Below are 144,179 nucleotides of genomic sequence, written 5' to 3'. Positions count from 1 at the left end.
GCCTGCTTTGTTCTGCAAAGAGTTCTTGGCTCCATATTGGATAAACAAAGCCTCAAGTCAATTTTGTTTTGAGCGCTAAACAGTTTGGAAAAGCCTGCCTCACTCACATACTGTATGTCAAAGCAAAAGGCAGGATACATTCCGGCTGTATCCATGAGTTGGGATATTCCTGCATAAATGCAACCGATACGGTTACAAAGGAGCTCTGTAAACAAATGGGTCCGAACACAGTGTCTTCTGGTAACACTGTCCACTGTCACCTGTACTGATTTCCTTGATGTTTGATGAGCACAATGGGGTTCCTTTATCTCAATGATCTCAAAATGATGTACTCACACTGTTAGTGCTGGATAAATGAGCTGCATCCCACTGCATTTGAAAATTCATCATAAAAATAAATGTTTCCTTTACCTCTGGAGGGGTTTTATTAGTTCCCAATATAGCCTATCACACACCAAAGACACTAAGGCCTGTTTCAGAATTCCTGCTTGGTGCTTCCTGTGTGGCCACTGAGAGACTCGCCATGACAGCTAGACTGTTAGTCTTCTTTTTAAAGTGTAAAAAGAGCAACTGTCAGGCAACTGAAGACCATAGACCTCATCAAACAATATTAACCAGGGCTGTAGTCACCATAGACATATGACTCACCAGAAATCATAATTTTTAATTTTTTAAAAATCTTAAAGGAGAGCATTCCTCTGGACCCCCTATCTTAACGGGGGGGTTATTGCATCTGTGCCCAATCAAGGATATTTGGTTGTAGCGCAGTACTATAGAATGAAATGCAGTCAAGGTGTGGGCCTATGTTTGTGTTAGATTTTACAACAGCGTTGAACGAGATTCAGCCAATCATAATCAAGGACCGGAACTATCTGTTTTAGAATCCGTTATTTTTCACTGGGAAAGAACAGACAGGGATTTCACAAATCTTCTGTAACTGCTAACTATCAAAATGAATTCCAAAACAAAATTGACAAAAGATGACCTCAGAAAATTCTCACTGTGTCCTGCTGTGAAAAGGATTCTGTTCAGTGTTTCCCCGCAGTGCATGGGATTTAATAAACATCGTATTTTGCCATGGCCTGGTAGACAAGGATACATCAAAGGTTGATGCGAATACCTGCTTCTCCATTAAGAGCAAAATGTAAAAAATAGGAACATGTGAAAGCTCTTGCTCTCCAAGCATCACAGCTTTGGTCTTCTATTAGCATAGATTTGGCCCGTGGTCTCCTTTTGTCTTCATTTCCTGCAGCAGCATGGAAGTCCTTATTGAATCAGAGGCTAAAATGTTCCCATAAATCAACTAAGTCTTCTGAGAAATTAATTCAAGGGGCGATTGTGTTTCCCCCCCTCTGGAGTAAAAATGCCTTAAAGGGCTTTTGAAATTCAATGACAAACAAAGCCAACCTTGCTCTCTTTAAGTGCTTTGGGTTATTTGTCCAGCTTCAGTGAGTTTAAACAAGGACTTTATGCTCATCCCTGATGACAACCTTAATGAGAGAATGCCTTTCTGATGTTGTGAGCGTGGCTGCAACACATTGATGCCTATAGCAAATTGCCAGGTTATGAGAGCAACAATGCTTTTTGTCTTCTTCACAGCTCCATTGTAACAAATTCAACCCTATATTTTTTATACAGTATAAGAGATGAACGCTACTAAATTTGGAAGGAAATAATCCGGACACCAAGTCATTGTATTTTAACATAGGACTGCCGTTTAGTGAGATTTCACATTCACGTTTTGTTTCTTCTTTCAACTAAATGCTTTCATACATGCAACAAACCCCATGATATTAACAAAATAACCCCTACCCCAAACAACAGAAATATATAGCTCAGCCCAAGCACGTACATTTAAACTTGATCATTTGTTCTACAAATCCCCAATCCAAAAGTCAAATAAAGTGCTCCCGCCTCCCGTAGCTCCAGGTGCACGCAATGTTCAACAGAAAAAAAAGAAGAATGAACCGTCAGGTTTACTGACAAGAACTACAGGAGCAGACCAGGTAGAGTCAGAGGGCTCGATCACACCATCTTCCAACATATTATCCAGGTGCTCTTTAATAATGGCCTTTTTCATAGGTGACACTCGGTAGGCCCTACATCTCACTGGTACTTCATCAGTGGGGTGGATGGAGTGTTTAATCACCTGTGTTCTTCCCACTATATCCGTACAGACTGTTGGCCACTTCTCCACCAGGGGGAGCACCACAGGTGGAAGAGCATCCCTCCATGACACCTCAGGCGCGGCTGTAGTCAGAGGCTTAAATTGCGCCATGTAAAGTTTGATGTGGGACCAGGTCAAACAGTCAGGTGTGCGTCGGAGGAAAGGATACAAAGTCACACCACCTTCTGTGTTCACCCCGTAGGTCTGGTCACCCATGTTGATTTGGGTAGATGTTTTATCAAGGAAATCAAGACCGAGAATAAGAAGGAAAGCTAGGTCAGATTCTCGCATCACATAAGTCTCTAAGGACCAATGGGATCCATACTAGTCATACACCAGCAGAACTTTTCCAAGTGCATCATGGGACTTTCCATCTGCAAGCACAAATGTTTGCGCTTCACATGGAGAAAGTTTGGGAGCAGCCATGCCTAATGTCTTCCATAGACTCTCTCTCATTAAGGAAAAAGTGCATTCAGTGTCCACCACGGCATCCCCTTGTAAACGTCTGATTGCGATAGGTACCACCAGCAGGGGGAGTGGTGTTGTGACACAGGCCTACAGTTTATTTTTGTGGATTTTTCGATTACGGGACTATTGGGTTATAGTCTGAGCGAATTAGCCTAGAAAAGGGTCAAAGGTGGAAGTAGGCTAAATACAGCAAAAGCATATTTGGTATCATTTGAATCATTTTCTGTAGAAGAAGAATTTCTGGTGCCTACAGTGCAGATTTGTACCGAAAAAAATATATAGGGCTTTGAATGGAGCATGGCACAATGAATTTTGGGCCAAAAACGTATGTTAGTACATTTTGATATTAGCTGATATCTCTTAAGCCAATTGAAAGATATTCATCAAACATGGTCTACTTACCCACTATAAGTTGTCAAAGAGCTTTCAAGACAATTTAGGTCTTGAGGTCAAAGGTCAAGGTTACAAGGGGTCACACAAATAACTCACATGCAGTATTTGGTTCATATCCCCAAAGCAGATTGATGGATCTTCATTAACTCTAGTACATTTATTGTATATACAAGTTAGATGAACTTAGGGACTCAGGGCCATGGGGTCAAAGGTTAAGGTCAGTTTTCATCCCCTGACATACAAGGTTATAGACGGTGGTGCTAATCAACATGCCATGTTCAATTCAATTACTGTCAGGGGCGCAGGAGGCACGGGAGACGTGGGGGATATGTCCCACGCAGTGCTGAAGAGACAGCCGTCGTCCCCCTCACTTTTGATAAGGAAAAAAAGCCTTATAGGTGCGCTAAATAAATAATAACATATAGGATTTGCACTAACTGTAAAACTCCCCATTAACAGCATCACATCACTAACCACAGCCATCTACAGTACTGTAAGACCAGGGCCGCGTTTGTGCATTGGGCAAAGGGGCTGCTGCCCCGGGCCCCGGCCACTAGGGGGCCCCGGCGCGGGACATTTAAAAAAGAAAACAAATGTCTTATCGTCACCTGTCTTTCCCCTTATCAATGCATTATATCACAGACAACCAGTGTTGTAATGTAACGGAGTACAAATACTTCGTTACTGTACTTAAGTAGAAATTTCACGTATCTGTACTTTACTTCGCTATTTAAATTTATGTCAACTTCCACTTTTACTCCACTACATTTCCTACATAAAATGTATACTTTTACTCCGTTATATTTCCACTAAGCATCTTCGTTACTCGTAAAATTAGAAAAAATGTGTGCGACTGCAATAAGGGAGGTTTGGCGAATCACTGCTCCTAGATTGCATTACGCACGCTCCGCACGCTGCGCGCTCTATTTCAGCTCTTGTTTGTTTGCTAAAGGAGGAGGACGCACAACTGAAACCGCCATGGAAGCACGAGCACCTACTGGAGGACCTTTCGTTATCATAGACGACCACCCCGACGATAGTGGTGAACTCGGTGAACAGGGTAGTGGCATGGGCGTAGATTTAGGGTGGGACGCTCATGACTATAGTCCGGCAGCCAAATGCCATAATTTAGGTGAACCTGGTTTTGTTGATTAAAGTTTTTTTTTTTGCTGTTTCTTGCTGTCAAGGGGTAACTCAATAAGATTAGAGAGGGTGCCCGGTGATATCCCTTGGGCAATTCTCGATATTAAGCCTTTCTTGTCCAATGTGTTGAATATAAGGCGAGGCACCACAGGTGAATAGGGTAAAAAAATTAACTAGCAGATATCGCTATGAAACTTTCCCAGTTGATTACTTACATTAATATGGAAAATAAATGTATTACAAGTTATCTGTAATATAAAGTTTAAATATGCAAATTAAGCATAATCTAATTAAATATGTGCTGATTTGCATAAACTAAAAAAAACTAAGTCGGAACATTGGATGATGCCAGGTTCAAAATTACTTTTTCATTGTGTTGACATATTAGATGAAAAGTCTTTTACACAGGGAATTTTAGATATCTCTTTTATTTATTCCGTAAATCAAAAAATACTGCCAATAGCCTTTAAAAAAAATACATTTTCGCCATGTTTTTAGGAATAAAATGTAATATAAAAAGGCTAGGAATAACATATCAACAAACCCCTCTGTAGAAGCCTTCTAAATATAGTTAGGTATAAGACTGGAAAGTTTGGTGCTTCTGAAGTGCCGATTTCATTCTCAGAGTGGGAGAGGAAACTAATCCACGGGTGCTACGTGCTAGCATCTCTCAATAGCATGTCTCTTAGGTGTGGATGGAGGTTTACCAGAGACTTTCTAATGAGGCACAACACTCAAAAAATCCTCCATAGGCATGGGGTTCGTTTGTAACGCCAATATGGCAGTTGTCTACACATATCCGACCCCTTTCATGTGTTGTGATCTCACTGCTGGAGCAAGGTTGGTGTTGTGAAGTCTTGCGCACGCCGAAATAGATGCCCGATAAGTGCCCAAAAAGTGCTACAATATGGCTGCTGAGTGGAAGGACTTACTGCATGTATGCTATGTAAATGATTACTGTTAGCCTAAACTGCCCTCTTTTAGCTGATTTCTACAGGGTGTCTGTTCTACTGTTCTAATATGTATAAAATATACATTTAGTTTTATTCTTTATTGCAGTAGTAGTCCATGCTCAGAGCCTAAACTCATCATTCAAAAAGAGAATATTCATTTTTAAGTAGGCTATTGAAGTATATGGAGCCTGAAGCGAAGGAATACTTCAGTTGGAAATTCAACTGCCATTTGAAGAAAGATTCATTGATTCGTTACTAAGCCCAACCAGTCTACCAGAAAATGTAAAACTTGCACCAAACTACATTTTGGAGATAATCAGATGTGGCTGCAAGAGTGAAAATCCTTGTAGCTCTAACAGATGCAGTTGCCAGGTTAATGGTGCCTTGCACAATATTCTCTGCATGCTTTAGGGTAGGATGAGCCAGAACTGGACAATTATCAGAACTAATACTAGGAAAAGTGTACATATTCAGAATTATTACAGGCAATATCTGAAATTATAAATTCATTATTTGACATAGAAAAGGGTAACATTTTCCAATTTGAATGCATGAAGTATTGTCTGAATAACTATCACACTGCAAACTGTATTTTAGTACATTCTATTTGAGTTGACTATTTGCTTTTCCTATTTTTTTTTTCTTCATGATTTCGGCACATATGGCTTTAATGGTTAATGTAGGACATTGCCCAAGGGATATCACACTGGGCACCGTCCTAAATATTAAAGAGCCACCCCAAGTCAACAAGTCTAAGCAAAAATGAATAAATAAATAACCCACAAAAACAGGTCTGACCCCATGGCTCCCTGAATGGCATTATCTGAAATATAGAAATTCATTAATTCACTTAGTAAAGGGTTAAATTGTCCAAATTTGAATGTACTGTCTGAAAAACTATCACACAGAACATTGTATTTTAGTAAATTTTAATTGAGTTGATTTGCATTTAATATGAGTATGCCTACTCATCTTGAAATTAGAGGTATATCCTATTTCATGATTTTGGCACATTGGGCTTTTTCATATTTAAACATTAAATTACAGAAAACTTGTAATACAAATTTCCTGTGTAAAAGACTTTTCATCTAATATGTAAACACAATGAAAAAGTAATTTTGAACCCGGCTTCATCTAATGTTCAGATTTTTTCTTTTTAAACTTTATGCAAATCAGCGTATATTTAATTAGATTGTGCCTAATTTGCATATTCAAACATTAAATTTCAGATAACTTGTAATACATTTTTTTCCATATTAATGTAAGTAATCAACTGGGGAAGTTTCATAGTGATATCTGCTAGTTCTTTTTTTTACCCTATTCACCTGTAGTGTCTTACCTTGTATTCAATACATTGAACAAGAAAGGGTTAATATACAAAATTGCCCAAGGGATATCACTGGGCACCCTCCTAAATCTTAAAGAGATACCCCTGGTCTACAAGATTCTGCAAAAAAAAAAACTTTAACCGACAAAACCAGGTCTGACTGCCGGACTACTAGTCCTAACCAATATTTTAAGATGACAAATTGTCCCCACCAATATTTTAGCGAACTAGTTTGTGCTGCTGATCATTCCGACAGCCAGCACGACAGTACAAGAAACGTCGTCATTTGATTGGCTGAAAACCCGAGGGGGAGGGGGAAGGGTTATCTGACACGCATGCTGCACACACATTGCTTTATTCTTGCACTGGTAGTCAAGCGAGCGGGAGTGTCAACGACAACGGTAAGTTACCAGGGCTGTCTGTCAATACATAGGCCTAGCCTACCCCATAAAAGGCCAGAGTGAAACATTTTAATATTCCCTTTTCCCTTCAGCATACATACAAACCCCTTTTTGTGGTGTGTAGATCAGCTATGCCACCCAAGAACAAGAAAGGGGACATAGGAAGCTTTTTCATAAAGCAGAGTGTAACTAAGCAAAATAACTAGCCACACAAGCTAGCAGTGGTAGTGACCAGGCTTTCAAATTATGCAGATTCTATTATGTGGAAAAATAGTATTAACTGGTGATAGCATATGTTACCCAGGATATTGTTAAAGATAAACCTAGCTTCTGTAATCTTTCAACCAAGGTCAGGAGTATTGATTAGGGGTGTGCAGCAAGGTCGCATAGAAGTCGCGCTATCACAATAGATGTTATTACCAAGTCACTGAATGTTAATTAGCCTACCTTAAGGCGAGACACTACAGGTGAATAGGGTAACATTTTTAACAAGCAGATATCACTATGAAACTTACCCAGTTGATTACTTACATTAATATGAGAAAAAAATGTATTACAAGTTTGCTGTAATTTAATGTTTACATATGCAAATTAGGCATTATCTAATTAAATATGCGCTAATTTGCATACATTTTAAGGCACGAAACCTGAGCATTGGATACAGCCAGGTTCAAAATTATGTTTTCATTGTGTTCAGATATGAGATGGGAAAACATCTACAGAGGGATTTATGAATATCTACTTTTGTTATCCTGTAAATCAGAAAATTATGTCACTAGCCCTAAAAAAATCGCTTTTTTCCATGTTTTTAGGCATAAAATGTCATGTAAGTCAGGCTAGGAATAATATATCAACAAACCCCTCTGTAGAAATCTTCGACATATAGTTAGGCATAAGTCTAGAAAGTTTGGTGTATGTACGTGCTTCTGAAGTGGAGTTTTTGAGCTCAGAGTGTGAGCGGAAACTCATTTTGAGAAAACAGCCTTGAAAGACAATGAGATTCCGTTCTCAGCCTAGACTCGCCTTTGAACTTACGCGATTGGTTGCTGATACAAAGGAAGTGTCCATATATGGATCACATAGCGTGATACAGGAAAAACAGAGCTTTCCAACGGTAGTACACATGTTATGTTTTGGACCACGGTCGCGGGAGTGCATGCAAGGTTAGAATGCTAACTTTTGCTGAATTTAGGAGAAATATACAGGCGCGAGTAGACACAATATAATGAAATAAACACCTAAATGTGTAAATCGGACTTTTTTGTTGTAGTAGTGTGATAGAATACATGCTAAGGTAACATACTAGCTCAAAATCTCGAAATTGACCAGTGCATGAAAAAACTATGTTTTCACCTGCCGTGTCTCGCCTTAAGTTAGAATCTTGGAAGTCACAATAAACATTGGATCTGGACATTTTTCGTTTCTATTCTGTTTATGTTATGTATTTCTGAGTGTAGCCTACACAATGCAGAGAAATAAAAGGGAGACCCAAATTCGTTTGAAGGACTGTCATTGCATTGTTATGACACATGCTGTAAAACCGTGTTGGCAATGTGAATAAGTTAACACTGTTGGTTATTCAAATATAATGAATCATTATTTGATGAATAATATCCAAATAACACTATCATATACAATATGGTTGGAGGGTTAAACTCGCTAGCCAAAGGATAGGCTACAAAATGAATGAACCACTTTGTATGCAGGAAAGACAGCATCAAACCACTACAGATGGATGGCAGGTTGAGGAAACAGCATCAGGGCTTCAGGCGAGGTTCTAATTATTAGCCTATGTCAAATTGTCAATTCAGTTGGAATCAGCAGCATTGCTGTACAATATAATGAGATGGAGTAGATTCACTTCTGTATTGTGATATTCTCTATTGCCAACAGTCTGAAATAACAAAGGAAATCGCCATTAAGGTACTGGTATCTTACAGCAAAAGAATTCCAATTACAGTTAAGCAAATACAAATATAATTTAGAGTCGCATAAATTCATAGACATATTCAATCCTAAACTATGGTGCATTTCCATACTCAGTAACATAAATAAAATACTATATATATATATACTATATTATATTATGACTATATAATCTGGGCAAATTTAAAATTTAAGATATGCTTAGCTTCTGTTATCTGAGAAACAAAATTGGCATCTAGTGGTCAAAGATTTATTTACGTTTAAACAATTGTTTTCGTCTGCACATATTTCTCTCCAGTCAGAGATGCTAGTTTAACTTTAGAGTACTATAAATAATGAAAGAGGCTATAGTCTATTGACAGTCTGACTCTTGTCAGTAAAAGTTAACTTTTCAGCCGGGGGGGGTTTGGGGGATTGGATGTCCCCACCAAAGCTGAGACCAAACCTACGCCCTTGGGTAGTGGTGAATATAACGTCATACACTCGTGGCCGTATTTGCAAGAAATGTTTCTGTACATCGGCTACCTGCCCTAGCGGCCTGTGAAAGGCTATTTATCCATAGCATCGCAGGAGTTGTCTTCAGTCCAAGAAGAGTAAGACTGAATCAGGCCCGGGGTGGGTAATCGGGAGAATTCCCGGTGGGCCGCTTCACTTTTGGGCCGGTCGAGGAAACAGATATTGACATTTGTCACGTTAGTCTATCTTTTCTTAAAGTAGGACACGTTCCGCATTCTGTGCATGGCATCAATGCAATGCCTCTGCATGGGTTGTAGCCTACGTGAGGGAGTTCTCCCCTCCCAAAAAGAGTTGGTTGGGTCCATATAGCCCGTCTTTTCCAAAAAGTTTTCTCAGATACGGATAGCCAAGCCGGCCCTACAGTAGACACAAGCGTTAGGAAGGATGGAGGGTAGAAAGAGGCCAGGAGAGACTGAGCAGCAGATCAACCAGTCGACCACTGAAAATTATGAGCCCGAAATTAGTGATGAGGAGGCCATGACTACAGGGACAAGTAGAGAGGATAAATTAAAGTTATTTAATGTAAGAAAGAGCAATTACCCTACATGATAAACCTATATGCCTTGTTTGCTCAGAAGAGGGTGTAGTAAAGGAGTAGGCTAAATCACCAAACAACAATATAGCCTACCCATGCAAAAAACATGTAGTCTAAACATTAGTTCAATATGCCTCTTTGTGGAAGCATGGGATAGGCTACATTTCAAAGGCTTTCTTTCTTTCTTTCTTTCTTTCTGTTTTGGTAACTTGTGGAATAGTGGAATATTTTTTGTTAACTTCTCAGTTGAAGTGAATTATTATAACCTTTTACACATTTGTTACCATGGTACTAATAAAAACTACAGTATAGTAAGAGCTGAAATGTTATTTAATTTATCCAATTTCCACCACTATGGTCGGTCTTGGGCCTGAAACTCCCGGGCACTGAATTCTGGCAACTTTGAAAACCAGCTTCTTTTGAAGATGAACAGACAGGTGAAAGAAATAAGTTATTTATTTTTCATTTCAGAGAATTGTGCCTAAAAAGTCCTAGAAAAGAATGTGATTTGATTTGATGAGTGAGATTAAGAAGATATGGGAACCCTGAATATGCTTTATGCTTTACTATAAGAGAGCCAAAATAAAGTTTACAATAAAAGTTCAAAATAAAACCGCTTGCTTTTTACTTTTTACTTTTACTTCAAATACTTAAGTACATTAAATATCAGAAAATTACTTTTGATACTTAAGTAGAGTATATATCAGATACTTTAAGACTTTTACTTAAGTAATATTCTAAAAGGCAACTTTCACTTCTACCAAAGTCTTTTTCTAGTACGATACTTGTACTTTTACTCAAGTATTGCTTTCTAGTACTTTATACAACACTGCAGACAACAATGGCTTCGCATGAGACAATTAGGAAATATGAAAGCGGAGCTCGAAAAAAGAGAGAGCGGCAGCCAGACGTTCTCAGTAAGGCGCGCCAAAACCACGGCCGTAGGCCTACCCAAGTACGCACTGTGCGTATCATCAGGCTACTCGAGAGAGAATTGCCCGTGTGTGTGTGTTCACACCAAATAGCCCTAGGCTACCATAACTTCCCAACTCTGCACAGTATTCCATTGACTGCATGACAGTAGGCTATTTACAATTTTCTGTAAAGTAAGTTTGTAAACACGTTATCAAAATCAACTTAATGCAGAACTATGCACGCGCGCACCTTTTGTTTGAGCAGGAGAGCCTATGCATGCTACAGAAGTTGTCGGCTAGCTTGTTGTTTTCTATTACTATCTATGCTATCAGCACACAATGTTATAAGCTAATTCATTAACAGACTCATCATGTATAACACGTTTTTTAAACAACGAAAACAGAAAGGATGGAGACAGCAAAGCGAGAGGAGTTATTTCAAATGGGCAAGCCGCAAGCACAAGGTAGGCAAGATTATTGTGCTTGTCAAAATGGCTAGCATTACCGCTGTTTAAAGCCATACGTGAACGTGGCCTTCGCTAGAACAAAACTAAAGGTGACTTTAGCCTTTATAGGGCTATACAAAGTTGTCCAAATAAATAGGTCGTTGTTAGGCGTTGTTGTTGTAAAGATATTGCATGTGGATGTCATTAGCCTACTATGTAGACTACTTTTTTACGGACCAATACAGGAACCTAACCGGGACAAATATTATCAAAGAAAGTTAGGTGGGTGTGTGCGTACCATCGCATTCATTCCTGCAGGCGCCTTGTCCACTTTCTTCAAAACGAGGATCAAAATAGTAAAGTCCACGTCCACCCCTGTCCCTGACAACGTTACCGTTATCGGCTCCAACACCCCCTTTGTTTGATGTGGCTGGGCTGTGTGTGTGCGCTAGACTGCGTCTTTCAATGTATTTGACGTCGTGGCTGGCTAGGGCTGTGTGTTAACAATGTATCATGATGTGGCTGTGTGCGTGCGCGCCAAACTCTAGGCTACAATGTTTCATGAGTTCGGGAGTTGCACTGACCTGGGTACTGACAGTTTTTTTCAAGCCTTAGTTTAAGTAATTCATTGATGGTAATCAGGGTTGGGTAGTAACGGATTACATGTAATCTGGATTACGTAATCAGATTACAAAAATCAAGTAACTATAATCAGCCCAGATTACAATAAAAAAATTGTGTAATCAGATTACAGTTACATTGTTGGGGATTACCTGATTACATTTTATAATACAAGCAATGCAACTTTTTAATGATAGCCTAGTTATCTTTTAATTCGACAAGCTTCTGGCTTGCCGGTTCGATCCCCGACCAGTAGAAAAAATGTGGGCAGGGGAGATGGTTGAGCACTGCTCTCCCATGCCCACATCCACGGCTGAAGTGCCCTTGAGTAAGGCACCTAACCCCTCATTGATCCCCGAGCGCCGTTGTAGCAGACAGCTCACTGCTCCGGGTTGGTGTGTGCTTCACCTCACTGTGTGCTCATTGTGTGCTTCACCTCACTGTGTATTCACTGTGCTTCACTAATTCGCGGAATTGGAAGACTAAAATCAAAAGAGTATCTATACTTACTTACTAACTTATTTACTATTGGGGCAGGTCTCTCGGCACACTGCCTGATCTTTTCCTCCTAATCTTAATGTAGCCTCTTGTTTTAGTGTTACCGTTTACTTTGAGAAAGTCACCAGGTCCCCCTGGTTGAAAAACATCCAAAAGGAATCATTTTCTCACCCCCACAATTGAAATGGACATGGTGTTATTCAATCTCAGGCCATGTCCCTGGGTCAAAAAAAATCCAGCGAAAGCTAAATTCATTGTCCAGGTTTGCCCTTATAAAGGTTAACCTGAGTTGTGCATGTTTGGAGAATAGTGATCCATGATCACATCCATGATGACTAAGTGATCAAGTTTGGGATGGGGAAAATTTCAACCCCCAAAGTGGAGAATAGCTATAGAAATGTATTAGTTTTGGGTGTTTTTCAGACAATGGGACCTGGTGACCTCAAAGTAAATGGTAACACTAAAACAAGGGGCTACATTAAGATTTTTGGAGGAAAAGATCAGTTAAATCACACAGGAATGCTTTACTCAAAGCAAAGAGATTTCTTAGATGTAATGAAATAATAAACAGAAAAATAGAATGAGAATTCTTTAATCAATTCAGTGGTGGTGTCTTTTACTTAAGGGACATATTTATTGAAGTAATCTAAAAGTAATCCTAAAGTAATCAGATTACGTTACATGTTTTTGGTAATCCTGATTACGTTACTGATTACAAAAATTGCCATGTAATTTGTAGTCAGTAATGGATTACATTTCAAAGTAATCTGACCCAACCCTGATGGTAATAATATAATATTTCATGGTTGATTTTTTTTGTGCATTGCCCCATGTTTGTAGGTTAGGCCTACTTGTTTTTTGTATGTTGGTACAATTGTATGTTGGTTAACAGTTCCACAATATAAATGCAAATTTAATTTTTACATTATCTGTCATAATTTAATTGCCTCTCTCTCTCTCTCTCTCTCTCTCTGTCTTATGTATATTGATAATAATAATAATTTGCCAACCGTAGGCTATTAATCAAACCAACATAATACAATACAATACAACATATAATAAAATATTAAGAAGAGGTTATTTCATTGACTTAAATCGAACAATGTCTTCTAGTGGACTAATGGCAATTGTTGGTATGGTAGGCAATTGTTACCCCGTCTTGTTTGGGAACCTGCCTTTATTTGTCCTGCTATAAATAGAATCAATCCCGGGCATAATTTGAGGATTTATGGTAGCCTAGTGCTCAACTTCTCCTGCTCAACATGACGTTAGCTGTTATGTTTATGATAACAAACTCAACTAGCCTATACTTATCAACTCGTTTTCACTAGCCTAAAATACAAGTCTATCAACGTTTTTGTTCTAAGACATTTGTTTCAAACATAATTTCAAGACACAAATTGGATACTTCAGTTACCTTGGTGCATAAATCCCAGAGAGTAGGCTACCGCACCCCAGAGTGATAGGCCTAGCGTTCTTATGCGTTCAGTGTGGGGTATAAACAAGCTGAGAATTTAGCGGTGTCACGTCTGCCTGTCACAGACGTGGGGAGTAACAGTATTTTATTTTACTTCTTATGTATTTTTTTTTTCAATTTTATAAATGCTTTGTTTAAATGCTGTTGGAACAAATAGTTGATTATAAAGGCAACTTTCTGTTGCAATTTTCCGTGTGTTCTGGACTGGTAACTTGTTAAACCAACACTTGTTAAGTTCTAACGTTGCATAAATATTAACTGCAAACACACAGTGGAGAGTTGATTTGGTTTATACCAGACAATTTAAGTAGGCCTAACTAGGCTATTTGATCATGTAGTCTATGTTTGGATCATAGGCATGATGATTCATTCATGGCTTCATAAAATATCAACATCCCATGTTGCTTTTTTCTACCATTGGCCCAAGTAGTGACCAGTATTCTACCATTGGCCCAAGTAGTGAAAACAATTGTTTGAAAACAATCAATGGTATTATCTTAATATTCTGGCAAGTTTAAAATATAATGGTCGAAAGTGGGCCAGAGGTGGCGATCCGATATCTGGAAATCTGATCTCACTATGGGTTTGTGTTCACAATTTGGTCCCCCTCACTTTCAAAATATCTCCTGCGCCCCTGGCCTTAATAGTGTAAGAACACAGCTGGGTCTCGCGGACACTAGGCCTACTCGCGGTCACGGTTAACATTAGGGTAAGGCTATTTGCACCCCTGGTACAATTAGCAGTGTATGCTATTCGTACCCTGGTGCAATAAGAAGTTAATTCTATTCGTACCCCTGTGCACACAGCAATGTGTCCTATCAGTATCCCGTCTGGTACAAATATCAATGTATGCTATTCGTACCCCGGTGCACACAGCAATGTGTCCTATTAGTACCCCGTCTGGTACAAATATCAATGTATGCTATTCGTACCCCGGTGCACACAGCAATGTGTTCTATTAGTACCTCGTCTGGTACAAATATCAATGTATGCTATTCGTACCCCGGTGCACACAGTAATGTGTTCTATTAGTACCTGGTCTGGTACAAATATCAGTGTATGCTATTTGCACCCCTGTGCATTTCATCTGGCATATTGATCACACAATGTAATAATATTTTAAAAAAACAAAAACAAGCAACATGTTTTTTTTTTGTTACATAACAGAGTGTGAATAGCTCAGCTGTGTAATAGACACTCTGAATAGGGTATGCTGTTTGCATCAATGTACAGTTAGAAGTGGATGCTATTTGTACCAAGGTGTTTATAGTACTGCATGCTATTTACACCCTGGTGCATGAACTAGCTAATTGTTGCAATCAAAACTTCCGTTTGAGAACCGATTTCTTGTTCAAATTGCGCGCCTTCTCTCCAGAGACGTTGGTACACATGCACACTCACTCCGCCAAAACGCATCACACGGGAATCAAACCCCGATCTCCTGCGTGTTAGCCCTTGCCTATGACCACTGCACTATCTGCTTCAACAAGAAGTTAAGGTTTGCAGGTAAACTTATAGTTTATGGGCCTGAACGTCATATTCACGAAATTTCTGTTAGCTAACAAACTGACGGTTGTATGTGTTCACTGAACAAAGATTATGAAAATAAAACACAACTTTTCCATCTCAACTTTAATTTGAACAGATATTAGTGCTGAAACCGTTCAGAATTCTTCACTTTCTGCTGACGAAAAAACGAATGTCGGCCATGTTTTTTGGGCACGCGAGCAACATGTTTTTGTTGTTATGTAACAGGGTGCGAATAGCCCAGTTGTGTGGCCAAGGCTATTCGTACCAGGGGTACGAATAGACACTCCGTTAACATTATTCATTAACTGTGACATGATATGTTTGTGCCGCCAACACTTCCTGCATTCTCATTTGAATTAAGATACACATATGCTTCCATAATAAACATATACAGGTTGAATTGGATGCCATGCAGGAATTTGGTAGGATCTCAAAACCGGATTATGATCATTCTTTGCCATAGAGAAACACACAATAGCGTTGGATTATAAACATGCTTTGCTACAAAAACAGACAAAAACGTGAGGTAAGTCGAGCTAAATGAAGTTATTATTTTGCTTGTCACTCCATCTGACATGCGTGGCATAGGCTATATCCGATCACAGGCCCGCGAGTAATTCAAACGAGAGTAATGGGTGTGCAGCATTGTTTTTTGTACATGACGTTATTATTTTGTAGTCACTTCGTCTGATTTCATAAGCCAGAAGGATCAACATACTTGCTATCAATGGATAGCCCTGTTTCTCCTCTTTCATCTGATATGCTTGCCATATCTATGCGTTCATGGGTTCGCGAGTAATTCAAACGAGAGTAATGGGTGCGCAGGTGAACGCAGAGAAGTAAAGATATGGTGCAATTTGATTTAATTTCATGATTTTCTTTTATTTTCATACTTTAAGTACAGACAAGTGCGTTGTCTCGTTGGAAAGCCCCACTTCTGCTCTGTCACGCAATAAAGGTTTCATCTCAATGCGATGAACAGTTGCGGAGCAATGTAACAGGGAAGAAAGGGTGTTTTTTTGACACACTTTGTGTCAATTGGGTTCTAAGGGTTAAAATCTCACGTACCCCCTGGAGTGCCTTCACGTACCCCCAGGGGTACGCGTACCCCCATTTGGGAACCACTGGGCTAGAGAGTGTCTTCATGTTCTGATCTGCCAGTGAAGCAGTGCAATTTCACACAATGACATCATTTGTTTTTCATTCAAAAAAGTAATCAGTGGGAAGCTTGTTGACATAGACATAGGCCAATATTATCATAAACACATGTGGCAAGGCTCTATGTACTGGAGAAGATCCATGGGAAGTCTTTTCCTTTTGCAGAGGAGATGCAATCTGTATGCAAGAGTTCACAAAGCCCTTAACGTCATGAGATATAAGACTCTCCAAGATTTAATGACCTCCAAGTTATAATGCATACGCAAACTGGTTAAAGACCACAGATGGTTCTCTATTACAAATGGTACTCGAGGCAATCACACAAACGATAGGGATACTATCGTCAAAGAAAGTGTTTTCTTTCAGAGCGTCTACTTAAGTCTACTACTAAGTACACAACATCACAATTCTAGAATCTGTATCAGAAAGACAAGAAATCAGTTTGATATGAAAATAATGAAATACATGAGTCTGTCCGTTCCCAATGGAAATGAACAGTTTGCATATGACCCTGAATGCCTGAGTGGCACATTGCACAATAAGCAGAGTGCTGTCCTCAGAGATTATGTAATCATCAGAGAGAGTCACTTGTGTAAGCCAGCATGATATAAGTAATGGCGCAATAAGGGTGGTGGTGGTGGTGAGTATGTGTGTGGGGGTAGAGGGGAGGTTGGGGGTGGTGCTGGTGGGTGGGTATGGCTTTCTGATGATTTTTGCTCATTAAGACAAAATGTTCAGATATCCCACCAGTAGAGGACAGGTACAATTTAATTATCTTGACAAACACGAAAAAACCCCACACTTTCCACATTAGGGTGTAATATGGTGTAATGTCTGCCGTTGTATTCGGCTCACAAACAGGATGGATATGCATTTTTATGATAACACATGGTAGTTTGTGGAAATGGATGACTCACGTTGAAAATCCCACATTAAAGAGAGAAAGTATTCAAAAATGGGAGGACACATAATCAAATCAAATCAAACATTATGAAGGAAACATAATCAAAACAAAACTGCTATTGAGCTTCTTTCTTAATGGACTGTTTCTCCTGTTTCTTTCGACTGCAAAGTGTGTCTCTGAGAGCAAGCACATTTCTCTTTTCCTCTGACCACTGCAAACACCGGGGCTTCACCTCTGCATGTGAATCTCTCCATCAAAAGAGCCAGACTGCAATTGCCATTGTGACTTCTATTGACTCCCGCGGAGTTGGAGACTGGGGACTTGAATGCAATCACTGCAGAGACACTGGCTGTATCATTGATTTTACTCACAGCGTGAATCATCGTGGCTGGGCTGGTCTTCCATTTGCTGATGACACATCCATAGAAAAAGACTCTCCAGTAGTGCTCTGTCCCATTCTTCCCCTGACCAACCTATATATATATATATATATATCCCCATCAAGAGGCTTTTGTGCACATTTGACTATTCAGAGATTATTATCAGAAGTATTTCCCACTGTCAATTTGGCCTAATGCTTATCCTCTTAAACTCTGTGCATGGAATGTAGGGGCAAATATGTCTGCGTTCTTCCAACCATTATCATTCAAGTTCACAGGGAATGATATTGTTATTTGTACATGTTAACTATACAAATCACAGCATGTAAATAGGAAAATGTTGGAGATCTTTGGTCACTATTGGGAGGTGTAGGCTATTTGAAGCCGCCCACTTAAGATAGGCTAGCAGTGGGAGTGTCAGACCCAAGAGGGTAAGCGAACATCCAGAAAGCATACCCCCTATGGGAGATTCCATAGGCTAACAAGCTAACCTATAGGTATACTACTGTATATAAAATGCCTGTATTGGTATTTAGAGTGAATCACTGTTGGCTATTAAACCAACATTTCAATGTGTAACCATTGTACAAAATACAATAATTACTGAAACATTCTATACAAAAGGCCTCAACTGTTCTATACAAAAGGCCTAATTTTGGCGTCACTTTGACAGCGAATAACTTTACATCTGAAGTGTTTAAAGGCTCTATTTGTCCATTATTTATTTCTAAAAAAACAGAACAATGTATGAATGGCTCCATTAACTTGTATCTCACGTTATGGCTCGTAGCACCCGTTTTTGTAAAATATAGGCTAACGATGATGTCACAACCACGCAACTTTCTGTGACCAGTAGAGAAATTACCATATAGTCAGGAGAGGCTCACAGGCAGTCAGGGGGATTGTGGGAGGACGCATGGAGGCAAACAATAAAGAGAGAAGCTAAAAGCCCAGGCTATAGCTTTCATGCCAGCAGCACTCTTGAGGCGTCAGGGAGTGAGGTTTAAATGTAAATGTTAATCAGGTTTGTAGGCCAAGTATACTCGCATATACAAGGAATTTGGTCTCTGCATTTATCCCATCTGTGAATTAGTGAACACACAGAGCACACAGTGACAGTGAACACACAGTAAGGTGAAGCACACACTAACCTGGAGCAGTGAGCTGCCTTGCTACAGCGGCGCTCCGGGAGCAGTGAGGAGTTAGGTGCCTTGCTCAAGGGCACTTCAGCCATTTCCACTGGTCGGGGATCGAAATGGCCACCCTTCGGTTCCAAGCCCAAAGCCTTAACCAGTAGGCCACGACTGGTCCCAATGCTCCACACCCATAGCTAAGCTAGCTGGCTTCCGTTACACTTGATGCTGATTTCTCTCGGCGCAGCTACCAGAAGAGTTACAAATTTCAGACAGGTTGCTCACGTCCCAGCATACCTGTCAACACTCCCGTTTTTCCCGAGTTTCTCCCGTATTTCTATGAAGGTATATTGGGTGCAAAAGTGGCGAGCACATTTAACTGCAGATTTTGCATGTGCACACTAAAGTCATAAATGTGTAACAGTAAAGTTGAAGTTGTACATATTTTTTTTATATCTTGTTAACACAAAATAGGGGCTACAGGTTCACAAATCCTTTTTACATGTACACAAATCCTATCCTGTGAGTCACAACTTTCAAGAGTCATGCACTCGACACTTTTGCTCCAATCGTTGCAGCGCAGTTGGTGCGAAACACATTTGCACATCCGTGTTTCAGAATCTGAGAACATGCACAACATTCGTGCATTTGTAAACCCAAATGTGAACTAATGCATCCAAAGTTGTGCATCTGTGAAATAATTTCTCATTAATAAAATTCTACACATCGCTTTGATTTTCTTGCACGACTACAAGTCAATTGATACAAGTACTCGAATCTGCTTCTACGAGTGACGATACTTTTGCTCCTGGCTAGGTGATATAATAGGAGCAAAAAGATTTGTATGTGTGCACGTCGAGCGAATCGATCGAGAAAACAAGGCGGCCGGATCTGGATCCTGGATCGCGCTCAGACTACCATTGCCTGCTTATAAAGTAAGTAACCTCAGCATGTTTCCTTATCAATTAAGGACACACGATTTATAGTTTTTCTTTGCACAAAGCGAGGTAAAAATATTTGTTACGGTGTGCGGTGTTAAGTTTTACGACCTTATTATTCATAATGTCTGCACAGCAAACAATTGCTAACTTGCACTATCCAATAGTCTTCGTGCAAGATCGTGCAGCTGTTCGAAAATTGCAGAACGATTGTGTCAGATTGTGTGTCCTAATGATTTTGGACGGGCAGTGTTATATTTCTGTACTTCTAAACTAGTTATTATGATCGCCGCGCAGCGAAGCGGCGGTCATATAGGTTTAGTCAGATTATTATTTTTTTTCTTTTTTTTCTTTTTCGCATGCCCAAATTTCTGTCAATGATTCCCGGGACACTGAAAGACCGGGGTACACGAAACTTGGTGGGCATGTAACCCCACATGGATAGCATGGAACCATCGTTTTTCGTTTTGATCTGTGGCCCCCCCGCTGGACTGGACCCCCGAAAGGAGGGTAGGGCAGACACAGTTTTCTGTGAATATCTCGAAAACCGTAGGGTTTAGGAGGACCTTTTTTTTTTGTATGTTGATCTCAAGGGGCCATGTCAACCCATTCCATAACCACTCATTTCATGTATAGCGCCACCTAGTTAAACACAAAAAAGTAAAAATGAGGTGTTGTAATTGAAGGTATCTGTGACCTAACATAGTCAAAACTGCACGAAATTGGAAGTGTAGGATCATTATGACACCATCTGTATGCACGCCAAGTTTTGTGGAATTCCGTTCATGGGGGGCCACACAATAAATTAATTTATGTTACTATACACCAACTGGCCTGTAGGTGGCCGGAGACAGTTTTCTGTGAATATCTCGAGAACCGTAGGGCCTAGGAGGTCCACCTTTTTTATGTATGTTGGTCTTAAGGGGGCATGTCAACCCATTCCATTACCACTTATTTCATGTATAGCGCCACCTAGTTAAAAATTAAAAAGCAAAAAATTAGGTGTTTTCATCACAATATCTCTGGCTGACAAGGTCAAAACTGCACGAGATTAAAAGTGTAGGATCATTATGACACCCTCCAAATGCATGCCAAGTTTTGTGTACTTTCGTTCATGGGGGGCCTTACAATAAAATAATTTATGTGTACATTTAGTGACGTACACCAACAAGGATTCCCGGGACACTGAAAGACCGGGGTACACAAAACTTGGTGGGCATGTACCCCCACATGGATAGCATGGAACCGTCATTTTTCGTTTTGATCTGTAGCCCCCCCGCTGGACTGGACCCCCCGAAAGGAGGGTAGGGCAGACACAGTTCTCTGTGAATATCTTGAGAACTGTAGGGCCTAGGATGACCATTTTTTTCTGTATGTTTGCCTCCAGGGGTCATGTTAACCCATTTCATGTGCACACATGTGCACAAACAGATATACACACACACACACATACATTCACAGTAATCATACGTATGACACATACTCACACAGTAGACATATGTACGCTTGCATGCACAGGCACACACACAAGCACGCACACACACACACACCCACACACATAACATAAACATAACACAAACAATCAAGAATTTCTCAGAATTATGAACAGGCAAGATGGAGGTGGGGTTGTATAAAATGAATTTTACATGTGAAATCTATGAACTAATCATGTTTTGGTACTTGTTGTCTAGCAGATACCAGTGAGAATTGAGTGTGGATAATGCAATTTAGTGAGACAGTTAGAATCATATAGGCCCTTCAGCGTGATTTATTTTTGTGGAAAAAATGTGCTGGACTGGGCGGCGGTCATATTTTGTACCGCTCTGCAGTACATCTAGTTTATCTAGCGATAGCTAACTAGCTTGATCTGGCACTGGAGGATTTAGCAAGCAGGTAAGCTAAGCTAAACGTATCCGTCATGATAATGTAAACCAACAAACAAGATAACTTCCTTCATATTATTATCATGTCACTTACCTTATGAGCAGGCAATGGTAGTCTGAGCGCGATCCAGGATCCAAATCCGGCCGCCTTGTTTTCTCGATCGATTCGCTCGACGTGCACACATACAAATCTTTTTGCTCCTATTATATCACCTAGCCAGGAGCAAAAGTATCGTCACTCGTAGAAGCAGATTCGAGTACTTGTATCAATTGACTTGTAGTCGTGCAAGAAAATCAAAGCGATGTGTAGAATTTTATTAATGAGAAATTATTTCACAGATGCACAACTTTGGATGCATTAGTTCACATTTGGGTTTACAAATGCACGAATGTTGTGCATGTTCTCAGATTATGAAACACGGATGTGCAAATGTGTTTCGCACCAACTGCGCTGCAACGATTGGAGCAAAAGTGTCGAGTGCATGACTCTTGAAAGTTGTGACTCACAGGATAGGATTTGTGTACCTGTAAAAAGGATTTGTGAACACGTAGCCCCTATTTTGTGTTAACAAGATTTAAAAAAAATATGTACAACTTCAACTTTACTGTTACACATTTATGACTTTAGTGTGCACATGCAAAATCTGCAGTAAAATGTGCTCGCCACTTTTGCACCCAATATACCTTCATATATTTCAAGGTCATCTCCCAGCACCCTCCCGTTTTGTTATTTCTCCCGGAAAACTCCTGTAATTTGCATGGCCATCAAACTTCATTTTAAAATCATTGATCCATTCAGGTTGCCAGATTGTGTATGAAATACACCCTACACATACACGATCACTTAGTTTCAATTTCAACCGTTTTGTCATAGGCTAAAACCTGGCAACCCAAAACCCAAAGAAGGAAGCGGGTGCCGACTGCGCAGCCTGAGTCTCGTCACAAGCAAGCGGGCTAGTTGAATGGCCTACTCCAGAACTAGCTGTTGTGAAATTGTTGGGAATTTAATTGATTAACACATCACATAAACTGTTATTGAGTGTTAACATAACTGGCATGCGTAAGGTAATGGTAAGGTAAAAGCAACGACCGAAATGCAGTGTTGAAACACGTGTATGAAACGTATTAAATATGCAAACACAGATCCGGTATAAACACTGCACCCCCCCCCCTCCCCCCCGAAAAAAAATCTCCTGTTTTTGGAAAGCTAAATGTTGACAGGTATGCGTCCCAGCTACGTCATCAAGCTCAGGTACACTCAGACAATACTGGAAAAGTGCTTCTAATTGACTTCACTCTAATTGACTCCATTGAAGTCTATGGGGTGTGTTGGTCCATTTCTTTTACTGTCTGTGGTCAGACAGAGTAACTACACACACAGCGATGAGAAGGGTATGTATCGACTTATCTAATTCTGTGGAATACGGTGAATAAGTCCCAAAAAGTTGCTATGTTCCTTTAATGGTTGCTGATTCAAACAGTGTTTCTGATAACTGGCTTAAAGTATTTTTTTTATAGATGTTGTTGCTTATGTTAATGGTGTTTAGCAAACGCTTTTGTCCAAAACGACTAGATAGCCAGCTTTATATCATATTCTAGATGAAACTGATGTTAGGTGACCATGTGAAGTACAGATAAACACGCCTGCCCTTGCTACTGGTCATCCAGGCTATGAACTAGTTCTTGGGCCCAGGTTGGAAAGATGTGTGTGTGTGTGTCTCCAGGCTACGGATCTTTATGGGCCGGGTCAGAAAGTCCCCCCGACCCAGCCCCCCCCCCTCTGTTTGTATGTGTGTGTGTCATATACATGCTTGTGTGCATGTGTGTATTTACTCACTACAAAAGGGCACCTTCACTCACACACCTGTGGTAACAGACCTGACGGATCAGTTGAATGGCTAGCAGCAGGTGAGGGGGTTCACACCAAAACAAGAAAACAAGCTATACATCCCTGAAATGGCTCACAAGGAGAGACATAAAGCCAATCGCCATTGCCAGCCTCCACGGCTGTATATAAAAGAGCCCATACAATAAAGGAGGATTAAGGCCTTCAAAAGATCTGAATGGTATTGCCTGGAACAATCCACACATCCTCTTACACATAATGAAATAAACCTTTGGTGAACTGAGCCTATACATATTGTAGCGTCGGCGCATAAAGACTGTGTTAGCGTTCTCTAGCGAAAGGCATGCTGGGACACGAGGGTGAACAATCGGGGGGTTTATGTCATATTTCCCCTAAGTTAGAAGTGTAAAGTTGGTGTTTTTATCGTAACCTGTTTCCCTTTTTAGTTGTCCCTCATGTGTGTTCCTTTTCGTGTGGGGGGCTGGTCCTGTGTGTTTCCTTGACCTGCCCTGTGTGTATTGTAATCTGTGTCTGAGTCCCTGCCCTCGTTCGTGAGCCAATAAAGCTGCCATTGAACAACGTTGGTGTTGTGTGCATTAAACGTTACAATATGAAGAGTTAAGATGCAAAACCCTCTAAATCCGTCTGACCACTTTTCTTTTAAAAGAGCATTTATCAGGCTCCTATAGGTTTTTGCCTACAAATCAAAAACAAAATGTTGATTTTTAAATCTATTTTGATTAGTTTGTCGCATAGGAAGAAGTGGATGATGACCAATGATGCATTTACTATCATTAGCAATAGTGATTAGCAATTAGCAATTCGAATAGCAATTCGCTTTGGACAAAGGCATCTGCCAAATCCATAACCATAATAGTGTTGAGGCCTTTTGTATAGAATGGTTTAGTAATTATTGTATTTTGTACAATGGTTACACATTGAAATGTTGGTTTAATGGCCAACAGCGATTCACTCTAAATACCAATACAGGCATGAATCAGAGACTATAGCACTTCTTTCTTGTTCCCCACAGGACACCTCTTTCTGTGTGTGCACTGACTGTAACGCTGCTCATAAAGTACTCAGTTGAATGGTGTTAAGGTTTAAACTAAAAGTACATTATGTCAACTGTGTACTAACTCAATTGAAAGGTATACGTAGGTGGTATGTGCCATGTCATATCCTCCATGATAGACTGTTAGAACTCCTGCCCATGAATTTGTCATATCACAATAATATGGCAATTATATAGTTGATGACATGTTGACATAAAGTATGCCCCAACTGTAAGCGAGGAAGAAGAGTTAATTGCTGATGATAGTTAGGACTAAGAGTAAGATTTAACTGTTGTGTTTGCATGGCTTTCATGTGTGTGACTCATGGCCAAGAACATAATGGTGAGTGGTGCTATTTTCATACCATCATTTAGATTATCACAAAAAATATCATCTTATATCATGCTATAATCGTATGTCTCTTTAGCCAGTCTATAACCAATCTCTAATAGTTGGCTGAATTGTGAAAAGATATTGTGTGAGAAACATACAACATTCTGAATGTTAACAATCATTTCACAATGACACGTTTTATTTGGATATATCCCTTGATTTTCTTGTTATCTCAAGAAAATAAGGTTTGTTACCTTGAGATAACAAAAGTTTGCTTTGTTTTCTTGAGATAAACAAAATAATGATGATGCTATCTAAACAAAACAAAAGAAACTTTTGTTATCTCAAGATAGCAAGATAATTATCTCTTCATCTCAAGATACCAAACCATGTTTCCTGAAAGATAACAAGAAAATCAAGTGTTTTTTTTTACAACCATGCCTTTCTTCTGAATATGTCACACAAATAATAAAAAATAGTTATTTGAAGTCAGACACTACCAATAAATGAAAAGTCTAGGTAAGGGATTCATCTCAGAGCTGCAAGGTGCAGGTGTATATGGCCTTTTGGGGCCCCACCATCGACTTCAAGGCAGCGCTGCATGGAGGCAGCAAAACCAGACACTGCACAGTGAGGGGAGGAGCAGCTGCCATGACAATGGAGGGAGCTGAGGGGAAGAGGAACACAAGAAGGCACACATTGCAGCCTTTAAAGGAACACGCCACCCAATGTCAGTAGTAATATATGTTCTTACCTTAACTTTCACGAGTTGAGTCATACCTCTCCCGTGTCGGTACGTGCACTCAAACGCTCTGGTGCGCGGCTGGACTATGTTAGCATGTTGCTATGCTAGCGGGCTTTGCCGTAACTAAGTGTAGAAGTAATTAAAAACATCCACGTTTTCCCGACTTAAATACAGTTGCACGAGTAGTTGATAGAAATGCTACGGCCACGCAACATGAAACGTGGCGATTTTCCAAGCGAATAAACAGGAGAACTACAATGTGTGGCGCAATAGCACTTGGGAGTACTTCGACCTAGCGTAGTAGTATTGTTAACACCTAATTGTAGATCTTATCCACCACAGAGTTTAGAATCCATGCTGGATCGACCCTCAGCCTCTCCCTCCCCTCTGAGCGAGAGAGAGGCACACACACTAGAGATGCGCTGATGGGCTATTATTTCAACCATAACTGCATAGCAAAACTTATCATCCAAATGGTCAGAAAGGGCTTTAGTTTTTGAGATACCCCTACCGGAGGTAGAACTAAACCCAACAATGTTTTTCCTCATCTCTAAGGTCTCCCATATATGAAATGGATTCTTGGCTAAAAATATTTTACTGCTAAGATTGTTAAATTAACAGATATTGTTATACACCCCAAAACCAAAAAAGGACTAAAATATAGCCTGTCCGTATTGGAGTTAAGGCATATAAATTAGTGCAGATCAATCACACAAGCTCTGAAACCTTTGAAACTTGGCATGTTTATAGTCATGAAGTTGCTTTACCTACTAGAAAAGACTGGATATGAATATATTGATGTATGGAATGAGTAGACACATGTAAACATACACCTAAAATAAGCGGACATGCAAAAAATGAATATCTATGCAGAATGTTTTCATTTACTTTGTGGCTGCTTTGCCAGGGATTATCATAGAAACACATATGATGGCTTGTTGAAAAGGTGGGGTTGTACTGAATCCAACAATACCAAATATGTAAATATAGTATGAAAAATTAGGGTGTTCTGTCACTCAATGTATGAGGTGTCCAAAATGAAAGAAAACAGAACACTGGCAAAATACAGTCTCAAGTCCAAATCACATTATCATTGGTGAGAGGAATGTTGACAAATTCATTGTTACTGCAAGGTAAGTGCTGATCTATATCTACATTTAATAATGATACATTTCATATGAAACACAGATCCAATTGAATCAGGTTAACATTGGAATGAAACACTAAAATATTTACATTCACTTGAATTTTGTTTTGGTCAAGTCATTACTGAATAATGGAAAATAATATTGTTAGCTTTTGTCTGTCCAGACCAGCAGTGGACAGTAGAGCCTACACTGCTTACTTCACCCCTAAGTAGCTAAACAGTTAGTTGTAGAAACTACTTTCCCTAGCTAAGAAAGTACTTAGCCCTCTGACTAATGTTGCATGTGTAATTCAACTTGATTTGCATTTCAATGAAATATCTGAAAAGTTTCATGTATCATGTAGAGCGAACTACTGCAGTAAGACAAAAATCAGTGAGCAGCAGCAAGTTGCAAATGTTGAAAGTAAGAGCACATCTGCACCAAGAAGGCTGAGTAGGGTTGATACAACATCATTTAAAATATGGAGAGATTGTTTCATTTGTGGGAAGGCCAGCTCTAAACCAGAACCTCTGACAGCAATTTTAACTGGAACAGGCGCAAGTACCAGAGACAAGGTCCTTCGGGCAGCTTCTGAAAGGCTTGATGAAGATAAAAAGGGAGATCCAAGGTCTAACAGGAGCCAAGGAGCAGGACCGGAGCACTCAATGCTTAAAGTGATTTTTATTAGTGCAAACTGACTAACGTTTCGACGCCCATGCGTCTTCTTCAGAGTCAAAACCAAAGATGTAGCCTGGCGGGCCATCCTATATCATTGAAATGTATAGTCTGGAATCGAACCATTCACCTCGCTTAATCCAAGGGGCGGGCAGAGAATTGTCTTTTAAACTGCCTAGGCATGCAATAGGCCAGCACTACGACCATATCCGTATCCGGTCGGCAAAGCGGCAAATACATCCTTCTTCGAAAAAGTAATGACTTAAGTGCATTGTGTTGCTCAACTTTCAAAGAAAAGCACAAGTCCAACTCCGTTTCAAACAACCGCTCTTCGTTCGCCATAGCCACCTTCCTTGTTGTTCACCGTCGCAGGACTGTCGTTATCCTGTTAAGCCCGCCTTAAGACGCTCTAACAAAATAGAGCGCTGTGATTGGATGACGTCCACGGCGTCAGCCAATAGAAATCCCTGTGGTTTGATACTAGACGTACAGGCTGAGCAAATTAATTTGCCGCCGCTAGGGTGCGTCTAGATTTCTAGGCTACCAAAGATGATGAAGATGTACAACTTTGAATTCTTTCATGCCCAAATCTCTTTGCATACGATACCAAATACCATAAAATGCCTTGCACACTACATATCTAAATGAAATATAGCAGAAGCCATAGAAAAGAATAAAAAAAAGCAGACCAATGTCTATAACAAAGCCTTTATTAAGCTCACTGAAGACATTGATAAAACAGTATTGTCCAAAGGTATGAAAGTGAGGACTCTCAACTCGTTCACTGATAGCTATGAGAACATACTAAAGACCATTGCTGAGCAAGAAGGTGTGTCAACACAAGAAATATAGATCAAGGACAGTGGTGTCTACATCCCAACTGTTCTCACTTGAGACGCTGAACATGGAATTGTTGATGCAGCCATCAACAACTTTTACCAAAATGAAGACACCCTGGATGGGAAGCATACAACTCATGTTATGGCATCGTTGTGTTCCGAAGAGGCCAAGTCTCCACAGCAGATAAATGCCTATAGCACAGGTTCCACAGAGGTCCCTCACCACCTTAAACATGTTTGATATGAATGGAGATAAACTTTACAGGTACATTTTGTCCATTCTTTTGTCCATTCTTTACATTCAGGGTGTCTTCATTTCAAAGTTGCTGATGGCTGCATCAAAAATTCCATGTTCAGCAACTCCAGTGAGGCCAGTTGGGATGTAGACACCACTCTCTGTCCTTGATATCTGGTCTGCTGCAACAGATATGACAAGTGCCTGACTTCTGTATAGGAAACACAGTACCCCATTGCACTGAGCTCATTGATGACTGTCTTACTACCAAACTCATGATGTATCAAAATGGGAAGTCCCAGTGTGATTGGCGTATGGATGTGACAGCTCTGTTCAATGAGATCATGACAAATTGCGATGACACACAGATTCTCCTTTGAAGCTGGGTCATCATTAACCTGACTCTCGCTAGATGAATTTCGTTCCGCCTAGCTCCACTCATCCATCTGGGATCGATCCATTGGAGTGGTGCTTCAGAAGGCTGGGCCTTATTAAAAAATCCTTGCATAAGATTGGATAAGCCACTTGTCCGTCATCTATTGACGTGCTACTTCAACCACTCACATCGAAGCCAACACGTGACGCTGAGAACAGTCTCACAGTCGCTTCTACGCTATGTCACATCTATGAAACTCCCGCCCTGCGTCCTGATTGGCTCTACCATACAATCTCGTGCTGAAATCACTCTCAACGGAATCGATCCCAGATGGATGTGAGTGGAGCTAGGCGGAACGAAATTAATCTGGCGAGAGTCAGGTTAGGTCATTATCACATGTTTGGTAATCTCTGTGGGCATGTTAATCAACACACCAGTTCACAAAGTCATGCAGGATGTTGGGTACATATTTGCTGCATTGGAAACATAATAGACAGTCACTGCTGACATATTACTCACTGTCATACTCTACCTGATCCATGCTCTTCCTCAATATGTCTGCAGTCCTGTGTAATATTTGGATTTTATGTCTGTGAGTTTAGCAGCTTCCCTCAGTGCACAATATGGTCATACTATCTGAGCAGATCAGATCTGACTGTCTTGGACGTGGAACAAATGCAAGCCTGTCTTTGTGCTGTATCAGCTTCTCCTTTAGTTTCCAGGATCTATATTTCTTGTGTTGAACTATGGACACACCTTCTTGTTCAGCAATGGTCTTTAGTATGTTGTCATAGCTATCAGTCGAAGAATTGAGTCCTCACTTTCATATCTTTGGACAATACTGTTTTATCAATGTCTTCAGTGAGCTTAATAAAGGCTTTGTTATAGACATTGGTCTGCTTTTTTGATTCTTTTCTATGGCTGCTGTTATATTTCGTTTATATATGTAGTGTGCAAGGCACATTTTATGGTATTTGGCTTCATATGCAAAGAGATCTGGGCATGAAAGAATTTGAAGATGTACATCTTCATCAAGCCTTTCAGAAGCTGCCCGAAGGACCTCGTCTCTGGTACTGGGGACAGCCATGGCCTACTGGGGTTCGGGCATGTAACCGAAGAGTTACCAGTTCGATCCCCGACCCAGAAGGAAAAAAAGGCGGGGGAAGTGATTGAGCACTGCTCTCCCATGCCCACATCCACGGTGCCCTTGAGCAAGGGACCTAACCCCTCACTGCTCCCCGAGCGCCGCTGTAGTAAAGCAGCTCACTGCTCCGGGTTAGTGTGTTCTTTACCTCATTGTGTTCACTGTGTGCTCTGTGTGTTCACTAATTCACGGATGGGATAAATGCAGAGACCAAATTCCTTGTATACGCAACTATAATTGGCCTATAATTTACATTGCGCCTGTACCAGTCGAAATGGCTGTCAGAGGTTCTGAGCTGGCCTTCCCACAAATAAAACAATCTCTCCGTATTTGAAATGATGTTGTATCAACTCAGCCTTCTTGGTGCAGATGTGCTCCTACTTTCAACATTTGCAACTTGCTGCTGCTCACTGATATTTGTCTTAATGCAGTAGTTCACTCTACATGATATGAAACTTTGATTTTGGAGGAAATATCATCTGTATATGGAGCCAGAGTTTTATGGACATCACCATCTCACTCTCTGCTGAGCAAGGGTAAGTATGCGTTGGAGGCTTTCTACTGTGGGGTTTTGGACATAGTGATCTTTTTTCTTAAGCAGTGTAGGCTCTACTGTCCACTGCTGGTCTGGACAGACAAAAGCTAACAATATTATTTTCCATTATTCAGTAATGACATGACCAAAACAAAATTCAAGTGAATATAAATATTTTAATAAAGGTGTTCCATCCGGTCCGTGTAACGCTTTGCAGTGCTATGTTCTATTTGCAGAATTCACATGAAAAAATATAAAATATAGGCTTAAAAATCCGTTATCCATTCTTTAGGACGGCACAGTAAATGGGTTATTGTTGCATATTTTGATTTTCAATTAAGCACAGTTACGGTTTTCTGTTCAGAAGTTAAAAATTGAAATGATGCGTCAATTTTCTAATTTTCCTTTTTTGAGCTTTTGGTTGGACTGAACCACGAGCACCTGGGGGAGAACACCATCTAGCTGGGCCAGGCTAGATGGTGGAAGAGCGCCGCCTAAGTTGTGCGTGATTTTGACTCATTACTTTAGTGATTAATAACTAAAACTTCGCCGATTTTTGGGAGATGGCACGTTAAACATAACTTTCAGCCTATGTTGAACATATGTACAGTATATTTGAATACCATGGCCATGCCATACCATAGCAAATAATTCCCCAAATCAGAATTCTTTGCCATCGACGTCAGTCTAGGCTATAGAGGCTACCCCAAGCACTGTTTGACACGGGACATTTTTGCTTATTTAACACTTTACGCTAGACTATGTTTCATTAGGCTAAACGAAGACACAACAGTGAGTATATGCCTAATTTATCAGTTTATCTATTTATTAATTTCAACAGCATATAGGCTACGGCTCAAGTCCATTGGATCATGTAGATCTCCAAAGAGCTCCCAGAACATGAACATTCTACACACGTACTCATAGGTATCAGAATGCAGCAATGTCTCCCTCTGCATCTGAAGTTTTGATCTCGAACTGACATTATCAATCGCTTGGCACCTTGATGCAAGCTGAACTGTGTTTGATAGGCCTCCATCTCTACATCCGCTGATAAAATGTGATCACCAACACCGCGCGCCAATATGTATCAGGGCAACCCCCTACGCTTGTGGTTCACCCCAACAAAAACGGTAAAAAGGGCAAAAATCCAATATTAACTGAATTTTACTTTTGTTTCCAATCCAGTTTCTGTCTTTTTCTTTATCTTGCGTGACTAATGACACATTTAGAAAATAGCAGCAATTATCTATTTGCTGACCAGTTAAAAAAATTGAGAATTGGATTATTGAACACATTTTTTATTTGGATCAGATGGATGGAGCAAATAGAACAAAGCACTGCAAAGCGTTACACGGACCCCATCCCAATGTTAACCTGATTCAATTGGATCTGTGTTTAATATGAATTGTTTAATACTGGGACATATGAAATATATCATTATTAAATGTAAATATAGAGCAGCACTTACCTTATGTAACTTTCCTTGCAGTAACAATGAATTTGTCAACATTCTTCTCACCACTGATAATGTGATTTGGACTTGAGACTGTATTTTGCCAGTGTTCCTTTTTCTTTAATTTTGGACACCTCATACATTAAGTGACAGAACACCCTAATTCGTCATACTATATTTACATATTTGGTATTGTTGGATTCAGTACAACCCCACCTTTCCAACAAGCCATCATATGTGTTTCTATGATAATCCCTGGCAAAGCAGCCACAAAGTAAATGAAAACATTCTGCATATATATACATTTTTTGCATGTCCGCTTATTTTAGGTGTATGTTTACATGTCTCTACTCATTCCATACATCAAGATATTCACATCCAGTCTTTTCTAGTAGGTAAAGCAACTTCCTGACTATAAACATGCCAAGTTTCAAAGGTCTCAGAGCTTGTGTGATTGATCTGCACTAATTTATATGCCTTAACTCCAATACGGACAGGCTATATTTTAGTCCTTTTTTGGTTTTGGGGTGTATAACAATATCTGTTAATTTAACAATCTTAGCAGTAAAATATTTTTAGCCAAGAATCCATTTCATATATGGGAGACCTTAGAGATGAGGAAAAACATTGTTGGGTTTAGTTCTACCTCCGGTAGAGGTATCTAAAAAAATTGGGGCCATTGTCACTAGCCTATCAGCCATCCATCAGCACCAAAGTTTTTTGACCAATTTTCAAAACCGCACCCGCCCACCATCCGCTGGTTGTTTTAATGTAGGCTATATGGGTGATGCAGCGCTGCTGGCTAGAAAGCCCTTGCCTGTTCTAGAAAGACTGATCCAATGCAGCAAATATATTAAAAGGCTAAAGTCGTACATTGGCTATGTTGTAGCCTATCCCCAGAATATCAGCAGCAAACTCAGTCTCTGTCTCGCAAAACAGTCTCCAAATAAAACGCACATCGGCCTGTTGCCTATTCTGCCAGCTTGTGACAATATATCGTCCAAAATGCTTGATTGCATTGCATTCTCCACATTTTTAGCTAAATTTTCATGTACCACATCAGCATTTTTGTTCAGTGAATCTTTTGTAAATTGCTTTAAAATGAATTGCGCTGTCTGTCTGAAAAAGACACGCTTGTGCAGTCAAAATGAATGGGAGTCTTCAGAACAGGCTTGTCAGTCACCCTGACATAACAGTGTGTAAAGTAGCCTATAATGTGAATGACTTGTTATTTTATCAAGGATTTCTTTCTTTTTGCAAAAAATAAAGTACAATAGGCATTAATTAGTAGGCCAGGAGCATGTTGAAATTATGTGGCAAATTGCGTTTTTTATTACAATGATAAAATTGTAAAAGGACGTGACCGAAGCTGAGGCAAGCCAGGCAATAGGTCTATAAGCCCGACGGTAATTGTAAAGCAATTTACAAAAGATTCACTGAACAAAAATGCTGATGTGGTACATGAAAATGTAGCTAAAAATGTGGAGAATGCAATGCAATCAAGCATTTTGGACGATATATTGTCACAAGCTGGCAGAATAGGCAACAGGCCGATGTGTTTTTTATTTGGAGACTGTTTTGCGAGACAGACACTGAGTTTGCTGCTGATATTCTGGGGATAGGCTACAACATAGCCAATGTACGACTTTAGCCTTTTAATATATTTGCTGCATTGGATCAGTCTTTCTAGAACAGGCAAGGGCTTTCTAGCCTCACGTCAGCAGCGCTGCATCACCCATATAGCCTACATTAAAACAACCAGCGGACGGTGGGCGGGTGTGGTTTTGAAAATTGGTCAAAAAACGTTGGTGCTGATGGATGGCTGATGGATGATAAGTTTTGCTATGCAGTTATGGTTGAAATAATAGCCCATCAGCGCATCTCTAGTGTGTGTGCCTCTCTCTCGCTCAGAGGGGAGGGAGAGGCTGAGGGTCGATCCAGCATGGATTCTAAACTCTGTGGTGGATAGGATCTACAATTAGGTGTTAACAATACTACTACGCTAGGTCGAAGTACTCCCAAGTGCTATTGCGCCACACATTGTAGTTCTCCTGTTTATTCGCTTGGAAAATAGCCACGTTTCATGTTGCGTGGCCTTAGCATTTCTATCAACTACTCGTGCAACTGTATTTAAGTCGGGAAAACGTGGATGTTTTTGATTACTTCTACGCTTAGTTATGGCAAAGCCCGCTAGCATAGCAACATGCTAACACAGTCCAGCCGCGCACCAGAGCGTTTGAGTGCACGTACCGACACGGGAGAGGTATGACTCAACTCGTGAAAGTTAAGGTAAGAACATATATTACTACTGACATTGGGTGGCGTGTTCCTTTAACATAGATATAGATAGTACTTAGATACGTAGATAATACTTTACTATCAGACAAGTCTGACATTTGTCTTGCGTCCATTTCATAGTGACTCCATTGTGAAAAAGGACAGACATGTAACACTAGTGGGTAAAAATTCAAGTGCAAAAATACATATAGATAGATAGATACTTTATAATCTCTTATAAACTCTTTATAATCTCTCCATATTGTACATACACACAATATGCAGGGCAGTGACATCAAACACCACAAACGGGAAAAAAACATATGACAACAGTTTACATTTTATATAGCGCTTTTCTTGATACTCAAAGCGCTTCACTGTGAGGGGGGGGGGGTCACTAACCACCACCCATGTGTAGTATCCATCTGGGTGATGCATAGCAGTCATTATGCGCCAGAACGCTCACCACACACTAGCTTGAGGTGGAGAGTGAGGGAGTGAATTAGGCAATTACGCTGGGGCATGATTAGGGGGCCAGAGTGAATGAGCCAGGTTGGAAATTTAGCTGGAAACCGGAGAACCTCTTGCTTTTTGCAATTAGTGCCATGGGATCTTTAAAGACCACAGTGAGTCAGGACCTCAGTTTAACGTCTCATTCTAAGGACGGCATCTCCTGTAGTACAGAGTCCCTGTCACTGCACTGGGGCATTGGGATCGATTTTTTGGCCAGAGGGAAGAGTGCCACCTACTGGCCACCCACCAACATCACCTCCAGCAGCAATCTAGTTATCCAAGGGGGTCTCCCATCCAAGTACTAACCAAGCACACACCTGCTTAACTTCAGTAATTCAGCAAGAAAGGGGACAGGGTGTCTGTTGGTCTGGCTGCTGAAGGGACACATTATCCTTGATCTAGATTTTTTATTCAGTGTTGAGCATAAGAATTGATTGATGGACAAAAGAGTGTTTCAGCTTCATTTTATTAAACTGGGATACTCTGAGTCTACACTTTGATAGTAGCAGTTCAAATTGTTTGTGTAGGACGTGGTTGTGATTAGATATGATGTTGTACATCACCATCACTGCTACATCACCATTTCGCCTCTGTTCCTGTCACGACTCACCAGTGCCTGGCGTGCTTCTATGTGTACCACTTGTAGAGCTGGGTGACGGATATCAACTACCAAAACATATTTCAACACCCCCAAAAATATTTTAACTAGCCAAAAGTATAGTAAGTGGTACTACAGTCAGAAATGGTGAGACACCCCACCTTTTAATAATGCCCACCTTCTCTCCACTCCACACTGATTGACCCCATTCCACTCACTACTGCCCCCTTTGGCTTGAGGGCAAACCGGCATTCAACTAATTTAATTTCACAAACGTGAAAAAATGTGAGAAATATTTACTACCTACACCGGGCCGTTACGCTCACACACACATACACACACACACATATGTAGACAGACAGACAGACACACACACACATCTTGCATTATGTGTGGGCTTCACTGCAAGTAAAAGTGGTCTCCCTATGAACATCTAACATTTTAGTAGCATTAGTAAATATTTAGCATTGTTTGTCAGTAAATAAGTAGTCAGTAGCAGTAGTTTGAGCTATCTTGAAATGACTGAAGTACTGGATACACTGAACTTCAATTTCACTCTAATTCCGAGAAACCTTGCCGAGCTAAATGAAAGATGTTCTCAACCGACATTTGAAAGGGTTGAAGATGAGGGGAGAGTGGGAAAGTGTTTGCCCATTGGCTGTGTAGAAAAAGCCTGAACCATTACAGTAATGGCAGACAAAATTACCCTTACCTGACTACACAAACCATGATGTTTTGAAGGAAGCTTCATCGGGAGTGCGAGGCAAGCACCCCTACACTAAAACCACCTGGTGAGTGCAACACATTTGGCAAAGAGAACATACGTGTCTGGACTATTCAGCAGCAGCTATGCTGGCGAGAGAGAAAATGAATCATCTCAAAGAAGCTATTTCTCACAACTTTAAAGACAAGGAGAGGTGCCATGGTGAAGAGTGAGTTTTACAGAGTCTCAGAGTGCTAGATGGTGAATCCTGTATACTTTTTTTCTCCTCTGGCCATACTGAAAAGAAAAAAGTCATTAAGGTCACTGAAAAGGAGACACATCTTTTCACATGGTTTTCTGCCCTGGCCCGTGTAACTGTATGTAATCACAACATTTTATTAGAGCTCTCTTTTCATTATAGATGTTGAAATCAGATTTCATATACAGAGGTAAGACAATCCTTCAGCTAGTGGTTTGTCTTTCATTTTACAGGAAATGTGGGCGGTGGGGTCATTTGGGCACAGAAACATGAATGTCAATCCTCCACTCCCGTCCATACCTCCTAAGACGAGAGCATGAATGTCAATGAGCTATAAGTATGACAGCCCACATGTCTTCTGTGAGATGTGATGCTTCATTGAAACGTATTCTTTATTTTTCCAAGAAGAGCTTCGATCAGGCAGTGAGGTGACCGAGCCCACACGTGTTCAGAGCCGGCCCTTACGCATGCACCTGCCGCTCACTGGGTCCATTAGCGCCTCCTCGGGGAAAGAGCTTTATTCCCTTGAGGAGATGCCTACACGTGTGACCATGCAGGCTATTTTTATGTTGTTTGTTTCTTTCTTTGGGTTTTTTTTCAACATATTCCTTTGATGAGGTTCCTTCAGCCTTGGTTTGGAAGCCTTCAGTGCTTATGCCTGTTGCCATCTGCTGATTCTTTCCTCAATGTTGTTTACGGGTTCAAGAGAATTAAAAATAATGGAAGGTTCATGTTAAAAAGGCAGTGAGGGACTGCTAGTGAGATGACAAGCTAGCTAATGAAAACCTTCACAACTAGACTGTGCAGTTCTTGTAACTTTCAACATAGGTTACTATAGTACCTTACGCCCCGAGGGATTTTTGCAGTTCCTACTCTTTTTTTCTCGTGTTTGAACAAAGCAGATTTAGGGATTATTAAGTTCCTCTGACCGCAGTTCCTATAACTCTCTCAGCTCCTACTTCAGGGCAGGGTCTTTCGCATGGGAACCCTTAGTGCTAAACTCACTGTCAAACCTGCATTCACAGCCATGCAGTCTTTAAAATCCAACGCAACGGAGGGACGGATAAACATTACTCATGTCCCACTTTTGCTAAAATACTTCGGGAACTCTGGTGGGAGAGTAGGCTAGTTAGTAAAACTGATTTAGAAGTGGACTGTTCCTATAACTAAGTTCCTCTAACTACTTGGTCTGAAAGAGACTATTGTCTACAATCTTATTCTGAGATTGAGCTACTTTTCTACCTTCTTACAAAAAAAGTAGGCCTATTCAATTTATGGTTGACACTCACTGCACTCACTGATGAAGCATATAAGCTATGTTGGTGAATGAAAGGACTGACATGACTGATTCTCGAATTAAGCACATTTAAGAACAAGAATAAGAACAGAATAGGCCTACACCCATTTCGTTCCGTTAAAATTCTAATTAGATCGGTAGTTTTATTTCGATCAAGGTGTTCATATCATATGTGTCATATTTATTCCGATGTAGCCGTTATTATGATTCTAATCTGAATAGGAGTGTCCATGTAAGCCCACCTAGTCAAAACAATAGCAAAGGGCTAAAGAGGACTTGCACAATGATTCAAAAAGTCGAACAAGAGTGCCAAAAAGTTATGCACAGTTATAAAGTCTGATTTTGAAACATTTCTGTATTTCTATCCAGTATACAGACAAATGAGCAAAGAATGCAAACAACTTTTTTCTCTCTTTAGTTTGACAGTAAGACAGATGTATTTTAACTGCTTCAAAAACTCTTTGGATATATTTAAACAATGGCTTTGAGCCCAGATAGATGTTGGCATGCATGTTGACAGTAGATTCTCCTTAAGTCTGAATCACGAACATGCAAAACAAAAAACATGTCCATTCCAATTCCATATTTTGAATAGTAATAGTGACTGCAGTCATAAACTGTCACCACAGCAATTTGCATTCACTATTGTAACACATTAGTAACATACAAAAGTTTAAAACATTGACGTGTCAGAGCTCTCTTCTAACAGGGAATATTGCATGCCACTGGAGATCCCATAGAACTGGTCCCATTTGAACAGGCTGGATGACATGAAAGAGGAGGGTGTGGAGGTTCTGAGGGAGTTGTGTCCATTGCGACTGCTGACCAGAATTATTAGTTCATCGGCATTGTCAGAAAGAATTTTTCATTATTCCCTGCTTCAAAGAGTTTGAGGTGCCCTTAGTGTTATGTATTATTAAGATGATGTGTTTGAACATTGTTTTCTTTGAAATGGTACCCTGGACATCAGAGCTTTACCAAGATGAATTACTACATGAAAGTGGACATCCTGTTGATCATCATCAATTTATGATAATCTGTCTTCAATATTGTCTTTTTTAGACCTAACTAATCCAGTGAGACGCAGTGTCTATTTTTATGCATTTTACAAAAGAGTGGATGGTAGGCCTAGTACATTGTTACACTGTGTTGTCTTCACAGATTAGTTAGTCTCATCTTGTCAGCTGGAATCAGGCAGTCTCAGCTGGTACCCCCCCCCCCCCCCCCCATTTTCACTCGTTCTCTTTCTGAGAGTTTTATAAGTTTTGATTTGCCTTTCTCTTAAGTTTCGTAGACAGTAAGACAGTAAGATGTATTTTAACTGCTTCAAAGAACCCTGTGCATTGATACCGATCAGCCATAAAATGACCACGGATAGATTAAGTGAATAATAACGCTTATTATTAAATAAATCATAAATAAAAAAAAAGAAAGAACAGTATATGACAGCTATATGCCTTGTTTGCTCAGAAGTGGGTGTTTGCTCTTTGTGGAATTGTGGGATACATTTCAAATGCTTTATTTCTTTCTTCCTGTTTTTGGTAACTTATCAACCTATCCTTGTGGAATAGTGGAATATTACTAAAAACTACAGGATAGTAAGAGCTGAACTGTTGATTTATCCAATTTCCACCACCACTAAAAAAGTGGGCCGGTCTTGGGCATGAAACACCAGGATGCACTATGGGAAAAGGGCAAGCTGGCGGACACAGTGTGATGCTTTGGCCAATTGTCTGCTTTCTGCTGGGAAACCTATTGCCATTCATGTGGATGCTCCTTTGACATGTACCACCAAGCATTATTGCAGACTATGTGCAATAATGCTCCTTGTGTGTGTCCTTTAATGGAAACAGTATGGCAGTGGCCTCTTCCAGTTGGATAATGCACCCTGCCAAGAAGCAAATGGTTCAGGAATGGTTTGAGGAACATAACAGGTTCAGGGTGATGACTTGGCCTCCAAATTCCCCAGATCTCAATCCAATCAAGAATCTGTGTGGAATGTGGAGGCACCAATTACAGGACTTAAAGGATCTGCTGCTAATGCCAGATCGTCAAAAGGGGTACCCACACAATATTACACAGGTCATTATAATGTTATGGCTGATCTGTGTATTTGAACAATGGCCAGTGTTGAGCCCAGATAGATGCTGACCAAGTGCCTGTCATTAGTCTCTCCTTGGGTCTGAATCATGAACATGCATGGTAATCAGGTCCGGAGTGTGGCCACTTTTCAGCCCGGGAGTTTCATGCCCAAGACCGGCCCACTTTTCTAGTGGTGGTGGAAATTGGATAAATCAACAGTTCAGCTCTTACTATCCTGTAGTTTTTAGTAATATTCCACTATTCCACAAGGATAGGTTGATAAGTTACCAAAAACAGGAAGAAAGAAATAAAGCATTTGAAATGTATCCCACAATTCCACAAAGAGGCATACTGAATTTACATGTTTTTCTGCATGGGTAGCTATCATATTGTTGTTTGGTGATTTACTCCTTTACTACACCCACTTCTGAGCAAACAAGGCATATAGCTGTCATATACTGTTCTTTCTTTTTTATTATTATTTATGATTTATTTGTGGGATTTTGAGTATAACAGATACATATTACACCTCATCCATGAAGTGAAATTAATACAAAGATTAATTTTGTGAAACAAGGTACTAACAATGAAACAGTTTAAAATGAAATGAAGTGCATCCTTTATCCATTGAGAGTGAGAAGGGGAGGAAGGGCTTTTCCATCGCAAGAGAATGGCACGTCTTGCTAGCAGTGTGAGAAAGGCAACAAGCTCAGCAAAATAGGACGGCAGTGAGAGGCCAATGGGTAGGACACCAAACAGGGCTATACTGTTCTTTCTTACAGTAAATAATGATTCTTTCTTACATTAAATAACAACATTTCATATTAATTCATATGGTTTACTCTATTGTCCTCTCTAGCCCAGATAGCAAAATCAGATTGTCAGATAGCGGACCACTGGTGGAATGCTGCCGGTGGCGTGCCACTTGTGGTCCGCCGTTGGACCACCATCTCTTTAAATTGAACTTGTCATGAATATTAAGAAAAGTTAATAAAAATGATATATGGAGTATAACTGAACAAATGAAAACGATTTTAGACCAATAGTGGCAACATATTGGGCCATTTGTATGCAACCCGCCAGAGAACCGATGAGCAAATGCCAGCGGACCGCGAGCTATGCCCAGGGATGGATTACTGCAGGGGCCTACCGGGCCCAGGCCCAGGGGCCCAAGAGGTCAGGGGCCCTGAAGCCCAAGCCTTTGCATGGAATCATTGCCTTAATATCAACAAATCAGGATGTAGGCTATGAATCTGATTTAATTAAAGTATTGGCCATCCCCAAAATGCACCAAAATATAGGAAATCACATCAAACAAATTAAAAAATGTCTGGGGGAAGTCTAGGGGATGTGGGATCATCTGGTTGAGAGTGTAAGTGATTGGAACGCCGGCAGGAAAAATCAGAGTGAGTGTGGTGAATGTTTGTTGTATAGTCCAAGGGAAATGTATGAGAGTGAGTGAATGCGTGCATGAATGTATGTCGTGAGCCTGAGTCTATGTGTGTGTCTGGTTCGGGAGAGAGAGAGAGAGCAAGTTGGTCTGGCTTTTAAAGCCCATTTGCGCACAGGTGTGTCTTAATTGGCAATCAAGCACTCTGCCGTCTCCAGCCAGCCAAGGCTCCGCGGTAGACAGCCAGAGACAGAGAGGGTCGTAACAGGACCCAACCAACTCTTCTTGGGAGGGAAGAACAACAACCCATGCAGAGGCTGCGGTGTTAGGCATAGAATGCGGAACGTGTGTATGGCCTACTTTAGAGAAGATAAATTAATATGGCAATATTTTCCCCTCGACCGGCCCAAAAGTGAAGCGGCCCACCGGGAATTCTCCTGATTCCCCCGATTACCCACTCCGGGCCTGATGGTAATGGCATGGTAATTGTTATGGTGTCAGTTAAGGTGAGCATCTGAATGTAATTCACCCTTCTGAGAAATGATTGGCCCAGCAGATGCTCATTACTGGTTCTGCAGTGTGTTCATTAATGTGTTTTCTGCCCACATAACATGAACAGAGTTTGTTGTTGTTGTTCAGACAGCAGCACTAAGGTTTTATGAGGTTTCCTTATAAGTTATGCACACTTTTAAGTATACAGTTTTATATTTTTTTAAGATATTGTTACGGCCCAGGCTCGTGTGGGCAGCAAACATGAAATGGAGGCCAAGACCAAATGCAATTTCAATACTTAAGTTTATTTACTAACAGGAAAACTGTGTCTGTGGGATATTAGGGCTACTGGTTGCAGTTGTAAAGATGGAAATGCCTGCAATGACGGAGTAGGGTTTGAAAGAATGGATGTGTGAGCTGATGGGAAAGAGAAAAGCGTGTGTGCAAATGAGTGGATGTTGAGTGTCTGGATGTGGTGAATGAAAGTCTCGATGTGTGTCTGCGTACAAGAGTTAGAATGTCAGAAAGAGTCCCCCCAGCCAAATGAGGCTGATCCTCAGGCTTATATAGACACGCCCACTCCAGGTGCAATCAGTCAATTAACAACCCTAATCGATGCATTGGCCTCTACACAGACAGCAGGGGGAGCAGAGGGTCGTCACAATATGCAAAAAGAGACATAGAATTAAAGTTTTCTTTTTCATATAAAATAATGCACACAATATTTTTCATATGTTAAACAGCTCTAAGATGAGCATTTTTATGAAAGACAGACTGCTGTTTCCAATGGCACAGTCACAAAAATGACTGTGTGTATCAGGGGCGGAGCCAGACATTGTAAACAGTCGGGGCTTAGCCCATTTTTTTTTTTTTTAAATAACCCCTTAAATAATGACTTTTAGTGAATTTTGTGTAAACTAATGGACACATTGAGACTTAAAAAATGTGAAACTAACATTCAACAGATTCAAGGTATCTGACTGGCACACTGTGTAAAATTATAGTTTTGGGTCTTTCAAGAGGCAATATCTGTTCATATCTGTTTAGCATGTACTTAGTTAATTAAGCGTTTCTTATGGTTTGTATATTATAGTATTTGTTTATTTTCATTAGGCTATTGTTTGATATGACATTATTGTTTATTATTGCTATTCTCCTTCTTCCTCTTCCCTGATCTCATCTGTGTGACAAATATATAGAATATCTTATACTATAATATACATAATATTATACAGCATGGCCAGTCATCATGATACAAGGGTATTTTAGAAGGAATGCATTATCATCTTGACATAGGCGTTTCTAAATTATATTAATTTTGTAATTTAGCAAGATTATTCATAGGTTTCATCAGGTCCCTTTACACAGGTGCATAAAATCAAGCACCTAGATTATGAATGCAGACTGCATGGATTAACACACTTATGGAAAGTCCCCTTTCCTCTCAATATATCATTGTAATGTTTTTTTTTAGTTAATAATTAGTTAGGCAGCCAAAACAACATAACATGACTTTTATATTTATGTGGACTCTTGGATTATAAGATCTGTGGTGGTGGATAGGATATCAACAAGGTTTTAAGGTAGGCTAACAGTTAACATTCTTTTGTGCAACATATGACACTGAAAAGTTGACATGGGCAGATAACTGTTAATGGGTTTTTCTGACATTTCAAAACAGTGTAGCCTAATTTATTACAAGACGAGGATCACTTTGTTTTGGGAGCTGGAATTTCTTATTCTGCAGTAGGCTTAGCTAGCCTATGAGAGTACTGAATTTGCCTTTTCCGCCGACGAACGAGGACATTTAACGTTAACGTTAAGCATTTAGAACTAGGGAGCTAGCCAAGTAGCCTAGCCTGCCTAACTGACTGAAAGCTCTTAACGTGAAATCACCAACCTGAAACAACACCATCCGTCAGTTCACTGGGCGATGCTGTTGCTTGAACGGAGCTGGGTGGTCTTTTGAAAAACTTTCTAATATCCATAACGTTTCAACAACATGTACACAAAGTGTTTTATCACAGACTGTAAAAGTGACAGACTTCTGACAGAGGTTTTTTGGAACACCGAAGCCATGACGTACTGTAGCGTTGTCAAGGCAGCATTTTCACTGGATCTAAACAAATCAATCTAACCATTGAAATCACCATAGCGGATAGCCCAGAGACCTGGCATAGATGGTGTAGCAAGTCAAATTATTTTTCAATATTGGGCTTTGAAAATAAGGGATATATTTCCTCAGTAATAGAGCATTTTGTGACATTTATAGAGAAACCGAGGGGAAGTTATATTGGAAATAAGAGTTACCAGGAATTTAAAACACTAAAAAAAGATTCGGGGCTTTTGAAAAAAGATTCGGGGCTTAAGCCCCCTAAGCCACCCCCTAGCTCCGCCACTGGTGTGTATAAGGTCTTCTTTGAGATGCCAGCACTCTGTGTTATTCTCACTAAAAGTGGCATGCTTACATTCACTAATGATCCTTTCCCTTGTCAATCTGAACCTATGGAGTGTGAGAGAGAGAGATAAAAAAGAGAGAGAGAGAGAGAGAGAGAGATCAGCAGCTTACATAACTCCAATCAGACGTATTTCACTTCAGCGCGGCTCCTCTGACAGTCACAGTGTAAGCGCAATCTCCTTCCACCACAAAGCCCTTTTGAAGATGTTCTACCATGCATCCTGCTGGGAGAGAGTGAGTGAGTGTGTAGGTGTGTGTGTGTGTGTGTGTGTGTGTGTTGGGCGGGGGGGTGTTGGGGGTAGGGGAGATCAAAAGAAGAGGCATCATTACGTCAGAATTGGCACTAGAGCTTATCTATCAACAGCATTCATAAAGGGGCTAATGACTGTGGCAATCATGTTCACTATGGTGGGAACAGCAGAGGGATGCTTTGGGAATGCTAATGTCTAAAATAGAAATGGAAGTTTACCCAAACAGATATCATGTTTTACTCTCCAAATGCACTGTCCTGGGCACAACTGCATGGAGCCCATGTAAATAACACCAATGGTAGGATTTAGAGGGGGAAAGTAACTGGGGAAATGTACAACTTGAGGCATTTTCATTTGAAACGTATTCACACAGGCATGGCTTATATTACACTTCTCTGCTTGAGCGTTCATGTTCAAGGGGCACAGAGAGAAAAGCTTGACAAGAGTGGGGTTAAGATACAGAAAAGTCAATACATATTTGTCAAATATACTTGGTTGCTTTTGAAGCAAGTCTGTGTAGTCTACATTTTAGTTGAACTCTTTGTGGTTCCGAGCCATTCTATAGCTCTAGAGTAAGTAAAGAATTGACATAAAAACAAAAGCTCATTTCACATGTACATTTAGAGAGATTGTATGAAAATACCCCTGTCTCCATTTTCAGATGTAATACCTCTTATTGCCCTACAGAGAATAAATAAAATAAATATCACTGTGTGATAATTATTAATAATATTCATCATAAATTTTACAGTATTGTACTCCACATATCAACAGTGCAATCTAATTGTACAATTATTTACTGTATGATTACATTCCATGCCATTGTATGTAGAATACCACTGAAGTTTACATGCATGTAGGAAAAGAAAGACTTGCTGAAAACGTAATTTCTCACTGTTAAGTTTGAAATGGTATATGGTTAATGTTGAATGTCCCTGTACAGCGCTAAGACACTGCATTTGCTAGCACAGCCATAGTTAAATAAGAGATAGATCATGTCCAAATATTTACCCTGTAGCCACTGAGAATAGCAGCGGGTTGTAGTGTGCATGTCAAGGCGTCCATTTTTGACACTCAACACAAAAGGCTGTGCAACATTTCTTGGGAATAAGCCAAAACCAAATATTCCTGATGTACAGACAAGGACCCTCACAAAAGCATACAGTAGGAGCCTTTCAAAAGCTTAGAACAAACTGATTTAAGGGCCGGGACAACAAACCTGGGTACGGCATGGCACAGTGGCCAAAACATAATTAGGTTTCATTTGGTTTGGATGACAATTACTGCAGCTTTTGTAAAATACAGTTGCATTGTATTGCCGAGAATATGTACTGTATATATGAAGATCATGCAAGACAATAGCTTACTGTGTTGACAAGTGCAGTCTCTGACCTTCCAGAGCAGCTGATGCGAACACTTAATGAATCTCTGAAGCAAATGAGGAAACAAACACTAAAGAGACATGACGGAAGCTTTTAAGGAAACCTCTTGTTGACAAAGCAATCATTGAGGACATCATCATAAGCCCTGGTGACAAGACAAACATATTAAGCATTAAGGTCTATAAATCCTGCCAAAATCCTATAACCGCACTACAGTAATAATAGTAAAAAAAACAATATTACGTTTTTCATAAAAAACAACAACATTTGTGACAAACAACAACCACAGCTGTGTTTTGGCACTGACTCATTACCTTGACTGTCTGGCGTGCTGGTCTGTTAGAACAGTTGAGTCTATTGTCGCTGCAGCTGCTGTCCTGGCGTTGGCTAGATAAACCAGATGACCAGGGACACGTACGCAGCAGTGTTGCGCGGGTTTGGTCACAAGCGGCACGCGGTCGCCCGATATTTTAATCAACCCGACCGCAACTCGGACCGCGAATATTAATTAGGACAAAATGATACCCGACCCGCGATCCGACCCGCTTATTTACAAAAGGTGTGCTTTTGGTTATAGCCTGCATGCAGTGTGACAGTTTTGGCCATTTCTGTAAATAAAACTAATTTATTTGCGAAACTTTATGCAGTAGAACTAACTACACGCAGTAGGCATGCAGGACATTTGCGCAGGAGAGAGAATGAGAATAAGAGCGCAAGCACGCACGCAACCACCAAGGATTAGAACACTAGGATAAGATTTGAAGGCCATGGACATCTTACATACATCTTTCTTTCGAAAACAGAAATGGTGAGGCAAGGTAGGCAAGAGACATTGCTGGTCAAAACGTTAGCGTAAGAACTGGTTTATAATGCTGAATGAAGCACAAAGCTTTACTAAAGCACATCCACTGTTTAAAGTCACAAACACAACGAACTAAGGTAACTTTTATGCATGCGCGAACCTATACATACCGGTAGATATGGCTGTGTAGTCTGTGCCATAACATTTATTCCTGCAGGCTGCCCGTTTTGCTTCTTTACTGTTGACTTTACTGTATTGATGCTTTACTGTATTGATGCTAGCCTTCTCGTGATTTTCTAAGTAGGCCTATTTGTAGAAAATATATATTTAATTAATTTTAACTGACCCGTCCGCAAATGACCCGAATATCATTAAAATATTTTGTTTATGACTCATAACCGCGGGTGACCGCGGTCATCCGCAGGCAACCGCTTAATTTCGGGCAGACCGCGCAACACTGGTACGCAGTAAGGAAATGCTGTGTTCACTCCAGCCTGACATCTCCTACTGTACACTGTCTTAAAGGACGCAAGGGTTTGGAAGGGATTGGATGCCTGCTTAGGCCACACAATAAATGAGTCAGTTTTAGCTGTCATTAGTGGAGAACTTGCTATCTCAGTTCAAGGTACAGCCAGTGATTAAGTTCAATTCGTCAGTTACCATAAAACTCCAAATAATAGCCCGGGCTTTTATTTTCCCAAATCGCCAAACTGGACCGGCTAGTATTAGAGACAGGCGTCTATGTGAGACAGGCCTTTAATTCCCTTTACACAAAACTTTTCCTCTGCAAAGATGGAAAATATTATCGAATTCATTATTTCAAACACACTGAATGTCTACCTATATGACTAGGCTATCTGATGACAATTACGGATCATCATTTATTTAGTGTTGAGATGTTGTTCATTGAGTGAGATACAGTAAGATCCAAATAGCTGGGATAGCCAGAACAGATGAAACACATTTTAATTAAAAGTAATCTACAAAGAGATCATATCACACTGAAAGCTCATATTTTGTCACTAGCAAATAGCCTATATCGGTCCTTTGTCAAATACAATTGCATTATCAGCTCTGACCAAAACCGTTCAGGAATTATTTATGCAAAAGTGGAACGTGCTTAATGTTTCATTCTACCTCCTTTTCGGCAGGAATAAACAGCATGAGAGAGCATGAACCATACTGTTTCTCCCGTTTTGTATTTGCCAAATTTGACAACAGTCTACATTCAAATCATAGCCTACTTCCAGGCGCATGGGAACATATTTTTGACCAGGGGTGCTGAATAACAAAATCACAAAAAATCATGGATGTCCGACGATTTCTCCCCCAGCATATGATTCGAATTTAGACAGCTAAATACGCTTTTTCACCGCCGTGTATGAGTAGGTCTAAGAGTGAGAAGTTTTATAATGCCCTGGGCAGCCACATTCCACTGCAACTATGCGCAACACTTGCCACTCCGACTCATCAATAAAAACTGTGCGCGCACACACCAGTCCCATAGAAGCGCACTTGACTTTACATCATTAATCTATTTCAGTAGGTTATATAGCCAGAGAATGTCCGTAGACGGGCTCTGGTATAGCCTAGTCTAAGGTAAATTCCTTTTCTGACTTCTTTCTCTTTATCGCCATGGCATTTAGAATAAAGAATAACATACGCGAACCGTTCTGGTTTTGTTGCCAGCATAAAAACAAGCTTACCATCGGCCTATCCGCAAATTAACACAAGGGATGAATTGAACGATGACGGACATATAGGCATAGTTCATATTGGGGAAAAAAGTTATAGCTACAATTTGGAACTCTAGCTTTTCCCCACCGCAGCCTTTTAATGCCATCTAATCATAACGTGCGCAGTCTGCGCCATACTTACCCAAATCACACCCAAGATTCGCAACGAGATAAGCAGCAACTTGATGCAACATTCTAAAAACTTGCAACTGTGACCAGACATGTGAATGCTTTGCGACGGCTTGTAACGACGTGCAACATCTAATTCACACTGCTGTAACCTCCTTTCTGTAATGGTTTCGTGTCATTGCAAATCTTGAAAACAGATGATCTGACGGGTTTTAGAACATTAAATACAACCCGAAACTAAAAAACAGACCAGGCCTCTACTGGAGATCGGCCTTTAACCCAAACCTGTAGCCACGCCAGGCGTTTATAACTGGGCGATTATTTGAATTTTTACGGTATGTCATATTGCATGTTCTTATATATCATTTGTTTATTGCAACCTATTGCCTGAAGCAATGAATACTGATCTCATGGATTTAATACCTCCAATATAATAGTAATATTTACAAAGTCAAAATTGTATTCATTAATTTTATGGTCTTACAGAATCAAGGCATGAAATGATGAACTGTAAAAGACTACACACAACAGCAAAATCTTATGATAGTGACTGTGGACAACCCATGTTTATCCATGCGTTGGATGTGAGATAGATAATATGCCTCCTTCCTGCCATCCTGTCCGTGAGAGCCGGCAGAGGAAGAAAGGGACAGAGAGTGGCAGGTCTGTCAGGTGATTGTTTGGAGCCAGGAATGATTACTCTCCCTCCATTTGAGAAAGGTCACAGCTGGGAGAGTAAGATGTCTGACACACAAGGGATGATTATATGAGAGGCAGAACTATAAAGTACAGACCCTGCACTTTCCACTCTCCCTCCTTCCACTGTCATTACACACCTTGCTCTCTACACCTTTTCATTGTTGTGTATAAAATCATGAGCATCTGTAGCCTTTTATATAAAGCATTCATAAAAGTGACAGTCTCAACAGTCCAACAGTCATTTGAGCCCAGGCTGTTGAATGACCTGAGGAATGTCAGTACAAATTCATTGATTGTCTTGTCTTGTCATCACGTACCACATTTACCTCTTAATTAATTCTGGCATGCTGGCTTAACTTATGGTATTGTGACCCGACAGAATCTTAACAGTCATTGTTCAGCTTTTTGGAAATTTTAGCAATTTCTGTTTCCCTCTTTAAACCTTTCATTTTATTTTATTTAAAATAGGCTATTATTGACTGAAAAGACAAAACATCATGCTAAAAGCAGTGAAGATGTCTGATGTAAAACCTTTTATGAGGAATGTCTGAAGGGATCACATTTTATCTTAGGAATATATGATACAGTGAAAATGAATCACCCTTCTTGACTTATTTTCAAAGAATCTAACGTGAAAGAATTAAACCAGACATTGAATAAAGGTGAATTTATGCTACTCACATAATTACTTCAGGATACAATACTGAAAGTAAAATGTCCTCTTTAGAAGTGCTACATTTTCAAAATCATGCCCCGGTGTTTTATGTGAATGTTATGGATGCATTGATGTGATTGATGTTTAAAGTATTCATTGTGTGTCTGCCATGTCATATCACTTGAAATGTACCACATGGATTTCATAATTGAGTTGACTGAAGACAATGAGGCAAAGTATTTAATGAACATAAGAAGTAAGAGCAAAAACATGTGGCACAATATACAGTTTGAATATTAAATATCTGAAGGTATCATCATATTCATATCATATTACATAATTGAACTGTGGTGGAGATATACATCTCAAAATGTCACTGCCAATTAAAATGATAGAAGCACAAGTAATTTAAGCATTTTTTCCACCACTGCTCAGCCGGTTGCCATGCATTAGCATAAGTAGTGGAAAGTCTAGCCTGCTTAATAGAAGCATTGGGATATTTTACACAAAGTCGATGCACACTGTTGAAAACGTTTCATTCTCAACATGATTTGAACTAACCAGGCGCTATTTACAGCACTTTCATACTCATTCAAACACATCATAGTGCATATTACATTTGCAAAAACACTTTTCCGAGGGAGTCTGCAATGTCTGTTCATGATTGTTCGAATCAATTGTAGAGCACTGGCTCACCTAGTGTCCGATACGCTCTTCAGGCTCATGTAAAGTGTGCTGACTACGGTTGCTTCATCTGGGTTAGACTCCTTACCGCTCCTTTGACCCGTACACAGAAGTGCCATGATCCGTCTAGGAAACTTCCCACTGAAGAGGAGATAGATGCAAGGGTTGGCACAGCTGTTCAGACTGGACAATAGCATGAGGATGGTAAAGACCGCACCTGGAAAAAATAACACGTGATGCATTAAAATGCGCATTGCTTTCACATACACTTCAATCAGTCTTAACATCTGAACACTTCAATCAGTCTTAACATCCGACCAGAGCCATTACAGATTCGACAAAAATGTACCAGAACCACAGTAGCCTATGAGTACTGTCTTTAAGTGGCTTTAAATATTTTTCTTACTTTCAGTCGGTGCGTCATCGTCCCAAACTGACCACAGCTGAACTGTAAAGAATGGGGACCAACAGAGAATGTAGGCAAGCACTATCACAACAGTCATTTTCACAGTTTTAATCCTTGCTTTAGACACTCCAGCGACACTGCTGGCTCTGGACGGCAGTGGCTGCTTGATGACATCCTCTTCGTTCTGGTGCGTCTTCATGTAGAGGTTTATCTGAATTGCTCTACAAATGCGCACCTGGCACACAACAACAGTCATTATGGGCAACACGAAAATTACTAAAGTTGTCCATGTTATGTATGTCTTCAGTCCCCATGGTCGTATGAAGTCAGCCCAGCACTCGAAAACCCCAGGAGCAATCTCAACTTGGGAGAAGATAAAGATCTGAGGGAGGCTTCCGATAAGAGCGATTCCCCATGCGATGCAGACGGGGACGTTCCATCGCGCACGGCGTCTCTGGAAAGTTACCATGGGATTGCAGATGGCTTGGTAGCGGTCAATAGTCATCACAACGATCATGTAAGTAGAGGCGAACATGCCGACCACCTGAAGGTACTTCACCAACCGGCATAACATGTCAGGGCCGCTGAATCTGTCGGTGATATCCCACATTAGTTGAGGGCACACCTGGAAAAAAGTGACGACAAGATCCGCCAAGCACAAATGAAAGACGAATACACGCATTCGAGACATTTGCTTTCTTCTCTTCCACAGAACCAAGAGGAGTCCGAAGTTCAGCACTGCTGCGCAGAGGAAGATTATGCTCAAAATAGCTATTTCAACTCGCGCAAGACTTTCATCTCGCGGCGTATCAAGGCTAGTTTCCTTTTTGAAACTGGAATTTGTCTCATTTGACGTGAATAAAGACATTTTCCTTTTTATCATTTAAGATAACTTGGAAGTTTGAAATAATTTACTCTACATCCTCAGTAGCTTACAGTTGCACACAACGTGTCGAGCGAAGAAAAAAAACTGTCTACATTGTAAAATATTTAAAAATTCTGGAGGGGAAAAGTTTACTAGATTACGCGCGAAGCCGCCGTGCGGTGAAGTGAGAGTATAAAGTTGCGGGTTATGTTTTTATCCTTGGCACATCGTAGGAGGAGCTTTCCTTCAGCACACAGGCATTCAGAATCAGCACACATCACCTTCCCTCCTAGACGAGCTGGGAAGCCTCACTGGCGTTTTGGAAGTGCAAGCTAAGCTTACAGTTATCAAAACAATAAAAATGCAGACCCTGTGAGATGAGAAGAGAGATAGAAAAAAATACATTTAATTAACTGTATAATGATTATTGGAAAGCAGGGATATCACTTGTATTGAAAGACAGGGGGGGCTTAGCCCCCTGGGTTGTAGATAATTTGTGTGCATAGAGCCCACCGAAAAAAACTCATCACACCTTAAAAGGGCTTCAATGAATTGATATTAACAGGGACACCATGCCAGTAGTTTTCACTCTGGCAATATTGCTGATTATATTGCTAATTATAACAACAGTCTGCGGGGACTGATATTGTAGGCCTAGCTTGCCAGTGGCAGGGGGGTGGGGGGCTGTCATCACCCCACATGTCATGAACTGTTGTGAAGTTAGGGATTAGGGAATTCAATTAATAGTACCCACTGTAAAAAATCACATTACAATTGGGTGCATATGTATGGAATATAAACTGACAGGTGCAAAACAATGTATTGTTAATATCATAGGCTAACCTAGCCTACTACAGAAGTCCGAAATGCAAAAAAAAATTAGGGCAAAAATTAGTCCTATATTTACCCCATAATATCAAATAATGTTCATTCTTTTGCTTATTTATCAACCCTCTAAAAATGTTATCTGCACATTTTCAGTTGTCCCTCCTCACTTTAAATCTCCCTGCAGAAGGCTCTAACTACTTTAATAAGCTGTCCAATCTGAAGGGGAATGTTTGGGAACCCTCAGGTTCACATCATAACAAAGATGTTCAATGAGATTCACATCTGGACTGGCTCCTTAAAGATACCCTTGTCCCTCAGGCTTTATAAGCTAAATGCATTGGTTTCATTTAGGGGATAAAAGGAGAACGTTTGTCCCAGCGTGATGTCTCCTACAACCTATTCTCCAGTGACCATTCTGCACTCAGTCATCCTCCAATTCTGACTGGCCACCTCTCTGTGTAGTGCTGCTGATTGAGTCTTCACGTCCATGACCCACTGTAAAGATTGGAGGAGTGGAAAGGGATGAGAAGGAGCACTCCATTAGACAAATAAATTGCTGCCTGTAAGGCCCTCAGAAGGCAAACATCAGTCATGTCTGATGAAGGGCTGGGGCCCGAAGCGTCACATGTGGTGATATAGCCTACAAATAAAAAAACGCTAAGGAGCAGATTCTGGTTTGCGGACTCAACGTTCTTCTACCGAAAATAGACTTGACATTCTTGAACGCATTCAAGTACAATTTCATGAATTTCTTTTGTACAAAAAATTGAGCTTTTGAGAATGAGAATTATTTATTGGGAAAGAACAGGAAGTTAAGGTACCTCAGCACCTCTGTGATGCATTGAAAAAACATCGGCACAATGCCAAATGCCTCTCAATGCTCTGTACATCAATAATGCAATTATCACTACAAAACACAAAACGATGCAGTCTTTATGTGATCCATGAGGGAAGCATTTCTGCTACAATAGCCACCATCTTGCCAGTGCCCATGGCCTTTCAAAATATAATAGAACTCAAATTATCCATGCAAATTGCAAATACCACAGCTGCAGCTTGTTATTACTCATAGTCATCGTCCACACTGTAGTTGATGAGAAGACGCCTACAAAATCACAACAACTCCAGAGTCTCCATTTGTTTGAAATTGTGGCTTCACAGTTGTGGGCATTCATCAGGACTGTCATTATCAACAAACACCACTTGACTTCACAAGTTGGTCGTCAGGATTGATGGACTGTACTGAGGAGCTCCTCTTTGTCCATCTGGTAGCGGCTCTTCTTCCACGTGTCGCGTAGGCCCTGGAGGATGGTGCCGATCTCCTTGCCCGATGTGATGCCCATCTTCCTCAGGTCGTGCCCGCTGACGGGAAAACGAGGGATGGACCAGCTGGTCATCTCCGCTAGAAGCTTCTCCTCGCCTTGGTATTTGAGCAGCTCACTCACTTTACTCTGAATATCCACCTCCCGGCTCTGCAGACACACATAGATATCAATAGAATAGAAATAGACAGTTGATAAAAATGTAACTATTTTTTAACTATTTTTTAAAACTAACTCCACACACATCATATGTTTCTCCACACAGAGTATACATCTAAGCACAACTTTATTACACCAACAGTCATAAATCAATACATGTAACAGGTTCAACTTCACACTAAGGGCAGTGGGGCGCTCACTTCTACTCTCGTGGGGAATTTTACAGGAACAATAACCTTTTGGAGGAAATGCATTTGTTTGGTTCTCAATGAGGAAACTGCACTGATATATTCTGCAAAACAGTACATGCATCCAAAATAGTTCACCTATGAACTATGAACAAATTCTATGACAATGTGGTTTACTTTACATAAATGGCCAGAGGAGGCAAAACAGACCAAAATATTATTTACCCTTAGCCTAGGTATCAGTGCTTGCCATGGTATTAATATTATTTACCCTGTGGTAAGGTATCAGTGCTTGCCATGGTCCCCATACAACCAAACAATGCTTCCTATTTACTTTGACAGGAAGTCAGAGCTGAATCAAAATGTTCAACAACTTCAAACTAAACTTTGCCAGACACGGTTTCTGCTTACTTGAATAAGGAAACACTTGTAAACACTGGTTCTGCTTACGTCAATGATGAAATCTGTGTATGGCCTGAGACGGTCATCCTCATCTTGACCCTTCACAAGGTCCCGTCTGTGTTTGACCAGGAAGAGGCCCAAGGTTTTCTCCTCTTTGGAGATGCGGAGCCGCAGGTCCAGCTTGTCCACTTCATCCGTTCTGCGGAACAGGGCTGACAGAATGGTCATGGGCTTTGGAGACAGGCTCTGGGCACAGCTCCACACCTGTTTCATCTCCTCAACATTGCCCTCTGGTGGCAAACCTAGGGAAGGCAAATAAAGGAATATTTGGAATGTCTGGAATCCCAAAGTGAGTAGGATCACAGTGATTAAATGTTTTGTAACCTAATCATTTGAAAATATAATCTTCTCATAAGCCTATTGATTCTACAATCAAGCAGCACCGAATAACATGACAATGATGCTGCAATAGTCATAATCTTTATTTAAGAAATATATCTTTAATTTGTCAGATGTAATGCTGATTGTATGATTCATCTACGTAAGGCTTTTAACAGCATAGAATTGGTTAGCCAGAGGCATGAAGACTTCCAGTATGAGGCGTGCGGAGTAGACACATAGGCAGCTGGCTCCCACGACTTAACTTTTAGTTTACCTTTAAAACCTCTCCTTTTCTAAAAATTGTAGTTTGCAAAAGAATTGGTTAGCCAAAGGTTAGCTTATTTGCCGTCTACCCCAGAGTTGGATAAGAGGATACAAGCTCTTTTCTCCTCTGTTTGTGCCAAGCAATAACCCAGCCTGGGAGCCTGGGCATAATTCACTGAAAGTGGGTTACAGGAGTTAGCCTATAGCTCCCTTTTAGCTTTAACTGGTGTGGCTACTCATTTCCAGTGAATTACCGACATGTTAAGCTAGGCTAACTAGGCTAATGAAACATAAATATGTGCTCCCCTCTCGTTTTAACGGACGTCATAAGTGATAAGCACGTGAGCACCATCGATCTAAATTGCTACATGGATTCCAAATTTTTTTTATATGGATTATATTCTATAGGCCCTTTAAACTGCATAAACAAACACGTGTGTTCCAAAGGCATTTCCAGTGGCACAGAAAACACCATTGAGCTAATGGTAACTTGGGGACGAAAAAAAAGTATTGGCGTTGGTTTTGAACGTTTCAACCGGAAACCTTCTAGGAACAGTTTGAAAAGGTCTATATAACAATATACAAGTGCCAGGGCGATGCTAAATGCTTCAAGAACAATTCTGGCCTTAGTCTTATGCCTTAGCCTCAACCTTACCCATGTACTGTGCCAGGTCCAGCTCATAGAGGAGCGCTAATAAATGTGCAGCGTGGTTTCCTGTCACCATCTTCTTCAGCTCCACCCAGATGCGCTCCCCAGATATGGACGCCAGGCCACGGGCGTTCTCTCTGATTGCCTCCAGGGTTTTGGGATCATGCTCTCCTGGTTCATTGGCCACCCTGCCATAGAACCTAATCATCACAGTCAAATGGAGAGGGAATGGAAGATGAAGAGAGAGAGAGCGAGAGAGAGAGAGAGAGAGAGAGAGAGAGAGATACGGACAACAACCAGGATTTAACTAAGCAAATAGGTAAGAGCTGCAGTTGATCAGGTCTAGGTTCAGCAACGTTATGTGCCCAAAGAATGAGGTCAGCTGACTACCTGAATATACTGAATGACCAGGTTATTTTATCAGTGGATTTTTTTCTTCCCTGATGGCACCGGCATATTCCAAGATGACTGACAGGATTCATCGAGCTCAAATTGTGAAAGAGTGGTTCAGGGAGCGTTAGACATCATTTTCACACATGGATTGGCGTCCAGACCTTAAGCCCATTGAGAATCTTTAGGATGTGCTGGAGAAGACTTTGCACAGTGGTCTGAATCTCCCGTCATCAATACTTCATCAAGATCTTGGCAAAAAATGAATGCATCGCTGGACGGAAATAAATGTTGTGACATAGCAGAAGCTTGTGGAAACGATGCCACTGCAAATGCGTGCCGTAATCAAAGCTAAAGGCGGTCCAACGAAATATTAGAGTGTGTGACCTTTTTCTTTTGGCCAGGCAGTATATTAAGCTGATGAACGCCTCAAACTGAAGTGAACACACTGAACATATCTTTGTGATACATAAATGTTTGCTCTAAAATGCAGCACATCATGATATCATAAGTGCAACACCACAGATGTTAAAAACTGACATACCTGAAATATCGTAAAATGCGCAAGTAGTCCTCCTGTATCCTGAGGGAGGCACTGCCAACAAACCGTACTTTTCTGTTCTGGAGGTCTTCATACCCATTGAAGTAGTCATACAGAGTTCCGTCCAGTCCTAACCAAAGTGACAATCAGAAAATTGTTATTATGCCTCTGGCAAAACCATGTGTAAATGCAGGTTGATTTATGATAAATGATGCACTGTAATGTACTCTCTAGGGATGCACCCATATATCGGCCTTGACTGATATCGGCTAATTTGTATGATGTTTACCAATGGTAGTTGCTGATGTTTATTTGTTATGTTGCATCAATTCTGCACAAGGTAAATGCTGTGTTATGTGGAGACTGGAATTCAGAGATGGTGCTATGAAGGCCTGAAAGAAATTATTTTAGTTATTCTTTTTAATTAATATTTTTGTTTCCACTCTACTAAAGGGTATAATTTACAACAAAAAATAAGCAAAAGAAAAACAAATAAAAAATATCTGTACCGGCCATATTTATTTTAAACATCGGTATCAACAAATATCGGTGCATCCCTAGTGCTCGCACTCCAATAGAATGAAATATGAGGAGACTGGTAGACACCTAAAAACATGGAGTTGATGGTGAGGTCTCTGCGCTCTGCGTCCTTCTCCCAGTCGGTGGTGAACTCCACTTCTGCGTGCCGCCCATCAGTCTGGACATCCACACGCAGGGTGGTCACCTCAAAGTTTTCATTGTGCAGCTGAACAAAAGCACAATTCAAACATTTAATAAACACACACACACACACACACACACACACACACACACACACACACACACACACACACACGCTGAAGTGCAATTCATTACATTAGATTACATTAGACATTACATTTGGCTGACGCATTTTTAACCAAAGCGACTAACAACACGGCAAACAGTTTACGTTTTTAACACAATTCTCTCAACAATTCTAGGACAATTTAAAAAAGGTAGAGAATAAGTGCATCAGTTAAGAATAAGTGCATCAGTGAGTGCTGTTTTTTAAACAGATGAGTGTCAGTTCTAGACAAGTAGTAAGTGCTAGGATCAGCAAGACTAGTTGTAAGTAGTGCTATGAGAGTAGGTGTTCTCTGAAGAGCTGGGTCTTCAGGAGTTTTTTGAAGATGGAGAGGGATGTCCCTGCCCTTGTAGGAACTGGCAGTGCGTTCCACCAACGAGGAACAACAGATGACAAAAGTTAGGATTGGCCTGAGCGCACCGGTGGCAGAGCTAGACGTTGTTCGTCTAATTCACAGTATGGTGTAACTTTCCACTCTCTTCAGTAGCCTAGATTGTTGCGACATACCCGGGCTGTGATGGTTCCATGTTGTTCGCCTTTGTTATTGATCAGGCGTACTCCTGCAGCTTGGAACATTCTCTTCATCTCCTCAGGGGTAGCGGTGGTGGCAAAGTCCACATCCTCTGGTCGCTTCCCAGACAGAAGGTCTCGTACTGCTCCTCCAGCAATCCTCAACTCAAACTTGTTCTTTTCAAACAGGCCTGGAAGAGCAAAAGTATATCATTTATTATGCTGCTAATGTTTTAAGTTGTATTGTTATGATTACTATGCACACCAAAGATGATATGAATCAGCAATTTAACCTATTAATCTATGTCTATGTCTATGCATGACCTCTTCAATAAACAAAACGTTAAAAGCATGTGCATATGGAACTAGTACCATCTATTAAAATATCCTATACACACACAGCCTACACAGTAACGTTACTTAAACAGCAACACAAAAAACAGCCTACCACATCAAACGTCAATCGGCAGCCCTCAACATAGAGAGAGAGAGAGAGAGAGAGAGAGAGAGAGAGATTTCACCTGCAATGCCATTTAGTCCATCTGTAAATAATGACTGGAAATCCTTCGTTTTCAACTGCATGGTGAAGAAATGTCTTCGAGTCCAAACAAGTGCTCTGCCAACAGTGGGATTCAGAAATATTCGTCCCCACATCTGTTAACTCATGTAAACAGTAAGAGCAAGTAGCAGCTAAGCCTTACTATATTTTACCAACGAGCTAGTCATCGACCTGCCTGTCCGTCCGTGCGTGCCTGCCAAAGTGCTAATGCGAAGTTATGAGAGTTCAGAGTTATATAACCTTCATGTCGGTGGTAGGCCTAATGGTATGAATTCACTTTACTGACCTCATACTGTCATGCAGCGATTTAACTTATTCAATACAGGTAGCATGTCACACATGCATAGACATTCTCTGCTTGCATGTAGCAGACTCATGAGAGCAGAACGACGAGTCTCATTATGATGACGTCACTGGAGCGCTTGATCCTGTTTGGCTAAAACATAAAGATGAAAAAAAGTCTCAACTTCAAGTTCAAATTAAATTATTACAATCGTGGAAGTGTTGCACCTTTTTGATTAAGGAGTTTCATACTTGTTCCCCTTTATTTAGTGTTGCAGCATCTTGAAAATAATTTGGAAATAATGGGGGGAAGACTAGGCTATTAAACTCCTGTATATTAGGGTACAATGAAATGCAATAAACATGCCGTGAAATCTCCATGATGTCTTTGTGTCTACTGATAAGTTATCTATTGCTGAACTAATGTTTACCTATAGGTCAACCCATTTAACAAAATAAAAGTCACGCGTGTTCTCCTAACAACATCAGCGTATTCTCCTAACAACATCATCTGGTGCTTGTCACTTATTAACCCAGGCTACTCTGACCAAATAGCCTACCCTGTCAGTGACTGACAGCCAAACTGTCAGATGCTCTCTAAAGCAAAACAGCGAAAGGAAGCTGCGGTCTAGCTGCTAGGTTTTCACGACCTATTCATAAATCATCGCGAGAATATCGGCCGAGAACTGTAGTTGAAGTCACAACAAGCGGACGTACCAGTGGCCAAATGGCTAAAGTTGAGATAGCACCACTCAGACCCTGGGATGACTTTTTCCCTGGGTCTGAAAGGTTCGGCAAGCCCGATGTGCGCGACCTGGCGAAATGGAACAACAGAGTTGTTAGCAATCTTCTGTACTATCAAACAAATTATTTGGCGATGGCAATCGTTGTCTTCCTGCTTGTGGGGTAAGCTGCTTTGCAGTGATGAATTTTCAAAACAAAAGTCATATCTTTCTCGCATAAGTTAGCAAAGCCAAATCTACAATTGCGTTTTCGCCTACAGTTTTTTTTTGTTGTTAAAATTTCAGGAGGATTGACCTGCTTTCAGAAGTGAAAAGTGACGTAGGCTAAATACTGTGCAGATGATGACCAAGTGATTCTAACCTTAGATGGTCACGCACTCCATCTCAAAAGTGTCATATAGGATGACAGGTCAAAATTTGGAGTAGCCTACTTCGAGTTATGATTTGTAAGCAGTGATTCTGTGCATTGAAAGGATCTGTATTGTATTCATGTTGCGACAGTCCTGAACTAGCTGAGACTAATCAAAATGTCCATTGTGTAACATTGTTACATGTTGGTGGTGAGCTGTTTGCCTTAGATTGCAACATGTATCCATATAAGAATAATCTGTTCTCTAGACCAGTCTGACCAGGCGATAGCCCATGTCAGATAAAAAGTTAAGAAATGTTGGACTGGATATTTATAGCCTAGTTCTCACTGGGAAATCTATATGCACTTCTATTCTGAAGGCTTACACTTTTTTAGCATTACATCCAGATGTAGCCTAAGGCAAACAAAATGGCATTGGTCTATCCTTTTATCCATATGGAAAACCAACATTGAAGCACATTTGAGGATTAGTTGAACTGAAGAAGCCCACGCAGTGGATATGCAGAGGCCATTTTTCTAAATATAGTCAGCGTATGACTATTTCACCCTGATGACACATGGTTGCTGGGGGCTGCAGCGCTCCATAATCCCAAACATCAGCAGCTGATGGGGGATGAAGAGGTTGGGAAGTTCCCAGATGAACCAGCTGCTCATTACTGTGCTACTTCATCAGCCTGCTCGGTTCAGAAACACTGAGTGAGTCAGGAAAGTCTCCTCACTGTGTCTCACAGTCCAGTGATAAATAGGGTAGACCCCCCTCATTATTATAAAATTCAGTGAGTTGTCGCTACCCTTGAATAATGCAAGTTGTAGGTGAAATGGGTTAGAAAAAAGACAACGAAAAGCAATTGTAAAATAATAGGTGATGCTGTTTATTTCTCTCTGTCATTTTATATTGGTTTGCATTTGTATGGCTTATATATTCTTATTTGTTAATTTTGTGACTTCCTTTAACAGCTAACCACTGAGCAAGTACACAACTGGCTAATAATGTGATTGAATGAATGTTCTGCTCATATCTTGGGAAAGAAGTGAAAAAGTTAGGCACAAGGGGGCGCTATTGATAAAGGATTTAGGATCGTGCATCCAAAAACAGGAACAAACTGGCAGGGGTTTCCAGTATTGTGTTGTGCAAGTACATCTTCCACCCAAATGGCTCCTCTAATCTCAGTGTGTTATTTATTGTGTGATATTTATAGGCTAACAAATCCCTTTGGCATGATGCTGGGCGGCATCGTGGTCACCCTGGTCTTCATGGGCTCGGTGTGGGCTGCGGAGAACAAGGCCATGATCAAGAGCCTCAAAAGGCAGAACCCCACCCTGTTTGTCTTTGTGGTGATGCTCGCAAGCTATTTCCTCATGTCTCTCTTCGGAGGAGTCATGGTATTCATCTTTGGAATCTCCTTCCCCATTCTGTGTAAGTCTGCTATGCGTGAGACGTTTTTAACGAAACTCATTTGAATCTAACCTCCTCAGTGTCACACCAGGTCTCCTCAGTGTCACACCAGGTGTCATGAGATGATTTTCCTGTATGCTTGCTTATTTAATGTGCATTGAAGTAGATCACAGGGTTATGTTCCGATGTGTGTGGTAGGCTGTGTACTCTTAAGTTCAGAAGCAGGAGACGTGTCAAGATCAAACACTGGATTCGGGCTATGCACATTGTGATGTTTTGTCTTTTTTTTGAACCACAGTGATCTTCGCCCATGCTTCTCTGCGCCTGCGTAACATGAAGAATAAGCTGGAGAATAAGATTGAAGGGGCGGGGTTAAAGAAGTCACCAATGGGGATCATACTGGAAGCACTGGGACAACAGGAAGAGAGCATAAACAAGATTCAGGACTTCTTGGAGAATGAGATGATGAAGAAACTGAAAGAGTGAAAAACCAACACACACACACACACACACAGTTGCACACAGTCATACATATAAATTGATTCCATTTTGTAGGTTAGTAGAACCACATGGTCCTAGGGAACTGAACTCTACTCCAGGTAGAGGATATAATGTGACTTTTCTGAGCACAGTTCACTAAATGTAAGGGATTGCATTGTTTGTAAATCCATCCAAGTTTACATGCAGGACACACCTAGCGGTCAAGCAGTCCTCAGGTCCTGCTTCACTCCCTGCCCCTGTCAGAAAGATGTTCTCAGAGCACACACTCCCTTTGTGGTTGTGCTACAGTGTCATGACATATAAAGTATATTATTTTCTTCCAAAATGTTGAACTTACCACTTCCACGGGTTTCATGTGCAATCAGGACATAAAAATGAAATTTACTGCAGTGTTGAAAATAGTGATCCTCAATATTCTATTCAGGTCACTTGGCTTTAAAAAGCCATGTATGGAGAATGAGTTGTCAGTTGCTTCTAGTTGATTTTTCTGTTTCATACAGTTTATTAATATTTTTTCTGAACTGTATGTACTGGTGTGTTTTGTGTTTTAATGTGTTATATCAAGAATAACAATATAAATCTTTACCAAATGGATAAATTAAGTTGCAGAGGCAACTGGGCATTGAAAAGACAGTGTTTGAATGCTTTTGTTCAATCAATGATTCCAAAGCATGTGTAAGTGACTATTGTGTGTTAAATAATGATCAACAAACAACTCAACAAACTTCTATGCAATATTTTGAAATAAAGAGCCAAAGCCCTCTGTGAACTGAATCAAAGTGGGATTTATTTGTAATACTTAACAAATGGTGAATGGTGAATAAGAGTTTGCCTTGTATTCACACTGCTTGTCACACTCCCATCAGTATTCGGCCTCTCAAATGTGTTTTTTATCTTGACGTTACCTCTGCGGTGATTGATAGCTCCTTTGCCCTAGCTCCCAGCCCGGGCCTAATCAATGGGCTGGAGTAGATTACAGAGTGGAGTTGAGCTGCGAAGCTGAGCCAGAGGGAGATTTATCTGCTGTTTCTCACAGGGAATCTCCTCATAGGATCACTAAGTCAGCACTTTCAACACTTGCATGCTCTCATTTAAAATGGCTACCAAAAGTCATTGGAATCTATGTGGTTTTTGTGTGTGTGTGTTGTGTTTGGGTATGTGTGGTGTCAACTGAGGTGTGTAATGAAAATCAGGACTTCTGGTCTGTTTAGTTTGTGTAAGCGTATTGAGGCCAGAAGCTGGGTTCTCTTTGGAAGCCCTTGATCTGAAAGGTTACCCTCACTCGCTCTGTTTGTGCTGTTGCCTGGGGTGACATGAGAAGGAGAGCGAGTGGGGGGTGGAGGGGCCGCGCTGAGCTAGCTCAGGTGCAGCACAACGCCCTCTCCACTCTGGGTCTCGCGTTTGTCTTTTAACACAGTCGTGTTAAAACCTGATTTATGCTCAGACTGCCATGGTGCTTTTCCCCCCAGGGTCTCCACCTAGCAGACTCTCTGGTGTTGTGCAATTGTGAGGAAGCACGTACACACACACACACACACACACACACACAAGCTCCCTCCCTCCTGCCATCACCATCCCTGCTGTCTCGCTGGCTCTATCAGCTTGGCCAAGGGTCAAGTCTCTGGTCACACCCGGAGAGGCCCTGGTGCCCACTCCCCACGCAGCTGTTAGATGGACATCTTAAACAGGCCACTGTCTCAAACCTCCAGGTCTCTCCACAACAGACATTTTCTTCAGAGCTTTGCCTTTAGAACACGTGTGGGTGTAGTAACACTAGAAAGACTTTGTGATCTATTTCAACAAAGTATTTTGAAGCTCTTCTTGTAGCCTACATAGACTTTTGCTGAACATATGGCTGCAAGAGGTCTTTGGGTTTAGACTTTATCTCCTTGGCAAAGGGATAATAGAAAAGTTAATGGTGTGTAGCTGTTTGAGTGGCTACAAAAATGTTGACAGCACCAGTGTTTGCAGGCGCTAACAGGTCTTTTACTCTGTTTTGAAGTTGCATTATTAATTAGAAAACTAAATGCAGTGTTGACAGCTACAGCACAAGTTCAGGCATGTGCTTAGGCAGTCCAGGCACAAGTTCAGGCTGTTTGCTCTGTCTATACGTACATTGCCTCTTATTTGAGATATTTAAGGGAAACATCTGTTTCTGGTGTGCCGTTTTGCAATAGCCAATTAGCCCTAAAGAGTAGTTTGCAAACAAAATAGTCAGTATTGGTGCATCCATCCATACTTAAACAATGTGCATGTAACCATCATGACCAGTTACAGCGCAGGCTGGTTTCCCTCAGAGGCTTCGGGGTTGGCCTCAATGTCATTATCAGTATCCCTGGATAGACTCAGAGTTATTATCGAGGCCCACATTGTCATTATCCAGCTTTGGAGGAACCTGCCTGTCATGAGACCTCTTTTCATCGAGCTGAACTACTTTTCCCTGAAGCTAACCTCCCCCTCCTCCCTCTTGTCCCATAAAGGTTAAACATGACCTCATCTTTTCCTGCCCTTCAAGTGCAGGTGAGGCAGTCCCTGATAAGACGTTTCCCACCTCCTGGTGTTAACAGTGCCCAGTGCAGTGGAGTGTGGTGATTGCGCCAGTGTTGAAACCCCCATATTACCCAGGGACGCATTACCGCTTTGACCTGAGCTTGATGGGCTAGCTTTGGTTCACACCATCCACACACACACACACACACACACACGGCGCTGCATCCGACGTTAAGGTGGAGGACTACTCCACTGAGAGGGGAGGAGTGGAAGGAGGAGGAGGAGGAGGAGGTGAGGAGCGGGCCGGAGGAAGGGAGACAAAGCTCATTGTCTTTTATGTGAGTGGGGCAGTGTGTGGGTAATGGGGCTTTGCAGCAGCAGCAGCAGTGTGTGGGTAATGGGGGCCAGGGAGAGAGAGAGAGAGCGAGAGAGAGAGAGAGACGGAAAGGGACAGCTGCAGCCGTCCAGCTAGTCAGTCAGGCCGCCAAACATCTCCCCCATACTCATGGAGACCTGGAACACCCAGAGTAACAACTCCCCACCCTCAGGGTCAGAGGTCATTTGAGCTGCAGTGTCTTCACTGAGGAGCCCTCAGCCCTGCCCCTCTGCCTCAAGGGGAGGCCGGTGACCGACAACAGGAGAGGAGGGCCAATGAAAAGGAGCAGATCAGGGGTCTGAGTGTTTGGCTAAGACAAGGACCCGTGGCCCCAGGAGCTTCAGTGACGTTTGGGATAAACAAAATGACGCACACGCAAACACACCCCTTGTTCAAACACACAGAAGACATGGCTTAATCCCTGATGTCCTCTTGTTTATTTGGAGAGAAGAGACGAGACAGGCACTCGCCAGAGAGGGTGGGTCCCTCTCAATCAGATGCTTACTGGTTATTCTAGTTTGTTTTATTACTTAAGATGACAAAAAAAAACTTGTTCAACCACACAGCACCGTGTGTGTGTGGGTGTGTGTTGGGAGCAGCCTCATTCTTCCAGCCAGTGTGAAGTGTTTACTGCTCTGCCTTCGGGTAAGCACACTCACTCACCAGTCGAGACTGTTATTAGGCACACATCCCAGTCAAGAGTTTTGCCCACACTGGCACTTATAACTCAAACAAAGTCATTATTAGCTTCTCCAGGCATGACTATGTGCAGCTTTCCAAGGAGCCCTTACTGACGGTGGCGCTGGGCCTATGGGAAACCAGACTCGCAGGTTTCTCACAAGCCTAAGATTTTATCCAAACTGAGACCTCTCTAGCTTTTCCTAAACACCACCACATGTTTGTGATCACCGAAGAGATCCTTCCAGTGTTATTGCTGAAAACAAATCACCTTGTCGGGATATTCATTTTTGAAAAGGGGAAAGAAAAGGCAGTTACTTGCAATGGGCTTCCTTTGAGGCAAAAAGCCCATTAAGTAATTACAATGGCTCAGTGGATATTCATTCAGCTGCTTAATTAAATGGCTTTAATGGAAATCTGGAGTTGAGCATAAGTCACCACCAGGATTCTCTGAGCATACATCCCTAAAGTTTGGGATTAAAGCCATGATCACCACATCAGACGGAGTATAAAACAATCCCCCAATGGAGCATGCCCACTGGCCCCGTCTTCATTATGCACCATTAGTATGGAGGTTTTACAGTAATTCACTGTCAAGATTAAGCCCGTATTAGAGTAAAAACCTTCTGCTAATATTCTAAGTGCAAACAAACGTATGGTTAGCTACTTTTAAATAGAGGCAACACTGATAGATTTTCTTAGTAAGTTTTTTTTTTTTAATTCAAATACGTCTCAAATGATACAAATTACTAAGAACCAGCTTAACAAATTTGATAACTATATATTACATGCTTCTTAAAACATAAAAAACCCTCTAAAAAGATAGACAAAAAAGTAGTAAATTCTTTTTACACTATCAACATATACATACATAGTTCTCCTAGTAGGCAGGTGGGAGAAGAGCACAACACCATGGATTCCAGCATGGGATGCAGTAGGCGTTCTCAGAGCGTTTGAGATTCTGCAGTACTATATGTCATATCACCATCACAAGAAATGTGACCGTCCAGATGGTACTAAATAAGGGGCTGGTTAAGTCACCCATGCAAACCCCCGATGGTTCATACTTAAAGGTTGGACTTTGTGGCATTTGGCAACTCTTAGTTTTTACAAACACTGAAAATAGGAGTATGAATACTAATGCAATAGTTGACTGCAGATTCTATCAAAGGGTCCTCCGTAATTCCAGTATAGTGAGTGGTCTCTGGCCGGCAGCTGATTGGACAAGGCTGAGCGCCATCGTGAATGTTCATGTGAATGCTCATGTAGTTGCATGAGGCAGTGTGCTCAAACGCCAACTAAGTTATTTCCTCCAAAACAGAAAGGAATGGGATGATCTATGTGTTCAGTAGCTCAGGACATCCAGAGTATAAGGGCACCGTCTTGTACCATCTGATCCGTTCTGTTCTTTAGACGGAGAAGACTGCAAGACAGGACAACAGCTCCACTTTAGAATCCAAAGTCCAGTTGCGTTCAATCCTTCATGTATGACATTAACTGGTGCGATGACTTTAGAAACCCTTCCCTAACTTAATGTGGACTGCTCTGGGGCTTTCTGTGTGGGAAGGCCGCAGTCATTATCCTGGTAATAATGCCCCACAGACAGAGAGCCAAGAGGTCACAGCAGTCTTGTGCAAGTGCAAAAAGTCCACACACACACACACACACACACACACACACACACACACACAGTATGCAAGTGCCATCATTCATCACGCAAACACCACCTTTAAAAAAAATGGACAGTTCAACTTGGAACACACTCACACACATCGCACCATGGCAAGTTCAGCTTGACTAATTTTTCCTTGCAGGGCCTGCGAAAAAATCTCGCGAAAAGAAAAAAACAAAACTAGTTGATCACACATAGCTTCAGGTTCTTGTCTGATTACATTCCTTTGAGGTTGCTTTTTGAATCTTTGGGAGCCCTTTGCCCGTAGAAAGACAGTTCATTCTGTAGGCACGTGGAAAAATTCAGTGAGTAGGTCTTGCAGTTGTAGTGCCTGGTGAGCTCCCCTATACAATTGTTCCAGGTTTAGAGTTCTCATGCCAGTACAGCGTGTGATCCTCAGGGTCCAAACTGCTGTTCATTTGGCTGCTTGTGTGTTCGTCCATTTGGTTCAGATCAGTGTAGGACCTGAAACAAAAAGAGAAAATGTGCTTGAGTGAGTGTGCAGAGGCATGCCTGTCCAAAGTAAACTGAGGGGGGGGGGACCTCAGCCAAGCAAGAACACTTCAGCCAAGATGGGAGAACAAAGCGTGGAGTAACAACAACAACTTAAACCTGGGTTAGCAACAGTGCTCAGTCACTTTCTCATATACAGAAGTAATAGAACTTCTTGTCATTTTGAGACGGTTTAAATTAGGCCAACAGAAAAGAAACATTTTTTAGTCAGCACATTTTTCGCTATAACTGATGCAACACAGGTTTAAATTATTTGCACATCTGTTCAGTTCAGTTCACACACAAAACAGAATATTTTCCAGCCAAGACACACAACACACTGCAAACACAGGGGTCACATTTTTTCCCTCAACACCAACACCACCACTCAGACACACCATACCACACCGCCACCCTTGTTGTGAAACATGTTTGGAATCAGGATATGTGAGAGACACCAGGTAGGTCAAACCAGAGGAAGCTAAACCAGTTTTTAGTCCGTGTCGCTGCCTGATCCATCACCCGCGTGACACACTCTGAAGCGCTTTCTGAAGGGTTAGTATGCGTCTCACCCTTCGCAGTGCTACGCCTTCGGCTGGCATTGTAACGCTCCAGCTCAGGGTCATAGCCAACTGCCCCATGCATGTCTAAGGGGCCTGGAGCTCGCCACAGACTATCCGAGCCCCGCCACACACTCTCTGGGGGATGTCTGCACATGAGAAAGGGGTGAAGGGTCACAACCTGAGGGGAACAACCTGCTAGGAGGTAGCTTGGTAGCTATATGGTACTAGGTAATTATGGCATATATAGTCAAATAATGCAGTGTTAAAAACAGTAACTTGTGTAAAGATAATGATGGTGTGTGTGTGTGTGTGTGTGTGTGTGTGTGTGTGTGTGTACATGCACGCCATCACATCTATACTCATACACCATTAGAAAAATGTGACCACTGTCAATGAAATCCAGATTGCATCTCACAAAAGCAAGCACTTTATCACAGACAAGCACACAGCAAACACCATCAACAGCATGCATTTGCATTTTCAATGGCAGATGACTTGGTATCAGGAGCATATGGTGAATGTAGCAGCAGCAGCAGCAGTAACAGTAACAGCAGGAGCACACAAAGATTTCAGCCTTGATAAGACAGTATCAGTATCAGCTTACTTAAAAAAAAAAAATGAATACACAATAAATTAAAAAGTCCAGGGGAAAAAACAACAACATGGGTGTAGGCCTATTTCAAGTATGTGGTTTAGCGACAAACCTGGATAAGTTAACCCAGAGAAAATGGTAAAATTCATAATAGAAGAGCACTATAGCTTCATTCACCTAGCAAAACAAAACCAAAGTCTCTTCTTTTAGGAGCTTTACCATTTCCAATAACTGAAATTCTACAGGTTTGTCACTAAAGCACGTCCTTGAAATAGCACCCAAACTGAAGCCCAGTCCAGAACATACAGGCTTGCCACAGCACACTGAGGGCACACAACCAGCCAAACCCACACTCCAACACTACTTACGAGCGTGGCTACCTTTAGCAAAGAGGGGACTTAGGATATCTCTCGGGCCTGGAACCGGACAGCTGCCGGGCCGGAGAACCGGACGGCTCCACCCGGTACCGGACGGAAGAGGAGAAGGAGGAGGAGGAGGAAGAGGGTGGGCGAGAGGAAGAGCAAGCGGGAGAGGAGGAGGAGGAGGAGGAAGAGGCAGGAGGAAGGTGCTGGGGCAGGCGGTGCTGCTGCTGGTGGTGGTGTTGGTGGTCGGGCCGGGAACAGGGCACGTGCGGCCGACAGGAACTGTATCTGTGGGAGAGGTGGGGGCTGTGAGGGAGGGGGGGGGGGGGTGGTGGTTACACACACAGGAAGCTCAAGAAAGCTCCTAAGCAGAGGGCTTCCTTGAAAACCTGCAGAGAGAGTGATCAGTGTGCAGCCATCGCGAGTCTTGGCAGGTAGCCACCAAAACCAGCCGCCTCGCCTGCTACCGTGCTGCAATCAAACGGCATTAGCAAAGCCTCAGGGGGCATATCACTACCAAACAAGAGCAGCAACAGCCAGGAGACCACAGAGACAGAGAGGAAGATAGGAAGGGAGGGAGGGAGGGAGGGAGGGCGCTTATGAGCAGAGCGGAGAGAACAACAGGGCTGCTTATTTTCCCTGCCCTTGTTTCCGCCACTTCCCATAATACGGCTGTGGCTGCTCCACTCCTCTGCTTAAGCAGGATCAGGGAAAAGTCTAATTGGATAATGACCGAGGCGGGCCCGGGCGCCCGTGCCGTGCTGTCCGCTCACCTGCTGTGGGCCGGCTGGACGTAGTGGGCCGCGCTGTAGCCACTGCCGTAGGACTGCGGCGGGGCCAGGTGAGCGGGCTGCTCGTAGTTGTCCAGTGCCGTCGACACGTGATGGCTGCGCCAGTGTCCAGCGCTGCTAGCGGAGGAGACTGGAGGAAGAATAGAAAAAGGGAAAGAGGGAAAGAAGTGGGAGAGAGAGAGAGAGAGAGAGAGAGGGAGAAGAGAGAGAGAGAGAGAGAAGAAGAAGAAAAGGTCCATTATTTGTCAGGTGAAAGGCTCAGCCTACTGACCATCAGGGTGTCATGGGCAGCTGCACTGTGGCGAATATAAACACACACTTCAGACACTGGCTGCTGCTGGGAGGACCTACCTGAGGAGTAGGACGCGTTGCGGGGGACGTGGCCGTAGGTGGACGACATGGTCTGGTATCCCAGGCTGTGCTGGGAGCCCCGGTCGTAGTCGTAGGCACCGGCCGGCGGCGGCTTGTGGCTTGTGGTGTTGCGGTTGTACCAGCCGCGCAAGTGTTCGGCCACCAGGGCCTTCTGGAGGTTCTTAGGCGGGTGCTCGTTGCGCGAGGGCGGCCGGTTGTTGCGCGGCGGGCGCAGCGTGGCGTAGACGTTGTGCTGTGACAGGCTGTCCAGCTCGTCGTGGCCGTAGCCGCTGCGGTAGCCCTCGTGGCCGTAGTAGGCGGTCGGCGCCTGGTGGTGCTGCTGCTGCGGCGGGTAGTAGTACGACGCCGAGCTGTTGACGCTGTAGTGGCCCTCCGACTCGTTCTCGTAGGCGTAGGCCCCGTTGGAGTAGGGCTCCGGGTCATTGTGGCAGGGGTAGCCCGTGACGTAGTAGGCGGTGGTGGTGCTGGTGGCCCGCGAGGGTGGCCGGTGGTAGGCGTCGTGCTGGGCCAGGTTGGGCATGCTGCCCGTGTTGCCGTAGATGTTGGCACCGCCGCGGCGCTGGTGGAGGCGGCGGGCGCGAGGCATGTGGTGGTACCCCGGGGCGGCGGAGCCGTACTCCGCGCTGGACTGGCTGGTGTAGGACGAGCCGTCGTCCAGGATCTCGGTGCTGGTGCTGCGTCGCGGCACGGCCAGCATGTAAGGCGCCTCGTGCGCCTCGCCCTCCGTCAGGAAGGCCTGCTGGGACTCCAGACTGCCGCTGCGCTGGCGGAAGTGCCGAGGGCCGTCCTCGTAGCTGAGCACGGGGAAGAGAGAGAGAGAAAGAGACGCCATTAGCATCACATTTCCACATGCTGGCTGACATGGAAATATGTGGTGCACTGTGATTGCCAGACTTATTTTATGCAACATCAGTAAATCTTTAGCTCAGAAGAACACACAAGATGTGTGTTGGGATTCAGTGTTGTGACTATGCATTGCCGACAAGCGGCTAACATGCTTTTTGATTTATTTATCGATAAGATTTATTTATCCGTGGCGAATAGTGGGGGGAGGCAGTCTGTAGGCGTTGGATGTGAGGTGTAGGGGAATGCGGCTTGCTGTGGGGAGCTGAGAGAGCAGGCAGGCAGGCATGCATGACTAGGAAGGTTATCTGGGAAGGGCTGAGGGCTACAAATCCCATCTGCTGGGTTGGGCTGGGGTGAAACAAGAGGTCAGATGCCAGGCGTTAATACTGGATAGTGTTGGACTGGGGTTAGCGGTCAAGCATGCAGCCTGGTGGAAAATATTGGGGCCACTGGGGAGTGAGCTATGGGGGATGACATGTAATATTCTGGGCTGCTCTGTGGTGGGTTGGATGTGCAGGTGTTCAAGCATATGCAGGCGAGGGTGGGTGCGAGGGTGGGTCAAACGAACCTAAGCTGGGTGCTGCTAAAGGCGTTGCGGGGCAGCACTGGCGTGGGCGGCATGCTGCGGGTGTCGCGGGCCGGCCGCGCGCCGGGTCTGTACGGGCTGCTGTGGCCAGACACAACATCCCTGTGAGCGTGGTGGATCTCGTCCTCGCCGTACCCTAATCTGAAAGGCAGATAAGAGCAGCGCTAGCTTATAAAGCCTGTTTCCTGTAAGTCGGGAGTTTTATCGCTGGAGGAAGTGAGGGAGGAAAAGGGGAACAAAGGCCACATAATAATAATGATAATAATAATAATAATAATAAAACTAGAGCTAAGCATGTGCGTGATACACCTCCAGCTTTTGGCTTGCGCGTCTCCCGGGGTAATTTCATGGGTCAGTGACCGGTCTCATTATGGCTCACAAAACAATCCCAATTTTCCAGTTACTATGATTACTCCTCATTAAATAAAGCAACCTGGAGCTCCATTCTCTCTCACACACACAGAGAAGCACACACACTGGTACACACACACAGGCACGCACACATTTATTTTTCTGCTCCTTTGACAAACACTCTATGCTGCCTTCCCTGGCTTTCTAACAGCTTTCTCCAACCCCCCCCCCCCACCCCACGCGATTGTTGCAAGCGGCGCCACCTTGGCAGTCAGGCCGAGGCATGCGCGTCTTCTCCTCACTATTTTTAACCGCGCCAGCGCGTTTGGGTTGATAAGAGCTGATTGTGTGGAGGCGTCTGGAAGAAGCAGGAGCAGGAATGTGGCCCTGGCGCTGGCCTGGCAGGTCTGCACTAGCACAGCTACAGGTCGCTCCGCAAAACATCGCCCGGCGCAGACAACACACGCTGGGCACGCTCACTGGCGTCTTCCACGCACGCACTGCAGACTGTCTGGAGGGTCTTGTGTGTTATGTTACGCATGTTACGCCTTGGCTACCAGCTCACAGTACTACCATGCCCTACTATATCGGATATTTTCCTTTTCTGTTAAAAAGCAGAATATTGTTTTCATGCTACGATCTCCTACTGCACTGGAGCTTGAATGAGTCCCTCACTTTTAAGTGGTTTTGGAAATGTATCAATGTAAATACACTTCTGTGACTAACAGGACCTGATTGTGCTGTTAGTCATAGGGGTGGGGATCCAAGGAGCACATTTAATTAACATTAATACTGTTTAATCAACATTAGCAATGCATGAATGAATGAATAAATGAATGCCATTATAATGTAGTAAGATTTGTTACTCTCGATGAAATACTCAACAGTATTCTTCAGTAGGGCCTTACCGGGTTAAGTTCACATCCTGCAGCTGGTCATTGGTGGAGGCCCGTCTGTCGGTGTAATACTGGACACCCAGACTTTCCGAGGGCTGGTCTGTGTACTGCACCGAGCGAGAGCGTTGCCTCTGGCCTATCAGCGAATCATCTGAAACCAGGAAAAGGGAGGACAGGTTTAGAATAGATGGGATAACATGATCTTTAATGGAGGGTGGTTGGAGAGGGGCCTGCTGCTATAGATCACACTGAACAGACACACTGACACACAAGTGGAGACTCACCATCTTCCAGGGTTAAGCTGTCCGAGAGCGAACTCAGGTCACAGGGGTTGGCCTCATCTGAGAAGACACCCAGAGACTGGGGGTGAGTCTCATATACAGATGGTCACATTGTTCCTATCATTTCAGGTTACTATCTCACACACACACACAGGCGAACACACAGTGTCACGTGTTGCTGAGCTTAAGATCGAATTACTGATAAGACACAGACAAAACCGACACAACTCTGATAAGAGAGCTGCTTAACACATCTCTCTGGACTCACGTCCTGCTCACTTACCGATGATGATGGAGGCCCTCTGAGTGGGCGTCTTGCCCGTCTTTATTCTGTAGGCGTTGATCTCATCCTCGATCTCCTGCAGCTTCCTCATGGAGTCCAGACAGTTTCTCCTCCTCTTCTTCTTGACAGTTTTGCAGAGGTCCCCTTCGCTGGCCAGCTTCTTCGCCGCCTCAACGATCTTCTGCTGCAATGCGAACCGGCTCTCCAGGTTTCTAAGGTGAGGGTCCTTCAGAAGAAATAAGCAATGGCAAAACACAATGGTCAGATAAAATCTGGTAACAATACACTTTCATGGTCATCCAGCCATGCCAAAAGAGCAAAGCTTTAACCAGAAAAGAAACAACTGCTTCTTGGGTTGCACCATATTTGGTCCCATCTGCAGGAGAGGCTGTAGTGTCTTTGCCTACCTTGTCATAAGGAAAGAGATCATCCAGTTTGAAAGTGGTCCCGACTCGTTTTCTGACGGTGGGGGCTTTTTCTCCTGACTGCAGTGGATATTCTTTTGGCAGCCGGCCTGTCAGCTCCTGATGCGGGGAAAGAATAAACAAACAAAACCCTTATCTTTTGCTGAGGGCATTTTAATGGCAGGCTGACGTGAAGGGAACTCAAGGACAGGGGTGCTTACGGCTTCTCGGAGGCAGATCTTCTTGAGCTCGTCCAGTTTTTGAGAGAGGGTGTCCTGAAGGTCCTTCTCTTTCTTCTTCAGATCAGCAATCTTTTCTTGTTTCTTCTCTTCGTTTGAGTCTCCAGAACCTGAGTAAAAAACACAAAGGAAATATATATGTTTTACATATACATACATGAATGAATGAGATGAAATATGAATGCATTTAATGCAAATTCACTTACCAACACTTTTCAAGCATGAATAACGCAGAGTGCAGTGTGTACACACATTTTCATTTCCTTCAACAAGAGCTTCAGATGGGACTTACCTGTTGAGACCAGGCTTCCATTACTGGCCATGATGAGCTGGTCTTTGGTCTCCATGCTGACCAGCTTACTGACCCTGGGTGCTCCGATCTCCGTCAGATCCATGGCAATATCCCCAAGGCTTCTGCCTGTAGTTAATTTGGCCTTTCATACGAGAGAAGAAAGGAAAGGGCAGACAATGAGATATGGGGGAAACAGAGGAGGGCAAAAAAATAAAAGACAGAAAGCGCGGTCATTACATCATCCTAACGACTCTGCAGAGCTATAAAGCTTCAATTTGTCCGCCTCAGCCTTAAAGCGGCAGGGATCTCATCAATCAGCCACGAGACTATTCCTGGATCAGCGCTGCCAGGCCATCTGCCTCTAAGCAGAGAAAGCCACGGCTCACTGCGGCCAGATTAGAGCCGCTCTCAGAGACGCTCAGCCCCGCACTCACACGGCTTCCCTTTCAGGACCTGCGCCAGCGCCAAGTGCGCTAATGAAACAAACACCGGCCATGAGGCACAACAAACGGGACTCAACGGCGAAAAACAACAACTCGCCTCGCGCTAGGAAAACAGATCAGCTCATTTTTGACTCATTCCGATCTACGGATTCAATAATTGGTCACTCAGTACTATACATAACTGGAGACACAACAAAAGGGTAACACAAAAAAGCAAACAAAAAGAAAAAAACAAGCTATGCATTAACAAAAATTCTAATGTGGAAATGTGGGTCTGACTACTATGTTGCAATTCTGCTGTCTGACGAGAGGGTTGTGAGAAAACAGGTCAGGGGAATAGAGTGCTGATGGAGATAGGCCAGGCCAAGATCTGATAAAGTCTGTGACAAATGATGGAGAGGCAAAGGAAACAACACCTACACATGGCTCTGCAGAGGCGGCATTGCAAACACTGCAATGGAGCTGGTTCTCATGCTCTCTCGCTCTCTCTCTCTCTCTCTCACTCGCTCTCTCTCACTCTCTCACTCGCTCGCTCTCTCTCTCACTCGCTCTCTCTCTCTCTCTCACTCGCTCTCTCTCTCTCTCTCACTCTCTCACTCGCTCTCTCTCTCTCTCTCACTCGCTCTCTCTCTCTCTCTCTCGCTCTCTCTCTCTCTCTCTCTCTCTCTCTCTCACTCGCTCTCTCTCTCTCTCTCTCTCTCACTCGCTCTTTCTCTCTCTCCCCCTCACTCGCTCTCTCTCTCCCTCTCTCGCTCTCTCTCTCACTCGCTCTCTCTCTCTCACTCGCTCTCTCTCTCACTCGCTCTCTCTCTCACTCGCTCGCTCTCTCACTCGCTCGCTCTCTCTCTCTCTCACTCGCTCTCTCTCTCTCTCACTCGCTGTCTCTCTCTCTCACTCGCTCTCTCTCTCTCTCACTCGCTCGCTCTCTCTCTCTCTCTCTCTCTCTCACTCACTCGCTCTCTCTCTCTCACTCACTCGCTCTCTCTCTCTCACTCACTCTCTCTCTCTCACTCTCTCTCTCTCTCACTCGCTCTCTCTCTCCCCCTCACTCGCTCTCTCTCTCACTCACTCGCTCTCTCTCTCTCACTCACTCACTCTCTCTCTCACTCTCTCTCACTCGCTCTCTCTCTCTCTCTCTCTCTCTCACTCGCTCTCTCTCTCCCCCTCACTCGCTCTCTCTCTCCCTCACTCGCTCTCTCTCTCACTCGCTCACTCGCGCTCTCTCTCTCTCTCGCTCTCTCTCTCTCTCTCACTCGCTCTCTCTCTCTCTCACTCGCTCTCTCTCTCTCTCTCACTCGCTCTCTCTCTCTCTCTCTCTCACTCGATCTCTCTCTCTCTCTCACTCGCTCTCTCTCTCTCTCACTCGCTCTCTCTCTCTCTCTCACTCGCTCTCTCTCTCACTCGCTCTCTCTCTCTCTCTCACTCGCTCGCTCGCTCTCTCACACACACAGAAACACACACACACAGGTATACATAGTAAAGCCGGCTGTGTCCACACAGAAAAACATGCTAACACACGCAGACTAGCACGCAGGCAGTTCCAGGTGACAGGGCTGATGTGGAGCACACACTCACTTTGCTCTGTTTCCTGTCCAGATAGAACTGGTGTTGACTGATGGCCATCACCCAGATGGTCTTAATCAGAGTGTGACTGGCATACCACGAATGTATGACAAGTCCGCTCTGTCCGAATGTGCGTTTAGACACAACCCTCCTGTGGATTGAGTGAGACAGACAGACAGACAGACAGACAGACAGACACAGACACACACACACACACACACACAAAGAGACAGAGAGAGTGAGAGTTTAGGAAAGGGTGATAGGGCTGATTTATAGGGAGAAGCACTAGTGGCTCCCCTTTGCATACAGAAAACAACAAAACTGCTGCATCAGAGAGACAACTGCATAATAAGTTACAACAGAAACGATGAGGTGCGGAAAATGTCTCATGAAACTGCAGTCTGAGGCTGTGCGCAGCAGAGTGGCGTCCACTGATGGTGGTCGATGCATTGCATTAAAACAGGTCTTGCATCAGTAACTTCTAATTAATTTCCAAGCGGCGAGAAAGAGGCACTCTCTAAATTGTGTGCAGCGCGGCGTGCGGGTCGTAATGGACAGATACCGCGCCGGTCCTGACACAGCAGAAAAGGCCAACCATGTCCACTCCAGCCTGGTTATTGGCATGACCGAGCTGCCACGGAATGAGTCAAGGGCAGCAGGTGCTTGCTCCTAGGCTACAAGGAGGACTGGCTGTGAATCACAGAGCTGCACTAGCGTAGCGACTCTGCTGACATTACGCGCGCGCTACAGGAAGACTCCCAGTGACTGTCGGGGCAGCGGCATTCTTTGGGGTCGCAAGCTCACCTGTGGGGGTCGTTGACCTCTACGGAAAACTTCTTCTCACGGAAGTACAGGTTCTCCAGCTGCTTCCACTGGAACAACTGCGGAAGACGTGAGAGAGACACAAAAAAAATTGCTTACAAAGAGACCTAGACACACAAACACACACAGGAAAAGAGCTCTGGGGATTGTAGGAACAAAACATTGAGATGCGTGGCTTGATACACAGCTGTCTGAAAATAAACACTCACATCCTCTGATTTTTATATTACAACACTGGCCTGAAATAACACAATACAAAAAAAAAACAACAATCATACGGCAAAAATGAAAGAACTCTCCATCTCCGAAACCAAGCAGGTCTTGAAAACAAGCAGTAATAGTGCAGGTATGAGGCCAATTTGGCACAGGGAGGTTTAATGAAAAGAGCGAGAGTCTCGTTGAGTGAAGCGCTCATTTATTTCCCCCTCTCCCTATCCCTCTCTCTCTCTCTTTTTCTCTTTCTTTTTTCTGCTCAGAGGGAGGGAAAGCTCTAAACAGCAGCAGCAGCAGGAGAACACACACACACACACACAGACACACACAGACAGACAACAACATGCACACAGACACACACAACACACACAGAGGTCAACACAAAACGCACACACACACACACACACACACACACACACAGACAGACAACAACATGCACACAGACACACACAACACACACAGAGGCCAACACAAAACGCACACACACACACACACAAACACACAGAGCAAAACATGCTGCGGAGAAGCCTGGCCATTCTTGTTTGATTTGGAGCCCCTGTGTGTGGAGCACGCAGGCGCTGTGCTGTGGACACAGCGGGGCAGGGCAGAGCAGCGTACCCAGAGGCACCACCAGTCTGGGGCTGGAGATTAATGGGGGGACGCTAATAAACATTCTCCGCCAGGTACAGGGGCTGAGTAAGAGCCGGCGTGGGTGAGAGGAGGTGGGAGAGCGGAGAGAGAGAGAGAGAGAGAGAGCCAGCACACCCCCCCCCCACTCCTCCTCTCTCTACAGCTGGGGTGAGACGCAGAGCCTCAGCTCCCTACAGTGTGCCCTGGCTGCCTACTGAAAGAGCCCTGCCACTGAACAAGCATGTGTCTGTGAGAAAAGCATTAAAATATTTACACGCAACTGACAACCGACAAAACCTGCACAAAAAAACCTCTCTCCAACATATTTTCCATCAAGGACACTTCACCGAGAGCAAAACCAAAAACCAAGACTCACTGCATGTAGCCAAGCAAGAGCACATAAGCATTCTTGTGCTTACCTATCAGCAAAGCCGTCTACTATGTTGCAATCAAACACGACACCTCAATCTGTAGCCCAATGAACAGAAAAGATGAAAACTACCAAAGAACATCAGTTCAATTGCTACTTACGGTGTTTTTGAGAGAGAGCTTTGAGGGAAAAAAAAGGAAAAGCTGTCTTTACCGGTGAGTGGCTCTTAAATCCCTTGAGAGTGCACTGAGGTAGTCCTGAATCGTCCGACAGAGTTTCCCACAGGGCTTGTGCTTCCACGAACAATACACTCTTGTCTGGTCCCGGACAGCCCAAAAGGTGTTGCAAGAGTTTCAGCTGAGCTGGCCACACCCCTCCTCTAGCCCCTCCCTCCCCTGTGTGACATCACAGGCACCTAACAACACGCTGCTCATCCACCTTAGGCAATGCCACCACCCCATCACACACACGCACACACTTCACTCACTTTTTTTCTCCTCCTCCTATCACAGACAGTGCTTCGTTCTCTAGTGCACTCACCTCTCCCCTTGGCTTCCGCCGAGTCAGAAACCAGCCGAACAGGTTGCACTCACACAAAAGGAATTCTAGCTCCTCCGCCTGCAAGCTGCCCGCCCACCCCCATCTCTCGCTCTCCTGGGAAGAAACCATTTTGTCTCTCTACTTTTCAAGCCATTTCCCTCAGCAACACGACCAGATTCCCAGATCACGTCGAGGGCCTCAGTTAGCCATGCATGTTTTAAGCTCTCATACTCTCAATGTCCTTTTCATTGCTTCCATTGCTTTTAACGACGCAACATGCCAGACCACCTCTTGTTCATGAGAGCCCTCCTTGTTTTTTATCTACCCTCCTCGACTTGCCTCCCAGGGCAACTATGTCAGGAATCTACTACTTCCGTCTAATCATTAATAGCCCAGAGCGCTGCAGTGTAGGTCCTCTCACCTCCCCATGAGAAAGCCAGAGCGCTCGGCAAGCCAAGGCCTCTCATGGACCTGTCTGCGCTCAAGCTCTCACCCAATTATAAATATAAAAACAACTATAAACTTCAATCGATAAAAACTATAAACTATTAAAAATATAAAGTATAAACTGTAAAGAATAAATAGCCCATCAGATATAGGATGTTTATGGTCTTTTCAAACCCAATGAAGTTCAACATAGTAGCTAATTTAATTTAATCTAATTTAATAAATTCAGCAACACTTTGTCAGTTTGCTGTCTTCTGGTGGGTGAGAAGAAGGGAACACATTTCCACATCAGTTGGGGCCAGTGGCCTGTTTTCACTGCATAATAAATGAGATATTAGTGCTCACACTGAATTCAAAGCATGGTTATTTCCACACAAAGGGCCCCAGTGGCCTCTTCACTCCCCCAAAGCTCTCCCCTGCGGTGGGCGTCGCAGAGCCTCTCAACCCTACCCCTGGATTCCCACAGGCCCAGGGGAGAGCATTCACTCAGCCTTACATTTATTAACACCAACATCCAGGGGAGAGCATTCACTCAGCCTTACATTAACACCAACATCCAGGGAAGTGCATTCACTCAGCCTTACATTAACACCAACATCCAGGGAAGTGTATTCACTCAGCCTTACATTAACACCAACATCCAGGGGAGAGCATTCACTCAGCCTTACATTAACACCAACATCCAGGGGACATGAGGTTCTTCACACGTTTTCTCTCACACACACACACACACACACACACACACACACACAAACTGGTCTTCCGCTCATCTAAAGCTTGTTGTACTGTAGGTATCCTTGGTTTCGTGTATCCATGTGCATAACTGGCAGTGACACACAATTAAAGTATGCCAAGGATTTGTCCCACCCACAGACTGTGTTTCAGGGCCAAGGAAATGCGGGAGAATGTTTGTAATGATTACAAGAAAAGAAAGAAAGAAGAACTAAGATTAAAATTGTCATAGGTCAGGGACACTTTCATTTTTTAAAAAGGGTTTTAACTGCCAAGATCTAAACTGCAGAGAAAAATAGGTTGGTCTACCAAAACATTTGAATAAAGTGATTCCCGTACAGATGAACAGTTGTGTAACCTTATTACCACAACAGTGGGTGAGGTAAGCCCCGCTCTTCTTGGAACAGTCTCCAGGTATGTATGTCTCCAGTATGATTTATTGCCAAACAGCTCCTGGACATGCACCTTCTCAGAACATTCTGATCCCGGCATGGGATCAAAATGAAAGGCAAATTCAGGCGTGTGTGTATGTGTGTGTGTATATGTGTATGTGTGGCGGGGCGGGGGGGGGGGGGGGGTGTTGGGGATCCCTCTCTCTGACTGCTGTAAATCTCCACACCACTGCATGTGTGTCAGAGGTCATGACTCACAACTCTACTCATAGTGAGCTGAGCTCTACTCAGCGCAGCCCCACCCTTCTCCGCACTGATGCTGCCTTAGGGCTGCTAGGTGGAGGTGGTGGAGGAGGAGGAGGTGGGGTGTTGTGCTGCCCCAGAGGAGAGTGATAGTTCTGGGGGCATGAGCCTGTGCCTCTACATCAAACCCACAGAGAGATGCTGGAGTGGTGAACGACTTCTGGACTGACAGGATCATTTCTGGCACCACACATACTACACATACAAGTTCAGCCACTCTGTAAAACGTATGACTGTTTGTATTGGCATCAGGGAATTGAGGTCATGCTCTCAGTCAGGTGGAAGCACAAACCGCATACGCAACCACGAGGGCACACCTCAAATATTGTCACAGGGCCCAATGGCATGTTGAGTTGCACTGACTCACAGCGAAATCAGACAGCTTTACTTTTCCAAATGAATTCAGCGCAGCACACAGTCAGATATTTACCAAAGAAGAAAAACTTAAAGAAGTTTTATTCCAGTTCCTGCTCATGCCACTGATATAAATAGAGGAAAGGGACAACATGGCAGTAATTCATTACAGTAGCATCTATCTATGTGTCTGGGAAACAGGCCTCTATTTGAAGAGCTCTTGTTTAATGTGGAGGCGGCGAGGTTTCTGTGGGGAAGAGGAGAAGAGCCCGGATGCCAGAACGTTCCTCAACCCCTCTCAGTCCCCACCAAACTCAAGTCATTGTGTTTTATTGCTTGATCAATTGTTTGGTCCCGAGAGGAACACACAATGACGGGCGGCTTTACATAATGAGTTGAGCATGCTGGGAGATAGGTGTGTGTGTGTGTGTGTGTGTGTGTGTGTGTAGTGGGTTGGGGGCTGGGTTTGTGGTGGGTGTGTTTGGGGGACAGCCGAACACAAAGGGCCGTGAGCCTTGACAGGAAACACAATCACTACAGGCCAGCTGACAGGCCACTCTCTGACGGGGTTGTATTCTTTCAAAACATGAAAAAGAGAGAGAGAGCAACAGAATACAGGTCAGAGGGAAAGAGAAAGAAGGAGACAGAGTAGGCAGAAGAGAGAAAGAGAAAGAGAGAGAGAAAGGGCACTGAGGAGAATAACTACCCCCCAGCCCCCCTCCATGTGGTGCATCAGAGGGAAGCAAAGTTGGGGTGCCACCGGGCAAACTCGGCTTCCCCCTGCGTCCTGCGCTGGCAGACTGGCACCAGTCCGAGCTCAGCTCTGAAACCCCCGTGCTACTCTGTTGTGCTGTGTTATGGCACTAGCCAGACCAGGCTGAGGTGTGCCTACTGGGTCATCTCTTAACTCGCGGCTCAGACAAAAGGATGGAACTAGTCACAGTCACTAGTATACAGGTTTATAATCACGCTGGTGGTGAAGCAATAGCCTAGATGAGGCACATAACATCCATCCTGTCTGACTTGATGGATCTCGTTCATATTTCGACATGATCAAACACCGTTGTGTGCAGTTGATTAGTGGTCATTACTCATAAGCTGCATAGCTGCATACATAACAACAGGCACATGTTGGCACAAGGGGCCATTTTTCATCCCACTTTCAAGACCGATCCCAACAAGTCATTCTCACCCCCTCATATTTGTTTACCCCCCCACGCCACTTTCCCTGACCTTCCTCAGCTACAGTCATGGGGACACAGAAAGGCTTTGTACACATTATTTACAGTTTGGTCAAACATTAACCCACTGGGCTTGGGATTTGGGGTCAGCACAGAGAATCTGAATAGGGAAAACACCCCCAAAAAGAAGAAAACAACGCAGCCTTGGGGGCTGATTAATGAGTGCTGGGCCACCTACCTTTCGTGGTTTCAACTTGTCCTGCTGGTCGTACTGGCCGATGCCTTTATAGCTCACTCCCAGCCACCAGGGAAGGCCTTGCTTGTCCTGAGAGAGAGAGAGAGAGAGAGACAGAGAGATAGAGTGAGAGAGAGAGAAAGAGAGAGGGAGTGAGAGAGAGAAAGAGAGAGAGAGAGAGAGAGAAAGAAAGTGAGTGAAATGAGAGAGTAGCACCACAGCTTCTCACTACATTGGCACTTTTTCTTTTAAGTGGTACAGTCTGTGCGATTACTAGGGCAATTAAATCCCATTAGACTTGCAGCATTAGCAACTCTAACGAGCAGTGTGACAAAGATCTAAAGATCTCAGCAGACTCCACCCCACTCCCTCCAATCCACAAACTCTGACTGGGAGTCCTTTTAAAAGGCAACGTTTGATCTCCTCAGACTGTATGTTGTTTATAAATAAATAAATAAATAAATAAATAAATAAATAAAAGCAAGGTAAGCAAATGTCCCCCAGAGAGTTGTTCTGGGTGGCTGCCTGCACTACGTGCTAACGGAAAAGTTTTGCTAGTCAAATACAGGGACAACAAAACGCTTTTAAAGGATTTTTTAACCCTTCAAATTACTGGGGTGGGGGAGAGGATCAAGAGCTGACTGTGTTGTGTTCTTACCTTCACTTCATAATAATGCACTCCATAGTTTGGGAAGGACTGCACCAAAGCCAAGTACCTTCAAGAGAATAGAGAGAAGGGCGTAAGACACTGTGAAATGTTGGTCTCAGAGACAGTGTTATGGGGCCAATGGGCTACTACAGTAGTTCACAAGCCTGTGTCAGTTACATCAGTAACACCATTGATTTCCTCCAAGGGCCTTGATGGGGCGCGAGCCCATTGATCAGCTCAGGGACACACAGCACAGACCAGCACGGCCACCAACGACCTTGTCTCAACCCCATGGGCAAGGCAGACAAAGTGGAGCACTGTCGCGCTGTCCGCTAAGCGGTGGAGCAGGAGACGGTTCCATCTGCAAGCCTGACGGAGCCACTAATTAATGATACAATTTGGCAGACGGGGCGACGGGTCTCTCTCCCCCCCGCCCCAGCAAACAAATGGAGGCTTTGCTGGTAGCGACAGGCCAACAACAGGGCCGAGTTAGTTTTATGAGCGTTGTTCTAAATGGCAAAGCCTCATTGACCCAGCATCCTTGTGTGTGTGTGTGTGTGTGTGTGTGTGTGTGTGTGAGAGCGAGACACTCCCCGCTAGGGAAAGAACAGAGAAAATGAATGACCTCACTTACTTTACGATGGCTTGTCCACGGGTGAGTCCTTTCAGCTTCTTGTAGTGCTCTATAACTCTGTCCTCGCTGTGAAACAGAGGGGACAGAACATGGTGAGATCATATCCAAAGCAGAGTTAGTTGTAAGAGGCTTATCGTGTTAATTTGATGCTATTTTGGGGGTAAAAAAAAAAATACGGGCTGTTTTAACAGCCAGTCTCAGAAACATCCGGGGGCGTCCGTGCACAAAATGCCATCTGGACAACTGGGCTGTCAATCTCACATATGTTGCCACAATCACCCGGGCTGGCCTTACCCAACATTACCCCCTCTCTGCTCAACACACACACACACGAACGCGCCCACACCCATACACACAGCGAACACACACAAACACACACACAGAGTGAATTGTTGCAATGGCATCTCTTCAGCTGTTAGTAGACATGCGCCATCAAATATGTGCCATATGCAAGCACACGCACACAGGGGCACACAAACAGACACACACACACACACACACACAAACACATGTGTAAACTTGTGCTGAGTCTGACACACATCTACACAAGCCCGCATACTAAGACATGGACCCGCACATGCACACACGCACACACACACTCTCACCAACACACACAGACCTCTCTGTAACTCAAAACTGAACCCATTGATCCGAACCCAGCTGCTTGTTCTCATCAAGAGGCACCTCTGATACAGCACTGATTCAAGCTGGCACTGACAGGAGACAAGCCCTCCTGTCAAGGGGCTGCTCTCTCCACAGCTGCCAGCTGGTGGTGGCAAAGGCAGCAGCAGCAGCAGCACCACCACCACCACCACCACCACCCGGCACACGCACCACCAGCACCGCTGGGCAGACTTCATTAGCATGCGGGTACACCCTTAATTAATTAGGCACATTAGAGCAGAACCCGCTGGCGGGGCCTTGGCAAATGGAGGTGCATCTGAGCGCCTGAATCAGTTCAGCACTTGTGTCCATTGTAACACACCAGGTGTTACAATGGAGGGATTATATGAGGGAACGGGAGGGGGGGGGTCGGAGGAGTCTGCAAATGCGCTCAAGGAGCCAGGTGCCTTTCAGCATCTGCAAAGGAGCTCTAAATGTATGCTGGTAGTATAGTCCTGGTGGTATGCATGGTGGACAGCTTACCAGTATGCCAGGGAAGGGTGTTCTGTCAACACTTTGGTCGGTAGGGTGGGAAGTTTCTTCAGGTCCTCTTGTGTGCGTTCATCACTGAAAAAAGATCATCCATCAAAAACTGAGCGTGTCGAACAGGATATAAAAGCCAGCACGGGAAGATTTTAATAATCATAACCTAGCAGCCAAAAATACTTCCAGCCATTAATCTTGGGGACCTACAAGCCCTAGATTAATAATAGATCATGGTGAGAGAAATATAGCCCACTAATCACAAACATAAAGTTATGTAAAATATGTTCTGTTTTCATGACATAACAGCATAAGTAGAAATTTTGGGTTTTCAAGGTCAAAGCTGCAGTACAAAACCTTGCTATCCGTGTGCTTGTTGATGCTGGCTAAAAGAAACATTCTGCTTTTTATCTAACCTCTTATCGCAGTTCTTCCTTCTTAAGACACATACCTTCCTCTAAGTAAACAAGGTGTGCCTGCTTTAATGGAATTAACATTCGCCTGTTCATACAGGCCATTTCTTCCTGCTAGTCTCGAACTCTCTGTTCTCTCCGCACTAAGGACAAGCTCAAACCAGTACCAGGAGGGAATGTATGTTCTCCATATCCCCTTATCCACTATGAGCATTAAGATATGTGAAAAATATCATAAGCAGAACCCCATAAATCATGGATACAGGAAGGAGATAAGGACTGTTTTTTTTTTTTTTTTTGCACAGTGATCCACTTTTACAGAGGCCCCTGGTGCCTTTATCTCACCAGACATAATGTGTTGTATGTCACTGTCAAAGTCTTGCGATAATATTAACCGTGAGTCACTCAATACACAGGCAGGGAGAGCAAAGTGCCTTTCAATTACAGGTCAACAAAGAGAGCGCGGCTTGCTTGGCAGGGCGGCGCAACGCAGAGGCTGACAAAAGCTATTCAGGGGCTGGTGTAGGGGCCGGCCCTGCAGGGAGGAGAGAGAGGTGCGACGCAGCTCAGCCTGGAGAGGGAGGGTGCATTCAGAGAGAGGACCCTCACATGACAAATGTGAATTACAACATGCCTCTTGTCTGTTGTTTGCAAAACACGCTGATCTCCAATGAGCCATGGTCAATGACCACCGGCCCGCAGTGGTGGCAGCGATCAGCATGTTTTGTACTTTTGTAGAAGAAATACATACTACAGAACAGGCACACAGATTAAATAATATTGATAATAAAAAGTGTTATATAACTTGAGTGAATGTATGATTCTGTGGGATTGCAAACAAACAATGACGCCATGACTACTGTCTACAAACACGCCCACGCACGGCAAAAAACACACACCCTTGGAAAATGCTCGTTCATAAGCAGCAGGCTTATCAAACTGGGAAAGTGGGGAACAAGTTTGGGAGTGCTCTGCTTGCCCCGCTCTTCCTGCATGATTTACTTTCCCCTCTTGACAATGATTTACTTTCCCCTCTTCCCATCTTGCGCCAGACTTGTGATTACACAAGAAAGTTCATTACGGGCGAAATGGCTGAGAATGACTATGAGAACGGTAGGTGGGTGGTGGTAGGGACGCCTAGATCCCGACACCCCTGGCAGAAACCTGGAACTCATTATGCCGTCTGTGTTATCTTATGGCAGACGGGGGGGCAGCTCCTGTCTCCCCACACACCACACCACACGCCCCTGTTAAGTGTGCAGGGGAGAACAGTAATGGTTTAGCTATTTTAGTGCCACAGCCGGCAGCCTCCCTCCCCCTACCTGAGTGCAAAGGGCTAGTTGTGTTTTCAGCAATCTCTGCCAACTTCCAGGGGTTAACGACCAACCCTGATACGGATATACGGATACTGTGTGTGAAGTAAGGTGAATGTACAACGGGACAACTATTTTATTCATAAAGAATAAATATCACACTAGTAAGACAGCCTAGCTTATTCTTCAAAGGTCATTTGTACACCAGGTCATTAAAATGCCTCCTTAAAGAAGACAAGGAACAGTATCTCAACTCATTTCCACAATTCCCCTACTCCTCAACAAAGGGAGGCAGACACTCCAAAAATGGGAGTCGAGATGAACATCAGCAGCACAAGGAGTCTGAGTTGGACCAGAGGGTGTTGACATCACCGCTGCCCTGCTTGACGCCTGTTGGTTAGCAAACGTGGAGATGTCTCTGTTTGGAGGAACTCTCAGGATAGTCTGGAGGGAGGGGGGTATTCCAGTTCCTGCACACCTAATCTCACATGTTTAGGGCTGGGACCCAGTGCCTCCATGTCTACAGCAGAGGATGGTTTATGGAAGGGATTTGCAAACATTCATGCATGCCCATCCTCTATCCCATTTTTGGAGTGTCTGCCTCCCATCCACTCCCCCAACCCAGAAAAAAGGAAGGACTACAGGAAGGACTACATCCTCAATCAGCTCTAACGAGGACATTCTCACACTAGGCTGCCTTCCCAACCAGTGAGGGTTTAATAACACTGTCTGAGATTTTTCACCTGTTTAGGTGAGATCTTAAGATAACTCTTTCCACTTATCATTGCCAGGGGTGGCAATAATTGAGGTGACACTGTAGTACACACAGGTTAAACATTAACTTGTGGTTAATATTTTTAAACAGAACTATCCAGGCACTAGGAAAATAAAAAGACAAAGCTGACATAACTGGGTTTACATGTCATGTAGCCTCACTGCATAGCAGGGGTGACAATAACTAAGTACATTTACTTGAATAGAGTACCGGTACTTAAATAAATTTTTTGAATATCTGTACTTTACTTGAGTCAACATTTCTTGAAACTTGTGACTTTTACTTCACTATATTCGAAAGACAAATACTGTACTATTAACTCCGCTACATTAGAAATACAAGCATGAAGTACTTGATACTTTGAAACACAGCTTCAGTTAAGTGTTTTTAATGCAATAATGGGAAAAGTGAATAATGAATTTCAAGTACTTTTCTTCACTTTTTAATAATCTATTTGAACTTGGCAGTGGTAATGACGGCGGATAAAAACAACGATTCTTTATCAGCATCTATAATCGTCAATTTGGAATAAAATGAGACTATCACCTGACACTAAAAAAATATAAATTGATCTGTTAATAGAGAATAAATAACAATTTAAAGTTTTTAATTTATTATTTTTGATGTTGAATGTAAGAAACTAAAGGTCAGGCCAAGTTCTAGTGACCTACCGAAGTTTTTACTTTCATTTCAGTGTCATTGACACCACATTACTGACAAAATAAACATTACATTACAATACATTAAAAAGAAAACACTATATTTTGACTCAAGTAAAGGAACTGAGTACTTCATCCACCTCTGCAACATAGGCTTTTTTATTAATAGGTTTTTGTACTTCTTCCTAAAACGTGTGACATGCCAACTGGGCTTGCCAACTCTACATGGTCACACACCATGCAACTCCTAACAGTGCACAAATCTTTGTGTTCAAATAATGCACAGGGGGGGGGACCTCTGGGGGCACCAGAGAGGGGAGAAAACCATAAAGGTCTGCTTTGATGGTGTAGGGGCAGTATATTTGTAGGTCCCCACGGGTCTCCCTATCAGTCAGGGCCAACATAACAGGTCTCACGGCACTTCGCAGCCTTCTACGGGGTCTCTCTTTAAAGCACATAAGCACTTTTTCAAACTAACTTTACACTTTACAGTTCTTTGCACAACGCAGGAACGGCACACAAGGTAATGGGTAAAGTTCAACATCACCATGAAAACCATCATTGTAGTAGGCTATCCACAATCAAATAACATAATAATAAAAAAGCACAGAATTCAATTTGTGGTAAAGATCATTTTCATTCAAAACGACAGGAAGTAAAAAATGTCAAATAAAAATCATCAATCAACCAAAGTGATTTAAGGGTAGAGCAAAGGTATAATCATGCCAGGGACGAACACATTGGATACTCACCCTTGAGGTCACACTATAGCTGATGAACAACTCATTTCAATCAGCTGCTGTGTTGACAACAGTGACAGGACAGCCATGCAAATGTTGACGTCGACTACTTGCCTACCACTAAGTAGTACTACAATTTGCAGGTCCCAAAAGGCTTAAATGGTAGGCCTATGCGGTCACAACAATCTACATAATAAGAACGCACTCAATTAACCCAAAAAAGACCATTAAGATGGAGGTATCAGTCTTACCTTACGTAGTCCCCATTTGCTTCCTAAAATAATTGCAATAAAAAAGTAAGTTAGCCTACTGAAGCAATAAAACTGTGTTTACATACCTTAACATAAGACGCTGTTTCATCTATATTTAATTTCTTTTGTGTGTTAACATAAACTACAAGTGAACATTTGACACGGTCCCCTATTGTGCTGTAAAGTAGCCTACTACTCAATGCAGTAGCCCACATAAGGCGCTTAACTTCCAATCACGAGAGCACATACAATATCACAACAGTTACATCCCGACTCCATGCACCCTGTTCCGTTACATTGTAGCGAATTCAATTCGTCCACTGCTTCAAAACCTGTTGCTGATAGGCTTCGTCGAAATGCTGACAAAATGATCGATGGGAATGGAAATGTATTGTTAGCTACACAACAATTTCGTAAAATAGCAACAGGCCTAGGCCTACAACAAGTAACATTTGATTGTAACAAAAAAGACTGACTGTCCAATGGAGACTAGTGCCTCGGCGTTTTTTTCAAATGTAGCACGTCTTTACAGAGAGCATGTCTGCACAGCGAGCGACTCTGTCAAACTAGTGTAAAAAAAGACACACTTACCTGCAGAGCATATGCCGCTAATTTGAATACATGGTCACTCTCCACTTCAAAAAGTCCCTAAGGCAACGAAACAAAGTAGAGAGAGAGAGACAACATAAACGTCGATATTCCTTAATCCGTCCAGTGTCCTATCAGAGTTGTTCACTCTTCCCCTCTTTGGAAATTGCCGATCGCTACCCTCAGGTTCCACTACGGTGGGCAAGACCATCTCTGCTGGTACACGGGTTGTGACAAACGGCCTAACTGAAACCTCAAGTTATTATCACGAACAAGCTTTTAAAAACAATTTAATTTCAAGTAAGTTACCTACGAATCATGCTTAAGTATGCTATTTTGTTGACTGAGATACTGTGAAACGAGACAAGTTAAACACTGCCAGTTTTAGTTTTGAAAGTGTCCACGAGTAGGTCTGTTGTGAACATGGTACGGTCGAGAGCAGGTTGAATTTGATGTTCTGACAAACAAGCGAAAACTGGCGCCTGCTCCAGGTCGGGCTGATCAGGAAACAATACTATTCAAATTCGAATGAAATATTAATTTGGGCAGTTTTAATAATAGCAAAATGAATTTGTCACACTAATTAACAGGTTAATCTGGACTAATGTCGGATGACGAACAGACCCCGCGCGACCTCACCATTTACATTTTTTCAGCGGGGCTCAACGCAGTTCCTCCTTGTCTTCCTTGCCTTAGATCAAGGACACCAGGTAGTAGGCCTACCAGATAGACTAGCCTACTAACCTGCCATTAGAGACTAAAGTAGAATGTTTTGATTAAACATAACACATGACCTATGGATTTTTTTAGTAATGATCCTCATTATAGTTTCATGGCATAATTAATAGGACGATAAACTAAGCTAAACTAACTAAAGTTATTAGTTATTTCAGTCAAGTCTGAGCTGAATGGGTTTTCCATATTCAGCATAATTAATAGGACTCTAAACTAACTAAAGTTATTAGTTATTTCAGTCAAGTCTGAGCAACTGAATGGGTTTTCCATATTCAGCATTTGTTGTCTTGTTCCTCTTAGCCAGCCCACCCACAGCCCTTTCTTTTCTGGTACAGCACTCCCTGTCCATCCTTTAATTAACACAAACTCGCCTCAATATTTGACCCAAAACAATGAGGCTTTGCAGATGGGCTCCCACTGGACACACTGAGCCGTGAGTTGAGATGTCTCACAGGTCTCAGAGCACGGGGGAGAGGAGGTGAATCGCCACATTGTTCTTCCTCACAACATTACACAGAGGCAAAGAAACAAAGGAGTATATCCATCATTTTTTTAGATTTCATGACTAAAACAGGCCCTGTTCACTTCACTTACAGCAACAAGTTCTTTGTCTACAAACAGCCAAACAACGCAACGAATGCAGCAGGGGTGAAGTGCTGACTGAAGTCAAAAAGTGAGAAACAGGCCCTCTCTGTGCTGAAATAACTTTGGCTTAAGTGTTTGAAAGGAGGAGGCTGGAGAGGGGCCAGCCGAACTTGTGCCGTTGCTTAGCGGAACGGCTCGGCAAATGCCTCGTGCACAAAAGCAGCTTCATGGCCGCCAACTGTGTTTTTGGCCCGACATGCTTGTTTAAGATGCTGACATCTGGAGGCACACTGCTTTGCCTTTAAAGTTCCAGAAGCCTCTCCTGAACTTTAGCCAGGGGGGGTTCTTGGGGAGATCCCCTGCCTCCTCACAAACAGCTCAGTACAGTTAGTGGCCATGATTTATAGACCATTAGTCATTTCTCCACTCTCTCATACTGCGTTGCAATGCAATGCTGAGACAGCACATGAAACAAGGCACATGGTCTGAAATGTTTTGTCCACTTACATTGAAGACACAGGACTTGGCATTCAGGAAAAACAGTTCCACAGTTGTAGTGTCCTTCAGAAATGTTATATTCTCAATGTAAAACCTAAAAAAGTGAAGAATGTCATATCAAGATCAAAGCAACACTTAACTAATAATGCTTAAACACTAACACAATGTCCTGTTATATGCCAGCTGTACATATACAACTTTAATAGAGGTGAAATCTGGCTCAATAGTGCCCTCTAATGGTTACTCGTTACATGCACAAACATTTACGAGAATGAGCTCACCACTTGAATAAGCATTGTTAGATAAGGCAGTTTGACTGATAAATAATATGCAATGTAGAGAGACAGAATGAGGCTATATCACTCACCTCACAAGGAACTTTAGCTCCAAAGGGCCAGTCTTTTTGGAGAAATTATGCTCCAGTACTCTCCGGTCCAACTGAAGCCAATTACTTTGACCCCTATTAAATAAAATTAAAAGGTTATACAACAGAGTAGTACAACCACAGCAGCACACAACCTAAATTAAACGGCCATTTTATTAAATCACCTATGCTTCACAGAGTTAACAATTTTGGCCTATGTAGTAATGGCAAAGAATTACATTTGAATTTAATGACTGTTTAATGATGGTTTTTGCTCATTGTGTCTAGTATTTAATGAGTTTAAAAGACTTCATTAAGTAAAAGGATTATTTTCCTGTGAAAAGATTTTATAACACAGTGCACTCATTCATAATAACAAAAACATACTTCTTGCAAAAGATCCTTGAGCCTTGAAGTTTTAATAAAATGTGAATAATATGAACCATACACTTCCAGGGTATGCGAAAGCATTTCAAGAAAGAAAAAAAAATCGTCACTTACGTCTCATCAGTGAAGGATATCCCAAAGTATTCCTTCTCTTTGAGGTTGAAATGTGAGGCAACCAAATCCAGGAGGTCACGGGACAACAGCTTAGGCTAAGACAATTAGAAAGACAACGTATCAGCATTCCATGAAAGAGAGGGAAAATATGAAAAAAAAAAACATCCAATGCGTAAAATGTCAATCTTGTATCAGTAAAACAACTAAACAATTAATTTAGTTACCCATTGCCTCTTGTTAAAAACATAACAGGGTGTCATACAAATTAGCTTATCTCTGATCAGAACATTAATCTAATGGATCACTTGTGAATCAAAAGAAAGTTTGCACAGAAGATGAAAACAAGACTCTACCTGGACCAAGAGTTCCAACTGTCTGTCGTCCAAGAGACGCACCTGACCGAGTCGCCCCTCAGTCATCTACAGAGAGAAGAGAGGAGATGGCTTAGTGACAAAGCAGCATCTTCGCTCATCACAGCGAACGGTGGTCCAGCTATCTGTCAAAGAAGAGCTAAGACCCCATGCATCAATCGAACCTTAAGTGCTTTATGACTCCTACAGGAGAAAGACCTAATCTACTGAAGCTACCATTGTATGGCCTTTCAGCAACCACCATGACTGAGTGAAGACTATGCAACTGACAAACAGGATTCCCATTTAATGGGAGAGTGGATGAAGGTATGAAACAAAGATGTCAGCAGTTGACAACAGGTAATCTTGCATTACGGATGCCCCCTAATGTCCTTCCTTTAAATAAGATGCCCTTCAGTGACACAACAAGCTGATGAATTGGGTTTATTTCTCTAGCAAGATAGAGGGATTTGTATCATCCGGCTTTGTTTTCTTCAGCAAAAACAAATATATGAATAAATCTGAAAAAAGTTAAAACTAAATGCTTAGATGGAGTTGATCATATAATCAAATAATGAGTAGTGCGAATAATGTAAATCCTAAAGAATACCAGCTCTAAATAAATGGCATTGCTAATTGCTTTGTTTGGACTTGACTAAGAATTGTGATGGCAGGATACATGGGATTTCCATCTGTGTGACTCAACACAATAAAGCATGTGGTTTATTACTGCTCTGCTCTGGCCAGACTGGTGGAAAGTGAAGCAGTCTATTAGGAGGAGAGGAACCTCAGAGAGCCATGGAGCTGATGCACATCAGAGGTCCATTAGGTTGGACGCCATAGTCCTCTTGCCGCAACCACGCACCACTACAAAGCATTTTACACTTCCTGTTTGGAATTCAAGTATGACACAATGGCATTGGCCACACTCTATTACTTGTACAAAGTTATTGCTAAATTGTGGCATATTGTTTTCATGGGGAAGACAAATTGTCACGCAATGATGACAATTCAGGCTCTTGTAGAAAGACCATGTAACAACTTTATGCTTTTACTAAAAATGTATTCAATCAATCAATTTGTTAACTAACATATAACTAAATAACTTTGTTGTTAAGAGGTGATTTAGTGATGGATCCTTTACCATCTGCAATCCATTTTGAACCTCATTTACTTGATGGAGAACAAATGAGTTGAATAACCCAATTGATCAATAGAGATTGTTATTGAACTCTTGGTTAATCAACACACATGGAAATGCTTGTCACCAGTAGCCCAAACACCCCTTAATCCATCAAACCGTATTATTTGACATCAAAAGCAAGTAATGCGCTGTTCCATACTCAGAAACTGAGAGGGGGAAAAAAATCTAAATTAGAAGAGTGGATTCAAACTAGCACAAAAGAGAAGTTGTACTTGACTGCTTTGAAGAGGTGGTTGAAAATATAAGTGTCTACCTCATAAAACAACACAGGATTGTGCGTAATCCGTCTAAATAGAGAGAATTATTGTAGCTGTTAATTATACTAGCTCCATTGTCTAAGAAGGGATTAGTCACTATAGTAACCTTTTAAAGGATTGTGGGGTGGTGCGTTGCACAGTTCTGAGAGAGGGACAATTATCAATGCTGCATTGTTCTGGCCTGATGACATCAAAATATGCCCATTCACACCAACACTACTACATGGACTACCAGGTTATCCACTTCTTACATACAACTTCGGCATTTATTACAAGTATATTATTAAATACATCACTGCAGGATTACTTACTTACTTAATTACTCACCAAGTAAAATGTTTTTTACTATACAATTTCAATCTGTTTTGAATGACCGGGTAGAAAAAAAATCAATAAATACAATGTTACAATGTCGTTTGCTTTGTTTTTATATCTGATTGCATAAATGTTAGTAAAGTTGTGACCGCCCCCAACCCACACACTATCCTATTTTGTTTTACTGTAGCAGGCCATGGGCATTATTTTCGTTAAGCCAGGATGGTCAAGTGGAGAAAGGGTAAAGATAAGGTATAATGTGATACAACCATTACCATGTTTTCTACTGGCATGCAAATTCATACTTAACGACTATCAGCAGCCCTACACACCAAACCACAAATTCAGCAGCACCCCAGCTGTGCAAGCCTTTGTTTTGGACTTTTTTTTTTCAAAAGCTAGTAACGTAAAGAGAAAGATTAGGGGGAGCCATTCCTGTACGCATGAGTCCCTTGCTTTTGAGAGAAACTAGCTGCCCATGCTGAATAGGGAGGGGTGGTGTGTGGTAGTGTGTGTGTGTGTGGTGTGTGTGTGTGTGTGTGTGTGTGGGGGGGGGGGGGGGGGGGGGGGGTGGGGGTCATGTGATGCGTAATGGGCATGGCAGAAGGGTCACCCCCCCCCCACCCCACCTCCCTGTAGCCCTACCTCAGGGGCAGGAACTTCAAACAAAAGCCCCCTTCACGTGACCTCTGGGCCAGTGACCTGCCTGCCTGCTCACAGCGGCTCCCCACCCAAATGCTCCAGGCGGCCTGGTGGAGTGACCTGGTAGCCGCATTAAATGTGGGGCCAGTTCATGCTTAGGCCTCCCATACATACAAATACATGTGAAAGATAACTGAAAGGTTTGTGTCTTTAAACAAAATATACAGTGAACGAAAGCATTATAGCCATTATAAGAACCTCTCTCTACAACCTGGAATACAAGTATCTCTGAAGTGTCTCTTGGGTTAGTACTGAGCTGACCTATTAAATAAGAATCCGAGCGATAAGATACATTTTCATACCCTGAGCCCTGAGGTGACTGAAAACAGACCTGTTATCTGAAGTGTACTGCTTACTGGTATGCGTGCACAAAAGATCAAACGGCTGTCTGCGCTGTCTCCCGACGAATTCCATATGGCTCCCATCACGCACCCTGTCCCAAACACGTGGGAGTGATGCACAGCAGGTACAGGAATAAAAGCCGGCGCTGACCCAGTCTACCTCAGTCTCCAACCTGAGGTGCCCCCAGAGAGGAGCAATCAGTCATTGAACATGCCATCAATCAATTAACGTCACACTTCTGACATTTGTGGCCTAGTTCCACATAGTAGCTTTCTAGGCCTCCAGGTAGTGCACAGTTAATGTGATCTAGTTAATCTGATGGCTCAATTCAAATCCATTTGCCAAACGCTGACTGGGAGGAAGTTACAGCATCACCAAGAAGAACAGGTTAATGAGGCACATCAAGGCTCAAACACTATCATATTTAGGGATCTGAGGCCAGTACCCTAGAGCCAAAAATGTAGAGAGAAAGAGAAAGAAAGAGAGAGAGCATTGAGGCAGATGTTCAAAAGCCTACTCTCCCCCGTCATCCCCTTATTGTCTCCACATTTAACAACATGATAAGCCTATAAGTACTACTGCTTTAACAGCTATTGTGCTGAGAACGAACGGATAATGGAGACACAACAGCAGGTGGTGCTGTATGCAGACAAAACAGAAAAAATTGCCTGGAAGCACACAGTGAGGAGCCCCAGCTGCATGTGCTCCTACCACCAGCCACCTCATCCAGCTCCATCAGAGTGCAGGAAAGGAAATCAATACTCCCATTCCCCTCCTCTCAACCGTCCATCCAAAACCGAAGGATGGATTCTTCCATCGCTCAGTCCCTGCAGTTACAGTAATGTTTCAATGAGTAGATCCCTGGCCCCTGGCTGGCGAGGGGTAAAAAGCCGTACCTGGTAGGCGTCTCCGAGGCGGCACCACGTCTGCAGGAACCTCCTGCACGGCTCCAGGCCCCGGGCGTAGCACCTCCTCAGCACCTGCTCGGCCACCGTCCACACACACTGGCCGGTGCCGGCCAGCAGGTCCACGCCACACATCATCCCCAGAGCCATGGTTGCTGCTACTACTGTATCCCCTCAGGAGCTTAGCTTATCACAGACCAGCACAGCACAGCAGAGCAAAGCCCGCGCACTCTCCGCTCTTCTTCTTCTCCTCTCTCTCTTTCTCTCTCTCTCTCTCTCTCTCTTTCTTGTCTGTCTCAGAGGCAGGCTGATGTAAGCTCGGAGAGCAGTAGTGCGCCACTGGAGCCCTGCTTCAGACGCCAGAGGCTGCGCTCACACTTTTCTTGGCGGGCCTCCGTCCAAGACGTCCCCACAGTCGGAGCCAGGGAGAATAGAAGAGGGCTGGGCCCAGAGCAGTAGACACACACACACACACATGCACACACACACCCAGTCAACCCCAGACAGACCCAGTCTGCCATCACACACACACACACACACACACACACAAAGGTACACACACACACACCAACACAAAGGACATGTATGAAAACAATTGCGTCCACACACACACACGCATGCAGCAACAGCCCGTCCCTTCCCTGCCTCTCCATAAACAAACACTGTGGTTTCTTTCTGGCTGTCCAGACTAGTGGTTTGGTTTAATTTTTTTCACAAGAAACTCTCCACTCGTAAACAGGCTTTCACTTAGAAACACTGCCTTTTCCAGACCTCTGAGAGTCTATGAAGTAATTCATTACAAAAGTTGTGAGTGTGTATGCATGGTTTCTCCATAGCACTGACTGTATATTTTGCCATTGGTTGTTAAAATTGAAGTGTGTGATATTGTTGCTTTTCAGCCCCATGTGAGTGAGGATCTGAAGGTCACTTTCTCAGTGTGTGTGAAAGGGGTGTAGTTTCCTACAGACAGCAGACATCTCCACACCCATACTATTCCACAGGAACACTTAAAATAGGCCCTTTTTTTATTCCGACCTGCCATGAATTCAGGGTGACACATGACGTCCACAACTAAAGAGCAACGCTCTGGAAAACTCGCAGTGTGTGTGGAGTGGAACAATTTCTCCGTCATATTTAACAGTGACTTGAAACCACATGTGCACTGAAATTGACTGCGAAAGCTCACAGTCCAAATACACAGCAAAGAGAGAAAAACAATGAGAACAATTGAGCCACATCTGTTTACCCGACTCTCCCTTTTAAAATTGTCTCATCTGGAAACAATATCCCGCTACCGAGTTGTGCCTATTCAGATTCTCCAAGTTTGGTGAGCTTAACTCACAACACAACAACAAAACAAGTCACACAGAAGAAACAGAATGTGACCACAAAGTATGTAGAGCAAAGGCATTCTCTCATTCTCTCATGCCACCCAGACAGAAAGGACGAGTCAGATCATTATATGATGAAATGACATAGAGCAAGTGCGTGCCATCGACTTCTAGCGAAGAGTTAGCCTAGCGAGAGAGCCCGACTGGATGAAATGGAACAGAATTCAATTTCAATAGGCCACGGCGGAGGAATTAATCAATGGTGCTTTGCTCTCTATGAAAATGGGCCAATCGATGGGGCTAGGGAGAGGATGAACAGCTCTAGGGGGTGAGGAGGCTACCGGGTGACACCGGAGTCACACCATGGCACAGATCCCTCAGCACGCACGCACGCATGTATGATCGAGCCGACCAAGCACTAACGCATACTCAGGAACAAGCACACTCACTTTTGTACACACATGCGCGCACAGTCACACACACACACACACACACACACACACACACACACACACACACACACACACACACACACTCACAAACACTCTCTCTCTCATCACACACACAAAAACACTGGCACACCCATACGTATATGTATGCATGCACACACATATACACACCACATACACACACACACAGACACACACACACACACACACACCACACAAACACACACATACACATACACATACACACTCACACGCACACACATACACACACACACACACACACACACACACACACACACTCAAATACAGGTCAGTCATTCAGAAGCATAAGTTACACCAACCATGACATCCACAGCTGTGGGGAACACAAGCCCAGCATTGTCCCACAGATGCCACCACGGGTGCATTATTATGAAACACAACAGACTGCAGAGATAAGGGTATGAGGGTGCCGTTATTTCCCATGTATAAAGAGCACTTGTCTATACTGCAACCCTCCAGCCATTCCAGGCAAAGGGCTGACCCTGGGCTAAAATAGCCATCCACTGGGGTAAATCTGGCCCTGGCACTCATGCACTTTATTTAATGGTGACAGGGTCAGAGGTCAAAATGCACTGAGGGAATTCTGAGAGCTGCTAACCACATTATGCCTCCACTGCCACAGCTGTAATAAGGCTAACCAAGGAAACCACAAAACAGACACACATAGGCACAGACACAGATGAAGATACAATCAAGAGAGAGAGAGAGAGAGAGAAAGAGAGAGAAAGAGAGAGACTCATTGTCTGGCCATGTGTTCAAAATACTCTGAGGAGTAACATAATTAGTGTAATACAATTGTGTAGCTTGATGTAGAAGGTATTCTCTGCAGTGTTCAAACATGCTCTCAGTTGAGATGAAGTGAAGTGGTAATGCTATTGAATAGGCACATAAAAGATATGCCATGAAAGCAGATATGAGACGATAAGATAGCACTGAATATGAAGACCTATTGAGTCCTATTCCCACATCATTATTATCAGGCATCATGAGTTACACTACATTACACAGTTTCCCCATATATGGTTTGAGTCTATTCCTAGACTAAAAGCTTATTTTTCAAATTTGAACATTTTCATTAAAATTTTCATTCAGTCTAGGACTCCTATGTGAAAGTGTCCCTAAATGTCCTAAGCAGAGTGACACAAGTAGTTTGTGTGTGTAGATGTCTAAACTATTAGATGGCTTTCACCTGGGTTTATTTGTTTTATAGTCCAAGCGCAACATCTTTATGACACAAGATCTATAAGATCTTCTTCCAGTTGTTCACTACAGGAGACCCCATTTCCTCCCCCCAATCTCTCTACAACACACTCTCTTTCTCTCTCTCTCTCCCTCTCTCTCTCTCCCTCTCTCATGAATGGGAAACGGAGCATCCTGACCCTAATCTCATGAGTGTGAGGTCAGGTGAGGAGGAAGGGGTCTGTTGTCTTTAATAATAGATGAAGCCATACATGGCGGCTCCTCTTGGCACTGGCTCCCACGAGGAGACACACCAGAGCAGGAGCGAGTGTGCGCGCCGCAGGCCAAAACAAACAGGCCGCACTCTGCCCCGATGCCGCCCCGCGGTCGGGCGGTTTGCTCCGAGTCAGCAGCAGTGGGAGCTGGAGCGAGGGAGTGTGTGTGTGTGTGTGTGTGTGTGTGTGTGTGTGTGTGTGTGTGTGTGTGTGTGTGTGTTTCTGTGTGTGTGTGTGTGTGTGTGTGTGTGTGTGTGTGTGTGTGCAGGAGTCAAACGCAGGTAAGGTGCATGGCCTGCAGCGGAGGAGATGTGCACAGCTGATATCCCAGCCCTTCAGGGCCTCCAACTGAAACACTGAGCGCAGGAAGCAAGCACGGGCCTGTGAGGGAACATTTCCCCCGGGACAGCAGGAGAGAGTATTCCCCCTCAACAAAGAGTAAACAAAGAAAAGGAATCAGAATGTCAACAACAAGCTACAGACAGAGAAGCTGGAGAGATTCTGTCTGTGCCTTGATCCCGGTGTGCAGTTTATATATTTATAAATAGTAAGAGTGTGTGTGTGTGTGTGTGTGTGTGTGTGTGTGTGCGTGTGTGTGTGCGTGTGTGTGTGTGTGAGAGAGAGAGATAGAGAGAGAGAGAGAGACTAAAACTGAAACCCTTGAGCGTTTCTCTCTGTGCTTGGTTGAGCCATGATCTTGCGTATGGATATACAACACGTAATTCACGCTGGATCTTCTTTGCGTTGAACTGTTTTCAATCAAGATAGACCTATAGAAGCCTGTGGCTAGCCACGCTGTGCTGAAAGACCTCATCCTGCTGTCCGACGCGCCTGTGGCTGGAGATGGGGACCGAGATGCATGGCGTTCGGACCTGGCGATGGTCAGCGCAATGAGCTCACTGCCATGCTGTCACTGGTACCCCCCTGATGGCGTCACCGTCAGGCTTCTCTGTATCATGCGCTCCGCTGAGGCAATGGTTTATTTTCCCCCGAGAGCCTGACCCTTGAGCCGTCACCCTTAAGCGGCCATTGTGTTCAGTCTGTTTGGGTTCTGTTTTTGTTTGACTTTTTTCCATTGCTTTGCCTGCATGGAAAGGCAACAATTGCATGTTGTTCTTAGCTCATCAGAGAACTCTGGCGGGTCCTCCAGTGAATGTAGTTTTATGCCCCCATGGCCAGTAGGTGGAGTCTCATCCCTAGAGAGTGTTTTCTGTGGGAGTATAATGGTGATGCCTCTCAGATGAAAAAAGCAATGAAAACTGCCCCGCTCACGTCATTAACAGACTGGCAGAAGATACCGCAGGCTACCACAGCACAAGTCAAATCCATCTTGTCAAATATCGCCTAAATCTAAATAGCATGAGACTGCCTTCACTGCACAAATCTAGAGAGTGATCTATATTCATGTGAATTTGGTCTGCTGAGAATACTTTGAAAGGGGCGTGTGGCACGCCCCTGCTGCCAGGATCATCATGTCTCTCCATCCCGGGGTGAGTTTTCCTAATATGACAGCAATTACCCCACACAAACAGGCTGGGAAATTAATTGCCTGAAAGTGGGAGTTGGAATCGGAGAGCAAGAGAGAGAGAGAGAGAGAGCGAGAGAGAGAGAGAGAGAGTGAGGGAGGGAAAGAGACACAGAGAGAGAGATAAAGAGAGAGAGATAGAGAGAGAGAGAGGCAAAGAGAGAAAGAGAGAGAGGGAGGGAGAGAGACACAGAGAGAGAGATAGAGAGAGAGAGGGAAAGAGACAGAGAGAGAGAGAAAGCGAGTGGGCGAGAGAGAGGGTACATCCAGACAAGATTGGGATGAGCAGCAGCTGTCTGCAGCCCCACCGCACCAACAGCTGACGAGCTTGGCCACAGATGACATGACACGCGGACGGGGGCAGGAGTGCAGTGTTAGCATTCCCTTTCATTAGACAAACACACAGCAGGGCAGCTCACACACCCCTGTCATGCCCGCCCCATTCACACCGCCCAGCCCGGCCCACAGCCAGGCCCACAGCCCGGTCCAACCAGCTTCCTGAAAGTCAGGCTGGAGTTTGGAAACAGAACAGGTGGACAGTTTCCTTTGGCCTTCGGTTCTCTTTGGTGTGTGGACCCACCCTGTGTTCGGAACATCCACCCATTCATTGAATAGTGCACTAGTGAAAAACATGGTGGTCATTCAACATAGTGAATGGTATGATACTGTATATGATGGTTGTTCATCGGTTCATTACGTCAGGGGCAGTGTTCATTCAGTTGATGAGGGTCACACTCATACATGACACATACGAGCACACACACACACACACACACACACACACACATACACACACACACACACACACACAGAAACAAACACACACACACACACACACACACACACACACACACACACACACACACACACACACACAAAGAAACAAACACACACACACACACACACACACACACACACACACACACACATAGAGAGAAACAAACACAAGCACTTTCAAAGAGATTAATTGTTTAGTTGTTATTAGATCACAGGGTTTTACATAAAGAGCGTTTGGCCAAAATGTGCTTGTGATTAAGCTGTCAAAACCTTTAAGTGTGAGTTCCATAATTCCTTCCTCAAAACAATGGCCACGTCACCGATCAAAGGGTCACAGGATTAAGGCCAAGTCTAGGAGTCTTATTGAAAACAACAACAACAACCACCACCTGAAGACAGCCACTCTAAATATTTTCTGTCTTTATTATTTTGAATACTTCTTTATTTAATTATATGACCTACTGATACAGAACACTTAAACCATTGTTTTCCTCTTGAAACAGACGGGATGCTTAAAAAACGGTAAAGGCTTTGTCTGTAACTGAATACCATTAATCTCGTATGACATCCTTGACGTTGTATATCACTAATCTCACATGATGCCCTTGACACTATTTCTTCTGCCATGTTGTCACTACATCTGTGTGACCCCCATACAACATCTCAATCCCATCCATTAAAAATGAGATAAAAAGACATTATTTGGAAAGAACATGGAGAGAGAGGGGGGGGGGCAGTTTAGTGTACAGTCACGGCCTGCTGTTCCACTGCGTAGCAGGGGGTGTAGAGAGAGTGCCCTGCGGGCAGCCCCGGCTGCCAAACGCCACCCCATTGAGATGTCCGTCCGGCCACAGATTTGTGGGGCCCTGGTCCGAAATGGTGATGAGTGTCGTGGAAAAAAACTGCAAAGCGTGACGAGCAGCATGTCTCTGTGTGCGTGTGTGTGCGTTACACAGATGCCACCGAGCAGAAGGGACTTGGTGACCAGCGAATGTCTGTTGCCTCGCTACGCACCCCCCCCCCCCCCGAATAAGCTCCCAGCGGCATTGTGGGTGTTCGGATTTGCTGGGGACAGAACGCCATCCCACCCCTGCCCACCCCACCCACTACAAAAAAAAAAAAAAAATGGGAGGGAAAAATCTGGAGCTGCTGGGTTTAAATATCATATGCATGAGCTGAGCTCCATGAATGGCCTCTCTTAGCATCACCGCGGGGGTCCAAAGAGACAGACAAAGAGAAAAGGGGAGAAGGGGAGGAGAGACAGAGAGAATGATAGAGAGAGAGAGGGAAAATGATAGAGAGAGAGAGAGAGAATGGTAGGAAAGACAGAGAGAATGATAGTGAGAGAGAGTGAGAGAAGAGAGTGAGATAGAGAAAGAAGGGTAGGAGAGACAGAGAGAATGATAGTGAGAGAGAGTGATAGAAGAGAGTGAGATAGAGAAAGAAGGGTAGGAGAGACAGAGAGAATGATAGTGAGAGAGAGGGAGAATAATAGTGAGAGAGAGAAGAGGAGGAGAGACAGAATGATAGTGAGAGTGAGAGAGAGAGAGAAGGGGAGGCAAGGGAGAAATGAGAGATGGAGATGAAAGATGAATAAAAGAAAAAAAGGCAAAGAGAGAGAGCCAACCTTTAAGGAGCACTTTGCTCTGTGGGGCTCTGGGCTTTCAAATGAGAGCATATAAATTAGGGCTGCACAATGCTCCCTGCTCCCTGACAGTATGGTAGATGAGCGATGTGGAAAGAAGGAAATTTCATAATCGCACATGTAATCTTGTTTTCACTAGAGCACTCCATCATCATGCAAATAACACCCTATTGCCAAGCTGCTCCTCGCACCTGATGTGATTCACAGCAACACAAAGACAAGTCAAACTAAAGGAAGATTTTAAAACCAGACCCATATAAGACCACAGATATGAAATAAGGTTGGAGGCCTACATTTATTTTCATGTACATGCTCACACCAAGTAGCTTGAAATAAGAACAGAGCCAAGTATGAATAAATCTGGTTTGATTGTCAGATAGCTACATTGCAATTATAAATGCAGAATGATGTTGGCATCCAGGCATGATGCACATTTAGTGCAATGTATTTGCCTCATACATTTTTAATGAGGTATTTTAAAACAACACGTGCAGCACGCTATGTCAAACATAACCAGTCTATCTTTGTCAAAATGATTTCAAACTCACACTGCTTTCTGCTCACGTTTCGGCCTCTAGCAGGCCTTAAAAAAAATCTTCTTTTCTAACAAATCATAAACTTTCACTTTGCTGTTGTTGATGTTGTTACTATTTTTACTGCTGAGTAGCAACATCTGTCCAGTTTTGCAGATGAGTTACAACATCTGTCCAATTCTGTCATAAATCTTGTAAGAGAATCTCAAATGGATTATAGTGAAAAAGGCTTATTCCAGTCTGAAAACGTCCATTCACAACAGCAGCAGCAGGAGATACACATCTGTTCAAGGCGACTGAGGTCAACTCTGTCATTCTTTTTCACAGGTGACTGGCCACTGCCACAAACAGGTCAAGGATACCCATCTCTCCTCTGTCATCTTGCATCATCTGTTCAGTTCAGTTCAAAACAACACTTTGTTTTTTGCTGTGTTGTATGCATGTACACAGCTGAACGCACACTGAGCAGCTTGGTTATGATTCCGTCATTAACTTTGCAAATGCTCATAGTGGTTTGTCATGCATTTTGCATTTGTGACCTATTACTAAAAGTTGAGGGTTAAATTGGAGTGTAGGGTGATGTGGAGTGATACATTTGTAAAGGATTCCAACAGAGGTGATTGCTGCTTCTGCCTTGATGTACATGAAGACAGCCAGCACTTTTTCATTGTTAGAACAATTTGTATGAAGAGTTAGCCTATGCTAGTTAGTTCCTTGGAAATCAGCTGAATAAAATGAATGACAGATTAGATGCAAATGTATGTAAGATGCCCTAAAAGTCAAATGAAAAATCTGTTTCAAATATTCACACAAGTGAAGCATCTCAAATTCATCTACTAACCCTTTTCACACGCATGGCGCCTTGCATTTCACCAAGTTAAGAAATATCTGGTCTATAACTATCTACCTAACTGACTAACTGCCTATCAGCTTTCCTCCAGGCCAAACAGGATATCCGTGATATCTTGTTCCCCATTCATATCACCAAGCATCACACACCTGCTTAACTTGCTCAGGAAAAGCTCATCAACCTTCAACAACAAAGTCAACATTGCCCAAGGTTTCCTGAGGCAAACAGCTTTATCTTCAGACCACTCTTGACTGACACCAGTTGAAACGTTCTAATGGAGATATTCTCATCACAGAATTATAGAAATGTCTGCCAAGAGGTACCTGAGATAATATCAACATTCTTATCGCAAACTTCTTAAAGCTGCTAGTATGTCAAGTGATGGCTGTTGCTTGAATGGCCGACTGCCTGGGAAAACCACAGGTACTGTAAGCATATCTACATAATGTTGAACAAGAAATTCCATATTGGCAGAACTTGTTTACAGTACACTTGAAAACGAAAAGCCAACAACTGTAATCAAAAGCTGAGTAAACTCAAAAATCTATTGCATATCAGTTTTCTCAAATTCTCGTTACAACATTGTACTGAAGTTATCCCCATTATACAATTCTAGAAATGTCTATCCATTCCATTAAAGAGACACTAAAGTTAATGATGTACAAGGCAACTTTTTGGCAATGTTATTCAGTATTGTGACACATTCACACATTCTCAAGACAGACATTTTTTTTCTGGAGAACTTTTTATCAGTCTGCAAATAACCAAGATCATCTAATCAGAACACACAGAACCAGTTATGTGGTTTCCAAGCAAGATTGCTCATAAAGTTATAATGTATCACCAGCTTCAGCAGAATATCACATTTCTTACCACTGCTTCCTCTTGCTAATACATCCAGTGATGGATTGTCTGACTGCTTAGAGTGCTGAGCCACATATCCAATAAACACTCCACTCTCTGCTCTGTCTGTCCAGTACTATGGCAGCATGGTCCACCCTTGGGGATCATAATGCTGACTTATGATTCATCATTGGAGTTCAGGGATAACAAAAGATTATAGATCACACTCAAGGTCTTTATTCAATAGCATTAGCTTGGGGCCGCGCAGTCAGCAGCATTATAGTAAACACTGGTGTTAGATGTAAGAGCAAAAAGCCACTGTCAACTCTGAGGGTTTGTCATCTGAGTCATTTCAACGGCAGTAGGGATTAGATGTCTGGCGCTTTCTACAAAAACAAGCGTGACTGGAAAATTTTTCTTTACAGGGCAGAAGGCTTTTTAAAAAGCTTCTTAGTGACAAGTTGGTCCCAGAGGAGAAGGTGTGGCCAAGGGGTCAGATTTAGGGTTAGGGTTCAAGTCTCATAAACAAGCAGGCGTGGCCACTCACAATGCATGAGGTTATTATCTCGTGAGCTATGCAAAACAGTACTACAAGGAACACAAAGGATACAGTCATCTCAAATGACCAGTTCTGTTACAGCTCTGTGAGAGCACAAAGAAAAACGACCGAAATTAAATCAGCTTTTCCACACATTCACACACATACCTTCATAATGCATACAGGTGAAGAGAGAGTAGGCCTAATAGGCCACTTAACACAGTTGGATGTGATTTGAGAACACACTGCAGACTGTGGCGCTGCATCAGTGAGCTAACACACTTCCAGGCTGTGTTGCCCTGCAGCAGGAGCAGCAGGAGGAGCAGAGACGGCAGCAGAGGGAAGCCCTCACATGGGGTTTGAACCACACCGCTCTATCGATCTCTCCTGCCGCACACACTGTAGGGCATGTCTGCTTCTCTAAACGCTACAATCTAAACAAAGGCACATGCATATTCTCTCTTTCTCTCCCTCTCTCTCCCTCTCTCTTGCTCTCTCTCAGACTCTCTCTCTCTCTCTCTCTTATTTGTCTCTTTCTGTCTCTCTCTGTCTCCAAACAGAAATACACAAACCGCACGCATACATACACACAGGTACAAATGCATGCACAATTACCTTGGTAATGCAGCTGTGGAGGGCGTAAAAAGCGACTGCAGGGCTGAATAGGCCTGCCTCTTATTATCTATCTGCACTCCTCCTTCCTTCCTCCCCACCCCCCCCCTCTCTCTCTCCACATGAAATCACCTCAAATTAATGCCTCAGTGCCTCGGGTCTCTGTGTGTGTGTGCATCTGAGTGTGTGGGTGTGTGTGTCCGTCAGTTTATTTGTGTCTGTATCTGTGTGTTTCTGCGTGTGTCTGTGTGTGTGTGTGTGTGTGTGCGCGCGCGCGCGTGTGTGTGTATGTGTGTGTGTGTGTGTGTGTGTGTCTGTGAGTGTGTGTCCATGTGTGTGTGTCTGTGGTTGAATGAATACCTTCATTTGAATGGTGTTTGTTTGTGTGTGTGGTTAAAGTGATACCTGTATGAGTGTGGTGTGTGTGTGTGTGTGTGTGTGTGTGTGTGTGTGTGTGTGTGTGTGTGTGTGTGTGTGTGTGTGTGTGTGTGTGTGTGTGTGTGTAACCCACATGTGTGCGGCCACACCAACTGAGCAATTACAGGCAAGACCATAAACAGCTTGCCCCTCCGGCCAGTTCAAGAGGAATAACATGCCTGGAAAATCACATGCTGAGACCAGGGAAGACAAGTGTGGCTTGCTTGGCTGTTGTTGTTATTATCATGTCCTGTGGCCACTGTGGTTTCACAGAGCCACTGATCACCCCATCTTCCCGCGTCACACAACCTCTAACAGGCTCGAATTTACTCCTCCTCACATTTAAAAACAAAAAGATTACCATTTTGTGTTTGTGCAATACCTGTCTATTAAGCCAACCCTTCAGTTCTCAACAACACGTCAACCACTTGTTCCCAGCCATGACCTTACATTCAGTCTAACATTAGCATTGGTCTCTGCATTAATGCAGTGTAACCTGTACAAACACATAATCAAAATAGGGAGTTGTATCATTTAGGTTTCTCTCTGTGGTTGGCAAATGAATATTTCCTCATAGGTACACCAATAAGAAATAAATAGACACTAAAAACCTCTCCAGTAGTAGATAGCAGACAGTATATCATCTCTGACACCATCACGTGGGCAGTTTGATAAATGGCATCCCCTGTTGCGCATTTGTTGACAAAAGGCCCCTCAAGTTAAGTGTTTCTGACATATTAATAGATGACAAAATGCCATCTCCGCATGTATGCAGGTCCACAGTATAAATAATGCACATCTAGTTGGGTGTGCTGTGGAGATTTTCTATTCAGGGGATTTTGTTATGGGGCCATTTGTTCCTGAGAAGAAGGAGGTGGCAGGCAGGCTGTCTCCCTGAGGGATTGTGCGTGAGTCCAATCTGCCATCGCTCTTCATATCTCCCCGCCAAGCTCAGAGAGACCAGGGGCACACAGAGGTGGTAATTGCTTACCCAAAAACATTCCTGATGCCAAATAATTACTGGGTCGGAAGGGCTTTTTATCAGATATTATGTGCCAGCTTAGCAAGATTGATTGCGCCTGAAGCACGCAACACATTTTTAGAGGATACCTCATTGGTTTGGCCTTTTTTTCCCCCATTGATTATTGTGTGAAAACTGGTTTCTGCCTGACAGATGCTTACTGCAGGACAACCTAACCAATCACACATCAAACTCTTTCAAGGAGGGACAAAGTTATCAAGCTTGTCATATGTGTGTGTGTGTGTGTGTGTGTGTGTGTGTGTGTGTGTGTATAAGCAGGCAGGAAGTCAAAGCTCCCTGTTTCCCCAGATTTTGGACACCAATCCACCAATCTAGGCAACACTTTCCTCTTCAGCAAGCACATTCAACTATGTTCTGGTGAAATCACTGTTCAATCGAGGCACAAAGTAAACTCATCTGTTTAACATTAATCTATTTCTCCATTCAGGGTATGAACTGCTTTCTACACTGCCTGTAGCACTGAATTGATTGGGCTAAGCTTAAAGATTACTGTTGACCCACTAGCAGACACTGAACCTCAGCAAAGTAGAGCTTAAATACACGGTAGCTGATGAGCTTGTAGTTTGTCCACTACAAACACCTGCTTTTTGTTTGAGGACATAAGAATAGCTTAACATTTCCCTCAGAATAGTCAATAACAAGATCTTCGTGATAGCGTAGCAGTCAGTATTTATATGTTCTGATCTTTTCCCCTTGTACGTAGCTTTGTCTTTTGTGAGATAACAGAAAGTGCTCCAAACTAAGCTCCTAATATACAAACTGGAATTTCCACTATATCAAGTAACTAAACATCCTCTTCCTGGTCCCCTGGTCTTTGAAAGAAACAGAATTCCAAAATCCTCCAAAGTAAAATCAAAACCAGGCAAAAGAATGAGGTGTGGTAAGCTGCAAATGGGGTAGTGGCCATTTAAAATGTGAAATGTCAAATCAGAAACCTACAGAGATCTCTGGACTACAGGTTTCAAGACTATATTTATTATACAAGACTATATTTAGAGACCATGGACCAAAATGTTGAATTTGTTTATATCGTCACTGGCAGATACCTATTGCTTGGTCTGGCTGGACACCAGCAGCAGAATCTTCTCTGACCGTTTATAGCGCGTTTATTGAATTGGAAACGCTGACCCCATTAAAAGCAACTGAACAGCCTAGACTGAAGTCACACAATGCTGCTCTGTTGTTGTTCCCAAATGATGTTTGCTCCTGTGTGTTTGGTGTAGGGGTGTGTGTGTGTGTGTGTGTGTGTGTGTGTGTGTGTGTGTGTGTGTGTGTGTGTGTGTGTGTGTGTGTGTGTGTGAGTGAGAGAGAGAGACAGGCAGACGGAGAGGAGCAGAAAGAGGGATATACAGTTTTTACAGAGAATGAGTTTGTGGTAAACTTTCTTTCTTTTTTGTTTTGTTTTACAAAATCTAAACATCAGTGTTGGGCCCTTTAAAACTGACTGAGTAACAGCTCTACAACCAAGATGACAATGACAAGAGAAACAAAGCAAGTTTTAATTAAGGTCTTGCTTCAGTGTATTCGGTCCCAACAAATAACTCAACCAAAAGTAAAAATAAATAATTACTTATAATTTCACGCTAATGTGGATTTGGCCCCTAAAATTGGGCCATACTTTGTGTGTTTGACCCATGCAGGATGTCACATGGCTTTTCTGTCCATTGTTTGTTTTCCCAGGAAACAGGAAGCTTTGCTGCAGAGGTTATGCCTGGTAGCAAAGAGGGGTCTTTAAAACGTTTTTTTCTCCCTTCCTCTTTTTTTAGTTTCTCAACTCCCCCTGAGAGACTTCAGCTTATAATCAACCCTAACCACATGTTCCTTACATGGAAACATGCACACAAGTCCCTGCTTTACAATTACACATCAGCTACTACCTGGGAGGCTCTCTGTTCCCAGCTACTGACAGGTGAAAATGAGATTTGTATTGCAGTATATCTCCACTTTGTGATGACGGTGACTGTATCTTTAAAAGCTTTATAGGTTTAAAGCTGAAAAGCTTTCAAAGTAGATCAAGTGCCTGTATGGGCTGCAACTTTTGAGAGATGTGTCAAAAATGACTGATCGACATTGCATGACAAAATTAAACCTCGTACCCTATTATTACTGGTAACACAAACAACGTGAAGAACACGTTTAAACTTTAGTAGCTTGCAACGATTAATTCGCCTACATCTGAATCACTTTTTTTTTTTTTTTTTTTAAGTAGGACATCAAACAAAACAAAAAAACAAAAAACAAATGTAGCCCAAGCTACCGGAGGATATCACTGACAGGACAATAACGGACAATCGAAGACTGGCTTTAAAAAAGAAAGGAGACTGAATAAACCGTGCGCAAAAAGGCTCGCCGGTGTCTCGTAGTCGTAGGCTGCAAAGCAACTTCTCAAATAAGCGTAATACACATTTTATCCAGTGTTCCAATGACATAAATCTCCTTACCTCTGACTATTGACGCTGCCTTATTCAGTCCAGGGACGCCGAGTTGGGCAATGCTTTATCAGCGACGTAAACGGGGCTTCCCCTTGCTTTTGTCTCCGCTAGCATTCAAAGTCATTTGTAGAGAAAGAAACTCAAGCGCGGGATAGACTATTCAGTCTCCGACTAGTCTGCCAGAAAGGTGAGTCAGTCCACATATCTTTTTTCTCTCTCGCAGTCCTGTCTATTCTTTTACATCTCCTCCGCCCGCCCCTCTCTTCACTGCCAATTCACCGAACAAACGAATTTCCCACTACAGCGACAACGTGACACGGCCGCTGCTGACGCATCCGATCTGGACCTAGTGTAAAGTGCATACAAAGGCTATGTGGGACTGCTGGGGATAACTGATGAGGCAAAACATACCTCACCACATACCAAAAGACGTCTGTGTCTGGAAACAAAACGAAAAACACTTGTGCTCAGACAAACATGTGAATAATAATAATAATAATAATAATAATAATAATAATAATAATAATACAAATGTGTATGTATGAATGTATTTATTAATTTATTTGTTTATCATAAAGCAGTAGCAGTAATGCTAATAGTGATTACAGTAACAGTATAAAGGTAGGCCTATGGGGTTTCGTGTAAGAGTATATTAATGTTTTTTAAAAGCAGGTGTTTCAGACTGTGTTATCACTATGATAATAAACGTTCAGGCTTTGTCTTACCCTGTTAGGTGCAGATATAGTCTTTTATTGTATTGTTTCATCATGGCCTATGTTCAATAAGTTACAGGCGAAATATTATCATACTATAATGGAAGTCAGTGAAAACCCATCTCTCAGAGCCTTCCCCCACACACACTAGGTATGACCAAATCTTGCTGACTTGCAACAAGCTGAGTGAACGTGTTATTTATTAGTAACAAACGCATCCTGTAAACCACTTTTCCCCACACATTTAATCCTCCTGGAAATTGGCTCTGTAAATATCAATACATTAACATGTCCGCATCTTGCCAGGCCTCTTGTACGTTGTGTTCCATGCAGCCCACAGTACATTAACTCTGTGTAGGGAATGGAATACTGTGTGAGCAGAGAGAGCTCTAGAGCGCCATGTCCAGTTCAGGACCTTTTTATTTCACGCTTGGCTGACGGTGTGAAAGGATACTGGCGCCTGTCTCCTCCACATTCATCTTGATCTAGGTGATTATCTGGAGCAGCGAGGTAATCTAATGAGTTTTCATGCCTCTGAGCTCCTCAGAAAGTTCCTCTGCTCAGCGCACAGCACACACAGGAGTGTGAGCATGCAAAGCCTTCCAAATAACCCTCTAGACTAAGGAACCACATGTGGATAATAGGTCGCCCTAGTAGAATTGGTTTGGTGATCATATGCCCTTTGTTTCTACCAAAAATTGAGATTTTTGAAGGTGTGCCTCAGTCCTTTGTCTAAGGTTATGGGTGAAATTATTAAATTATTTCTCATTTAGACAGAAAAAGCCCCCGCTGTAGTGGAGGAGGCTGAAATGTCTGACGCTTACTGTAAGGAAGGAAGGGAGTGACTGAGACACAGCCGACCAGAACAATGGAAAAGCCCTTACATCCTAAAGCAGGAAACAGGGAGAGAGAGAGAGCGAGAGAGAGTGAGAGAGACTAAGTTGCATTGTGGGTTAATGACACCAATTTTCTGCACTCACTCAGTGAATCAAGCCAGAAATTCAGAAAACCCCATATGCCGACACATTTTGAGCATAACAAAGCCTGTCTTTCAACAACTCACAGCTCACTTGAAAAGCATCCTCTGAAAGCTTAAATGATGTACGCAGGTCCAAGCGCCCATCCCCCCTTTTCCAGAGAATCCATCTCATTAGTCTGCCCTCTCAAAACCATATGCAGGCCTGAAAAAAAGCATTTATATTGAAATAATTAGTCCACAGATCGTGCCTGTGATTGTAAGATGCCCCTATCATCAGTCTCTCTATTTTTTCTTTTTTTAAAAAAAGGCAAAACACATTTGTTGTGGATTTAAGATAAACAACATTGATATCTGAAAAGCCAGGCTTTACAGCATGCAATAATTGAATCATGTCAATAATCCCCTAACTAAACCTACATCCTAGAGCTTAGGATAAATATGAGAATATTGTGATTCTCATTTTTCAAAAACGATTCCACAATCTATTAGTAGCCCACAGGCTTTCAGCACATAGATTTAACGTAAAAATGGGATGGAAATGGACAAGCTGATACAATAGATATTGAACATGGGGGATTAGTTTAATCTTTGATCCTTACTACAGAGCAGATGTCAAACAAGGAGAGGTTACGTCTCAAGCAACGTCATCTGCCAATACACTGGGCCTGCCCACCAGCTTGGGCTATTGTTGTGGGGTGGCCTGTCATCCCTGTCATTGGGCCTGAAGTCATCTGTCTGCTGTGATTTGAATAAGGCCCACTGGGGACATACAATAAGCAAACGCAAACCCCTCATTTGCCTTTCATCATTTTTTACTATAATTAAAGTCTATATTTTTGGCCTTATTTGGATAGGACAGTGAAGTTTGATAGGATGTAAGTGGGAGAGAGAGATGGGATGAGATCGGGAAACAACATGTCAGATTCGAAGATGGGATCCCGTGGGCACTTGGACCCAAACATGGTATGGATGCTATAGCCAGTTGCACCACAGTGCCCCCCTTAACTGTCATATTCTAAACATAAAAGAGGTCCATGTACCATATTTCAGTGAGCCTATGCTTTCTTGAAATCCTCTTAGCAGTAGCCTGCATAATGTCTCAGTAGGCTACATAATGCAGTGTGGTACTGTTTTGAACCACATTGAACCATTATTCATTATTGGGGCAGCCGTGGCCTACTGGTTAGCGCTTCGGACTAGTAACTGGAGGGTTGCCGGTTCGAACCCTGACCAGTAGGCACGGCTGAAGTGCCCTTTAGCAAGGCATCTAACCCCTAGCTCCCCGAGCGCCGCTGTTGTTGCAGGCAGCTCACTGCCCCTGAATTAGTGTGTGCTTCACCTCACTGTGTGTTCACGGATTGGGATAAATGCAGAGACCAAATTTCCCTCACGGGATCAAAAGAGTATATATTCCACTTAACAGTTGTAGTGGTCTTACTCAGTCAGGTCATTCTATTGATGTGTCTAAGAGTAAAGCCACCTTAAGTACTTTCCAGGCCATAACATTCCGATCAGTCACGTAAATAGCATTTCATGCTGGTCCCCTATTTATTGTGATACACCCTGGTAGACAGTAGGACCCTAAAGGCCTTTGTATCAACATTCCCCACCCCCCCCCCCCCATCATCTGTGTCCTTTTTCTGTGTAAAGCATTGTTAAGAGTAGACCGCACATTACATGTAAAGGTATAGTTTGCGATCGTATGTGATTTCAAGGCCATACTTTTTTTTGTCACATTCAGCAATCATCTCCTCACGACGCTAGCTGTCCACTCCGTGAGTACACTGTAAATAAAAAAAAAGGTCTCTGTGGGCAGCCCAGGCTCCAAGAACTGGAAACAAACAGGGTGGGGGCAGCCTGTCCCCCAAACAAAAACGAAACCCTGCGCAGAGTGCTCTGGGAATGCTGAAGGGAGGGGTGAACTACCTCTATGGTATGTCTCATTTGGTCCCTGGTTAAAATATAATGTACATTGTTTTGGAGAGAAGTGTCTGCTAATAATGTTTAATATAAACATAAACATAAACAAACACAACTTCCTGCGCGATCGGTGCACCTTTAACCCTTAAAGGTGTAGGTTTTTGAACATTCTAAGTTCCGCAACAATTGAAGGTTCTAAAATTCTATGTTGAATTCAATGAACCCAGATATTCTTTAGAACGTTCATTTCTCAACATTCCCATCACACCGGTGTGACGGTACTCCTTTAAGGGTTAAGAGTGCACTCTTAGGTATGTCTGCTGTCATGCAATAGCACTGATTTGGATAGGACAGTCTAATTATGTAGTTAAAGTTATGATATGTGACACAATTATACCTACTATGGGCAGACTTGTTATAATATTTTTTTTACTCTAAAGTGGACTCCTCTCTTCAGACATAAGTCCATTTCATTTTCAATTATATTTTGTGATGTAGGCCTAATCTGATTTAAAAAAAAAAAAAAGTGGATACTTTTAATAATGTCAGCAACGCTTTAGACTTGGGGAAAGGCTTATAGTGACATCAAGTGGTGTATATGGGCATTTCTGATAGACTACAAAACATCTGCGCCAACTAGCCGATTGCTTGATGAAATATCTTGACAGAAACATTTTGATATCGATTCTGTATTAATATACCCAAACTATTAATTATGTGCCTTAACAGAGAGTAGGGCACCATGTCATGTAATACTCATCTATGTGACCAGATTTGAATGCGTAACGGTCAGTTCATTATACCATCTCTGTGACTAGAGTTGAATGCGTAAAGTTCATGCAGTTCATTATACCACCTATGTGACTAGAGTTGAATGCGTAATGTTCATGCAGTTTATTATACCATCTCTGTGACTAGAGTTGAATGCGTCAATCCTCAAATACGATCGATTAACCAGTTAGTATTTGCCAATAAGTTACCAGAAAGACTGAGGAACGCTAGAACGCTTTACATTTCTATCAGAACTTTAGCGCCATCTTGGGGCAGCATATTACTACTGACTGTGGGATTGCAGCCAATCTGCAAAAAAAAATCTTACCAATAGCTTTTTTTACTATGTGTTCCTATAGATGTCTAGTAACACCTCCCAATTTATCCACGGCCAAATCCTCGGGGAAACACCTGGAGAGCCCATCAAGTTTGGGGTGCCCAGAGGGACTGGGAGAAAATAATGAAAACATTTTGTTGACCAATATTAGTTTTTGAGATGTCTAACTAGGGGTTTTTAGGGGTGCTGAATATATCCCAGCCATTAGTTTAGTTAATATTAGTTAATAACAAGTGGTTTTATTGAACAATTACAAAACAAAACTTTCTTAAATCAGTTTAAAATGTAACAAACCTCATCCCTCAACTCCCCTGCACTTCCTCACTCCTGTTATCTTCTGGCTGGTTGATGTTCTGGCAAGAGTTACCATGACAGTTCCAACAAGCAGAAATACACTTGACTCCTTGCTTTTTAGCAGCACCTGAGAGTGTCACAGACGCCTGCACAGTTGCAACTTCAGAAGGTAGTCTGGTGTAATGGGATCTGGTGTGACTGGTGCATAATCATGTTCTCCTTGTTTCTACCCACACTCAAGGACATCTAGTGATGGATTTTGTAGCAGTAGCCAATCTCTGGTCTGGAGATATGCCCGCAGAGAGTGTTATGCTGCACCTCCTGTAGTCGGAGGTAGTTTCTAAGGCTTGACACTAGTTATGTTGTCCTCATGAGTTTTACATGTTGCTCACTGTCCACCCTCAATGTTGGACACTCTTTTCTCTATCTCTCTCTCTCTCTCTCTCTCTCTCTCTCTCTCTCTCTCTCACACACACACACATTTATGCACGTTGACTCTCTCACAAACACATTCACAACCACTCACACACACATCTATGCACATTGACTCTCTCACAAACACATTCACAACCACCCACCCACCCACCCACACAAACACATATGCACACACTTACAAATAAAGTTCACCTTCACTGATACTGTCTCTCTCACACACACGCACACACACACACAAATACACATACATGCAAAATGTCCTTTCTCACACACACCATGTTGAGACAAAACTATCTGTGATTATAGTACCAGTGTGTTACACGCAAATTGTGCGTGTGTGTGTGTGTGTGAGAGAGAGAGAGAGAGTCCAATGCGGGGAGTGGATGGTGATCAACAAAATGTAAAACTCATGAGGATTAATATTTTTGTAAATATTTTATTATATCTCTTCATGGGACAACACTGAAGAAATAACACTTTGCTACAATGTAAAGTAGTGAGTGTACAGCTTGTATAACAGTGTACATGTGCTGTCCCCTCAAAATAACTCAACACATAGCCATTACTGTCTAAACCGCTGGCACTAAAAGTGAGTACACCCCTAAGTGAAAATGTCCAAATTGTGCCTAAAGTGTTAATATTTTGTGTGGCCACCATTATTTTCCAGCAGTGCCTTAACCCTCTTGGCCATGGAATTCACCAGAGCTTCACAGGTTGCCACTGGAATCCTCTTCCACTCCAAGACGACATCATGGAGCTGGTGGATGTTAGAGACCTTGCACTCCTCCACTTTCCATTTGAGGATGCCCCACAGATGCTCAATAGGGTTTAGGTCTGAAGACATGCTTGGCCAGTCCATCACCTTTACCCTCAGCTTCTTTAGCGAGGCAGTGGTCGTCTTGGAGGTGTGTTTGGGGTCGTTATCATGTTGGAATACTGCCCTACGGCCCAGTTTCCGAGGGAGGGGATCATGTTCTACTTCAGTATGTCACAGTACATGTTGGCATTCATGGTTCCTTCAATGAACTGTAGCTCCCCAGTGCAGCACTAATGCAGCCCCAGACCATGACACTCCCACCACCATTCTTGACTGTAGGCAAGACACACTTGTCTTTGTACTTCTCACCTGTTTCCCGCCACACACACTTGACACCATCTGAATCAAATAAGTTTATATATAATAAAATATAAAATTATAAAATATAAAATAATAAGTCAATCTTGGTCTCATCAGACCACAGGACATGGTTACAGTTGTCCATGTCCTTAGTCTCCTTGTCTTCAGCAAACTGTTTGCGGGCTTTCTTGTGCATCATCTTTAGAAGAGGCTTCCTTCTGGGACGACAGCCATGCAGACCAATTTGATGCAGTGTGCTGTGTATGATCTGAGCACTGACAGGCTCAGGCCCTTCAACCTCTGCAGTAATGCTGGCATCACTCATACGTCTATTTTCCAAAGACAACATCTGGATATGACGCTGAGCATGTGCACTCAACTTCTTTGGTCGGCGATGGCGAGGCCTGTTCTGAGTGGAACCTGTCCTGTTAAACCGCTGTATGGTCTTGGCCACCGTGCTGCAGCTCAGCTTCAGGGTGTTGGCAATCTTCTTATATCCTAGCCACCTTTATGTATAGAGCAACAATTATATTTTTCAGAACCTCAAAGAGTTCTTTGCCATGAGGTGCCATGTTGAATTTCCGGTGACCAGTATGAGAGTGTGAGAGCGAACACCACATTTAACACACCTGCTCCCCATTCACACCTGAGAATTTGTAACACTAACGAATCACATGACACCGGGGAGGGAAAATAGCTAATTGGGCCCAATTTGGACATTTTCACTTTCACTTCAGGGGTGTACTCACAAGCGACATTAATGGCTGCTTGTTGTGTTATTTTGAGGGGACAGTAAATTTACACTTCTATTCAAGCAAAACATCATCTCTTCAGTGTCCCATGAAAAGATATAATAACATATTTACAAAAATATGAACTCAGTTAATCGTCATGAGTTTTACATTTTGTTGATCACCGTCTACTCTTCGCATTTGAGGGAAGAGGTTTGTTAAATTTTAAACTTATTAAGAAAGTTTTGTTTTGTAATTGTTCAAAAAAACCACTTGTTATGGATTTTTTATGGACTTAGAGTCAGTTTTACTCAAAACTAATGGCTGGGATAGATTCAGCACCCCTAAAAACCCCTAGTTAGACATCTCAAAAGCTAATATTGGTCAACAAAATGTTTTCATTATTTTCGCCCAGTCCCTCTGGGCACCCCAAACTTGATGGGCTCTCCAGGTGTTTCCCCGAGGATTTGGCCGTGGATAAATTGGGAGGTGTTACTAGACACCTATAGGAACACATAGTAAAAAAAGCTATTGGTAAGAATTTTTTTTGCAGATTGGCGAAAAAAAAGCCTATTCTTTCCCTAACCCCTTCAGACCTGATTTTTTTCTGTTGAGCAAAAAAAAAAATATTCAGCTGATTTTTACTCCTCTCCAATGTAGAAATAAAGGGGAAAAATAATTATTTGATAAATCATGTCTTTATTACTATTTTTTAATGTCCATTACAATGGACGCCTCGACTAAATAGGTGTAAAATGACATGAGGACTTAGGGAAAAAAACACTATATTTTGTACATATAGTATTGAAAGTAATAATCACATATGACTTAAACATTTGGAACTGGATGTTTGCATGTGTCTAAATGTTTTTATATGTCTATGAGCAGGTCAAAACATGCACATTAACTAATGTGCCAGATTGCGTCCACACAATACCTGTGGTGCTAGTACAAAATGTTTAGCAGTTTTCAAAATACACACACAGTTTGCGTTGTTTTTTGCATTTTGCACTGTTGTTTTCACACAGTCTTGTGAACTGAACTGTTAAATTGATTTTTTTAATTACATGATCCAATTAGCCTAGGTGTTCCCATGCTGCCTTGCGCGCGATTTGATTCACGCTGCTAAGGCAGCCTGGAGACCATGGAGCAAATTTTCGCCTGAGATAGGGGACCAATCACAGAACAAGGGGGAAAGCAAGACGATGATGAGCTATGCACAGACGCATTTGATAGACATCCGTGGCACCCAATAAACGGATCTGGGCATTTTTTTCAAATACGAGAAAATTAACGTTTGGTTCCCAGACCACGTCTCATTGAGAAGTGGTGGCGCTAGCCAGGCTATGATCCAATAGGAACACCGGGGGTATTTTTGCAACATATTTGCTTGTGTATATGGAGGGAATGTGCTTTACTAAAGTGTGTGTGCTCATTTTACTAAATTGTGCGCTCAATTTTGTAAATCGTGTGCTTGTTTTACTAAACAGTGTGTTTATTTTACTACATTGTGGGCTCATTTGCTAAATTGCACTCATTTTATTTCATCACATTCTCATTTTAATTTTTGGAAAAAGAGCACACAATTTAGTAAAATAAGTGTACTTTTTAATAAAACGAGAGCACGATTTAGTAAAATGAACACACTATGTACTGAAGTTAAACGAGCGCACAATACACAAAAATGTGTGCACAATCTAGTATAACGAGTGCACAATTTAGTAAAGCGAGCACATGATTTAGTAAAACGAGTGTATGTTTTCTCAATACATAGAAAATCTTGCAATGACACCCCCCAGGAGATGTCATTGCAAGATTGTTTTTGTATATCAAGATAATATACGCTCGTTTTACTGAATTATGCACTTATTTTACAAAGAGTGCGTTTGTAAATTGCCACTCCAAGCGCTCTGAGCCAACTCTTAACTTTTAACCATTTGTAAAATGTGGGTGGAATTATCGTTCGTTTATTCAAAGTGTCACACTCTCAGAGCATCCAGATCGTACTCTTATACTAACAAGAATAGATTGTAATATGGTTAGAACGGAACCCTAGAGCAGTCATTGCAAGATATTATATATCCAGAAAACGTATACTCATTTTACTAAATTGTGTGCACATATTGCTAAATCATGCGCTTGTTATACTAAATAGTGCACTCGTTTTACTAAATTTAGTAAACATACGCACAATTTAGTAAAACGTGCACACAATATATTAAAATGTTATGTAAAATGTAATAAACTAGTTTTTTGAGAGAGCTATTCTATTTTCAGTGTTGAATTTACGAACGCACCCTAAATTGTGCACTCGTTTTACTACATAGTGTGCTCGTCTACTAAATCACTCTTTTTAGTAAATAGTGCACTCATTGTACTAAAATGTGCACTCATTGTACAAAAAAATAGCACAATTTGACTAAATGAGCCCACCATTTAGCAAAATGGACACACTATTTAGTAAACCGAGCACACATTTGACTGAATTCAGTGCACAATCTAATAAAATGAGAGCACGATTTAGTAAAAATGACGACACATTTTAGTAAAATGAGTGCACATTCATCCAAAATAGCTGAAATAAATAAAAAATGCATTCAAAATTATAGCTTGGGTCTTGAGGATATGTCAAAACATTGCCTGGTGAGTGCCTAAATGAGTGTTGGCTAACATCTCCCAACACCTGATGTCCATTGGGATGGACATTAAACTTTGAAAAAATCCTGTACTACACTGTTATGAAATATATTCAAACTAACTTCAAATATCATCACCTGCAATGGTTAGAATTATACTGAGTGCAAATTGGTTAGGCTATCATAAACATAAATTCATATTTATGAGGGGAAAAATGTGTTTACTCCTGTTCCTATTTAGCTTCAGAGCCATGCTTGTCTTGTCTGATGTCTGAAGTGCTCTCAGATCAAGTTACAGGCCCTAACTGCATTCTGATTGGGTCATCAGGATCCAATCAGTTACAAAGCATAATTAAAATGGTGAAATCACAGATTTTCATTGGTCTAGACCCAAAAATATGTCATGTCCATTCCAATGGACGTGGGGTCTGAAAGGGCTAACTAGTGCGTGTGAATGGAGAAAATGCAGACAGAATCTGGAACGGTACCAGCTATTAAGGTCGATGAGGAATGACAGGAGGGGCCTTAAATATACCACGAGCCTAAAAGCCTGCCTCTGATAAACAGGTTTGTGTAACTTTCCACATGCAGGAATCAGGTAGATTGGTATCAGATCAAAAAACAGGTGACCTGTAAACGTGCACGAAGAGATAGACTATGTTCTGACGTTGTGATTGACAAGTTGTGTAGGCCTATTGTCAGTCAGATTTCTATTATTTTTTGCTGTGTTTGCATCAGGTAGGCTACCGTACCGGGATGAACAACTAAACTTTTACCACCTAACCCACCTAAATATAAATGTAAAAGTGTAATATTTTTGTAAAACATTTTGAAACCATATGTTTCTTTATAGAGAGCACACCAGGGATGGTCTTGGTGACTGGTCTCCCACTGGTTGAATTCTGCTATAATCCACACAGCTTCATTCAAAATGTCCAAACTTTCTAACCATGCAGAAGTGAGAAGCTTAGTGCACTGATCATGGGCCATGCTAAGGAGATTGCTCCTCTATGTAGAGGCATGTGACTGTTTGAAGATCTTTTCTCTACGCTTCTCTGCTCTTCTGTGTCCAACTGCAGTTACCCCTACCCATCACTTAAAAGTCTGGAAAACCTCATTCAACAAGAGGTACAGCCTACAAAGAGGACGAATAGTATGGCATTGGGCCTCATTGGGAAGATTACAGAAACTTAACAGTATGGTTTAGAAATTCCAATATAGGCCTACTTTATGTGATAATGTTTTTAAATAAATACTATTGCATTATGTATTTTAAACCATTTAGATTTTATTATTTGTTTACAAATGGCAGATGCTGCTATGATAAATCTGCTATACAGCTTTTTCAGTCAGAAGTCTGGGAATTCAGCTCTGTTGTTTACATGGCTACAACTGGCTCATGACATTTTTACATGTCTCTGTTTGTGATGTGCCAGTTTGTCTGGTGCTTATGGTGACTGGTGATATGTGCATAAATACAGTGGATATTCAACAAGGCCCTGCCGAGTTCTTAACAGGGCTCTGATCTGCCTCCGCCCCTGGTATTTGTGAAGTCAGACAACATAATGGATCTTGCCAGAAAAATACGGACATCATGTCTAATGAATGTCACTTCAGCATTGACCACACAATACAAAGTGTGAACTGGAAAAAAAAAGTAAGAAACGTAGTCACCACGTCCAGGCGATTTACAAATGTCTGTAGCCACCACGTTATCCAACTATGTCACGGCTCGTAACGTTGCCACAACGTAACAGGGGTAGCTGGGTGGGGCCTGAAAAGACTGAGCACATGGTGAAAGAGTCAACGTTCACTTCTGCTTAGGAGGAAGAGACTACAAAAACAGGGAATAGCTCAACACAGGCCTGCTGTATGGCAAAAAGTTAAATAGCCTAAGTATTAAAAAGACCATATTCCGGACATGGCTCCAGCAAGTCATCCAATATCTGACACCAAATGTGACACCGAATCTGTCAAGGGACAGAGTAGCCACTTCACTGAAGCTCAAACTGGGTTGACGGGTTATCAAGCAGCACTGATTGTTGCTATGTCAGTCAGAGCACATAACTCATCCAGACATACGGCACAGTGCTCAATATTTCACAATAGTAAATACATCCCATATACATTTACATTGATGTTTACTTTAATCAGTTTAGCTGATTAAAATTTACAGTACGGGATGGGGACTTTAGAATAACAATAAATACTACCTTAACTAAGATGATAGATCTCAGAGTAACAATGAATATTAACATTGCATGCAATACAAGATAGCTGGAGGATAATGAGTATAGAATTGCTCAAAGCCACTATTATAATCATTCTTTGTGGTAGTCCTCTTTGTATTTGAGATACTGGTAATTTGATATAACATTAAACATTTTAAAAGACTTCCAATGACCCTAGGTGGAAAAAACAGTTTACAGAGTTTACAGGTTGTAATCTGAAATGTCATGCTTTAAAAAAAGGCCCAAGAACAGAGGTTACTCTGTGGAGGCGTGATGAGGAGCACAAGTGAGATCTGTGAAGTTTTACTGTTTATTGTCCCGCCGCAGGTCAAGTCCTCTACTCACACCGTCATTCTTGGCTCTTGAAAAATCGTGGAAAAACTAAGAAGTGTCCACTTGCTCCGAGGCAAATTTTCAAGAGGACAACACACAGCTTTTTACTTCTTTGTCACGAGTTACCATTTACCTCATCATGTCTTGTCTGTGAGCTATAATGGTGGCACTTTATCCAAAGCTGCAAGGCTAGCCTGACCTTCTCCATGTGCAAAGTTCTTAAATTTAATTGTTGTCTACCGTAGGCCTACTGAAATATCAGGGAGATAGGATTTGCCTGCCGGGAACAGGGATCAGTTTGTGAAATGAATGTATGTTTTGAGGGAGATGTGAGGGAAATCGTGAGTAGCACACTGTGTTTCATCCTCTCTAACGTATTACGCTCACGTTGTTCACCAAGAGGTGTTGGAGCAGTTTATAATCTCTCACAAGCAAAAGAGGACAGAGGTCTAATGTTGAGCATATTTCAATTGGTAAACATTTCGTTTATTCTGTCCTTAGTGTTTTTTATTAATTATTCATGTATTAAAATAGAAAAATGTACTGAAAGATATGTCTTTTTTTCTTCAAAAGTGTATGTCAGTGAAATTAAACAATGCTTAGTATACAGCAATTCAGTACAATGCTATTTCTTGACATACTGGAGCATATTTTAAGTTTAAGTGTTCTTATAGTTGTATTACAAATGTATTATTAAAATGTTTACGTACAGTATGTGCCACCTTAGCACCCAAGACTAACCCTTCTTGTTCTGCCAATGCCATATGTTTTTCATATGGCTTGCTGTGATGAGGAAATTTGCTGAGAGGTTTGATAATGTGAGTCATCTGATTGCACAGACTTTTATAAAGCACATAGCCTATATGAAAAGCAGGATAATTTGTCATACCATTAAGAAAGAGGAAAAAGAGCTTCAGGTTGTACATGTATGTGTTATGCTCAAACACAAGATGGAGCCTTTGAGAAACTTGATAAGACGGAGTAGGCTACTGAGAGTCCCAATCAGGGGGAAAGGGTTTGGAGGGTCAGCTTCAGGCAATTACCATTCCAACTGGCCGCCGACATCTTTAAAAATGGCGTCTCATGGATGCTTAGTTCTGGCCACATTTTTAAAAATCAGGTAAAGTAAAGTGACTGGTATTTAGCAGACACTTTTAGCCAAAGGGTCACAGACTCGGAAACAACAGGCCATGAATGGAACCCGGGCCTACTCATTGTCCAGTGGTGGGGCTACTGTCGCTCCAGTGGACATAAAAGTATATTGTCTGTCTGTGTATGTAAGTATACTGTTTCACTGAAGTAGCTAGCCTGGCATTGGCCACTGAAATGGCCGGGGGTGGTACTTCCTCACTATCTCTATTTCTATACAAGACCTCCATGGTGCTAATCACATTGTTCATTGTCAGTGGTAAAGCAGAAAACTGTTCATCTGCATGAATGCATTCACCGCTCAGCTTTAGAGCATCAAAATCATGTGGCCAATTTAAAAACCAGTTTTGTTTGTATCAATGAGTAGTAGTACACAAGAAATACTAGAAAATAAAGTCAAATAAAGCTGCATGAGCCTTAGACTTTTGTTGTACTTGTACTTCCTGTTTGTTAACCATATGCTCAAGAGAAGAAACCATCTGGGAGACAGAGGGTCTGGACCCATGTTGTATTGTGTGCATGGTTAGGAACTGGCGATTTTGAGTCAGAAATTCAGACAGAAATTCTAAATATAAGGAGGTCTAGAAAAATGAGGAAATATTATATAATACTGTGACACACCACTTACACACATATTATCAATTTTTGCCACTCCATATGCATTTAAATGTGGTCCTCTGTAGATTACTTGGGAAAAGATGTCGGAGCAGCCTGTAAATTGGCCTCCCGCCAATTCACCATACATACCCTGAAAAAGTTTTTCTTTTGTGAACGTCTGGGAAAAACAGTCAGTTTAAGGACAGTCAGTTTTCCTCAGTTTCCTTGTTAAAGGTATGTTGGTCACTCTTGTGCGTCCTTACAGTATTGATTTCATATCCAACTCAGTATTAAGTTATATCATGTCATGTCATTATATACATTATATAGATTCTGACCGCTGCCCAAGTGAGTACAGTAAAGCACATTATGAACCGAGAAAATCAATTAAAAGAGCTAAGAGACAGTACAGGGAAAAGTTAGAGTCACACTACAGCTGCTCTCACACCAGGGACACGTGGAGTGGGCCATCATTAAGTTTGCTGATGACACCACCATAATCGGCTGTATCACGAGTGATGATGAGTGTCCTTACAGAGCAGAGGTGGCAACCCTGACATCTTGGTGCCAGGACAACAAGCCGCTGCTTAACGTCAGCAAAACCAAGGAGCTGATAGTGGACTACAGGAGACTGCAGGAAGTCTCCCAGGTACACCACACACACACACACCCACACACACACACCATTTCATCATCCCCTTACCACACACCCCATTACGCCCCCCCCCACCCCCCCAGTGCAACCAGTGGAGAGGATCCAGTCAGCAGTCTTGCTGCCGCATTCTGGAGGTGAAAGATCAGTGGCTGAGGGTATTGAGATATTGATGTTTTAAAATTATTTGTACTCATTGTAATCATTGCATAATTCAGAACTTGAAATGTTCATCATCGTCATCTCTTTCCGAAGTATAACTGTTCATTCAGCTTGGGTAAAACAAGACAAAAAAGATGGATTATGAAGAATGATGAGTTAAAATGTATTGTATTGAAAACGTCTTTTCTGTCTCATAAGCAATAAATGAGCTCTTTGTAAGATCTGACTTGCTTGCCCTAAACCCCCCTTAGGAGAGAAAAATGAGCTGAGTTGTGTCGTGGAGAGGACAAGGCTAACTGAACAGTACAGAGTAGAGTAAATGTATATAACACATGTTTGTGATGCATAGATGTGAAAAACATGTTAGAAAGCAGACCATTATCTAAAAAAACATGGTAGAAAGCAGACTCATTGTGTGAATTCAATGTAGAATAGTCTAGATCAGACATGTCAAAGTCAAGGCCCGCGGGCCGGATCCGGCCCGCGAATGAATTATCTACGGCCCCCGGGATGATATTTGATTAGTATTACAACCGGCCCGCAGGCCACAGCCGCCGGCTGCTTTTTTGCACGCACCAATACTCCATTTCCCACCATGCAACGGTAGCCCACGAGCTCACTGCGGCGCCGCAAGTGGGCCTCGGCTTCATTATTCATCAGTATTCAGTCAGGGCAGATGTCAACTTTCAGCTACCCCCCTCCCCAGTGTTGTGCCTGAACACGTTCATTGAACGAAAGTTAATGAACTCGTTCATATTTTGAGCGAACGTGAACTGAACGTAGCCTACTGTATTAGGCTACTATTGCCTGATGAACGTTACTGTGAACTCGTTCATTCAGATGTCTGTGAACGGCACGCTCTTTCAGTTTAACTTCGTTGAATAGGGTGTCAGATTTTACAGAGCCTTCCACGCGAAAACTCGGCTAAAATACACCGTAAAAAGGCCTTAATATGGCAGCTTGCAGGTCACCATTTGTCAAACTATGGGCCGCGGTCCGCAATGTGAACAATGGTCTGCAGAGTGAAGTTATTCCCGGGCCATTTTCTGATAATTTGCTGCGCAATTGATCAAGGAGCCACGGACAGAAAAAGAAAACAAAAATTTCTGCAATTAGTAGGAAATACTTGTTTGGTGTCATCAAACATAGAGGCATAGAATTAAGTCGTGGTATGGGCGTTTATTCAATGCATGCGTGTGCACGTTGGAAGCTAAGCTTCAACCTATTGGAAGGCTATTTAATTATGAAACGACATTTAATAGAACGACGTGGATTTATGCAACTTCCATAAATAACAGAACACAGACTATATAAATCACTGTTTGGCATTAAGTATTAAAGTCAGCCAAAAGCTATTAATTAGTCTTAGTTAAAGATAGTTAAAGATCTCCAGATCAGTGATTTACGCATGATCTGATCCGCCATTTACCATTCACAAAAGCTGGTATTGTGTTTCCTGAATCCTTACATTCAGGCATTCAAATGAAATGTAATCAGCATATAAATATTCTATCAGTGTATGATGCTTGCATGAGGGAAACATCCCAAAACAACGGCACCCATATAACTGCTGTTGTTTTGAGAAGTATCTCTCATACAAGCATCATGCAACAATGCAAAAACAATGAAACTATTGTAGGCCTAATTATATTTTAGTAAAGCAGTACTCTGATGTGCATGTTTTCACAAACTTTTGTGAACAATCTTAGCACTTTAAACATTGACTGTTTTGAAGTGCATGTATAGCAATATAGTATAAAAATAATAATAATTGTGATATCATTATGATAATTTGATGGGGGGTGGGAGGAGGGGGTGGGTTCATGTAGGTGGGCCCTATGACCCCAAAGTATGCCTTGACTGGGCCTCAGGTCAAAGAAGTTTGAGAGAGGCTGATGTAGACGACAAAGCAGCAAGGAGGCATCGTATGATCATTTAAACAAGTTTTATGACCAGGTCGGTGAGGATGGGAAAAATCGCACATTTCTGTGCAAACTTTGCCCGCACTTCAGTCACAGTCATTATTCATTTAATCATTAAATAAAATACAGTACACGTCTTGGTTCAATAGGTTACGTGCAGTCATTTTAATATGTTTTAATAAACATTGAACCAGTCCGGCCCTCGGCTTGTAGCAAATTTGTTTTTTTGGCCCTCTAATGTATTTGACTTTGACATCCCTGGTCTAGATCAATCAAATCAGACAAGTTTGATCTCCAGTAAGCCAATCAGATTTTAGATAACTGAATGTCAAGGAACAGACCTCATGCACTTATCTAACTCATCAGTGCAGTTTCATAACTGTCATGTCATGTACATTTATTCCCTTGCAATTGAAAGCAAATCTATTGGCCAGAAGACTTCAGCATAATTGAAGCAAGGTGCCTGTATAGGTCTGAAAAGCCTGGAAAAGTATGGAATTGCCAGTTTGTAAAAGAGGTTGATTGCATTTTGGATGAAGGAAAAGCATTGATTCCTTGGTGCTCCAATGTAGTTATCACATCTCTAGAGTTTGTTGGAGTCATGGTTTAGATTATGGAGCAGAAGCAGCTGACCAGTGGCGGAGGCAGTGGCAGGGTGAGATCAACCCATTAAAAGCTGTTAAGCTGTAGTCTCCTGGTTAATGACAACTGGACAGATTCTTTGATGGTGAAAAACCAGAACAATAAGCTGATGATATACAAGGCAACTTATTGTGCAGTATTCCTGAGCAATCAGAGCCGGACAGTAACGGAGTACATTTACTTGAGTACAGTACTTGAGTACAATTTTGAGGGATCTGTACTTTACTCGAGTATCATTTTTGGGGAGTACTCATGACTTTACTCAAGTACATTTGAGAGACAAATATTGTACTCTTTACTCCACTACATTTCTATCCATAACCGTGAATACCCGTTAAGCTACTTATTATTTTATAAAAAAAAATAAAGAAAAAAAAAAATCTCGGAAACCCTCAATTTGTTGTTTCCCTCTTAAACGTGATTGGATTGTGCAGGTAACACTGATTGGGACAGCCTATCAGCAATCACCTTCAGCTTTCCGCCAAAGTCAACTCCATGGTCAGATAAGAGACAAAACCATGGACAAAACAATGGATGAAGACGCAGCAGGTCCATCCCGGGAATGTGCCAACCCGTGGCCCCACCTCGCCAGACTATTTCAATTTTCTGAACAAGTTAATGATAGTTTTCGCTTCAAGTGTTTCAATTACAAAATAGTATTTTGTATTTGAAATACATATTTGAAATACATGTATTAGAAATACTGCCCATCCCTGGCAACATGGTAAAAAGATGAAAATGACTTGATTTTACTTTTAATTCCTTTTACATTCTCAAGGTATTAACATTAACATTTTTTATAACTCCATGTAGGACGTTTCTGTACATAAATGTAAGCACAGTGGCAGTAGTAATGCAATATTTAGAAAATGTAGCCTACTCTTGGTACTTTTAAAAACAAGTACTTCAGTACTTTTACTTAAGTAGACATCTGACTGTTGTACTTTTACTTGTACTTGAGTAAAATTTAGCAAAGAGTATCTGTACTTTTACTCAAGTAATGAAGCTGTGTACTCTGTCCGCCTCTGTGAGCAATATTCCTGAGCAGTATTCCTGACTATTGTTGTTCGGGCATGTTCCCACTGATATTGGGCTACACTTAAAAAAAAAAAAACTTGAATCGGTTAGGAAATTATCAGTAAGAACGAAAAGGAACTGGTTGCGGTTGTGGTTACCCAGCAACATTGTTCAAATGTTTTCCCATGCATCATCACCTTTAGATTTATATTACGTTCAACTTTAAAAAAACAAATGGGGCAGTGCATTCATGTAAATTGATAATATCGGGGAAAGAGTGGATAGTTTTTACGCGCTTCAGTTACGCACTGCAGTTACGATATGCTGCAATTGCTAGATTTAGCAACTTTTTCTCCTGCATGCTAGCAACAACAACAACAAAACAAAATAATGTGTAGCAACCAATCTGAGAACTCTCAAAACTTTGGCAGCACCCTATTCCTTGTTGAACAACAACTGAATAAAATCACTTTTCCCAATCTGAATAATGTCATAACTTTCCCAATCTGAATAATATCATAACTTTCTTTTGTACTCAGCTCATGAACACTCATAAGTATGGAGAAATATATGAGAATGAACACCCAGCTGTTATAGCCTGTAATAATGTGTGTGACTTTAATCATAATTAGCAACCATAATTATGTCACACACATTATGTCAGTACTGTATGTCTTGACAATTTGATTTGACCTTTGGTGTGCCTTAGCCCCCAAAACAGATTGAGACCCTCTGCTTTAAGATGTTGGAGCAGGTCACGCCCTCACACATGGCATAAGACCTACTCCACACTCAGCAAAGCATGTTGTCTTGAGTAGCTCCTTACACAGTAGTAGGCCTGCTGTATAACTGAACAAAGTACAGCCTCTACTAATGAGCCTATTCTGGCATAATGGTGATAATGTAGCTCAAATGCCACCAGGATCTATCCAGATTCCATGTGCTTAAACCTGCTATCTAATTTAGTAATGACTTTGGCCATTACAGTTCTCAGAATTTGGAACTGTACAATTACCATTTGTTCAGGCACCCCAAAGCCTTGAAAGTATGCGTGTGCGTGTGTGTGCGTGTGTGTGTATGTTCTTATGACCTCCTTTGACTCCTGGTATTTAGATAGTTTCAAGCAGTATTCCAAAAGACACCGTGAAACGTCCAAAGAGCTACATACTCCTTCCCATCGTCCGGTTGGAAGTTCAACTGGTAAAAGTGCCACAAGGTGCATAGAATGTGTACCCGTGTAAACTTTGTTTCTATCTTCATGGCATGTGTTCAACGTCTTTGAGTATCTCCAATTGTTTTAACAACCATCTCAGCTGTTGCTCTGATAATTTTTCATTGTTTGTTTTATTCCCTGTACAGTAAGCTAACAACTATATCAAACAATCAATATGCTTAATAAGAGGTTTATGTGAAGCTTATATAATATCCAGTTCTTTCACTCAGGGATTAATGTATAGTGTGCATTTCTTGCTTGTCAGAACAGGTCCTTTTGTAGTCTTGTGAAAGACGTTGCCCAACACACGTAACTAATGAGGTTACTTTAAACTGTTGATTGGCCGTTGTGGGAAAGCCCCTACCTATAGCACTAGGATTGTGTACATCTGAAATCACCTCTTGTGTCATGACTTTGCACAGGAACCAAATTGCTATAAGAACTTAACTTAACATCTTTCCCCCAAACTTTTGAGCTGGACCTACGCAGTAGAGAATGGTCTACATCTTGAGAAATGAGGGGAAAGCATGGGCCAAGGGATTGCTGCTGGCCCCGGCCGAATCTGACCCGGCGAGCCAGCCAGTCTAATTAGTACGATTATGGCACAGCTGCACTTGGCTGGGAAAAATGTCCACTGCTGCTGTGGATTTTTCAAAAGGTTCAGTGATCAAGACTTCTTATGGTCCTGACATATTTTACACTTGGATCTTTACACTTTTGGGAACTTTTACCGGTTGTCTGGTTTGCACCAGAGCACCCCTAATATCTTGCAACAGAGGCAGGATTAGAGATTTGACTCATTTATTTATAATGGTTATGTGTTAGACATCCAGATTGTAGAAATGCAGGGCAGGTCTGGGAGCTTATCCTGCTCTTGGCTAGTAGTTGAGCTAGCATTGCCAGAAGGAGCGATCAGGACGACCTTGCTCTCTCAAACTCTCTTCGGGCTTACTGTGAGCAGTGCTTAACACCCCACACTGATAATTAACACATTTAGACTGTATGAAACCTTTCTCTCTCTCTCTCTCTCTCTCTCTCTCTCTCTCTCTTTCTTTGTGTGTGTGTGTATGTGTATATGTGTGTGTTTGCATGTATGACTGAGAGACATAGACAAATAGAGAGACAGAATGAGTGTGTGGAGATGTGCTTATGACTGTATTTTTTGTAGCATGACTGTAATTTAATATTATCAACATTTTTAAAAACTTTTTTCACCTGTCATAATTCTGTACAGCCTTGTTCTTAATCCAAGGCATCACTTTCTCTGTTAAAGCTGTCTGACTCAGATGAATTAAATTAGTCTGTTTGTGTGCAATGTTAATGTCTTAATTCAATCTATCATCCCCTCTCTCTCTCTCTCTCTCTCTCTCTCTCTCTCTTTCCTGTACTCTCCTGTTCTGCTGTCTTTCTTTCCTGTGCGTCTAGGCCCATGTGGTAACCACCCACCGGATCAGCCTGGCCCGTCCAAACCCTCCAGCGACCTGCCCCAGCCCGCTGACATTGAGGGAGCAGCTGGGGGACCAGGAGCACCGGTAGAGCAACAGGGATCGCCAGGGGACCCCAACCCCCCCCCCCCCCCCACCTGCAGACCCCTGCCATCAACATCAGCCTGCTGCCCACCCTACCTGCTACATCCCACGTGCACCCAGAGGTGCTCAAGGTGAGTGCTGTGGATGGAAGTCTGTGCGGTTGTGTCTTCATTGTTGTGGTGCTCCGATGGGTCCTATAACTGTATAGACTTGTAACATTGTAAATATTGAACTGTTCTATATATCAGTGCCGATATCAATATTAACAGATCAGTAAGTAGTAGTAGTAGTAGTAGTAGTAGTAGTAGTAGTAGATTAGCATCTAAAGTAGTGACGTTGCATGTAATATCCAGTCAAATAGTATTTATTTCAGTAGCCGTCAGTATTAAATACCTTGTTTGTTTACCCTTTTCATCTGGTGGAATGTGGGATAGTAATACTAGTTATTCCAGACCTTTGTCTCTGTGGCTGGCCTTAGAGGTGCGCTGTGTTAAATCCATAGGGAGGATTATGTCTTTAGTAAATTCCTCATCCACGGCATGCCATGTTTCCAGACATTTGGCATTCAACATGTTTAATCCTATTTTCTCCAGTACACTGACGTGTTTTTCATCGCTTTGATTTTTGGGTTGGTTTGAGTGGACAACCAAGCCCGATGTTTAAAAACTTACTGCACTAGGACGGAGAAGGTTGTTTCTTTTTTTTATCTGAAAATGACTACACCTCTAGGACACATAAACATCTGGTAAGAGCTTGTGTTTGTACTTCAGATTAGCACCCTGCCTTTTAATTGATGTCGCTGGAAAAAAAAGTTTAGTTTAATATGTTAAAATATTAATTCACAATCATGGAATTATAACAAGTGTTTGTTTTTAGGTTTAAGAACATATTAAGAAATTATCATGTGAGATGCTGGGATCCAAATAGAATGCATTTTGTCTGCCAGCCCAAACCAGTTTTATAGATGCACATGTTCAATGATCTGATTTCCATTCTGGGTGAATTAAAGGATTACACACAATTATTTTATATTCTATTAATATATTATTTTAATCAGATTCAGATATTTTTGTTTTTTGATTTTTATTAGTGATAGAAGTGAGTTGTGATGGTGATCTCCACTTGCAAACAAGGGGGAACATCCAGGTTTGAGGCTGTTTTACAAAGATGAAATGTTCAATCATTCATTCTGAAATGCTGCGGTCTGTGCTCTTTGGTTTACTGATCTTTATACACGATGCAGGCATAGGGCTTAGGAGAAGTGGGAACTGTTCTTGGTGCCAGTCGTTCAAAGTCTCTTTTGAAATCACTAATACAAACTGTGTTTTTACCATTCTTTCAACATGAAAGAACACTGACATATCACGGACAAGCCTTTGTTTTCCAAAGGCATTAATGTCATTCATGCCATTGTGTGGTTGACCATTAAGAACATTTCCCTACTTTGAACATTTCGTTTGGATCTTTGATGTTAACTATCTACATTATAGAATTCTGTGAAAACTACAGAGACAGAATTAGCTTAGTGTTCCGGTACCAGGCAGAGCTGTAGGAAAAGAGGGGTTAAAACATTAAGCTGAGATGGGTTAGCCTAAGGATGGGGTAAACTCTTAATTAGTCGAGTTACCTCTGACCCTGGGTGAAATGAGCAAGGAATCAGTTCAGGGTTGAGTGGAAAAGGGGGCTAACTCGGCCTTAGCACACAGAGCACTAATTCATTCAGGAATGCCCATAATGAGACCTACTACTCTTGTTCTCCAACACTCCCATGGAAAAGAAATCCTTCAGTACTTTGAAATAAAGACAGCAGGATTAGACCAGCAGCATTATGCTCCTCCAGCCTGTTATGACCATTAAAAGAATGATTCAGGCCACCTCACATTTGGCTCATGGAATGCACTCACCCTGGCGTTCTATCATTTTAATATTTCACTTTTCAACAATATATCGTTTACATCCATCCATCAGCAACTTACATCCATCATATTTTTTCTGAACAGCAGTTTTTTTGCTCTTGTAGAAATATGTTTTACACATACTTCTTATCATATGTTCAGCATTGCTGTGTGTAATATGATGCTTGTTGTGTCGTAAATTGTTTTTAATAAAAATCAGACCTGAGTTTGCACCGAGTTCAAAGTCGGTCCACCATTTTGTCACTCTGACACTGTGACCTGAAAGAGTGGGTATATTTTAGGAATTATCTAGCCTGGCTTACACCAGACCATTTCTCGAATCTCAATTGAGATTGAGAGTGGATCTGGTGAGCCTTTATTCACTTCCGATTTCCAAGGGGTGTACCAGCAATGAAATTCAATTTGAACTGGTACAGGAATTCTTACCCATGTACTCAAAAATACAAAAAAAGCATATGTCCATAACATGATACAATCATTGGTTGTGTTGAAGGGCACCACTAACTGTACTCCTCTGTCAGTCATCACATAAAGCCTGCCCCATGCTGGATAAGCGCAGTCCCGGCGGCATGGGGGGCTTTGGTAGGCCAGGCCCGTCCTGGAAGTCATCTGTGCCCGCCCTGGACGAGCTTGGCTGCTCCAACCAACCCCAATCCCATAGATTGATTTTGAACACTTATTAAATGTAGGCCTATATTATACGTTTATCAATCTAGCAAGTAGCAAATAAAACTTGTAAAATCTGTATTATTCCGTAGCTAATCAATCAGGAACATTAGGTAAGCCCATCACCTAAATGGAGAGGAGGTTACGTGGCGCAGTCCACTTCACTTCTGCACTAACCCCTGTCATCCGATGACAAATATCGGCTCACAGGTAGGCTATATCTTATATCGTAGTTAGTAGAAGTAGGCCTAGTAGTTTCTGGGTTTGTTTGATAGCGTTAACCTTTACTGTTTTTTTCTTCTGACCTAGTCGGAGAACAGGGAGCTTGTTACCACTCCAGGGCCGAAGTTATCCGTAACTTCGGGGCTAACTCCCTAACACTCTATCTGAAAGTGGTTAGCAAATGAACGAGGATTTTGGTTTTATCTGCGGATTTATTTTTTCATTATTTTGAATATGACTAGCTCCAGTCTCAATAGCACGTCTACTTTTTCCACACGCATCTCAGTTCTAACACACATATCCCCTCTCGCTTTCTCTCTCTCCATCCCTGCGCACGGGGCTCTCTTAAAGGAGCTGCACCATTTTACAACAATTGCATCTACATTTTCATATTAGAATGTTTTGTCAAGTGTAAGCTTAAACTGCCGTGATCAGTTTAAGTTCCCGTGCCCCCCCTGGAAAGGTCTAATGCCTGTCCGTGAATTTGTGTCTGCCGCCATGTCTGGATAAGCGGTTGTGATTGGTTCCTGGGTTTTGGTGATTTGGAAATCAGCTTCAATGGGACGGTCTCCAGACAGACCTGCATGGCAAATTCAAATTTGCTAACAGATTCATCTGGGTTCACCCAGGTTAGGGTTTGTCATGTCATGCTTGAAGTCTTTTAGGATTAACCCAGGAGAGATCTGAGATCCTTTCTGGCTTTCCAATAACTCTTTGAACTGTGCTTACGTACCACAGCCATTCTGGCTTGTCAACAAACTATTAGGCCCTCTTTGTGACAGACCAGAGCCACAGTGCCACACATGAGTAGACACTTCTTTGCAAAGTCTTGACATATGTGTTCTCCCACCTCCCCCAGTATCATTAAGTGATGCTATTTTCATCTAAAATGTTCTTCGATGGGAAAGTCGAGAGACAACAAGCCCCCTTTTGTAGACCCATCCCCCACATCTCTTATTCTCTCTCTCTCTCTCTCTCTCTCTCTCTCTCTCTCTCTCTTTATGTATGTGTGTGTGTGTGTGTGTGTTTGTGTGCATGTGAGTGTGCAAATGTTAAAACTCCTTTCAAAATGTCATCAGTAATTTGTATGTTCTCAAAGACAAGTCATTTGCGATTTACAGATTAAGTATTAGGACATCAATAAGTAAGTTTGTCTGCAGGTTGTGCCAACAGTTAACTAGCAACTTGCTACTTACAAGTAGCCGGCCATCCATCTAGCAAGGCCGTTTGCAAACAGATGACTTTTAAATACCATCAGATTCAAGCTCCACGTGCAGAGGACATGCCATGCCATGTTTAGAGGGCTGCTGGTGGGGCTGACCTTTCATATCACGGAGCTCCGGGCATCTCTGTCTGACTGCATAAAGCTGGAGCATTGTGCTTGCCCTCTGGGTGAAGGAGGCACAGAGATTTCATATGTCGTGCAAAACGAGCAATGAGAAAAAGCCCTTTGTTTTCACAATGAATTTAAAAAAAAGAAAAAAAAAGACAACTTTCCCCTGGCCTTCTGCGAAAACCGCCATATATCGGTTTTCAGACAAATTTGAAGTTGGCCAAAACTAATTGATTACAGCATTATCAGAAGAGGAGAGCTTTTTAGATATTTGTGTTTGAAAATATAATCTTTTTTATTAGGGATTTTCCCAATATTTCGCTAAATGATCCAAGTGGCGCCTATTGCAACCATCAAGCAAATAACATGCCTCAGTTATGGCAGTCTTCTGGAAAAGAAATGTCCCAACAATCTTTCCGCATCAAACACCACAGAATATCTGCTCTTATATCAATATTTATTAGTGTTTATTGAGTGTCATTGGAGGTACAGTTAGTTTCAGCTATATAGTTCTCCCTTGCTCCCTCAATGATATCACTTACTTAGTCTAATTAGTTTAATTTGTTTATTTAGTCTAATTAGTTAGTATGGTGAAAGAGTCTGCATAATGGTGAATGACTAATTGTTAATGGTTAATTTTGGGACAAATGTTACCATAGATATATGCTGCTTTGGGTAAAAGTGGTAACCAAAGCCATATTCACCATATTTTCTCAAAATGTACATGTACATTGCCCTCTTGAACTAAAATAGCTGCCCATATTCTTAACCCTTAATGAGGCACTGCAGACCGCATATAGCCTGACATCTGTATGATTAGACTATGCAAACATATGGTCCCTTATCGCACATCCTAAAGCCACAGTCATTTTAAAGAATGTCATATATAAGCATACTGCTTCATGGCTAGGGCAAGTGTATTTTATGAATCTCCGACGATTGGACAATGTTGCCCATTTTCAAGAGTGGGACGGCACATTTTTGTTAACGTCTTTTGCCCTGGGCTCAACAGCACATTGCACGGATGCGGGCTCAAGGAGAAGAGGGCGGCTCTTTGTGTGGCTGTGGCCTGTGTCTGAGCAGCCAGTGTTGCCTCCTTCTGTGAGCTTCCTTTCTTTCTGTAATGTCACTGTGTCTACCACGGGCCCAGAGCAAGTGAGAGAGAGCAACGAGTCAGCCTGGGACCCTGAGCACAGGCAACACTTGGTTTAACACACACACACACACACATGCACACACACACACATACACACACACACACGCACACACACACACACACACACACACACACACACACACACACACACGTATGTACATGTATTGTATGGCTATACAAGTGTCCATGCATGTGTGTGTGGATTTTTGTGTGTGCAGAAGATAGAAAGAAAGAAAGAAAGAAAGAAAGAAAGAAAGAAAGAAAGAAAGAAAGAAAGAGAGGAAGAGAGGTGAATACACATTAGATTAGATTAGATTCAACCTTACTCTGCACAATGACAATAAAGTTGAATTGAATCGAATCGAATCTAATGTGTATTCACCTCTCTTCCTCTCTCCCTCTCTCGCACTAAAACACACACACACACACACACACACACACACACACACACAGACACCGATTGATATCTGCACATGCACATACATCAAGAAACAGTCCCAGAGAAGGGCATATCTATACACACAAAACAGACAAATAAAATGTTAACACAACGAAGACAATGATCGATGTCTGGTAAAGAGTGATAGACCACACAATCAAGTAATGAAAACAAAGGTAATATAAATATTAGTCCAAAGTCGACAGAGGGCACTTCCACAAAGTTTTCAATCTCTATTGTGAGATGTTGTTATGTTCGATAATGTCGTCATGGCCTGATTAATGGCCTACATGTTTTGTATCTTTTGTGCCACAAAGCCTTCTGATATTGTAGTTGTGACTAAATCATGCCACTTTACAACTGCAGGAAAAAATATAACCTTTACCATTTCCAACATGGCCTGTCCCCTCTTGCTCAGACAGAAAAGAGGGACTTAACCTAGTTGCTGCAGCTGTCTGAATACAACTCAGACTGACAATGGAGATTCTGTTTTCCAAGCAGCCACTGCAATCCACAGGGGGAAAAAAACGAATGAGTATTCGATCAGATCCCAGTAAAATGTAATATTATGAAAGGAAGGACCACACAGACAGTCAGAAAGAAGCGCTCATTTGATATGAAGTTGAAAAAGATCACATACTATCTTGGTACCGATGCCATTATTCTCTCCAGCAATTTTTTATGAAGATGTCTTCTGATGTTTTCTAGTTCCTAATATATGTATGGGTTCCCCCAGAGCAAGTGGTGTGTCCATAAGCTCTTAGTTGTGCAAAATTTGCCTAATTTCTTTTTCAATATATATCACCATGTGAAAGAGCATGGCACATTTTCACCTCTCTTTCCCCAGTTAGCACTTGTGCAAACATGACAGATGTCCTCTTGACAGAGCAAAGGTCAGATCTACATGAGAAGTGTGACTGTACGTGAGAGAGAGTCCGACAGTTTACAAGAGAGGACAAGACGGTTAATGGCCTTAGGGGTCTCTCATAACATGATGCACAAACATACTCAGTATCTATCTGGACACACCCACAAACTATAGTTATCTTGATGTGGTCACAAAGCTGCTATTGTACAACAGGAAAGCCAGAAATCATAGATAGCATTCTTCACTGTCCGCCTTTTCACCTTTTCCAAACTAGCTAGTTCAAGCTGTATCACACAATGGGTGGTTATGTCTGGACCCTGGCCCACCATGCTCCAGTGACATATTAGAAGAGCATACAAAATGTTACACAGAAGTTCCATACATTTGAAAGCTGATATGCCAATAATCGCACACCAAGATACATGAGTTAAGATTTCAGCAATGAATGGCACTTACACGATTGTACCAGGCTGAAAATGTCCCTTGAAAACTAAGGGCTGTCCATGGATTCAGTCCACTGATTTTTTTAGGATTTCCAGTTATGTATGAGTTTTGTAAGCCCACTAGCAAGAGGCCCTGAGAGAGTTAAACAAAGTTCATCCATAATCTGTCAATGTGGACATGTGACATAGATTCAAACCCACAAACTGCAGCACCTCACATCAAAAGTCGAGCAATTAAACTAAAAGCCCATGCTGCTAGCTTTCTCACTAGCACATCTCATAAGGCATCAAGAGACTAGGCTACGTGTGAAGTAGGCTATCGTATGATTTCATGCTGTAAGTGAAAAGGGCCTCGCACCTGTCAAGTTCGCACAGGGCCTCGCACCCCCTTGCGACGGCCCTGCAGCTCCTCCTAAGACAGCGGGAAAAAATATGTTAAGAAAAGGTTAAAATAGCATACGTGATAAACCCGGAAAAAGTTGACAGGTATGTTTCGGTCCTGGTGATTATTTGTGAAATTGTGCAAACGACAGCCTTTTCAAGGTATTTCAAGGAAGGAGTGGTAGCATGCAAGCTCCAAAATTGAAGGCATCAATAAATTGTTGGGGGGGGGGGGGGGGGGTCATGCATTCTTTCTCAATTACTTTGGAGGGTCATAGAAAAATGTCTTGCTGGCGAGGGAGGGTCACATCTTTTTTTTCAGTTTTTGACAGCGCAGAGTGCAGTCTCAAACCCAGCTTGGATGTAAATGAGTTGGTGTTGAGTGGTAGCTAGCTGGTATATGCTTATGTGTTAGGTAAACCCCCCTCCTGATGTCTTAAAGGGATTTTCACATAGATCTCTGTTTCCCAGTGTCACTGAGTGCTGTCAGCCTGAAATGCCTATAGCCACTAGCCTAGAAATCTAGACGCACCCTAGCGGCGGCAAATTAATTTGCTCAGCCTGTACGTCTAGTAGCAAACCATAGGAATTGCTATTGGCTGACGCCGTGGACGTCATCCAATCACAGCGCTCTATTTTGTTAGAGAGTCTTAAGGCGGGCTTAACAGGATGACGACAGTCCTACGACGGTGAACAACAAGGAAGGTGGCTATGGCGAACGAAGAGCGGTTGTTTGAATCGGCGTTGGCGTCAACTTTGGAGGAGTTGGACTTGTGCTTTTCTTTGAAAGTTGAGCAACACAATGCACTTAAGTCATTCCTTTCAAAGAAGGATGTATTTGCCGTTTTGCCAACCGGATACGGATATGGTCATAGCGCTGGCCTATTGCATGCCTAGGCAGTTTGAAAGACAATTCTCTGCCCGCCCCTTGGATTAAGCGAGGTGAATGGGTCGATTCCAGACTATACATTTCAATGATATAGGATGGCCCGCCAGGCTATATAGCCACACCATGTATCAAAATCAAATACTATATTTTAGTACCAAAAATGCTCTTTAAAAGGAGCATGATATCACTTTGCAAACCTTCCATATCTGTCTATTTAATCTATTCCTTCATCAGTTGACTGAATCTGTTGATTAAGTGGACAGTGTTTGAGAGCAACAGCTTTTCTCTGCCTACGAGACATGCCATAAACTGCAAACAGTCAATCACAGATCAATATGCGGACCTGCCTGTTACATCTCATAGCCTAAATACTGTATCAGAGATGCACTCAAAAAGTCACAACTGAACTTGTCAAGTGCTACAAAGTGGAGACAAGTCAGATTGAGCAATGTTGCAGAGCAACCACATACTGTAAACGGTTACATGTCTTACGATTGGATGATTAAAGTTCTCAAGAAACTGATAATTAAAGTTCTCAAGAAACTTGAGGTTGGTATGAGGCAGACAGAGGCTGCATTCATTGTTTTGCACTTTTATGATGTCATTACATCACCAAAAGTAGGTTATTGGTTTTACCAAAGATAGGGCTATTTGGCAGTATTTTTAAACTAGAAAAATACACACTTATGTATTTTGATACAAAATATGAAGCCATTGTCTTCCAACAAAATAAAAAACAAATGACAACATACTAGCCTATTTTGTATTTGAAATACTTATTTTAAATACATGTATCAGAAATACTGCCTATCCCTGGCTGTTGGCTGCAGCAACTCAAGCTAGGTAGATAGTAGGCTACTGATTGTTTTGTGTTTGTTTTGTGTTTATGTCCAATTTGCCCACTTTGCTATAGCCTAAGCTACCCAAAGTTTATACGAGCCCACTTAGTAGGCTTAAACCGGTCCTGCCCTGCATGGAGACATATTTCAGGATAATAATGGAGATGTTAGCAAAACTTTAGAGAGATGATGCATATAATATCCCTCCCTCATTCATTTATTTGCGCAACAGCCCACATTCTGCGTTCACTCCAGTGAGACGATAGCCTGACGTAGCATACTCAATTCTAGTCAGAATATGAGTCTGATACTGCTCCATTGGGACATAATTATGGGGCGTTTCAACCAATACAGGGGGGGGGGGGGGGTATGCCTCTGCACTCAATTGGATAGACCTAACCAATCAGACCAACGAAATAGCTTACCGTGAGATGTAGGAAGAACACACAAACCATCCTTCTTCTCCACAAATGCCTTAACATTGTTTTCTGGTCTTTTGTAAAAGTTATTGTGCCGTCAATATCTCCTACAACACTCATTAGCGAAATCTAAGAGATACGTAGTAGGGTAGGTTATTAGGAAAAAACTGATAGTCTATATCCCCTCCGTTTTTAAAAATAATTCTGTTGAACACTGATATGCAGCTGGGAAAGGCTGTCGCAAATTCCACGAACAGGTGGTCAATCAGAGATTGCAAACTACCGAGGGAATAACATGTCACAATGCAACACACTTTTTTCCCTTGATAAAAGTGAAACCATGAGTTTTCTCACATCTTAACTGTGGCCAAAGTTTGCAGAAATAATCGTTTTCAGTGATAAAACCTCATTGAAATAATATGCATTTTCCATATAAAGTCTTAGAAGCCATCTGAGCTCCTTCACAGCGTTTTTGTTGCAAACATAATCAACTTAAGCATGCTTAGATGACGTGATAGACGAGGCGCTGTTGCTCACCTGTCCATCATCGTAAAGCCTGATTTGATTGGTCCGCCAGCTCTGGGGCGAGCATAGTTGCTCCACAACGGAGCAATGCCAGACCGAACTTCCTGACCTCAAATGTTGTGGGCGGGACTAAGTTCGCCTGGCACCCAGGCTAGTGAGACGAGTGAAATGTCGCCATATGCTATTTGCTACGATATTTACCTCTGTTAGGCCTACAAGAAGTTGCAAATTAAGAAGTATTTCCTGATTGGGGAAACTTTTTATTTATTTTTCTTTCGGTCTGCAGCTAGTATCATTCAATTGTGCCGCAAATTAACAGACAAAAGCCGAGCGTAATTAAATTCATGACTTTGTAGACCGGCAATCTAGAGGAGTTTCAGAAACTCTGCAGATCACAGAGAAATCGCTGGGAACAGAATGCATGATTTTGTTGTCACAGGCGTTGGCGCTATAGGCCTATGGAAAATGAACTCTATAAAGACCGGCGCGGCCACAAAAAAAAAGTAAGAGCTTCGATTGGGCGATGCCAATGTCGGTATGGAAAATTAAACAGTGGGCTGCTATCAGCCCTTTGAGGGCCAGCGCTGTCAGAAAAAAAAAAAAAAAAAAAAAAAAAAAATATGGGCTAATTTATAATTACATCGGCTATTCGGTCCAAAAGTGCGTTGGCCCATCGGGAAAATGCCCGGTATGCCAGATGCAGTCCAGCCCTGCTCACTTCATATAGCATAGTCCTGAGGTTCCATAATTTTATGGATATACTGCAGGGTTTAAAGTATTGCAAATTGCCCTTATAATAAATGTCTATATTTAAAAAAAAATAACACATACATTATGATAGGATATAAATATGATATGGAATGTTGATAGCCATATGTAAAAGAGGAAGTTTTTTGTAGGGCATGCCAGGGGCAAGATAGGGGGGTTTAGTTCATGTGCGCGTTCAGGGTGGATATGGCTCTCATATGGCCAATGAGCTGATCTTGTGTTTGCTCACTACATGTGTCATCCATTGCACTTTCAGTGTTGCCCATGAACCAGTAGTTTTCAGAATAATTTTGGTTGGTGAGCAATTATCACAACAGTCATTTCAATCGAAATCCACTAAACAGTTAGTCTGATTGTACAACCAGGCTAATAGACTACCATCTGGAAAAATGTGGTGTTATCAGCTATAACTGCACAAGTAGCTCTTTAGTTATTCAGTTCAGTCAGTTGATAAACACATTGCAGCGAAATGGAGAGTTTTGTTTGTTGGACTGAATATTAAACATGGATTTATTGAGTTGTATGCAGTACTACTGTCTGTATGCTTAACACGTCATACCTAACAAACACTTTAAAATTATTTTGATTTCACAGTGTGAACAGGAAATATTTGACCTACTGACCATCATCGGAGAGAGTGCATGCTATGGCTTCCCTGAGGC

The 144,179-nt window shown here is 42.4% G+C and overlaps 4 protein-coding genes across 9 annotated transcripts; 1 reads left to right on the top strand and 3 right to left on the bottom strand.

Moving 5' to 3' along the window:
- Window positions 1-50,081: 50,081 nt before the first annotated feature.
- avpr2b.1 (arginine vasopressin receptor 2b, tandem duplicate, 1) lies at window positions 50,082-51,880 on the bottom strand. Its single transcript, XM_076267507.1, has 2 exons — window positions 50,891-51,880; window positions 50,082-50,701 (listed from the first exon to the last, which is right to left on the bottom strand). Exons 1-2 carry the CDS (start codon window positions 51,771-51,773, stop codon window positions 50,493-50,495), a joined length of 1,092 nt encoding a protein of 363 aa, XP_076123622.1. The 5' UTR covers window positions 51,774-51,880; the 3' UTR covers window positions 50,082-50,492.
- Window positions 51,881-53,355: 1,475 nt separating this feature from the next.
- On the bottom strand, window positions 53,356-59,176 carry trnt1 (tRNA nucleotidyl transferase, CCA-adding, 1). Its single transcript, XM_076268459.1, has 7 exons — window positions 58,737-59,176; window positions 58,213-58,406; window positions 57,486-57,624; window positions 56,883-57,009; window positions 55,955-56,148; window positions 54,703-54,956; window positions 53,356-54,055 (listed from the first exon to the last, which is right to left on the bottom strand). The coding sequence occupies exons 1-7, from the start codon at window positions 58,867-58,869 to the stop codon at window positions 53,807-53,809; spliced, it is 1,290 nt and encodes a 429-aa protein (XP_076124574.1). The 5' UTR covers window positions 58,870-59,176; the 3' UTR covers window positions 53,356-53,806.
- A 542-nt stretch (window positions 59,177-59,718) lies between these two features.
- Window positions 59,719-62,320, top strand: arl6ip5a (ADP-ribosylation factor-like 6 interacting protein 5a). The gene is made up of 3 exons (XM_076268328.1): window positions 59,719-59,962; window positions 61,369-61,586; window positions 61,864-62,320. Exons 1-3 carry the CDS (start codon window positions 59,784-59,786, stop codon window positions 62,049-62,051), a joined length of 585 nt encoding a protein of 194 aa, XP_076124443.1. The 5' UTR covers window positions 59,719-59,783; the 3' UTR covers window positions 62,052-62,320.
- Window positions 62,321-66,301: 3,981 nt separating this feature from the next.
- frmd4ba (FERM domain containing 4Ba) lies at window positions 66,302-111,526 on the bottom strand. Of its 6 annotated transcripts, none has more exons than XM_076269004.1 (24): window positions 111,283-111,526; window positions 93,062-93,127; window positions 92,709-92,803; window positions 92,211-92,303; window positions 91,853-91,937; window positions 90,029-90,085; window positions 89,438-89,460; window positions 85,287-85,370; window positions 84,141-84,206; window positions 83,516-83,573; window positions 82,861-82,947; window positions 77,443-77,519; window positions 76,651-76,789; window positions 74,633-74,774; window positions 74,323-74,450; window positions 74,105-74,221; window positions 73,698-73,923; window positions 73,418-73,474; window positions 73,146-73,284; window positions 71,869-72,027; window positions 70,434-71,248; window positions 70,065-70,212; window positions 68,347-68,483; window positions 67,631-67,747 (listed from the first exon to the last, which is right to left on the bottom strand). In XM_076269004.1, the coding sequence occupies exons 2-24, from the start codon at window positions 93,125-93,127 to the stop codon at window positions 67,731-67,733; spliced, it is 3,015 nt and encodes a 1,004-aa protein (XP_076125119.1). In that variant the 5' UTR covers window positions 111,283-111,526; the 3' UTR covers window positions 67,631-67,730. The 6 variants fall into 6 exon arrangements, with proteins under 6 accessions (XP_076125121.1, XP_076125119.1, XP_076125117.1 ...); XM_076269002.1 differs by lacking the exon at window positions 68,347-68,483 and adding an exon at window positions 69,310-69,597 and having other exon boundaries at window positions 67,670-67,747; XM_076269003.1 differs by lacking the exon at window positions 67,631-67,747 and adding an exon at window positions 69,310-69,597 and having other exon boundaries at window positions 68,407-68,483.
- Window positions 111,527-144,179: the final 32,653 nt, after the last annotated feature.

Source organism: Alosa pseudoharengus, unplaced genomic scaffold (genome assembly GCF_046254945.1).
Source record: "Alosa pseudoharengus isolate Yale_2024_CS ecotype anadromous, Long Island Sound unplaced genomic scaffold, YU_APseudo_1.1 YU_APseudo_1.1_scf_5, whole genome shotgun sequence".
Taxonomy (NCBI): domain Eukaryota; kingdom Metazoa; phylum Chordata; class Actinopteri; order Clupeiformes; family Clupeidae; genus Alosa; species Alosa pseudoharengus.
This window is presented reverse-complemented; position numbering and strand designations above follow the sequence as displayed.

Excerpts from the sequence above, each read along its gene's own strand:
- avpr2b.1 (XM_076267507.1), bottom strand. The coding sequence starts at position 51,773 with ATGATAAAAAGGAAAATGTCTTTATTCACGTCAAATGAGACAAATTCC. Across the intron at positions 50,702-50,890 it reads CGATGACGCACCGACTGAAA|GTGCGGTCTTTACCATCCTC; the intron begins GTAAGAAAAATA and ends TATTTTTTCCAG.
- trnt1 (XM_076268459.1), bottom strand. The coding sequence starts at position 58,869 with ATGTGGGGACGAATATTTCTGAATCCCACTGTTGGCAGAGCACTTGTT. Across the intron at positions 56,149-56,882 it reads CGCATTTTACGATATTTCAG|GTTCTATGGCAGGGTGGCCA; the intron begins GTATGTCAGTTT and ends TGTGATGATTAG. Across the intron at positions 54,056-54,702 it reads ACACAGATTTCATCATTGAC|AGCCGGGAGGTGGATATTCA; the intron begins GTAAGCAGAACC and ends GTGTGTCTGCAG.
- arl6ip5a (XM_076268328.1), top strand. The coding sequence starts at position 59,784 with ATGGCTAAAGTTGAGATAGCACCACTCAGACCCTGGGATGACTTTTTC. Across the intron at positions 59,963-61,368 it reads GTTGTCTTCCTGCTTGTGGG|GCTAACAAATCCCTTTGGCA; the intron begins GTAAGCTGCTTT and ends TGATATTTATAG. Across the intron at positions 61,587-61,863 it reads AATCTCCTTCCCCATTCTGT|TGATCTTCGCCCATGCTTCT; the intron begins GTAAGTCTGCTA and ends TTTGAACCACAG.
- frmd4ba (XM_076269002.1), bottom strand. The coding sequence starts at position 93,127 with ATGACTGAGGGGCGACTCGGTCAGGTGCGTCTCTTGGACGACAGACAG. Across the intron at positions 76,790-77,442 it reads GAGGTCAACGACCCCCACAG|GAGGGTTGTGTCTAAACGCA; the intron begins GTGAGCTTGCGA and ends CTCAATCCACAG. Across the intron at positions 73,475-73,697 it reads GAGGGCCTCCATCATCATCG|ATGAGGCCAACCCCTGTGAC; the intron begins GTAAGTGAGCAG and ends GTGTCTTCTCAG.